General features: G+C 43.7%; 1 protein-coding gene across 1 annotated transcript; it reads left to right on the top strand.

Moving 5' to 3' along the window:
- The first annotated feature begins 29,275 nt into the window (after positions 1-29,275).
- LOC106563170 (fibroblast growth factor 11) lies at positions 29,276-107,685 on the top strand. The gene is made up of 5 exons (XM_014128475.2): positions 29,276-30,390; positions 61,243-61,353; positions 77,523-77,626; positions 105,218-105,416; positions 105,563-107,685. The coding sequence occupies exons 1-5, from the start codon at positions 30,198-30,200 to the stop codon at positions 105,751-105,753; spliced, it is 798 nt and encodes a 265-aa protein (XP_013983950.1). The 5' UTR covers positions 29,276-30,197; the 3' UTR covers positions 105,754-107,685.
- The last annotated feature ends 36,494 nt before the right edge of the window (positions 107,686-144,179 follow it).

The following is a 144,179-nucleotide window of genomic DNA, read 5'->3' as shown; positions in this document are numbered from 1 at the left end:
TATTTGTGTTTTCATTCATTTCCGGGGAAATAAGGAGACAATCTAAAGAGAGGATTGTGATTTCAAGAGGGAAGTCAATACGTCGCTTTCTCAAATGTCCTTGAAGTCACAAGGACTTTCAAAGAGATAAACCAAATGACTATTCCAAAGCAATATTCCCTGTTATGACATGGAACTATTGCATAATGTTTTATAATGGCAATGTTTAGGGATCTGTGTCACTGACATTTGGTCTGTTTGAAAATGTGATATTTTTAGAACAGGTATGACAGGGATGGACAACACACACACCCATGTATGGCAGGGATGGGCAACACACACACCCATGTATAGCAGGGATGGGCAACACACACACCCATGTATGGCAGGGATGGGCAACACACACCTATGTATGGCAGGGATGGGCAAAAAACACACCCATGTATGACAGGGATGGGCAACACACACACCCATGTATGACAGGGATGGGCAACACACACACCCATGTCTGGCAGGGATGGGCAACACACACACCCATGTCTGGCAGGGATGGGCAACACACACACCCATGTCTGGCAGGGATGGGCAACACACACCCATGTATGGCAGGGATGGGCAACACACACCTATGTATGGCAGGGATGGGCAACACACACACCCATGTATGACAGGGATGGGCAACACACACACCCATGTATGACAGGGATGGGCAACACACACACCCATGTATGACAGGGATGGGCAACACACACACCCATGTCTGGCAGGGATGGGCAACACACACACCCATGTCTGGCAGGGATGGGCAACACACACACCCATGTATGGCAGGGATGGGCGACACACCAACCCATGTATGGCAGGGATGGGCGACACACACACCCATGTATGGCAGGGACGGGCAACTCACACACCCATGTATGGCAGGGACGGGCAACACACACACACACCCATGTATGGCAGGGATGGGCAACCAACACACACACACACACACACACACACACACACACACACACACACACACACACACATGTATGGCAGGGATGGGCAACTCACACACCTATGTATGGCAGGGATGGGCAACACACACACCCATGTATGACAGGGATGGGCAACACACACACCCATGTATGACAGGGATGGGCAACACACACACACCCATGTATGGCAGGGACGGGCAACTCACACACCCATGTATGACAGGGATGGGCAACACACACACACCCATGTATGGCAGGGACGGGCAACTCACACACCCATGTATGGCAGGGACGGGCAACTCACACACCCATGTATGGCAGGGACGGGCAACACACACACCCATGTATGGCAGGGACGGGCAACTCACACACCCATGTATGGCAGGGACGGGCAACTCACACACCCATGTGTGGCAGGGACGGGCAACTCACACACCCATGTATGGCAGGGACGGGCAACACACACACACACACACACACACACACACATGTATGTCAGGGATGGGCAACACACACACCCATGTATGGCAGGGATGGGCAACACACACACCCATGTATGACAGGGATGGGCAACACACACACCCATGTATGACAGGGATGGGCAACACACACACACCCATGTATGACAGGGATGGGCAACACACACACCCATGTATGGCAGGGATGGGCAACACACACACCCATGTATGGCAGGGATGGGCAACACACACACCCATGTATGGCAGGGATGGGCAACTCACACACCAATGTATGGCAGGGATAGGCAACTCACACACCCATGTATGGCAGGGACGGGCAACACACACACACACACACACACACACACACACACACACACACACACACACACACACACACACACACACACACACACACACACACACACACACACACACACACCCATGTATGGCAGGGATGGGCAACTCACACACCTATGTATGGCAGGGATGGGCAACACACACACCCATGTATGACAGGGATGGGCAACACACACACACCCATGTATGACAGGGATGGGCAACACACACACACCCATGTATGACAGGGATGGGCAACACACACCCATGTATGGCAGGGATGGGCAACACACACACCCATGTATGGCAGGGATGGGCAACACACACACCCATGTATGGCAGGGATGGGCAACACACACACCCATGTATGGCAGGGATGGGCAACTCACACACCCATGTATGGCAGGGACGGGCAACTGACACACCCATGTATTGCAGGGACGGGCAACTCACACACCCATGTATGGCAGGGACGGGCAACTCACACACCCATGTATGGCAGGGACGGGCAACTCACACACCCATGTATGGCAGGGACGGGCAACTCACACACCCATGTATGGCAGGGACGGGCAACTCACACACCCATGTATGGCAGGGACGGGCAACTCACACACCCAGGTATGGCAGGGACGGGCCACTCACACACCCATGTATGGCAGGGACGGGCAACTCACACACCCATGTATGGCAGGGACGGGCAACACACACACACACACACCCATGTATGGCAGGGATGGGCAACACACACACCCATGTATGACAGGGATGGGCAACACACACACACCCATGTATGGCAGGGACGGGCAACTCACACACCCATGTATGACAGGGATGGGCAACACACACACACCCATGTATGGCAGGGACGGGCAACTCACACACCCATGTATGGCAGGGACGGGCAACTCACACACCCATGTATGGCAGGGACGGGCAACTCACACACCCATGTATGGCAGGGACGGGCAACTCACACACCCATGTGTGGCAGGGACGGGCAACTCACACACCCATGTATGGCAGGGACGGGCAACACACACACACACACACACACACACACATGTATGTCAGGGATGGGCAACACACACACCCATGTATGGCAGGGATGGGCAACACACACACCCATTAATGACAGGGATGGGCAACACACACACCCATGTATGACAGGGATGGGCAACACACACACACCCATGTATGACAGGGATGGGCAACACACACACCCATGTATGGCAGGGATGGGCAACACACACACCCATGTATGGCAGGGATGGGCAACTCACACACCAATGTATGGCAGGGATAGGCAACTCACACACCCATGTATGGCAGGGACGGGCAACACACACACACACACACACCCATGTATGGCAGGGATGGGCAACACACACACACACACACACACACACACACACACACACACACACACACACACACACACACACACACACACACACACACACACACACACCCATGTATGGCAGGGATGGGCAACTCACACACCTATGTATGGCAGGGATGGGCAACACACACACCCATGTATGACAGGGATGGGCAACACACACACACCCATGTATGACAGGGATGGGCAACACACACACACCCATGTATGACAGGGATGGGCAACACACACCCATGTATGGCAGGGATGGGCAACACACACACCCATGTATGGCAGGGATGGGCAACACACACACCCATGTATGGCAGGGATGGGCAACACACACACCCATGTATGGCAGGGATGGGCAACTCACACACCCATGTATGGCAGGGACGGGCAACTGACACACCCATGTATTGCAGGGACGGGCAACTCACACACCCATGTATGGCAGGGACGGGCAACTCACACACCCATGTATGGCAGGGACGGGCAACTCACACACCCATGTATGGCAGGGACGGGCAACTCACACACCCATGTATGGCAGGGACGGGCAACTCACACACCCATGTATGGCAGGGACGGGCAACTCACACACCCATGTATGGCAGGGACGGGCCACTCACACACCCATGTATGGCAGGGACGGGCAACTCACACACCCATGTATGGCAGGGACGGGCAACACACACACACACACACCCATGTATGGCAGGGATGGGCAACACACACACACACACACACACACACACACATGTATGGCAGGGATGGGCAACTCACACACCTATGTATGGCAGGGATGGGCAACACACACACCCATGTATGACAGGGATGGGCAACACACACACCCATGTATGACAGGGATGGGCAACACACACACACCCATGTATGGCAGGGACGGGCAACTCACACACCCATGTATGGCAGGGATGGGCAACACACACACACCCATGTATGGCAGGGACGGGCAACTCACACACCCATGTATGGCAGGGACGGGCAACTCACACACCCATGTATGGCAGGGACGGGCAACTCACACACCCATGTATGGCAGGGACGGGCAACTCACACACCCATGTATGGCAGGGACGGGCAACTCACACACCCATGTATGGCAGGGACGGGCAACACACACACACCCATGTATGACAGGGATGGGCAACACACACACACCCATGTATGACAGGGATGGGCAACACACACCCATGTATGGCAGGGATGGGTAACACACACACCCATGTATGGCAGGGATGGGCAACACACACACCCATGTATGGCAGGGATGGGCAACACACACACCCATGTATGGCAGGGATGGGCAACTCACACACCAATGTATGGCAGGGATAGGCAACTCACACACCCATGTATGGCAGGGACGGGCAACACACACACACACACACCCATGTATGGCAGGGATGGGCAACACACACACACACACACACACACACACACACACCCATGTATGGCAGGGATGGGCAACTCACACACCTATGTATGGCAGGGATGGGCAACACACACACCCATGTATGACAGGGATGGGCAACACACACACACCCATGTATGACAGGGATGGGCAACACACACACACCCATGTATGACAGGGATGGGCAACACACACACACCCATGTATGACAGGGATGGGCAACACACACACACCCATGTATGGCAGGGATGGGCAACACACACACCCATGTATGGCAGGGATGGGCAACACACACACCCATGTATGGCAGGGATGGGCAACACACACACCCATGTATGGCAGGGACGGGCAACTCACACACCCATGTATGGCAGGGACGGGCAACTCACACACCCATGTATGGCAGGGACGGGCAACTCACACACCCATGTATGGCAGGGACGGGCAACTCACACACCCATGTATGGCAGGGACGGGCAACTCACACACCCATGTATGGCAGGGACGGGCAACTCACACACCCATGTATGGCTGGGACGGGCAACTCACACACCCATGTATGGCAGGGACGGGCAACTCACACACCCATGTATGGCAGGGACGGGCAACTCACACACCCATGTATGGCAGGGACGGGCAACTCACACACCCATGTATGGCAGGGACGGGCAACTCACACACCCATGTATGGCAGGGACGGGCAACACACACACACCCATGTATGACAGGGATGGGCAACACACACACACCCATGTATGACAGGGATGGGCAACACACACCCATGTATGGCAGGGATGGGTAACACACACACCCATGTATGGCAGGGATGGGCAACACACACACCCATGTATGGCAGGGATGGGCAACACACACACCCATGTATGGCAGGGATGGGCAACTCACACACCCATGTATGGCAGGGATGGGCAACTCACACACCAATGTATGGCAGGGATAGGCAACTCACACACCCATGTATGGCAGGGACGGGCAACACACACACACACACACCCATGTATGGCAGGGATGGGCAACACACACACACACACACACACACACACACACACACACACACACACCCATGTATGGCAGGGATGGGCAACTCACACACCTATGTATGGCAGGGATGGGCAACACACACACCCATGTATGACAGGGATGGGCAACACACACACACCCATGTATGACAGGGATGGGCAACACACACACACCCATGTATGACAGGGATGGGCAACACACACACACCCATGTATGACAGGGATGGGCAACACACACACCCATGTATGGCAGGGATGGGCAACACACACACCCATGTATGGCAGGGACGGGCAACACACACACCCATGTATGGCAGGGACGGGCAACACACACACCCATGTATGGCAGGGACGGGCAACTCACACACCCATGTATGGCAGGGACGGGCAACTCACACACCCATGTATGGCAGGGACGGGCAACTCACACACCCATGTATGGCAGGGACGGGCAACTCACACACCCATGTATGGCAGGGACGGGCAACTCACACACCCATGTATGGCAGGGACGGGCAACTCACACACCCATGTATGGCAGGGACGGGCAACTCACACACCCATGTATGGCAGGGACGGGCAACTCACACACCCATGTATGGCAGGGACGGGCAACTCACACACCCATGTATGGCAGGGACGGGCAACTCACACACCCATGTATGGCAGGGACGGGCAACTCACACACCCATGTATGGCAGGGACGGGCAACTCACACACCCATGTATGGCAGGGACGGGCAACTCACACACCCATGTATGGCAGGGACGGGCAACACACACACACACACACACACACACACACACACACACACACACACACACGTATGGCAGGGATAGGTAACCCACACACGTATGACAGGGATAGGTAACACACACGTATGGCAGGGATAGGTAACACACACGTATGGCAGGGATAGGTAACACACACGTATGGCAGGGATAGGTAACACACACGTATGGCAGGGATAGGTAACACACACGTATGGCAGGGATAGGTAACACACACGTATGGCAGGGATAGGTAACACACACGTATGGCAGGGATAGGTAACACACACGTATGGCAGGGATAGGTAACACACACGTATGGCAGGGATAGGTAACACACACGTATGGCAGGGATAGGTAACACACACGTATGGCAGGGATAGGTAACACACACGTATGGCAGGGATAGGTAACACACACGTATGGCAGGGATATGTAACACACACGTATGGCAGGGATAGGTAACACACACGTATGGCAGGGATAGGTAACACACACAAACATTTTAATCCCTCTTGACAGCGGAGATAAAAAAAAATACACGTTAATTTTATGTAATTCTACCCATTTTGCCATGGGGTATAGAGAAAATGTTGCAGTTTGATATCTTATTTCATGCAATTCTACTAATTTTGCCATGGGTGGAGAGGAAAATGAGCTGTTGCACAGCTAATTTCCTGCAATTCTACACATTTTGCCATAGGGTGAAGGGAAATGTTGACAGTTATTCATATTATGTCTGAGTGAGACTGACTAACAAAATCAATGGGGCCCCCCAGCCGGTAATTCGACCATGATAACAAGTTTAGATTGCTGGCCGCTAAACTAACTTAGCCATCATAAACATGTTAGCTGACATGGGCTAATTGACTGACATAAGAGGAAAACTGCTGATGCACAATCACATTTTGAAATTTCTCCTTGTGTTTTCTACTATTGTAACTCTCAACAGTACGTTGAGACCCCGACTGAGTGCTTTGATTGACATATTCTAAACATCTGGTTACTGGGCATGGACAGACAGCCACTCACACTAACATTACATAGACATACTGTACACTTAACCTCTCACATTACACACACACAAACACACACAAAGAAAATGCAAAACTGAGTAAATACCAAAGAATTAAAATGATATCTGCTGCTCACTGTGAACAAGGAGCTGATCTGGAGGTCATGGACGTTATGAATATCATCTCTACAACCAAAAAGAGAGGCTGATATTCCACATGGTTACATAATGCAGGGGGAATTACTGAATAATACCTCCTGTCATTTGTGTGTAGCAGTGATGGAGAGGGGGGGGTAGAGCGATAGAGGAGGGAGACAGAGAGACAGAACTGGGCCAGCTGTTTGGACGTGCCTGTGTGTGTGTGTGTGTGTGTGTGTGTGTGTGTGTGTGTGTGTGCGCGTGCACGTGTGTTTGTGGCCTCCCACAATGAAGGGGGACTCAGGGAAGGGATGTCCACATTTGTCATGGAGATCTGGGGGTCCTTTGTGGAGTGTAATAGCTTTGGAAAGCAGATCAAGGTCGCACTCTAGCCGTCGTCTATGATGAGAGCCACATAGACAGACTGAGAGACACAACATCCCTGCAGCTATCTTAAAAACACAAACTCCTCGAACACAAACATTCATCCACCTTTCTCTCCATCTCTCTATCTCGCTCTCCATCACAACACGTAACAGGCTCTATTGGATCCAACAAACAAATATTTCATTTTTTAACCACATTGATAACGTTAATCAGAAATGAATGAAATCTCCCAACATTTGGTAACCTTGTGCACAACCTTACATCCACAAAAAACTCACTTAGCTTTCATCAGGGGTAACTGTATTAGACCATTGATCGAGAGAGAGGAAGAAGTACTTAAAGTCTTGGCAATGTGTGTAATGTCTTCTCCATCTTTATGAGTCTGCATAAGGTGCTGCATACACACAGAGACACTGTAGGAGGATCAGATAGGAGGAAAAGGGGAACATATATTTCCTGTTTCCTTGTCAATGCCTACTGCCACTCATTTGAGGAGTAGGACTGGGAGAGAGAAAAGGGAATAGAGGAGGGAAGAGGGAGAAAAGGGAATAGGGTGGGTAGAGAGAGAGAGAGAGAGAGAGAGAGAGAGAGAATAGGTTGGGGGAGAGATGTGGCTGAGTCTCCAGAGAGAGAGAATGGGTTGGGGGAGAGATGTGGCTGAGTCTCCAGAGAGAGAGAGAGAGAGAGAGATAATAGGTTGGGGGAGAGATTTGGATGAGTCTCCAGAGAGAGAGAATGAATGAATGAATGAGAGAGAGAGAGAGGAGAGAAAAAGAGAGAGATAAGAGAATAGGGTGTGGGAGAGGTGTGTTTTGTGGGGGGATGAGGGGGAGGCTGTCTAACTCAATCTGTCCCTGGTCGTGTATCTGTCACGGATAACGTAAGCCAGCAGCCTCCATTTCATATGAGAGAGAAAGAGCGAGAGAGAGAGTAGGGTGAGACATGGCTGAAGAGAGAGAAAGAGAAAGAAAGGGAAAAGGAGAGAGAAAAGGAGAGAGAGAAAAAGAGAGAGAGAGAGAGAGAGAGAGAGGGAAGGAGAGAGAACAAAAACAGAGAGAGAGAGAAAAAAAGAGAAAGATAAGGGAATAGAGCAGGGAATAGGGTGGGGAGACATGTGGCTGAGTCTCCAGAAAGAGATGTACTTTTTTGACTTTTTGTCTTTCTTTAATGATACATCCTAATTTCATTAAAACCCCTCCCCTTTCGGCCGCTCAAACACCCCCCTTATCGACTCAGACAGTGTCTCCTGGAACTCCCCCAGGAATCTCTCCAGCAGCCTAAGAGATGTTAGCCCTATTTCTTGTGCCAGGACTTCCGGTGATTTCCACCCTTCCTTCCCTAGCAGCCACAGGTCACCCAGCGTTAGTAAACCCGCTGCCATCAGTCGCTTCTGCAGGATGGCTGGATTGTGGAAGATAGGTTCCTTCCACACCCACAGCCCAGGCTCCACACCTCCTTCTCGTGTGGTCCTTAGCAGCTGCCAAGCCCTCAGCACTGTAGAGTAAAAAAATCAGAGAGAACAGAATCTTGGAGAACAGCTGCCGGTCCAACCCTAATCCGCCAGCTCTCCTGTTCCGCTGGTTCCCTCCAGCGGAACATCAGTATGGTACAGCAGTCTCTGTGCCGCCTTTAGTTGGAATGCAGCCACCCTGCTCTCCAGTTCCACCAGGCCCTGTCCTCCTTCGTGGACGGACATGTACAACACTGCCACCCTCAGCCAGTGATGGCCCGACCAGAAAAAATCCACCAGCTTGCATTGCAGGTCTGAGAACAGACCGGCAGGGGGGTTGAGGACAGACAGTTTTTACCACAGAGAGGATGCCACCAGGTTGTTGATTATCAGCACCCTCCCTCCATATGACACTTGGGACAGGAGACATCTCCACCTGGCCAGTCTTGACACCACTACCTGTGACAGCCCCTCCCAGTTCTTCCTGATCCACCTCTCCAAGCCCAGGTACACCCCCAAAATGTAAAGCCCTTCACAACCTCACTGCAAACTCCCTGGGGCTATCCCTCCATGCTCCACATAACAGAGCTTTGCTCTTGCCCCAGTTCACCTTAGCTGACGAAGTTCCCTCGTACACCTTCAGACTTGTCAATAGTGCCCGCATATCCTGCCCATCCATGACTATCACAGAAACGCAATCTGCATACACCGACACTGCTATACCGGTCAACACACCCATGCCTGTCCAGCACACTCCCTGCAGTATCCTGCGTACGAGGCCCAAAAAAGGCTCAATGGCTAGTGTGTATATAACTACCCCAATAAAGGGCATCCTTGTCTAATGCCCGGCCTTACCCAGACTGGCCTACTGAGCCCCCCTCCCACCTTGACCATACATGACGCCCCAGCATACAACATCTTCACGCAAGCCAAAATCCTTTCCCCAAACCCCAAAACAAACATCACATTAAACAGATTCTCATGGTCCACTCTATCAAAATCCTTCTCTTGGTCTAAAGAGACCAGTCAAAAGTTCACATTAGAAAACCTGATTTAAGAACAAGTTGTCTGTGATGGAGCGTCCCGGACCACAATATGTCTGGTCCTTGTGTACTATAGAGTACAGATGGGAGTTCAGTCAGTTAGCGAGGACTTTGGCAAATATCTTGCAGTCCGCACAGAGCAATGCCACATGTCTCCAGTTCTTAAGTTCACACTAGTCCCCTTTTTTGGTCAGGAGAGTCAGAGCCACCTGACGGCAGCTCATCGGCAACTCTCTTACACCATCGAACTCACGCAACACGCAAAAGAGGTCTAGTCCAATTATTCTCCAGAATTTTTTTATAAAACTTTACTGGAAGTCCCATCGACCACCAGTGCACATCCGGGGGACATCTGGGTTACGGCCTCTGCCAGTTCATGGGACAACAGGGGAATGTCCATTTCATCCCTCTGTGCCAGAGAGAGCTTAGGGAGTTCTGCAAACAAAACCTACACATAGGATCACACAGTTCTGCCCTATACAACTCAGTATAAAACTCCACAGTCTACTCCCGCATCTACCCCACCACAGAGGTCACCCGCCCATCTGACAGTGCAGCCAATGCATACCCTTGGTTTCACCGCTCTGTCTTTTCAAACCAAAGAAGAGGAGCTGGGAGCATCCATCTCCTTGTGCATGGAGAACCTAGCACTTACAAGTGCTCCCTTTGCTTTAACCTGGAAAAAACTGCCCAGGTCCCAGCTAAATTAGCCTGGAGGCCTATATTGCCTTACCCCACCAGCTCCCCCAATACTCTCCTAGCCTTTGAGGATGAGAGAGCTGTATACTGTTGACAAAAAAGCTGAATTTTGACTTTTCCCACATCTCATCATTGACTCAGAGACTCATACTCCTCTCTTCGATGCCCCCATCTTTCCCAATATGTCAGGAAACCTGAGCAAAAAGTGACATCTTGTAAGAGCTTTACATTAAACTTCCAAAAGGATGCCTGCTGAGGCCCTGGTGAAATAGACAGCCGGGCTGTGGTGATACGAAAAAACCACTGGGAAAATGGTAGCACCCCAGTCGGGCTGCACTCACCCTAGCCCCAAAGACGTTCACCCATGTACAGTTGAGGTCGGAGGTTTACATACACATAGGTTGGAGTCATTAAAACTCGTTTTTCAACCAGTCCACAAATTTGTTAACAAACTATAGTATTGGCAAGTCGGTTAGGACATCTAGTTTGTGCATGACACAAGTAATTTTTCCAACAATTGTTTACAGACAGATTATTTCACTTATAATTCACTGTATCACAATCCCAGTGGGTCAGAAGTTTACATACAGTCAACTAAGTGTGCCTTCAAACAGCTTGAAAAATTCCAGAAAATGATGTCATGGCTTTAGAAGCTTCTGATAGGCTAATTGACATAATTTGAGTCAATTGGAGGTGTACCTGTGGATGTATTTCAAGGCCTACCTTCAAACTCAGTGCCTCTTTGCTTGACATCATTGGAAAATCATAAGAAATCAGCTAAGGCCTCAGAAAATAATTGCAGACCTCCACAAGTCTGGTTCATCCTTGGGAGCAATTTCCAAATGCCTGAAGGTACCACGTTCATCTGTACAAACAATAGTACGCAAGTATAAACACCATGGGACCACGCAGCTGTCATACTGCTCAGGAAGGAGACACGTTCTGTCTCCTAGAGATTAACGTACTTTGGTGCGAAAAGTGCAAATCAATCCCAGAACAACAGCAAATGACCTTGTGAAGATTCTGGAGGAAACAGCTACAAAAGTATCTATATCCACAGTAAAATGAGTCCGATATCCACAGCAAGGAAGAAGCCACTGCTCTAAAACCGCCATAAAAAAGCCAGACTACGATTTGCAACTGCACATGGGGACAAAAATCGTACTTTTTGGAGAAATGTCCTCTGGTCTGATGAAACAAAAATAGAATTGTTTGGCCATAATGACCATCATTATATTTGGAGGAAAAAGGGGAGGGATTGCAAGCTGAAGAACACCATCCCAACCGTGAAGCAGCATCATGTTGTGGGGGTGCTTTGCTGCAGGAGGGACTGGTGCACTTCACAAAATAGATGGCATCATAAGGGAGGAAAATTATGTGGATATATTGAAGCAACATCTTAAGACATCAGTCAGGAAGTTAGAGCTCGGTCGCAAATGGGTCTTCCAAATGGACAATGACCCCAAGCATACTTCCAAAGTTGGAAAAATGGCTTAAGGACAACAAAGTCAAGGTATTGGAGTGGCCATCACAAAGCCCTGACCTCAATCCTATAGAAGATCTGTGGGCAGAACTGAAAAAGCGTGAGCGAGCAAGGAGGCCTACAAACCTGACTCAGTTACACCAGCTCTGTCAGGAGGAATGGGCCAATATTCACTCAGCTTGTGGAAGGCTACCCAAAACGTTTGACCTAAGTTAAACAATTTAAAGGCAATGCTACCAAATGCTAATTGAGTGTATGTAAACGTCTGACCCACTGGGAATGTGATGAAAGAAATAAAAGCTGAAATAAATCATTCTCTCTACTTTTATTCTGACATTTCCCATTCTTAAAATAAAGTGGTGCTCCTATCTGACCTAAGACAGGGAATTTTTACTTGGATTAAATGTCAGGAATTGTGAAAAACTGAGTTTAAATGTATTTGGCTAAGGTGTATGTAAACCTCCGAATTCAACTGTATACTGTCTTGTGTTGGGATGTCTACTTCTTCAAACATCCACTAGTTCAAACTGCTTAATATTGTCCCTTAACATCCCCACTGAGCCTGAATGAGGCTCCTCCCATTTTTATCTTTCATAAAATCCATCGTACAGTTCCAGTCCCCGCCTACCACCAGCGTCCTCTCAGGAGCTACCTGTAAGACTTCCTAAGACAACCAAACAGACGCCCCCTCTCTCTCTCCATGTGTTAGGTGCATACACATTTATAAGGACAAAACCCCCTATACACCTCCTTTGAGGAGCTAATTTTTACTGCCAGACCTGTTGCAAAAAGGACTTCCACCCCTGCATGAACATTTGTTCCATAGCTTAGCACACTTGGCCCTTTCCACCAGAGCCCCCAATCAACTTCATTCACCACATCAGTATGCGTCTCTTGCAGAAACAACACCTGTACTTTTTGGGGTTTTATATATTCACCCAACAGACTCCTCTTTCCCGCATCTGGCACCATTTATATTAAGCGAGCCTACCCTAAGAGTCTCCATAATGTGTGGAGTGGTAGAAAAGCCAGCAAAGAAAGAGACCAATAGCAAAAGCTCAAAAAGCCCCAGTGCCAGAAAAAACTATTAATCTAAACAACGTAAGGTCAACCCTTATGCACGGTTGTGACTCACTTTCTCAACCTAAAGCGTTTCATGGGTGAGAGGAAACAATGGCCCTCATTTTTCATAGCGTATTGTTCTGATCTTACAAAGTTTCCTGGATTGCAAAAAAAAGCTTCAAGATGAACATTTTCCCGTCGACCTTGACAGTTCCCTCACCAGGTACTTTGACCCCTCTGCCTGACTGGCTGTCAGCTCTGGACCCATTGATGAGGAGTCTGAAAAGAAAGCCTCCTCATCATCCTCTTCCGCAGACTCACCTTCCTCCTCCTCCTCATCTCCATCTCCCATCCTGACCACCCGCCCTTTCTCTCTAGTCGGGGTCCCCCCCCCCCCCAGCACCCGGCAAAGGTTCCTTTGTGCCTTTGACCACTCCATCCTCTCCCCCCCCATCACCCGGCAAAGGTTCCTTAGTGCTTTTGACCACACCAGTCTCTCCCCTCTCCCCTCCCACCTCTTTTCTTCTCCCCCTTTTTCCTCTTCCAGTTGATACCCTCCTCCACTGGCTCTAGTCGTTTGCCCTTCCCCACTATACTCTCCTCATCCACTAGCATAACCTGACTAGGCCCAGCCTCATCTACGCCACCATCCATGACATGACTAGACCCAGCCTCAGCTACACCACCATCCACAGCATGACTAGACCCAGCCTCAGCTACACCAACATCTATAGCATGACTAGACCCAGCCTCAGTTACACTACCATCTGTAGCCTGACTAAACCCAGCCTTATCTAAACCACCATCCATAGCTTGACTAGACAGCCTCATCTACACCACCATCTATAGCATGACTAGGTCTAGCCTCTGCTGGCTGCATCTCATGGCCCCCTGCACATTGACCTCGATTTCCCCCACTGGCGCTTGTACCCTCACCTTGTGAGCACTCAAAGCTCTTATGCCCCAAATCCCGACACTCAAAGCACCATAGACTATCTGTGCTGACAAACCCTGTGTAGAGCCCTTCCCATGCCTAACTTTAAAATGCATATTTAATTGTTGCTAATTGTTATTCAGAAACATGAACACTTGCTTCCAGAACAAAACAACATACTTAACGGCATCTGTCTGAAAACCTGCCGACAGTACACGAAAACAGCTAGCAAACTTACCAAACTGACTCAGCTCTTTCCGAATTTGATCATTCGCAATAAACAGAGGCAGATTTGCATCTACCACCCTGATCGAATGAGTCGAAATAGGAGAAATCGGTACAAACACATCCCTTACAAATATTTCACTAACAATCACCCTACCCACCAAATGTACACTTTTCATGAATACAACCACAGCTTTATTCATTCAGGATGCGGAATGTATAAGTTCAGCTCCTACCTGTTTGCCGACCACAAGCAGAACCTCCTCCACCTTAACTCCAATCTCAGGAACACAACTGAATCCATGCCGTAATGACAGCATCTCCTCCGCGCTAGGCTGCGAAGCCATCGTTCACACCTACTGTGATGGTCCAGGCCTAAACCACACAAAAACAATACTAGACACTATGGAACACAAAGCTTTTACTATCTAATCCTGGAATATACAAGGTCTGAGGTCATCTGACTTTGGCCTAAATTTATCTCAACAGAGAAAAATGTCCTCATGTGCTACCTATATCCCCCATTAGAATCCCCATACTTTAACGATGACAGCTTCTCCATCCTAGAGGGGGAGATCAACAATTTCCAGGCTCAGGGACATGTACTAGTTTGTGGCGACCTAAATACCAGAACTGGACAAGAACCCGACACCCTCAGCATACAGGGGGGAAAACACCTACCTGGAGGTGACATCATTCCCTCCCCCATATGCCCCCCTAGACACGTTCTACATCATTTCATTTTAATGCAGTCTAGACAGATGAGGATTTATTATGGAGGGACCTACCTTTCAGGTCTTTTCTCAGTAACTCAATGTCTCTTCTGCCCCTAATCTTGACAGCTCTCTTGTGGGGTACATTTGCCTCATAATCCTCATTGTTGATCTGGATTGTCACTTTGCTGTTGTCTCTCACAGCCTCCTCCAGGTTGTAGTTGGTGAAAATGTCAGAAGACACCATTGTCCCACTGTGGTTTTGGTACTGCCACTCCACCAGGCTGCTCACCAGGAAAGCTTCCTGTCTGTAGTTCTCTGCCCTCTCCATAACCAACAAAAACGAGTCACAACTTCTGCAGCTCTGCTGGGTATGTACATAGTCAATGGTAGGCTCCGAGGGGACTCCTATGGTAGGTACACCTATATCTCATCTCCTGGCAGTAGTACTGTAGTCTACTTTATCACTGACCTCAACCCAGAGTCTCTTTGAGCGTTCAGTCAGTCCACTGACACCCCTATCAGATCACAGCAAAATCACACTCTACTTGAACAGAGCTATGCTCAGTCATAAGGCATCAAAGCCAAAGGAACTAAATAATATTAAGAAATGCTATAGATGGAAGAAAAATAGTGTAGAAATCTACCAAAAACAATTAGGCAACAACAAATTTCTTCTAGAAATGTTCTTGGACTAAAGGTTTCACTGTAATAGTGAAGGTGCAAACTTGGCAGTAGAAAACCTAAACAGTTTGACCTCTCAGCTTCACTATCAAATCTAGAAATGTAAGTCAAACAACATAAGAAAATTACCAACACTGACAAATGGTTTGATGAAGAATGCAAAAACATAAGAAAGAAATTGAGAAATCTATCCAACCAAAACATAGACACCCAGAAAACCTGAGCCTATGCCTTCACTATGATGAATCACTAAAACAATATGTGACGTAGAAGTCCGTCACTGGCCGCGGGCAGCATTTGGTACTTTAACGCACGCACACATTCATCACTCCTCCCTACTCCGTTATCAGATAAGTTAACAATGTGGGTCGACACACAAGTTAACGTCTCTATCTTAGTACATACATTTCACACTTACTTCAGTAACCAGTTAGGGTATAAAGAAATAAAGACAGGTGTTCATATTTAATATAAGCAATATTTAGTATACTTACACAGCAATGGATGAGGGGCTGTCCAACGTCTACAAGGGCTTGAAGGAAGCGCTGCTGGTGAAGTTTGACATCTCCCCGGAGACCTACCGTCAACGCTTTAGAGCTGCATCGACGCCATCGGGTGAGTCACCGACAGAGACGTACCACCGCCTCAAGGGTCTCTACCGACGATGCGTTCGACCAGAGGAGAAGACACAGGACGAGATCGGTGAGGTCATCATCCTCGAGCAACTTCTACTAGTTCTACCACACGACATTCGAACCTGGGTTCGAGAGCACGAGCCCAAGGACGGGCTTATGGCGGCCAAGCTTGCGCTGCGGTACCTTAATGCACGTAAAGGGGGCCCACCACGACCTGCAGCACCCGCTCCAAGGAGTCTCCGAGACACAAGGGACATCAGAGATACCCGAGATGGTGGAGGTAACTCTGGGGGTTATGTGTCTGGGAGGAGGGAGGTAAGGGATCATGCAGTTCGCTCTGATGGGAGGGGTCTGACCTGTTTTTACTGCCGACAGCAGGGGCACAAGGCTTCAATGTGTCCGCTACGTAAATCCAAGCTCTCAGGTTACTGTTATGTGCCCAGAGAGGGGGATGGTGTTCAGAATAGACAGACTGGGGAAGGGTCAGTCTTGCTACCTGTAAAAGTGAAGCAGTTCCCTGTCGTTGATCAGAAAATGTAATGTACCTGTTAATGACATTGATTACGGTCACCAGACACTGATCCAATGTGTCCATGGTGACCAGTCACAGCAGCCCACAGCTGAACTCACAGTGGAGATTCAGGGTCAGAAATACCTCCTCAAAGTTGGGGTAATGGAGAAGCTACCTTTTGAGATGATTTTGGGGAGGGATGTGCCTGTACTCTCTGATCTGTTGGGAAGTGTGGGGGGTCAGCTATATGAGCAGTCAGTTTGCCAGTCTGATGTTCAGGTGTCATGTTCAGTTGTCACTCGTGCCCAGGCCAAAGCTGGTTTACAACCTCTGCCTGACTTGTGTGATAGTCTGTGTGAGGGGAGAACCAAAGGGCCCAGAAAGTCACGCCGCAAGCGGCGTCTTGAGAAGTATGTGGGAACCCCTGTACCTGTTGCTGATGTGTCTGGGTTAGAAGTGCAATGGGAAGTTCCACAAAATTTTGCTACACTGCAGAAGTCTGATGAAACCTTGAAAGGTTTATTTGATAAGGCCTTAGCTGGGGACAGCCAATCTTCATGTGGGGGAATATACACAGTAGACAACCACATACTGTACCTTGGGTCAGAAGCAGATAGCAGGAAGTTAGTGGTGCCATCTACATGTAGACCACTTGTTCTCAACCTTGCACATACAGTTCCATGGGCAGGCCATCTAGGGCAACATAAGACCTATCTTAGGCTAGGCTCCCGTTTCTTTTGGCCCTCCATGTATACTGATGTACAAACATGCTGCAAAACATGCCCCACGTGCCAGAAAACCAGTGCTGTCCGTAGGTCTGACCGGGCTCCTCTATGTTCACTGCCAGTTATCTCTACCCCATTCAAGAGAATTGCAATGGACATTGTTGGACCCTTGGAGAAGAGTAGTGCAGGTTACCAGTATATATTGGTGATCTGTGACTATGCCACCCGGTTCCCAGAAGCCTTCCCACTCCGTTCCATAACCACTCCAAAAATAATCAGTGCTCTTGTTCAGCTCTTTTCTCGTGTAGGAATCCCTGATGAAATCCTGACGGACCAAGGCACAAACTTCACTTCACGACTGATGGTTCAACTCCACCGACAGCTGGGCATTAAAGGCTTGAGGACCACTCCCTACCATCCCCAAACGGATGGGCTCGTAGAGAGATTCACTCAAACGCTCAAGAACATGCTGAGGAAGTTTGTGGCTGACACTGGTAAAGACTGGGATAAGTGGTTACCCTTTCTGCTTTTTGCTTACAGGGAGGTGCCTCAGGCATCGACAGGTTTCTCGCCATTCGAACTCCTCTATGGATGGCCAGTGCAGGGACAACTGAACCTGCTGAAGAAGTGCTGGGAAGGTTCCCCAGTAGCTACCTCAGGACAGGGGATTGTCCAGTACGTTCTCCAGATGCGAGACAGGCTGGAGCGGTACCGAGAGGAAGCTAGGGCAAAACTTCAGAAGGCCCAGAAGCGAGGTTATGACCAGCACGCTCGCCACAGAGAGTTTAAGCCAGGACAGAAAGTCCTGCTCCTCCTTCCCTCGTCTACCAGCAAGCTCCTTGCGCAGTGGCAAGGGCCGTACCTAATCGGGAGGAAGATGGGTCCGGTGACCTACGAGGTGCTGCACCCGGACAAGGGTAAGGAGAAGCAAACCTACCATGTGAACCTCCTCAAGGCCTGGGAGGAGAAAGAGGAACTCTCCAAGGTAAAATCCTTTCTGGTCCGCAGAGTAGAAGAAGAGGACGAATCAGATGGGGTCACAGAGGCATGGAAAGGACGAGCAGAGGTCATATTGGCTCACCTAGAAGACACGCAAGATGAGCTGAAGCAGCTGTTTGGCAAGTATCCGGCCCTCTTCAGTCAGAGGCCAGGAAGAACCAAAGTCCTGGAACACGTCATTCGTTTGAAGCCTGGCCAGAACCCTGTCCGCCAGCATCCTTACCGTGTGCCTGAGAGGCTGGTGGTAGCCCTCAAAGAAGAGGTCCACACCATGATAGAGATGGATGTTGTCGAGCCATCATCAAGTGAATGGAGCAGCCCTATTGTCATTGTCCCAAAGAAGGATGGCTCTTTGCGTGTCTGCTTGGACTTCCGTAAGGTGAATGCCATCTCCCAGTTTGATGCCTACCCCATGCCCCGCATTGACGACTTACTGGAGAGAATCGGTAGAGCTCATTACATCACCACATTGGATCTCTGCAAAGGGTACTGGCAGGTGCCCCTGGACGAACAATCCAAGGCCTACACTGCGTTCCGGACACCGATGGGCCTGTTCCAGTTCAAGGTCATGCCGTTTGGCCTTCATGGGGCCCCTGCGACTTTCCAGAGGCTGATGGACAAGGTCCTCCAGGACTGTGATGATTACTGTGCTGCTTACTTGGACGACGTGGTGATCTACAGCCACTCCTGGGAGAAGCACATACAGCATCTTAGCAGAGTCCTGGGGAAGATCCATGATGTAGGCCTCACGCTTAACCTCCTGAAGTGTGAGTGGGCAAAACAGGAGACAAAGTACCTGGGTTACCAGCTGGGTAAGGGTGAAGTTCGACCTCAGGTGGACAAAGTGGAGTCCATCAGGAACAGCCCTCAACCCAGAACCAAGACACAGGTGAAGTCCTTCCTAGGTCTGGCAGGATGGTACCGGAGATTCATTCCGCAGTTTTCGACCATCGCTGTCCCTCTGACCAACCTCACTTCAAAGGTGGCCAGCAACCCTGTGAAGTGGACTGAGGAGTGTGAGGAAGCCTTCATGATACTGAAAAAAACGACTGTGCTCATTCCCTGTTCTCCAGACCCCTGATTTTCAGAAGAGGTTTCTTGTGCAGGTGGATGCTTCGGCTGTGGGAATTGGAGCTGAACTGGCCCAAGGGGAGCCAGGAGAAGAGCTTCCTGTACTGTACCTGAGTCGGAAGCTGTTGCCGAGGGAAACCAGGTATTCAACAATCGAGAAGGAGTGCCTGGCTATAAAGTGGGCCCTAGATAGCCTCCGTTACTACCTTCTTGGGAGGGAATTTGACCTGCACACAGACCACAGAGCACTGACCTGGATCCAGACCATGAAGGACCGGAATTCTCGTGTGACCAGGTGGTATCTGGAGCTCCAGCCTTTCAGGTTCTGTGTCCGTCATAAGGCAGGAAAAGAAAATGTCACGGCAGACTACCTATCCAGGCTCCCGAACCTGGTCGCTTCAGGAGAGGAGGAAGGTAATGTGACGTAGAAGTCTGTCACTGGCCGCGGGCAGCATTTGGTACTTTAACGCACGCACACATTCATCACTCCTCCCTGCTCCGTTATCAGATAAGTTAACAATGTGGGTCGACACACAAGTTAACGTATCTATCTTAGTACATACATTTCACACTTACTTCAGTAACCAGTTAGGGTATAAAGAAATAAAGACAGGTGTTCATATTTAATATAAGCAATATTTAGTATACTTATCGATGTTATGGATGAGCGCGGTTGTTTGTTCTGTTCCTCTCTCTCTCCATCTCTATAGCTTACGGGTAAGCTGGATAAGGACCCGAGCTAAGGGAATTGGGCTTACTTTGTAGTGCCTGTCCGGAATGGCTCATTAATGTAAATGGGAATACTGGAAGACACTGTCAGTAGTGATGTCATTTTGTAAATGTTATATTGTGATGTTCCATAAACGTGTTGCAATGTATATATTTTGGTATGTTTAGATAAATGGAAACTGTAGGTTGAATAGGTAATTGCTTAATTAATTAGTGTTAATTGTTCTGAGGGGAGGGGCTACCCCTACAAAAGGAGCCTCTCTTTCAGTTCATAGAGAGGCATTTTTGGATTGAGCTGTGGGTGGGGCAGCATTGTTTTTAAGCTGTCCCATAAGGTATATGTTTGATGGCAGTACTGTTGTTTTTGTTCCGGAATCACTATGTAAATAAACACCTTTGCACAGAAGAACTTTTGCGGCTCCGCCATCTTTTTATTTTTTATAGAGGTTAGGTTTTCCAGTTTAGCCTTCTGGCCTACTCTACGTGACACAATACAGAAATACACTACGGGAAAAGAAGGAACAGCATGTCAGAAATCAGCTCAATGTAACTGAAGAATCCATAGAATCTAACCACTTCTGGGAAAACTCTAAACAAACAACAACACAAAGAGTTAACTATCCAAAATGGAGATGGATGAACCACTTCTCCAATCTTTTGGGCTCTATAACAAAGAATAAACAGAAAACACATATACATGATCAAATACAAATCTTGGAATGAACAATTAAAGACTACCAGAACCCACTGGATTCTCCAATAACATTGAATGAACTGCAGGACAAAATACAAGCCCTCCAACCCAAAAAGGCCTTTGGGGTTAATGAAATCCTAAATTGAATGATCAAATATACAGACCACAAATTCCAATTAGCTATACTTAAACTCTTTAACATCATCCTCAACTCTGGCATCTTCCCTAATACAGTGAGGGAAAAAAGTATTTGATCCTCTGCTGATTTTGTACGTTTGCCCACTGACAAAGAAATGATCAGTCTATAATTTTAATGGTAGGTTTATTTGAACAGTGAGAGACAGAATAACAACAACAAAATCCAGAAAAACGCATGTCAAAAATGTTATAAATTGATTTGCATTTTAATGAGGGAAATAAGTATTTGACCCCCTCTCAATCAGAAAGATTTCTGGCTCCCAGGTGTCTTTTATACAGGTAACGAGCTGAGATTAGGAGCACACTCTTAAAGGGAGTGCTCCTAATCTCAGTTTGTTACCTGTAAAAAAGACACCTGTCCACAGAAGCAATCAATCAATCAGATTCCAAACTCTCCACCATGGCCAAGACCAAAGAGCTCTCCAAGGATGTCAGGGACAAGATTGTAGACCTACACAAGGCTGGAATGGGCTACAAGACCATGGTCAAGCAGCTTGGTGAGAAGCTGACAAGTTGGTGCGATTATTCGCAAATGGAAGAAACACAAAAGAACTGTCAATCTCCCTCGGCCTGGGGCTCCATGCAAGATCTCACCTCGTGGAGTTGCAATGATCATGAGAATAGTGGGGAATCAGCCCAGAACTACACGGGAGGATCTTGTCAATGATCTCAAGGCAGCTGGGACCATAGTCACCAAGAAAACAATTGGTAACACACTACGCCGTGAAGGACTGAAATCCTGCAGCGCCCGCAAGGTCCCCCTGCTCAAGAAAGCACACATACATGCCTGTCTGAAGTTTGCCAATGAACATCTGAATGATTTCAGAGGACAACTGGGTAAAAGTGTTGTGGTCAGATGAGACCAAAATTGAGCTCTTTGGCATCAACTCAACTTGCCATGTTTGGAGGAGGAGGAATGCTGCCTATGACCCCAAGAACACCATCCCCACCGTCAAACATGGAGGTGGAAACATTATGCTTTGGGGGTGTTTTTCTGCTAAGGGGACAGGGACTTCAACCGCATCAAAGGTACGATGGATGGGGCCATGTACCGTCAAATCTTGGGTGAAAACCTCCTTCCCTCAGCCAGGGCATTGAAAATGGGTCGTGGATGGGTATTCCAGCATAACAATGACCCAAACCACACGGCCAAGGCAACAAAGGAGTGGCTTAAGAAGAAGCACATTAACCTCTTGGGGCTAGGTGGGACGCTAGCGTGCCACCCGTGGTGCACTCCATCAACAGCAGGTGCATTTCAAGAGCGGCAAATTTGAATCCAAATAAATGTCAAAATTCAAATTTTTCAAAAATACAACTATTTTACACCATTTGAAAGATAAACATCTCCTTAATCTAACCACGTTTTACGATTTCAAAAAGGTTTTACGGCGAAAGCATAAATTTAGAGTATGTTAGGACAGTACATTTACAAGAGTTGTGTGTAATGTTTTGTCAATTCAAAGACAGGGTCACCAAAACCATAAAACCAGCTAAAATGATGCACTAACCTTTTACAATCTCCATCAGATGACTCTCCTAGGACATTATGTTAGGCAATGCATGCATTTTTAGTTCTATCAAGTTCATATTTATATCCAAAAACAGCGTTTTACTATGGCATTGATGTTGAGGAAATCGTTTCCCTCCAATAACCGGCAGTCAAGTCAGCGTCACAAATTAAATAATTAAAATTAGAAAACATTGGTAAAATATTATATTGTCATTTAAAGAATTATAGATTTACATCTCTTGAACGCAATCAACTTGCCAGATTTAAAAATAACCTTACTGGGAAATCACACTTTGCAATAATCTGAGCACTGCGCCCAGAAAAATACGCGTTGCGATACAGACTAGACGTCATGTTGGGGAGATCTAAAATCGAAAATACTATGTAAATAATCCATTACCTTTGATTCTCTTCATCAGATGTCACTTCCAGGTATCACAGGTCCATAACGAATGTAGTTTTGTTCAAAAAAGCTCATCATTTATGTCCAAAAATCTCCGTCTCGTTAGCACATGATGTAAGCCAGCCGGACTTCTCGTCATGAACGAGGGGAAAAAATATATTTCCGTTCGTTCAAACATGTCAAACGTTGTATAGCATAAATCATTAGGGCCTTTTTAACCAGAACATGAATAATATTCAAGGTGGACGAATGCATACTCTTTTATAACGTATTGGAACGAGGGTACCCAACATGAACTCGCGCGCCAGGTGTCTAATGGGACATCATCGTTCCATGGCTCTTGTTCGGTCAGATCTCCCTCCAGAAGACTCAAAACACTTTGTAAAGGCTGGTGACATCTAGTGGAAGCAATAGGAAGTGCCAAAATATTCCTCAGCCCCTGTGTTTTTCAATGGGATAGGTTTAAAGTCAATACAACACATCAGGTATCCACTTCCTGTCAGAAAATGTCTCAGGGTTTTGCCTGCCAAATGAGTTCTGTTATACTCACAGACACCATTCAAACAGTTTTAGAAACTTTAGAGTGTTTTCTATCCATATATAATAAGTATATGCATATTCTAGTTACTGGGTAGGATTAGTAACCAGATTAAATCGGGTACATTTTTTTTATCCAGACGTGCAAATGCTGCCCCCTTGACCCAACAGGTTAAGGTCCTGGAGTGGCCTAGCCAGTCTCCAGACCTTAATCCCATAGAAAATCTGTGGAGGGAGCTGAAGGTTCGAGTTGCCAAACGTCGGCCTCGAAACCTTAATGACTTGCAGAAGATCTGCAAAGAGGAGTGGGACAAAATCCCTCCTGAGATGTGTGCAAACCTGGTGGCCAACTACAAGAAACGTCTGACCTCTGTGATTGCCAACAAGGGTTTTGCCACCAAGTACTAAGTCATGTTTGCAGAGGGGTCAAATACTTATTTCCCTCATTAAAATGCAAATCATTTTAGAAAATTTTTGACATGTGTTTTTCTGGATTTTTTTGTTGTTATTCTGTCTCTCACTGTTCAAATAAACCTACCATTAAAATTATAGACTGATCATTTCTTTGTCAGTGGGCAAACGTTCAAAATCAGCAGTGGATCAAATACTTTTTTCCCTCACTGTATTTGGAACCAAGTACTGATCACCCCAATCCACAAAAGTGGAGACAAATTTGACCCCAATAACTACTGGGGGATATGGATCAACAGCAACCTTGGGAAAATCCGCTTCATTATCATAAACAGCAGACACTTACATTTCCTAAGTGCAAACAATGTACTGAGCAAATGTCAAATTGGCTTTTTACCAAATTACCATATGACAGACCACATATTCACCCTGCACACTCTAATTGACAAACAATCAAACCAAAACAAAGGCAAAGTATTCTCTTGCTTTGTTGATTTCAAAAAAGCTTTTGACTCAATTTGGCATGAGGGTCTGCAATACAAATTGATGGAAAGTGGTGTTGGGGGAAAAGCATATGACATTCTAAAATCCATGTACACAAACAACAGTGTGCAGTTAAAATTGGCAAAAACACACATTTCTTTCCACAGGGGTGTGAGACAGGGATGCAGCTTAAGCCCCATCCGCTTCAACATATATACTGCTCAAAAAAATAAAGGGAACACTTAAACAACACAATGTAACTCCAAGTCAATCACACTTCTGTGAAATCAAATTGTCCACTTAGGAAGCAACCCTGATTGACAATACATTTCACATGCTGTTGTGCAAATGGAATAGACAACAGGTGGAAATTATAGGCAATAAGCAAGACACCCCCAATAAAAGAGAGGTTCTGCAGGTAGAGACCACAGACCACTTCTCAGTTCCTATGCTTCCTGGCTGATGTTTTGGTCACTTTTGAATGCTGGCGGTGCTTTCACTCTAGTGGTAGCATGAAATGGAGTCTACAACCCACACAAGTGGCTCAGGTAGTGCAGCTCATCCAGGATGGCACATCAATGCGAGCTGTGGCAAGAAGGTTTGCTGTGTCTGTCAGCGTAGTGTCCAGAGCATGGAGGTGCTACCAGGAGACAGGCCAGTACACCAGGAGATGTGGAGGAGGCCGTAGGAGCGCAACAACCCAGCAGCAGGACCGCTACCTCCGCCTTTGTGCAAGGAGGAGCAGGAGAAGCACTGCCAGAGCCCTGCAAAATGACCTCCAGCAGGCCACAAATGTGCATGTGTCTGCTCAAACGGTCAGAAACAGACTCCATGAGGGTGGTATGAGGGCCCGACATCCACAGGTGGGGGTTGTGCTTACAGCCCAACACCGTGCAAGACGTTTGGCATTTGCCAGAGAACACCAAGATTGGCAAATTCGCCACTGGCACCCTGTGCTCTTCACAGATGAAAGCAGGTTCACACTGAGCCCGTGACAGATGTGACAGAGTCTGGAGACGCCGTGGAGAACGTTCTGCTGCCTGCAACATCCTCCAGCATGACCGGTTTGGCGGTGGGTCAGTCATGGTGTGGGGTGGCATTTCTTTGGGGGGCCGCACAGCCCTCCATGTGCTCGCCAGAGGTAGCCTGACTGCCATTAGGTACCGAGATGAGATCCTCAGACCCCTTGTGAGACCATATGCTGGTGCGGTTGGCCCTGGGTTCCTCCTAATGCAAGACAATGCTAGACCTCATGTGGCTGGAGTGTGTCAGCAGTTCCTGCAAGAGGAAGGCATTGATGCTATGGACTGGCCCGCCCGTTCCCCAGACCTGAATCCAATTGAGCACATCTGGAACATCATGTCTCGCTCCATCCACCAACGCCACGTTGCACCACAGACTGTCCAGGAGTTGGCGGATGCTTTAGTCCAGGTCTGGGAGGAGATCCCTCAGGAGACCATCCGCCACCTCATCAGGAGCATGCCCAGGCGTTGTAGGGAGGTCATACAGGCACGTGGAGGAGAAACACACTACTGAGCCTCATTTTGACTTGTTTTAAGGACATTACATCAAAGTTGGATCAGCCTGTAGTGTGGTTTTCCACTTTAATTTTGAGTGTGACTCCAAATCCAGACCTCCATGGGTTGATAAATTGGATTTCCATTGATTATTTTTGTGTGATTTTGTTGTCAGCACATTCAACTATGTAAAGAAAAAAGTATTTAATAAGATTATTTCTTACATTCAGATCTAGGATGTCTTGTTTAAGTGTTCCCTTTATTTTTTGGAGCAGTGTATATCAACGAAATTGCGAGGGCACTAGAATAGTCTGCAGCACCCGTCCTCACCCTACTAGAATCTGAAGTCAAATGTCTACTGTTTGCTGATGATCTGGTGCTTCTGTCCCCAACCAAGGACAGATTCAGTCAGACCTGGGCCCTGATAGTAAATCTCAGTAAGACAAAAATAATGATGTTCCAAAAAAGGTCCAGTTGCCAGGACCACAAATACAAATTCCATCTAGATACTGTTGTTCTAGAGCACACAAAAAGCTATTCATACCTCGGGCCCAAACATCAGCGCCACAGGTAACTTCCACAAAGCTGTGAACAATCTAAGAAACAAGGTAAAAAGGGCCTTCTGTGCCATCTAATGGAACATCAAATTTGACATACCAATTAGGATCTGGCTAACAATGCTTGAATCAATTATCGAACCCATTGTTCTACAACCACCTAAAATGATTCCCAAACCTTCCATAACAAAGCCATCACCTACAGAGAAATGAACCTGGAGAAGAGCCCCCTAAGCAAGATAGTGCTGTGGCTCTGTTCACAAACATAAACAGACATCACAGAGCCCCAGGACAGCAACACATTTTGACCCAACCAAAAATCATGAGAAAACAAAAAGATAATTACTTGTCACATTGGAAAGAATTTACAAAAAACAGAGCAAACTATAATGCTATTTGGCCCTAAACAGAGAGTATACAGTAGCAGAGTACCTGACCATTGTGACTGTCACATTGGAAAGAATTTACAAAAAACAGAGCAAACTATAATGCTATTTGGCCCTAAACAGAGAGTATACAGTAGCAGAGTACCTGACCATTGTGACTGACCCAAAATGAAGGAAATCTTTGACTACGTACAGACTCAGTGAGCATAGCCTTGCTAATGAGAAAGGCCGCCAAAGGCAGACCTGGCTCTCAAGAGAATACAGGCTATGTGTACACTCATAAAATGAGGTGGAAACTGAGCTGCCTAACCTCCTGCCAAATGTATGACCATATTAGAGACACATATTTCCCTCAGATTACACAGACCCACAAAAATATTGAAAACAAATACAATTTTGATAAACTCCCATATCTATTGGGTGAAATACTACAGTGTGCAATCACAGCAAGAAGATTTGTGACCTGTTGCCACAAGAAATGGGCAACCAGTGGAGAACCAACACCATTTTAAATACAACCATTTTTGTTTATTTATTTTTCCTTTTGTACTTTAACTATTTGCACATAATATGACATTATTTTGGAACTTTTGTGAGTGTAATGTTTACTGTTCATTTTTGTTGTTTAGTTCACTTGCTTTGGCAATGTTAACATATTTCCCATGCCAATAAAGATCTTAAATTGAAAAAATGGAACTGAATTGATGGCGAAAGAGAAGAGAGTGTGAGACAGAGGGAGAGGGAGAGAGAGAGAAAGAGAGAGAGTTGTCAGGGAATGGAGAAGGAAAGAGGGTGGGGGAGAGATGTAGGAGAGACAGAGTCTCCAGAGAGAGAGAGAGAGAGTCAGCATGACATAATGTAAGGAAGATGTTGAATGACAGTTAGTGCATACACACCAAACAGAAGCACATACCGTATGCAGAGATGTTCCCCTACTTATACGACACACTCTCCTCACACAGAGATAAGTGAACGCTCTACAGTCCCAAAGGTGTGTGTGTTTGTGTGTACGCGTGCACGCACGTGTGTGTGACTCACAGCGCATGGCGAGGATGCTCCTCCCGAGGTGACAGCACATGCACCTTAAGCACTCTTTTTCCTCCATACAGACAAATACACTTTCTCTCTCTCTCTCTCTCTCTCTCTCTCTCTCTCTCTCTCTCTCCACCTCTCTCTCCCCCACTCTCTGCCTCTGAAGGACAGTCAGATGGATGGGGCGTGAGCGCGACAGATACATTGTAGCTCATCTTAGAACATTAACTGAGGAGAGAGGTGGCTGCATGGTTTCTTTCTTCAGCTTCTCTCATTTTCTCTCCTGAGCCTCTCTCTGCTTCTCTGTTTCTTTCTCCTCAGCCTCTGTCTGCTTCTCTCTTTCTCTCTCCTCAGCCCCTCTCTGTTTCTCTCTTTCTCTCTATTCAGCCTCTCTCTGCTTCTCTGTTTCTCTCTCCTCAGCCTTTCTCTGCTTCTCACTTTCTCTCCTCAGCCTCTCTCCGCTTCTCTCTTTCTCTCTTCTTCATCTTCCCTTTCCCAGTCGATCTCATTCCCTCCCTCCCTCCCTCCCTCCCTCCCTCCCTCCCTCCCTCCCTCCCTCCCTCCCTCCCTCCCTCCCTCCCTCCCTCCCTCCCTCCCTCCCTCCCTCCCTCTCTTTTCCTCTCTCTCTTTTCCTCTCTCTCTCTCTCTCTCTCTCTCTCATGAATGTCACCTCTGCTGATGGTTGCTACTGGAATTCACAGACCACTCTCACACTCTCACACTCACCCGTGGGGGGCGGCGGGGGGTTAGTTGAGGGCTGTGTGGAGAGAGAGAATGCCAGAAGAGGAGGAAGATAAATCTTTCTCTGTCCATCCCTCTGTTCCGTTCCCGGATTCATTCTTGGGAGTCCGTCACCATCCCGCCTGCTGTGCTGCCTCTGGATCTAAGTCTGCTGGATTACGGCTCCATTTCTCCGCTCATTATTCCTGACGCTTGCATTTCCATGGCAGGCAAAGTTGGGCATCCAGAGACTATATGTTGACTGCCTGTTCATTTCCTCTTGACTTTGTATGCTGTTTGAGCTTCAAAATGATTTCACTCTTCACTGGAAGAAGTGTGATTTTTATATGACAGAGAAAAGAGCTCCGTCTATTTTTTGGGGATTGTTTACTTATAGGATAGGCTAGTGATTTTGCTATATTTTGAACTTCGTTGTTGCTGGTGATTTGGTGGGGAGGGAGGTTAGAAATGTAGGAAATGTCGATGTCTTTACATGTTTTATTTTTATCAAACAGACATTCTAACCTCACTCACCCGTCTTTCTTTTTTACTGAAGATGTGACCTTAGTGGTCTCTGTTTTTCAGTGTTTTTTAGTGTTGGTGCATTTATTTCTCGTCACACTGGAGGGTCCGCTTTGGATGTGTGACTGCACTTGAACTCTCACCTCCCTTGCTCTTCCCTTTTCCAGGGGGCTCTTAACCTAGACCCTCTCTTTTAACCCTGAGTAAAACCCCTCTCCCCTCTCTGGGGGCTCTCTCTGGACCTTCCGACCATTTTCTGTTGCTTGAGGACACAGACAGCCCCGCCTGAAGAGGGGCTGTTGGGTAGGAAGACACCCCCCTCCCAAAGGTGAGAGGGGGGGGAAGATGGCAGCTCTCGCCAGCTCTCTCATCAGACAGAAACGGGCAGTCAAGGACGACAGACAAAACCGACCGGTAGCCAACAAGAGGAAGCCTTGTCCCAAGAGCAACAAGTCTCTGTGCCAGAAACAGATCCTAGTCCTTATCTCTAAAGTGCGGCTATGTGGGGGTCGAAAAAGTCGAAAAGAAAAGAGACCGGGTGAGTCATCTCTCTCTTCTTCCTCTTCCTCCATCTCCTCCTCTTCCTCTCTGCCAAGTCATTGATTAGTTGTTGGAATGGTGGTCACATGAAAACACAATATATACTTTGAGGGGTAAACTTTTTTAAATGTATTTTTTATTCATAATTTATATAATGTAAAATTTGTGGATGTTCCTGTTGGAATTAATTGGCAGAATGTTAATGCATGATTGATTTGAGAATGAGAAGATATGCAAGAATATAGAATTTGTTTGTTTGGATCAGTTCATGTCAGAATAAAAAGGAGTGCCATATTCTGAGCCCCTCGTTGTATTATGTATTCCCTAGTCCTAGAGAGGGAGGATGCATAGAGAGACAACAGAGCTTAATGAGGAGTAGTTAGAAGGACTCTCCCCTCACACCTTCCTCTAAGCCTTAGTGTTCCCATCCTGGGTAGTACACAGCTGCTGGGTTCCCATAGAGACAGCATTAGAGTTCCCATCCTGGGTAGTACACAGCTGCTGGGTTCCCATAGACACAGCATTAGAGTTCCCATCCTGGGTAGTACACAGCTGCTGGGTTCCCATAGAGACAGCATTAGAGTTCCCATCCTGGGTAGTACACAGCTGCTGGGTTCCCATAGACACAGCATTAGAGTTCCCATCCTGGGTAGTACACAGCTGCTGGGTTCCCATAGACACAGCATTAGAGTTCCCATCCTGGGTAGTACACAGCTGCTGGGTTCCCATAGAGACAGCATTAGAGTTCCCATCCTGGGTAGTACACAGCTGCTGGGTTCCCATAGACACAGCATTAGAGTTCCCATCCTGGGTAGTACACAGCTGCTGGGTTCCCATAGACACAGCATTAGAGTTCCCATCCTGGGTAGTACACAGCTGCTGGGTTCCCATAGACACAGCATTAGAGTTCCCATCTTGGGTAGTACACAGCTGCTGGGTTCCCATAGACATAGCATTAGAGTTCCCATCCTGGGTAGTACACAGCTGCTGGGTTCCCATAGACACAGCATTAGAGTTCCCATCCTGGGTAGTGGCTAGTTGGGTAGTGGGTATGTCCTGTGAGGTGGATTTTTACTCTGTCTGACCATGACCACATGTTGTAGTAGACAACATAGAGAAAGCACACATCCCACATGCATACACTATTCTGAGTTCTTTGCACCTTTTAGACCTGTCTTTGGGGAGGTAATTAGAGCCACTTATTACTGTGTGTGTGTGTGTGTGTGTGTGTGTTTTGTGTATATTCCAGGTGTGTTGGTAATGTGCACTGTAACTACACCTACTGTTAATATTCAATTAGGTTGAAGATCCTTCAACCCTTTCCTCCCACACTCCAGATGATTAATGCATTTTAGATTGAGACCAATCTAACCTGTGTTCTAATCTACGTAACCTTGCCACTGTTAACAACATTGTTCTTTTCCATATCCATTTGATGGCCTTTAAAATGTCTGGTTTCTGTGAATTCTTCTGTGCTTCTGGATAGTGAAGAGTTGAATGTAAAGGATAATAGCAGCCGCCATATTGAAAATATAACCTGTAGTGTAATTTCTATTTTAGTCTCTCTATATAATCCCTGTTTGGAGAATCATACATTTTCTACCAAGACTATAATGTCTCCAACGTGATAATGCTGTCTACCAGATGTTGCTGTATGGTGTTGCAGAGTCAACAGGTGTAGCTTTGGGACACAGTTAGGAAATGTCAGACAGGGCTCACAATAGAAAGCTCTATGTAATCCTTGTTACTTCCTGTGGCCATTGGCGTTGCATTATGAGAGACATTGATTTTGCTATGGCATCTCATCTGTTGTGTCAGCTATAAGTTATTATACATGACATGCATTTCCTGTGTGTCTTGGTGATTGTTTGTAGATCAGAATTGACATACAAGTGTGTTGAAGACTGCTTGTGTGTGTGTGTGTATGTGTGCGCACGTCTGTGTATATACTGAGTGTGCAAAACATTTACCTTCCTAATGGTGAGTGCACCCCCCCTTTTTGCTCACAGAACAGCCTCCGTTTGTTGGGGCATGGACTACAAGGTCTCAAAAGCGTTCCACAGGGATGCTGGGCCATGTTGACTCCAATGCTTCCCACAGTAGTGTCAAGTTGGCTGGATGTCCTTTGGGTGGTGGACCATTCTTTATACACATGAGAAACTATTGTGGATCGAGAAAAACACAGCAGCGTTGCAGTTCTTGACACAAACCGGTGCGCCTGGCACCTACTACCATACCCCGTTCAAAGGCATTTCAATATTTTGTCTTGCTCATTCACCCTCTGAATGGCACACATACACAATCCATGTCTCAATTGTCTCAAGGCTTAAAAATAATTATTTAACCTGTCTCCTCCCCTTCATCTACACTGATTTAAGTGGATTTAACAAGTGACATCAATAAGGGATCATAGCTTTCACCTGGGCTGTGTATGTCATGGAAAGAGTAAGTGTTCTTAATGTTTTGTTCACTCAGTGTACTGTATATGTACATGTGTGTGCATGCGTGTGCGTGTGTGTGAGTGAGTGCTTTCCTACCATATGTATTTGTATGAGTTTATGTGTGTGTTTATGTCTCTGTGTGCCAGTGTGTGAAAGCCCCTGAGTAATGGATGATAACAACCTCTCTATGAGCCTGAAATAGCACAGTGCTGTATGCCTATTCCTTCAGTAGCTACAGAGTGCACTGCCATGCCTCAAAGCTTTGTTATGTTAATGTACATTGATGTTGCAACTGTGTGTGACAAAACAACAGTGAAAAACAACAGGAAAGCTCCGATGCTCTCACATATTTCGGAGTATTTGCGTAACACAGCTTCAGGCCCCTAAATGTCTCATAGTTGGGTTCACTTTAAGGTACTCACTTTGTTCAGTGTTTGTGTCTTTCATTTTGGGGGTGTGAGGAGAGTATTATATAAGTGATCCTTCGTCACTTCCCTTTTTTTAAATGCATATTCGTTTATTCTTCTCTCAAGCCATCAGTATCGTCATGGTAATACTTTTATCTTTTATAATCACATAAGCAGCTATATTTACTAGGGTCATGACAACAAATATTTTCAGTATACAAATGTCCTATAATGGTGGTAGGTGTCTAGTGCTAGGGATGTCATGTTACCATCAACCATATGTGATAGTTGCAGAATGCAGCATCAGCCTCTGTTCCCACTTTGCCTCCACCTCTTCCTGTCCTGGTCCCTTTTAAGATGGCCGCCGCCGGCCCACTAGATGAAAGCGATGAAAGCTCGCTCCCACTGTCAGTGATCTGCAGCGATTCTCCCTTCTCCAATCGATCCAGCTCACTAATTTATACTGATTAATCAATAATCACCCTCTTAGTTTGTCCAAGGAGGAATTCGACCTGGGAAGGGTGGGATATCGAGTAGTGACGCCGTTCTCCCCTCACACACCCCCTCTAACATTCTCTCTCTCACTCACACACACGCACATGCGCTCTCTCTCTCTCTCTCTCTCTCGCTCTCTCGCTCTCTCGCTCTCTCGCTCTCACACACACACACACACACACACACACACACACACACACACACACACACACACACACACACACACACACACACAAACATGCACGCATTCACACACGCATGAATATGCACGTAAACACACACCTACAACCCGGCCAAATGACACCTGGGCAAGATGAGAATGAGACAGTATAATGAACCGAAGCCAAAGAGAAGTGTTTGATCTGCAGTTAGCATTTAATGACAGTCACACAGACAGGAAGTGTAGTATAGTCCCAGACGTCTTCTAGTGCAGAGGTGGTAGGGTATGAGCAGGCATCATTAGGGCCAATCGGCTGCACTCGGGAAAAGTTCTTTGGGTCACAAATCTGGGCCCCTATCGGTGAGCAGGAGACCAGGTCACGAGATGAGATCCAGATGAGGATAGCATTAAGCTGACCACAAGAGATCAGGGCCCTAAAGTCGCTTACTAGACAACATCTGATCACACTGTGCAGTGTTAGGTAGCCCTGCGACAGGGGTCAGAGAGAGAGAGAGAGAGAGAGGAGGGAGGAAGACAGAGAGAGAGAGGGAGAAGGAGGGGGGAAGACAGAGAGAGAGGGAGAAGGAGGGAGGAAGACACAGAGAGAGAGAGAGATAAACAGAAGAAATAAAAATGGCAGTACAGATACAGAGCAAAGAAGAGACTGAGTTAGACCAGGGGAGGATGGAGGATATGGCGATGGTGATCTGAGATAGACCAGGGGAGGATATGGGGATGGTGATCTGAGATAGACCAGGGGAGGATGGAGGATATGGGGATGGTGATCTGAGTTAGACCAGGGGAGGATATGGGGATGGTGATCTGAGATAGACCAGGGGAGGATGGAGGATATGGGGATGGTGATCTGAGTTAGACCAGGGGAGGATAGAGGATATGGGGATGGTGATCTGAGATAGACCAGGGGAGGATGGAGGATATGGGGATGGTGATCTGAGTTAGACCAGGGGAGGATATGGGGATGGTGATCTGAGATAGACCAGGGGAGGATGGAGGATATGGGGATGGTGATCTGAGTTAGACCAGGGGAAGATATATGGGGATGGTGATCTGAGATAGACCAGGGGAGGATGGAGGATATGGGGATGGTGATCTGAGATAGACCAGGGGAGGATATGGGGATGGTGATCTGAGATGGATATGGGGATGGTGATCTGCGATAGACCAGGGGAGGATGGAGGATATGGGGATGGTGATCTGAGTTAGACCAGGGGAGGATAGAGGATATGGGGATGGTGATCTGAGATAGACCAGGGGAGGATGGAGGATATGGGGATGGTGATCTGAGTTAGACCAGGGGAGGATATGGGGATGGTGATCTGAGATAGACCAGGGGAGGATGGAGGATATGGGGATGGTGATCTGAGTTAGACCAGGGGAGGATATGGGGATGGTGATCTGAGATAGACCAGGGGAGGATGGAGGATATGGGGATGGTGATCTGAGATAGACCAGGGGAGGATGGAGGATATGGGGATGGTGATCTGAGATAGACCAGGGGAGGATGGAGGATATGGGGATGGTGATCTGAGTTAGACCAGGGGAGGATATATGGGGATGGTGATCTGAGATAGACCAGGGGAGGATGGAGGATATGGGGATGGTGATCTGAGTTAGACCAGGGGAGATATATGGGGATGGTGATCTGAGATTGACCAGGGGAGGATGGAGGATATGGGGATGGTGATCTGAGTTAGACCAGGGGAGGATGGAGGATATGGGGATGGTGATAGATAAAGAGGGAATCGACAATGGAGAGAAGGAGAGAGAGAGTTTGATAAAGGAGGAGGGGGATGAGAGAGATGTGAGTGATCCTGTTACTGAGACCATGACGTTGAAGGACCACTGTCAATAGCAAAATGATGTATTTCTACAAGCTAAGTCCTTCTTTTCCATTTTGACAGACTAAAGCATTACAACAAATACTATCACATAGCATCTGACAGCACTATAGTCTACTGTACTTCCAACAGGCTGTTGTGATAGCCATCACATCTGCACACTGATTAAAACGATTACGTTTTTGCAACTGCATATGGGGACAAAGATCGTACTTTTTGGAGAAATGTCCTCTGGTCTGATGAAACAAAAATAGAACAGTTTGGCCATAATGACCATCGTTATGATTGGAGGAAAAAGGGGGAGGCTTTCAAGCCGAAGAACACCATCCCAACCATGAAGCACGGGGGTGGCAGCATGGGGTGCTTTGTTGCAGGAGGGACTGGTGCACTTCACAAAATAGATGGCATCATGAGGCAGGAAAATTATGTGGATATATTGAAGCAACATCTCAAGACATCAGTCAGGAAGTTAAATCTTGGTGGCAAATGGGTCTTCCAAATGGACAATGACCCCAAGCATACTTCCAAAGTTGTGGCAAAATGGCTTAAGGACAACAAAGTCAAGGTATTGGAGTGGCCATCACAAAGCCCTGACCTCAATCCCATAGAAGATTTGTGGGCAAAACTGAAAAAGTGTGAGCGAGCAAGGATGCCTACAAACCTGACTCAGTTACACCAGCTATGTCAGTAGGAATGGGCCAAAATTCACCCAACTTATTGTGGGAAGCTTGTGGAAGGCTACCCAAAACGTTTGACCCAAGTTAAACAATTTAAAGGCAATGCTACCAAATACTAATTGAGTGTATGTAAACTTCTAACCCACTGGGAATGTGATCTCAGAAATAAAAGTTGGAATAAATCATCCTCTCTACTTTTATTCTGACCTTTCACATTCTTAAAATGAAGTGGTGATCCTAACTGACCTAAGACAGGGAATTTTTACCAGGATTAAATGTCAGGAATTGTGAAAAACTGAGTTTAAATGTATTTGGCTAAGGTGTATGTAAACTTCCGACTACAACTGTGTACCCAAAATACACGTAAATCTAAGTAAGAAATGGATTAAGAGTATATACATATACGTCAGAGCGGCATTGGACTAAGATAGAGAGGCATAGTATAGAATACAGTATATACACATATGAAATGGGTGATGCAATATTTACACACAATTAAAGTGACTAAGATACCGTAAAATAGTATAGAGTACAGTTTACACATATGAGATGAGTAATGCAAGATACAGAGACATTATTAAAGTGGCTAGTATTTAATTTCCTTAAAGTGGCCAGTGATTCCTAATCAATGTCTATAGGCAGCAGCCTCTGATGTGCTGGAGATGGCTGTTTAACAGTCAGTGGTGTAGTATAGAATACAATACAGTATATACATATGAGATGGGTGATGCAATATGTAAACAGAATTTAAAAGTGACTAAGATACCGTAGAATAGTCTGGAGTGCAGTTTATACCTATGAGATGAGTAATGCTAGATACGAAAACATTATTCAATTGGCTATTAATCCATTTCTAAAAGTGGCCAGTGATTCCTAATCTACAGTGGCAAGAAAATGTGAACCCTTTGGAATTACCTGGATTTCTGCTTAAATTTGTCATACAAATTGATCTGATCTTTATCTAAGTCACAACAATAGGCAAACTGTCACGTCCTGACCAGTAAAGAGGTTATTTGTTAGTGTAGTTTGGTCAGGACGTGGCAGGAGGTGTTTGTTTAATGTGTTTCAGGGTTTGTTGGGCAATGTTCTATGTTAGTCTATTTCTATGTCTGTCTAGTTTATCTAGTTCTGTGCTTAGTTTATTGGTTTGACCTTCAATTGGAGGCAGCTGTTTCTCGTTGCCTCTAATTGAAGGTCCTATTTAGTAGGGGTGTTTTTTCATGGGTTTTTGTGGGTAGTTGTTCCTTGTGTAGTTGTGTTCCTTACAGGACTGTTTCTCGTCGTTGTTTTTTTTGTATTAAGTGTTTTGTTTCGTTTTCTTCTCATTAAATAAAGAAGATGAGCAGACACATTCCCGCTGCGCCTTGGTCCAATCCTTACGACGCCCGTGACAGCAAACATAGTCTGCTTAAATTAATAACACACAAACAATTCTACGTTTTCATATCTTTATTGAACACACCATGTAAACATTCACAGTGTGGAGGGGGGGGGGGGGGAGTATGTGAACCCTTGGATTTACTAATTGGTTGACCCTCCTTTGAAAGCAATAACCTCAAGCAAACGTTTTCTGTAGTTGCGGATCAGACCTGCGGTCAGGAGGAATTTTGGATCATTCCTCTTTACAAAACTGTTTCAGTTCAGCACTATTCTTGTGATGTCTGGTATTGTTGAGCAGTATTGTGCGGCAGTACTGTGCGGCAGAATTGTGCAGTAGTATTGTGCAGTTCTAAGAGTTCACACTGTGGCTATGCTGTGTGTCCCTGAGTGTGCACTGGGGGTGAGGGTGTTTGTGTTGCCACTGTTTGTGTTGCCACTTATTAACTGTCACCCATCTCAGCTGAGGCAATATGTATGCACAGGAAGCACCTTTTTGCCTTCTCTCTCCCTAAAGATATCGCAAATGACAAAGAACGCTATCATAGCCTCCCAAATATAACAGCTGAAATTGAATTTGTGGATACTTTGATTAAACCTGACAAGGACAGATTGAGTTTAACCTCTAACAAGAGAAAGACAGAGAGAGGTGGGTGGGGGTGGATGACAGACAGAGAGATAAAGATGGAGGGTATGTGAAAGAGAGAGAGGGGTGTAGAGAGAGAGAGCAGGAAACAGAGGGGGTGTAAAGACATATGGGACAGTTACACAACCCTCCTATGACTGCATCCAGGTATCATTCCTGTCCATCTGGATTACGTTAATCTAGGTGTATAAGCAATGTGTAAATGTGCTTGTATTTGTCTGTGTGTGCAATTTTGTGTGTGTGTGTGTGTGTGTGTGTGTGTGTGTGTGTGTGTGTGTGTGTGTGTGTGTGTGTGTGTGTGTGTGTGTGTGTGTGTGTGTGTGTGTGGGAGTACATACGTATGCCCATGCGCGTCTGTGTGTGTGAACTGTACTTCTGTGTGGTTAGTATTTATTGACTTTGTGTCAGCTGTACTCTATCTCAGGCAATGTTGTGTCCCCCAGGGATCCATGGCAACACAAAAACAACACAAAACCCATTTTATATCACAACACTAGCGCTATCACCATGTTGTCACACTACTTCAGTTCCTCTACGCTTCAACAATCTACCCCTAGAAAACTATATACCAACTCTAGTACCAACCTGCATTCTTCATAATGTTCATTTAATGTACACTACACCATATACACTGGCCTGTTAGCATGATATTGTGCTTCGAACACTAAGGCCCAAACTCCTGACTGAACACAGTCCTCCAGGCCACCAAGGTTAACGCAACTCCTCAGTTCTCCAGGTTGACAGATTGTTCCCCTTACACACCACGCTAAGCACTGCTGTAGAGGGACGAAAACCTTCCTTTTGTAGTGAGTAGGAACACCCATGGGACAGCGTTTCTCTTCTCTGGTACATCAAACAGAGGCTGAACTTGTGTGGGAATGCACACGTGTGTGTGTGTTTGTGTGTGTGTGTGTGTATGCGTCCACGTGTGTGTGTATGTGCATGCGTCCACGTGTGTGTGCATGCGTCCGTGTGTGTGTGTGTGTGTTGGGCGGTTCAAGGGAATGCACACAGTAGATGAGGTTTGAGGGTCATTGGAAGCTGTTTGATAGGACTCAAGGGAGAGTGAAGAGTGTGTATGATGTTGGACAGTTCTCCTGCTGCTTAGAATGGGTTCTCTTCACCTGCCTCTGGTCCTTATTTCTCCAAGTAAGCAGGGTGGAGGCATTAGAGTCTACAGCTAGTTGTTATGGAGAAAGGAGGTATGGATGTAGTAAGAGCGGTCCGTGGGGTGCAGTAAGCTGCTCCCTTTCTTTCTGAGCTGACAGCACCTCAGACTGTCTTCAGATGACAACTTTATTGCTAATTACTAATGACACAGACCTGTCAGAATGCCAATGAGGCAGATATTAAATATGTGCATATTTAATGTGTGTCAACTAGGGAATAGGTAGGGGATCTGTTTGGGCTGCTGTGTGTTTGACATGTCCTTGTCAACGTCATTAATAAGCAGTAACTCTCGCCTGTCTGGCTGGCTTAGCTGGCTGGATGGTTGGATGCCTTGCTGCCTTGCTGCCTGGCTGGCTGGATGGCTGGCTTGATGGCTGCCCGGATGGCTGCCTGGCTGGATGGCTGCCTGGCCGGCTGGCTGCCTGCCTGGATGGCTGGCTGCCTGCCTGGATGGCTGGCTGCCTGCCTGGATGGCTGGATGCCTGGCTGGCTGCCTGGGTGGCTGGATGCCTGGCTGGATAGCTGGATGCCTGGCTGGATGGCTGCCTGGATGGCTGCCTGGATGGATGGCTGGCTAGATGGCTGGCTACTGTGTAACCATTTTACTGTGGTATAAGTGACAGTGAGAGAGGAGTGTTTGATTGGCAGATGAAAAGGTCATTAACAATGCCTTTCTCACACTAATACCGTATGATTTACCCAATCTACCTCTCTCTTCCTCCTAATGTTTCATCCTTTCTGTTATCCCATTCTCATATCATACACACATCCTTCTTCTTCTCATCTTCTCTCTGTCCTCTATCTTTTACTTTCTTCATCATCCTCTTCCCTGCTTCCTTATTGTTATCTGGTTTTTTCTTTCTCACACACTTTCTCTCTCTCTCGCTCTCTCTCGCTCTCCCCACGTAGCATTGATAATTACTAGCGATACTCCAGAGCGCATGGCCCAGTTTGGAGGAAAAAAAGATAGAACCTTTTTCTCTTTTCATTTGAAGTAGGATTTAATACTCCAGCACACACACACACACACACACACACTCACAAATTCACTCCCAATCTGGTTGAAAGAGGAAGACCGAGAGCGAGGACTTGAAAGAGAGAGGGAGAATGATGAGAGGGAAGAGGTCGGGAGTCCATCAAATGAAAGGAGAGGGAAGCCCCTGCAGTTTGGCCTCGGTCACAGAGCAGAATGCCCTTGGCTGCTCAGTCAAGCAGTGCTTGTGATTACCCTCCACATTTATCAAGATGAGGTAAGCCACAGAGAACCCCAGAAACCTACAGCTCCCAGGGAGCAAGACAGTAAAACAGCATGGCAGACACACTCACTAACATACACACACACACGCATGAAGACACACAAAAAGACACTTGCACACACACACTCGAACACACACACACGAACACATACAGTACACACACAAGCAAACACCCCAATCTATACACTACAGTAGTTAAGAAGCACATAGAACAAACATGTTAGTTCTACAGGGGTTCATTAATCCACATTACGTGGAAATTGCTTTGCTACCTCACTGCACCCTATCCAACTTGACTTCAGCACAATGTGTTTTTCTGAGTAATAACATTCCTGTACTGCCAGTGATTAAAGTGCCCTTTATGTCCTCTATTTGTGCTGGTGTTTGGCGGCGGTGTGAGTGTGTCTGTGTTTATAAAAGATCATCTTGTGGTTGGGTTGCAGTGTCTCAGGCTTGGGTCATGAGCCAGAAAGATGCTATATCTATAAGAAAGCTTCTCCACACTATGCAGAGCTTCAAGTTCCTCGGTGTCCACATCACTAAGGATCTATAATGGTCCAAACACACCCACACAGACGTGAAGAGGGCATGACAACGCCTCTTCCCCCTCAGGAGCTGAACAGATTTGACATGGGCCCGTTAGATCCTCAAAAAGTTCTACAGCTGCACCACTGAGAGCATCTTGACTGGCTGCATCCCCACTTAGTATGGCAACTGCTTGGCATCTGACCGTAAGACGTTTTAGAGGGTAATACGTACGACCCAGTACATCATTGGGGCCGAGTCTCCCTGCCATCCAGGACCTCTATACCAGGCGTTGTCAGACGAAGACCCTAAAAATGATCAAAGACTCCAGCCACCCAAGTCATAGACGGTTCTCTCTGCTACAGCACGGCAAGAACCCTGAACATCTTCTACCCCCAAGCCATAAGGCTGCTATATAGTTAGTCCGGATAGCTATTGGTTAACTATTTAACAATCGGCATTGACCCTTTTTACACTCCGTTCTTTGACTCATCACATACGCCGCTGCTACTGTTTACTATCTGTCACTTTCTTTTGAGTTATTTGTACATATCTACCTCAATTATCTCATACCCCTGCACATCATACAGGTACTTCTTGTAAATAGCCAAGTTATCCTTACTCATTGTGTATCTATTATTACTTGTATTTTATTTCTCTATTTTCTTTCGCTCTGCTTTATTGGGTAAGTACACACCTCTTGTTTACGAAGCATGTGACGAGTAACATTTGATTTGAACATACAGCTGCAGAACCATAGAGATCCTACTGATATTCCATCATATGTGTGGAACACACTGGGAGTTCTGCAATGTACATGATAGTCAGCCTGGGGTCTGTTTAGCTCGGACGTCACACTGGCATCCATGTTTGATGACGGCACATGCTCTGTATGACTGCCCTCACCCTGGACTGGTGTGGAATGGTGATGAAATAGTGATGGCTCAGCCTATTGGTGCCAACGAGGGGAGCAGTGTGAGGAACATGCATCCGAAGTGTTGGTTTCCTCTTTAATTGGCTCACACTGGGGAAGCAGCGAGAAGGAAGCAAAATGAAACAGCAAGGAAATAATATTATATTAATTAAAGGGTATTGATGCGGGAGAGTAAATTAGACAGAGCTAGTGATGAAAAGAAGATTATTGTGGGTAGAGAGTGTGTTTGTGTATGTAGGTGAGTGTTACCCTGTCTGATGAATGAAATTAGCATGGATCTGTTACCGTGGTGATTCTGGCTGTGTTCCAAATATCCATACTTGCATTTTAAATAGTAGGCAACTTGAGTATGCAAACATAGAACCTTTTAAAGTATGTGAAATTTCAAAATTAAGTATACTTTAAATGCCAGGATGTCATACTCGTTTCATCTTTTCATGTAGTACAAATTCGCTGCATGCTATTGAGGAAGAGAATCATAATTTCAGAGCCACGTGTGTATGACAGCAGCTGATAATCAGGCTTGTATGTTAATATTTGATGCTTATTGCGTACATATTTACAAAACAGTATGTTCTAAATAGCATGTAGTATGACTAGAACATAGTAGGAAGTTTTAGGAAGTAGTAGGCAAGACAGATTTCGGACACAGCCAGTGTGACTTGTCTGTTGTGGCACCGAGGCTCTCACACCTACCCGTATGCTACCACAGCATTAGCTAGGATGACAGTGTGTGTGTGTGTGTGTGTGTGTGTGTGTGTGTGTGTGTGTGTGTGTGTGTGATGTATGTAGTGGTAATGTAGTGCATGGCTGCAGTATCTTGTGACAGGGAGTCAGTGTTATGATTCTGCACTATATAGTCTGCTGTCTGTTTGACTCTCACGTCAATGTCATTGCGCAATATGTCCAATCAAATGTGTGTGTGCTCATATGCCTTTGCTGATGCTGGATGAAGTTTTGAGGGGAGCTCGTAAAATGGCTAATGAGCCATTCAGGGACGGCTAGTCCATATTCAGGGACGGCTAGTCTTTCAAGGGCCCTAAGCGAGATTTGGTTGCGAGGCCTCCCCAGTAAGCGGCAATTTTGTTTTTGTAGTCCCCCTTTTGATGGTGGAGAGAATAATGCAAGTTTTATTAGAGTACATTTTCTGTATTTTACACATTTTGCCATGGGGCGTAGAGAAAATGTTGCAGTGTTTAAGCACGTTTTCTACAGTTCTACACATTTTGCCATGGGGCAGAGAGAAAATGTTGGAGTGACTAACAACATCAGTGGTGGGCCCCTGGAGGTCAGGGTCCCTGCGTATTTGGCCATTTTCACCACAAGTTTAGATAACTGACTTGACTAACTTACCAATCAAAACATTGTTAGCTGTACTTCTGATGCACAACCAAACTTCAAACTTACAACTTGTGTATTCTAGTATTCTAACTTTCAACAGTATGTTGAGATCCTGACTGAGGTCCAAAAAAATATATGTTTGGGGGGGGGGCCCTAAGCGACCGGAGGCCCTAAGCGACCGGAGGCCCTAAGCGACCGCTTATGTCGCTTATGCCTGGAGCTGGCCCTGCCTATATTGGTGAACATATCGGTAGATGGTAATTGGGAAAATAACATTTGTGCCTACACTGAGATAAACTAAGAACTATCCTAGCCATCCCTTCTGGTCCTGCAGCCTCCCAGCCATCCCCTCTCCCCTCTGGGCCTGCTGCCTCCAAGCCATCCCCTCTACCCTCTGGTCCTGCTACCTACGAGACATCCACTCTCCCCTCTGGCCCTGCTGCCTCGCAGACATCCCGTCTCCCCTCTGGTCCTGCTGCTTCGCAGACATCCCCTCTCCCCTCTAGTCCTGCTGCCTCCCAGCCATCCCCTCTCCCCTCTCCCCTCTGGTCCTGCTGCCTCCCAGCCATCCTCTCTAGTGTCTCTCCAGGGTTGCTCTGCTCTGGGGGAGAGTGAGTTGTGACATAATGGCCATCTGTAACAGGCCTGTCTGGGATTGGACGCTCACCTCGACACAGCCTACCCCACACTCATCTCTCTCTCTCAGTAAAGAGCTCCCCTGGGACAGCTTTTTCTCTCTTTCTCTAGCCCTAACTCTCCCTCTCTCTTCAGCTCTCTCTTCTCTAGCCCTAACTCTCCCTCTCTCTTCAGCTCTTTCTCTCTTTCTCTAGCCCTAACTCTCCCTCTCTCTTCAGCTCTTTCTCTCTTTCTCTAGCCCTAACGCTCCCTCTCTCTTCAGCTCTTTCTTCTCTAGCCCTAACTCTCCCTCTCTCTTCAGCTCTTTCTCTCTTTCTCTAGCCCTAACTCTCCCTCTCTCTTCAGCTCTTTCTCTCTTTCTCTAGCCCTAACGCTCCCTCTCTCTTCAGCTCTTTCTTCTCTAGCCCTAACTCTCCCTCTCTCTTCAGCTCTTTCTCTCTTCTCTAGCCCTAACTCTCCCTCTCTCTTCAGCTCTTTCTCTAGCCCTAACTCTCCCTCTCTCTTCAGCTCTTTATTTTCTCTCTCTCTCTCTCTCTCTCTCTCTCTCTCTCTCTCTCTCTCTCTCGGACATGCAGGGGCAGATGTATTTTCTCTCTTTCTCGCTTTCACTCTCATGCCCTAACTCTCTCTCTCGCTAGCTATAGTATAAAGAGGCCACGAGAGCTGCCATGCTATTTCCATTGATGGATGTAGAAAATTAACAGAACAACACTGGAGACTTAATGGCGCCTGGGAGATTCTCAGTGAGAGATACCCAGTGGTACTTCTGATGCTTGCTAGAGTTGGTAAAGGCCACAGTGGCAAGTCTGGTACTCAGTCTGGTAAACAGTGAGTTTACAAAACATCAGGAACACCTTCCTAATATTGAGTTGCACCCACTTTTGCCCTTAGAACAGCCTCAATTCGACAGGGTATGGACTCTACAAGGTCTCGAAAGTGTTCCACAGGGATGCTAGGTCATGTTGACTTCAATGTCATGTTGACTTCCCACAGTTGTGTCAAGTAGGCTGGATGTCCTTTGGGTGGTGGAGCATTCTTGATACACACAGGAAACTGTTGCGTGTGAGTCAACATGGCCCAGCATCCCTGTGGAACGCTTTCAACACCTTGTAGAGTCCATGCCCTGACAAACTGAAGCTGTTCTGAGGGCAAACTCAATACTGGGAAGGTGTTCCTAATGTTTAGTACACTCAGTGTATTTCTGGTACAATGAGGAGTTGTTCTGGCTCTTGTCTTCCATTTGTTAACAGCAGCCTTTGTGTACATTACAGTATGTTTGGACAGTGGACCCTGTTCAGTGTGGGAGTGAAACATCAGATCTATTGGCCAAGACAGACATCAAGCAGTGGTGTTGATTAGTCCCATCTTGCATGAGCTGTCTATTGAACGTCTGTCTAATGAACATCTGTTTCTTCAGCACACATACAGCCAACTGTCCTAATAAAATGACACTGTCATCTCTCTCGCTCTACAATCCCTTGTTGTTTCTCTGATTTCCTTGTCGTCACCCCCCCCCCTCCATTCTCACACATCCGCAGGGACATGTAATAAACGGCCTCACTTCTCTGATTGGGTGATGTATGGTGTTATTGGATAGGATGAAAGCCCACATAACTCAAAGGATATGGGATAGAGAGAGAGAGAGGGGATAGAGAGAGAGTGATAAAGAAAAAAAGGGAGACATTAGAGGGAGAGAGGGAGAAAGAGAGAGCCTTGTAGCTACACAATTGTAACCATGGGAGTCTCTGTCACATTGTTACTGATGTCCTGACCCTGGCTCTGTTCCTATGGGAAATAATAGCCCTTCAAATCACATACCCAATCACATACCCGCATCATGAGCACACACACACACACACACACACACACACACACACACACACACACACACACACACACACACACACACACACACACACACACACACACACACACACACACACACACACACACACACACACAGTCCTGAGTGTGAGGAAAAAGGCGAGCAGATTGCGCAGTGCCCTGCCTGCCTGGCTCTCAGGGGAGGCTGGCGGAGGAGGAGGAGGAGGAGGTTAGAAACATGGGAACTCCCATCTGACCCTCAGTCCTCCAAAGGTTTCCTCACAAACCCCTCACTCATCTATGTTTCATCCCTCTTATTAAAGCTGCATTGTGGAGCAGAGGCAGCCTGCTAGCTGGTCCAGGCTGTTCCCTCTAACTGAGAGTGACTGAGCATTAAGGCACGGCACCACGGCACCTGCAGACTCCTGCTGGGGGATTGTCAACTAGGAGCCCCACAGAGCAGGGGGAGGGTAAGTGAGGAGGGGAACTTAGATTTGGAAAGGAAGAGGTTGATGGAGTGAACCGGACCAGACTCAGCTGGCTGGATGCCTCTGAGCTGCAAGGATTATCTTTCTGTCGGTTTCTTAAATGAACACAAAGTAGACTGCAGGGATCCTGCTCATGAAACATTGAGTTGTTCTATTTCTCCTCCTCCTCCTCCTCCTCTTCTCTTGCCCATCACAAATACATGTGTGATGCTGATGTATATTTTATGGAGCAGAAGACAGGCTCGTTCTCTCACTTGACTTAATCCTCCAATGACCCAAAACCTTGCTGAAAACAGCACTGGCAAAGACAATGGGCAGAGAGAGATAAGGTGCTGGCGGGGGCTCTGTTCATGCCATCAGTTTGTCTATTTTTGTCTTTAGCTTTTATTAAACTTTTATTCATCATTATTAGATGTTGCAAATATTTCAAATCAAAGTTCATTGGTTGCGTATTCAGTTTACAAGATACTTTAGTGGGTGAAGCAAAATACTTCTGTTACTATCGCTAAACATTACAGTACAATGCTTCTATTAGTATCTCTAAACATTACAGTAAAATGCTTTTGTTAATATCTCTAAACATTGCAGTGAAATGCTTCTGTTACTAGTCTTAACATTGCAGCAAAATGCTTCTGTTACCATCTCTAAACATTGCAGTAAAATGCTTCTGTTACTATCTCTAAACATTACAGTACACTGCTTCTGTTACTATCTCTTAACATTGCAGCAAAATGCTTCTGTTACTAGCTCTTGACATTGCAGTAAAATGCTTCTGTTTCTATCTCTAAACTTTGAAGTAAAATGCTTTTCTTACTAGCACTTGACATTGAGGTAAAATGCTTCTGTAACTAGCGCTTGACATTGCAGCAAAATACTTCTGTTACTAGCTCTAAACATTGCAGTAAAATGCTTCTGTTACTATCTCTTAACATTGCAGTAAAATACTTCTGTTACCAGCTCCAAACATTGCAGTAAAAGGCTTCTGTTACTATCGCTTAACATTGCAGTAAAATGCTTCTGTTACCAGCTCTTAACATAGTAACATAATCATTTTGCTGCAATCTCTAAATATTGCAGTAAAATGCTTCTGTTACTTGCTCTTAACATTGCAGTAAAAGGCTTCTGTTACTATCTCTTAACATTGCAGTAAAATGCTTCTGTTACCAGCTCTTAACATAGTAACAGAATCATTTTGCTGCAATCTCTAAACATTACAGTAAAATGCTTTGTTACTATCTCTAAACATTGCAGTAAAATACTTCTGTTACTAGCTCTTGACATTGCAGTAAAATGCTTGTTACTAGCTCTTAACATTGCAGTAAAATGCTTCTGTTGCTATCTCTAAACATTGCAATTAAAATGTTCTGTTACTAACTCTAAACATTGCAGTAAAATGCTTCTGTTACTAGCTCTTGACATTGTAGTAAAATGCTTATGTTACTATCTCTAAACATTGCAGTGAAATGCTTCTGTTAATAGTCTTAACATTGCAGCAAAATGGTTCTGTTACGATCTCTAAACATTGCAGTAAAATGCTTCTGTTACTAGCTCTAAACATTGCAGTAAAATGGTTCTGTTACTAGCTCTAAACATTGCAGTAAAAGGCTTCTGTTACTATCTCTAAACATTGCAGTAAAATGGTTCTGTTACTAGCTCTTATTAACACAGTAACAGAAGCATTTTGCTGCAATCTCTAAACATTGCAGTAAAATGCTTCTTTTACTAGCTCTAAACATTACAGTAAAATGCTTCTGTTACTATCTCTTAACATTGCAGTAAAATGCTTCTGTTACTAGCTCTAAACATTGCAATAAAAATGTTCTGTTACTAACTCTAAACATTGCAGGAAAATACTTCTGTTACTAAGTCTTAACATTGCAGTAAAAGGCTTCTGTTACTAGGTCTTAACATTGCAGTAAAATGCTTCTGTTACTATCTCTAAACATTGCAATAAAAATGTTCTGTTACTAACTCTAAACATTGCAGTAAAATGCTTCTGTTACTAACTCTAAACATTGCAGTAAAATACTTATGTTACTATCTCTAAACATTGCAGCTAAATTCTTCTGTTACTATCTCTTGACATTGCAGTAAAATGCTTATGTTACTATCTCTAAACATTACAGTAAAATGCTTATGTTACTAGCTCTAAACATTGCAGTAAAATGCTTATGTTACTAGCTCTTGACATTGCAGTAAAATGCTTATGTTACTATCTCTAAACATTACAGTAAAATGCTTCTGTTACTAGCTCTTAACATATTAACAGAAGCATTTTGCTGCCATCTCTAAACATTGCAGTAAAATGCTTCTGTTACTAGCTCTTAACATTGCAGTAAAATGTAAAACAAGTACATAAATAATTGACCCCCGACAAAATAAAAAATAAGCAATGAAATGTCGTAACGAATCTAATTAACAACTCAAATAGCACTGTAACAGTAATTCAATTGCAAAATCTATATGTATATACACCTGATACATATATATGTATAGTATGTGAATGGTGTGTATAGACAGCATGAATAGAAAAGGTGTGGATGGTAGTAGTTTTATAGGATTAGTCATGAATAGATTACAGTATTTACATATAAAGTGGATAAAAAAGTATGTAAACATTATTAAAGTGACCAGTTTTCGTTGACTCTATGTACATAGGGCAGTAGTCTCTAAGGTGCAGGGTAGGGTAGCTAGTGGTAGCTGGCTAGTAACAGTGTCTAATGTTCAGGGCAGGGTACTGGGTGGAGGCTTGCTAGTGATGAATGTTTAACAGTGTGATGGCCTGGGGACAGAAGCTGTTCATCAGTCTCTTGGTCCCAGCGTTGATGCACCTGTACTGTCTCCGCTTTGTAGATGGTAGCGGGGTGAACAGGCAGTGGCTCGGGTGGCTGAGGTCCTTGATGATCTTCTTGGCCTTCCTGTGACACCGGGTGCTGTAGATGTCCTGGAGGGCAGGCAGTGTGCCCCCGATGATACGTTGGGCTGACAGCACCATACTCTGGAGAACCCTGCGGTTGTCGGCGGTGCAGTTGCCGTACCAGGCAGTGATACAGCCCGACAGAATGCTACATTCTTAGAAAAAAGGTTATTTGGGATTCTATATAGAACCGTTTGGTTCTTTGGATGAGATTAAAGAACACTTTACTAAAAAAGGTTCTGACTGTACATGCTCTTTCCATGACATAGACTGACCAGGTGAATCCAGGTGAAAGCTATGATCCTATGATTTGCATTTGATTAAGGATCCCCCATTAGTTTCTGCCAAGGCAGCACCTACTCTTCCTGGGGTCCAGCAACATTAAGGCAGTTATATACAATTTAAAATATTACATTTCATAACACTTTTCACAACATACTAAGTGTGTGCCTGTAACGGGCGTCATAAGGATTGGACCAAGGTGCAGCGGGAACGTGTATACTCATCCTCTTTATTAAATCAAAAGAAGGAAAAACAAACAAATCACGTATACAAAACAACGAATGACACTAAACAGTCCTGTCAGGTGCACAGACACAAAACAGGAAACAACTACCCACAAACCCCCATAGCACAAACACCCCTATACATAGGACCTTCAATCAGAGGCAACGAGGAACAGCTGCCTCCAATTGAAGGTCAATCCTAAACATAGAAATAGAAAGACTAGACAGAACATAGAAGTACACTAACATAGAACATAGACCAAAAAACCCCGAACCACATAAAACAAACACCCCCTGCCACGTCCTGACCAAACTACAATAACCCCTTTACTGGTCAGGACGTGACAATGCCTCCCATAGTCTGTTCTGGACTTGGGGATTGTGAGGAGTGGGGTCTTGTGGGGTATGGATGGGTGTCCCAGCTGTATGCCAGTATTTTAAACAGACACCTCCTGCTGCTCTTCATTGTTTGTTACTTTTATTTCTTATTTTTTGGGGGCTATTTTTCTTAAAACTGCATTTTTGGTTAAGGGCTTTTAATTAAGTATTTTACTCTACTCCTGTTGTATTCGGCGCATGTGACCAATACTATTTTATTTTATTTTATTCAGCATATCAACCCTTCTTACAAAAACAAGTAGTGATTAATTATATATCTCCTTCACTTTGAGCCATGAGAGATTTGCATGATTATTATTGTTAACACTTCGTGTACATTTAAGGGCCAGCCGTGCTGCCCTGTTCTGAGCCAATTGTAATTTTCGGAGGTCCCTCTTTGTGGCACCTGACCACACGACTGAATAGTAGTCCAGGTGCGACAAAACTAGGCCTGTAGGACCTGCCTTGTTGATAGTGTTGTTATAAAGGCAGAGCAGCGCTTTATTATGGACAAACTTACATTTACATTTACATTTAAGTCATTTAGCAGACGCTCTTATCCAGAGCGACTTACAAAATGGTGCATTCACCTTATGATATCCAGTGGAACAACCACTTTACAATAGTGCATCTAAATCTTTTAAGGGGGGGTTAGAAGGATTACTTTATCCTATCCTAGGTATTCCTTAAAGAGGTGGGGTTTCAGGTGTCTCCGGAAGGTGGTGATTGACTCCGCTGTCCTGGCGTCGTGAGGGAGCTTGTTCCACCATTGGGGTGCCAGAGCAGCGAACAGTTTTGACTGGGCTGAGCGGGAACTGTGCTTCCTCAGAGGTAGGGGGGCCAGCAGGCCAGTGGTGGATGAACGCAGTGCCCTTGTTTGGGTGTAGGGCCTGATCAGAGCCTGAAGGTATGGAGGTGCCGTTCCCTTCACAGCTCCGTAGGCAATCACCATGGTCTTGTAGCGGATGCGAGCTTCAACTGGAAGCCAGTGGAGAGAGCGGAGGAGCGGGGTGACGTGAGAGAACTTGGGAAGGTTGAACACCAGACGGGCTGCGGCGTTCTGGATGAGTTGTAGGGGTTTAATGGCACAGGCAGGGAGCCCAGCCAACAGCGAGTTGCAGTAATCCAGACGGGAGATGACAAGTGCCTGGATTAGGACCTGCGCCGCTTCCTGTGTGAGGCAGGGTCGTACTCTGCGAATGTTGTAGAGCATGAACCTACAGGATCGGGTCACCGCCTTGATGTTAGTGGAGAACGACAGGGTGTTGTCCAGGATCACGCCAAGGTTCTTAGCACTCTGGGAGGAGGACACAAGGGAGTTGTCAACCATGATGGCGAGATCATGGAAGGGGCAGTCCTTCCCCGGGAGGAAGAGCAGCTCCGTCTTGCCGAGGTTCAGCTTGAGCTGGTGATCCGTCATCCACACTGATATGTCTGACAGACATGCAGAGATGCGATTCGCCGCCTGGTTATCAGAAGGGGGAAAGGAGAAGATTAATTGTGTGTCGTCTGCATAGCAATGATAGGAGAGACCATGTGAGGATATGACAGAGCCAAGTGACTTGGTGTATAGCGAGAATAGGAGAGGGCCTAGAACAGAGCCCTGGGGGACACCAGTGGTGAGAGCGCATGGTGCGGAGACAGATTCTCGCCACGCCACCTGGTAGGAGCGACCTGTCAGGTAGGATGCAATCCAAGTGTGGGCCGCGCCGGAGATGCCCAACTCGGAGAGGGTGGAGAGGAGGATCTGATGGTTCATAGTATCAAAGGCAGCAGATAGGTCTAGAAGGATGAGAGCAGAGGAGAGAGAGTTAGCTTTAGCAGTGCGGAGAGCCTCCGTGACACAGAGAAGAGCAGTCTCAGTTGAATGCCCAGTCTTGAAACCTGACTGATTAGGATCAAGAAGGTCATTCTGAGAGAGATAGCAGGAGAGCTGGCCAAGGACGGCACGTTCAAGAGTTTTGGAGAGAAAAGAAAGAAGGGATACTGGTCTGTAGTTGTTGACATCGGAGGGATCGAGTGTAGGTTTTTTCAGAAGGGGTGCAACTCTCGCTCTCTTGAAGACGGAAGGGACGTAGCCAGCGGTCAAGGATGAGTTGATGAGCGAGGTGAGGAAGGGGAGAAGGTCTCCGGAAATGGTCTGGAGAAGAGAGGAGGGGATAGGGTCAAGTGGGCAGGTTGTTGGGCGGCCGGCCGTCACAAGACGCGAGATTTCATCTGGAGAGAGGGGGAGAAAGAGGTCAAAGCACAGGGTAGGGCAGTGTGAGCAGGACCAGCGGTGTCGTTTGACTTAGCAAACGAGGATCGGATATCGTCAACCTTCTTTTCAAAATGGTTGACGAAGTCATCCGCAGAGAGGGAGGGGGGGGGGGAGGGGGAGGAGGATTCAGGAGGGAGGAGAAGGTAGCAAAGAGCTTCCTAGGGTTAGAGGCAGATGCTTGGAATTTAGAGTGGTAGAAAGTGGCTTTAGCAGCAGAGACAGAAGAGGAGAATGTAGAGAGGAGTGAGTGAAAGGATGCCAGGTCCGCAGGGGAGGCGAGTTTTCCTCCATTTCCGCTCGGCTGCCCGGAGCCTTGTTCTGTGAGCTCGTAGTGAGTGGTCGAGCCACGGAGCAGGAGTGGAGGACCGAGCCGGCCTGGAGGATAGGGGACAGAGAAAATCAAAGGATGCAGAAAGGGAGGAGAGGAGGGTTGAGGAGGCAGAATCAGGAGATAGGTTGGAGAAGGTTTGAGCAGAGGGAAGAGATGATAGGATGGAAGAGGAGAGAGTAGCGGGAGAGAGAGAGCGAAGGTTGGGACGGCGCAATACCATCCGAGTAGGGGCAGAGTGAGAAGTGTTGGATGAGAGCAAGAGGGAAAAGGATACAAGGTAGTGGTCGGAGATTTGGAGGGGAGTTGCAATGAGATTAGTGGAAGAACAGCATCTAGTAAAGATGAGGTCAAGCGTATTGCCTGCCTTGTGAGTAGGGGGGGAAGGTGAGAGGGTGAGGTCAAAAGAGGAGAGGAGTGGAAAGAAGGAGGCAGAGAGGAATGAGTCAAAGGTAGACGTGGGGAGGTTAAAGTCACCCAGAACTGTGAGAGGTGAGCCATCCTCAGGAAAGGAACTTATCAAGGCGTCAAGCTCATTGATGAACTCTCCAAGGGAACCTGGAGGGCGATAAATGATAAGGATGTTAAGCTTGAAAGGGCTGGTAACTGTGACAGCATGGAATTCAAATGAGGAGATAGACAGATGGGTCAGGGGAGAAAGCGAGAATGTCCACTTGGGAGAGATGAGGATTCCAGTGCCACCACCCCGCTGGCTCGATGCTCTAGGGGTATGCGAGAACACGTGGGCAGACGAAGAGAGAGCAGTAGGAGTAGCAGTGTTATCTGTGGTAATCCATGTTTCCGTCAGCGCCAGGAAGTCTAGGGACTGGAGGGTAGCATAGGCTGAGATGAACTCAGCCTTGTACTTGAACTCAACTTCTCCCCATCTTAGCTACTGCTGTATTAACATGTTTTGACCATGACAGTTTACAATCCAGGGTTAACCTAAACAGTTTAGTGACCCCAACTTGCTCAACTTACACATGATTTATTGCAAGATTTAGTTGAGGTTTAGGGTTTAGTGAATGATTTGTCCCAAATACAATGATTTAATTTTTGAAATATTTAGAACTATCTTATTCCTTGCCACCCATTCTGAAACTAGTGTTGCAGTGATTTAACTTGTTGTAGTAGCTGACGTGTTGAGTCATCCACATACATAGACACACTTTACTCAAAGCCAGTAGCATGTCATTAGTAAAGATTGAAAAAAGTAAAGGGCCTAGACAACTGCCCTGAGTAATTACTAATTCTACCTGAATTATGTTGGAGAGGCTCTGTGTTCTGTTAGACAGGTAACTCTTTATTCACAATATAGCAAAACAACCATTAGTAAACGTTTGGAAAAAATTGTGTTTGACCAGATACAATGCCATTTTACTGTAAACATATTAGCAACAGACTTTACGGATGCTTATATGGGAGGACATTCAACTAGCACGGCACTTGCACAAATGCCTGATGATTGGCTGAGAGAAATTGATGATAAATGCTAATTAGAAGCATGAGGAAATAATGTTTAATTAAAGTGTACACTCTTAGATAAAAAAAGGGGTTCTATATAGAGCTTTTTGGTTAATTCAAAAGGTAACTGCCATTCCGATTCAAAAAACAACTGCCAATCCATTCCAGCATGACGACACAAGAGGACAGTGGCTGAACTAACTTGCAACTAGCCTATGAGCATGTTATTTTTCAACGTATTAAGGTAATCAAAGAGTATCATTTAATTGAAATACATGAAGCCAAAGTTGTATGATAGGCTATAACGTTATTAGAATTTGAGCATTTTTGTAAGGTAACTTAGCTAGCTAAACATAAAAAGCTAGGCTACTTTAATTAGCCCCTTTACAAGCTAGCCAGCTACAGTAACCCTTTCAAATAAACATTATTTTCTATTATGGGATATGTCAAATAGAGCTACAGACCCAGCCTGACGTTGGCAAATAGCAAATTGTTTATTTTATTTCAGTCTGGAGTCAATTGAGGGGACTAACCTATATTTCATGAAGCCAATAGAAGACTGTTGCTGACTGAGAGGAGGTAAGTTATGTATAAATGATTTATAATAAATTATGTATTAGAAGTCTTGGTGATTCAATAGCCTTGTTAATCATTACATTACTTTTAACACACTATTTATCTTTTTCTCAAGTCTGGCAGTATCCCAGAACTATCAGAGGATCTCTCTTTCTGTCACAACTGTCGAAAAGATCGGACCAAAGTGCAGCGTGGTTGTAGTTCCACATTTTATTAAATCCATGAAACTTTGCAAAACATAAATACATAAACTGAATTTACAAAACAAACCGTGACGCAGAGAGAAACAAACACTACTCAAAAGATAATCACCCACAAAACCCAGGAAGAAAAACCGCTACTTAAATATGATCTCCAATCAGAGGTAACGAGGACCAGCTGCCTCCAATTGGAGATCAACCCCAAAAAAACTGAAATAGAAAAACTAGAACTTAAACATAGAAAAACACAAAACACCCCCTGTCACACCCTGACCTACTCTACCATAGAAAATCACATCTTACTATGGTCAAGACGTGACAGTACCCCCCCCCCCAAAGGTGCAGACTCCGAATGCACCTAAAACAAATAGAACCACAAAACAAAAGGGAGGGTAGGGAGGGTGACAATTGTCCATGGCGGCTCAAATGCAGTCCACATAACCTTAACCTCCAAAAGAGGAGGCGGCGCCGGTTTGGGGCGTACTCCCCGCTCCACCCGCTGATCCTTCTGCTTTATTACCACCTGACCGTGGATCGTCGTCGAAAGAACTGGACTGTAGACCACTGCTGGAGGTTCGGGGCTGCAGGCCACCACTGGAGGCTCCGGGCTGGGGAGCGTTGCTGGAGGCTCCAGAATTGGTTTGTGCAAGATTGGTTACACGCACCTCAGGGGCGGGGAGGAGGCACAGGACGAATTGGGCTGTGGAGGCGCACTGGAGGCCTGATGCATGGGACCGGTACAGGTGGCACCGGGCTGATGACATGCACCTCAGGGCGAGTGCGGAGAGGAGGCACAGGGTATACTGACCGTGGAGGCGCACTGGAGATCTGGAACTTATGGCTGGCACAACCCGTCCTGGCTGGATAACCTCCGTAGCCCGACAAGCGCGAGGCGTTGTGACAGATCGCACAGGTTTGTGTTGGCGAACTGGGGTTACCGTGCGTAGAGCTGGCGCAGGATAACCTGGGCCGAGAAGACGCACTGGAGACCAGGAACGCTGAGCAGGCATACTCCTTCCTGGCTGAATGCCAACTCTAGCACTGCAACGGTGGGGAGCTTGCACCGAGCGCACTGGGCTGTATCTGCGCACTGGCGACACAGTGTGCATCTCCGCATATCATGGTGCTTGCACGATCACTCGCCCCCCCCACGGTAAGCACGGGGAGTTGGCTCAGGTCTCCAACCTGACTCTGCCAATCTCCCCGTGTGCCCCCCCCCCCCAATTTCTTGGGGGGGGGCTGTCTCTCGCACTTGCCTAGTGGTTTGTACAGCGCCTCATAATAATGCCGCTCCGCTTTAGCTGCCTCAATCTCCTCCCTCGGATGGCGATACTCCCCAGCCTGCCTCGAGGGTCCTTTTCCGTCCAGAATTTCCTCCCAGGTCCATCTCTGTTGCTCCTGGGCACGCTGCTTGGTCCTTTGATGGTGGGTGATTCTGTCATGGCTGTCAAAAGGATTGGACCAAAGTGCAGCGTGGTTGTAGTTCCACATTTTATTAAATCCGTGAAACTTTGCAAAACATAAATAACTGAATTTCCAAAACAACAAACCGTGACGCAGAGAGAAACAAACACTACTCAAAAGATAATCACCCACCAAACCCAGGAAGAAAAACCCCTACTTAAATATGATCTCCAATCAGAGGTAACGAGGACCAGCTGCTTCCAATTGGAGATCAACCCCCCAAAAAACAACAAAGAAATAGAAAAACTAGAACTTAAACATAGAAATAGAAAACATAGAAAAACACAAAACATCCCCTGTCACGCCCTGACCTACTCTACCATAGAAAATCACGTCTTACTATGGTCAGGACGTGACACTTTCGGCTGCTGCTGACATCAACTGCATGTAAATTGTTATTCTACATCATAATAATTATATGTCTGCACGGTATTTTTTGTGCAGATTAACTTGTTTATTTCTGAATATTAACTTGTTTTTGCTCCTTTGGACCTGTGGCAGGAGTTGGGACCTGTGGCAGGAGTTGGGACCAGTGGCAGGAGCTGGGATTTGTGGCCAAAAGGTGGCCGGTTCAAATTCAGGGGTGTGTGCTGTGATATAAATGGGCGGAATTGATCTGACAACTTGAAGGCTGCTGGGTTCACATCCTCAAAATATTCCCTTACTGTTGGGGCCTTGAGCAAGGCAATTAACTACACAACATGCTCTTAAACCAGGGGCGTGGCATGCATCTTGAACCTGTACTTGTCTCAACTGTATGTGTGAGGTCTGCTGTATGGGAGGGTGGTTGAGAACGGAGAAGAAGACACATTTCTGTTGTTCACTGTAACCAATGGACAAAGTATTGTATTGTATTCTGAAGAAGTCAGCCAGAGTTGACGTGGGCCATCATTCAAACAAAGAGATGCCTCCATAGCCACCAGCGCATATTTCCAAACTATGTATGCATATAATGACAATAAATTCTCAAAACTATGCTGTTATTCTTCTGTCCATTATTTAATTGTTTATTAATTATATTCTTAGATCAAAATATTACTATTTAAAAGTAGTAGCCATAAATCTTAAATAGCACCATGCAGGGTTCTATATGGAACCAATTTGGTTCAGTGAAGAAGAACCTCCAGGGTTCTGATCAAAGAACCCTATTAAAGGGTTCTATATATGAAGCAAGCGATAGACCATTTTTGCTTCTATAAGGAAATTATTTTTCTAAGAGTGTATCAATGGTGCATCTGTAGAAGTTTGTGAGGGTCTTAGGGGCCAAGCCAAATGTCTTCAGCCTCCTGAGGTTGAAGAGGCCGTGTTCCACCTTTTCACCATGCTGTAGGTGTGAAGGGACCTCATTGATGTGCATGCCATACTGTAGATCTTGAAGATTTTTACCCTCTCGACTACGTCCCCGTTGATGTAGATGGGGGCGTGCTCTCTCTGCTGTCTCCTGTAGTCCACAATCAGCTCCTTAATTTTATTGAGGAAAAGGTTATTTTCCTGGCACCACTCCGCCAGGGCTCTCACCTCCTCCCTGTAGGCGGCCTCGTCGTTGTTGTTAATCAGGCCTACTACTGTTGTGTCGTCAGCAAACTTGGTGATTGATTTGGAGATGTGCGTGGCTACTCAGTCATGGGTGAACAGGGAGGGGGCTGAGCACTCACCCCTGTGGGGCCCCCGTGTTGAGGATCAGTGTGGCGGAGGTTTTGTTGCCTACCTTCACCAACTTGGATTGGTCCATCAGGAAGTCTAGGACCCAGTCGCACAGACACAGGGCCCTGAGCTTAGTGATGAGCTTGGAGGACACAATGGTGTTGAAGTCTGAGCTGTAGTCAATGAACAGCATTCTTAAATAGATATTCCTCTTGTCCAGGTGGGATAGGGCAGTGTGCAGTGCAATGGCGATTACGTTGTCCGTGGATCTGTTGGGGCGGTATGTGAATTGTAGTGGGTCTAGGGTGTCGGGTAAGCTGGAGGTGGTATGATCCTTAACTAGCCTCTCAAAGCACTTCATGATGACAGAAGTGAGTGCTACAGAGCGATAGTCATTTAGTTGAGTTACCTTCACTTTGTTGGGTACAGGAACAATAGTTGACATCTTGAAGCAAGCGGAGACAACAGACTGGGATAGGAAAAGATTGAATATGTCTGTAAACACTCCATTCAGCTGGTTTGCACATGCTCTGAGGATTGTCAGTAAGGAAGCAGAACAATTATTTTGATAGTCTGAGTTTACAACACACACAACCAAATATGGCCTTTAACCTCTCTAGGGTAGGTGGCACCAAATCGTCCCACCTACGTAACAGCCAGTGTAATCCCGTGGCGTGTTATTCAAAAACCTCAAAAATGCAAAAACTTCAATTTTTCAAACATATGACTATTTTACACCATTTTAAAGACAAGACTCTCATTAATCTAACCACACTGTCCGATTTCAAAAAGGCTTTACAACGAAAGCAAAACATTAGATTATGTCAGCAGAGTACCCAGCCAGAAATAATCAGACACCCATTTTTCAAGCTAGCATATAATGTCACATAAACCCAAACCACAGCTAAATGCAGCACTAACCGTTGATGATCTTCATCAGATGACAACCCTAGGACATTATGTTATACAATACATGCATGTTTTGTTCAATCAAGTTCATATTTATATCAAAAAACAGCTTTTTACATTAGCATGTGACTAGCATGTGACTAGCATTCCCACCGAACACTGCCGGTGAATTTACTAAATTACTCACGATAAACGTTCACAAAAAGCATAACAATTATTTTAAGAATTATAGATACAGAACTCCTCTATGCACTCGATATGTCCGATTTTCAAATAGCTTTTCGGTGAAAGCACATTTTGCAATATTCTCAGTAGATAGCCCGGCATCACAGGGCTAGCTATTTAGACACCCAGCAAGTTTTGCACTCACCAAAGTCAGATTTACTATAAGAAAAATGTTATTACCTTTGCTGTCTTCGTCAGAATGCACTCCCAGGACTACTACTTCAATAACAAATGTTGGTTTGGTTCAAAATAATCCATAGTTATATTCAAACAGCGGCGTTTTGTTCGTGCGTTCAAGACCCTATCCGAAAGGGTAAATAAGTGTGACGAGCATAGCGCAATTCGTGACAAAAAAATTCTAAATGTTCCATTACCGTACTTCGAAGCATGTCAACCGCTGTTTAAAATAAATTTTTATGCCATTTTTCTCATAAAAAAAGCGATAATATTCCGACCGGGAATCTGCGTTTAGGTAAACAGATGAAAGAAAATAAAGCATTCGGTCGACTCGGACACGCGCCTATGCCCATAGTACTCTGATCGGCCACTTGCCAAACGCGATAAAGTGTTTCAGCCAGAGCCTGCCTCGATATCGTTCAGCTTTTTCCCGGGCTCTGAGAGCCTATGGGAGCCGTAGGAAGTGTCACGTTATTGCAAAGATCCTCAGTCTTCAATAAAAAGAGCCAAGATGAAACACAACTTGTCAGACAGGCCACTTCCTGCATGGAATCTTCTCAGGTTTTGGCCTGCCATATGAGTTCTGTTATACTCACAGACACCATTCAAACCGTTTTAGAAACTTTAGGGTGTTTCTATCCAAAGCCAATAATTATATGCATATTCTAGTTACTGGGCAGGAGTAGTAACCAGATTAAATCGGGTACGTTTTTTATCCGGCCGTGTCAATACTGCCCCCTAGCCCTAACAGGTTAAAAGGGTATATAAATGACTTAGTTTTCAATGCAATAAAGCACACACACAGATTATAAAGGGAAAGACAGACACGTCTGGGCCAGCAGTCTTGTGAGGGTTAACACGCATAACACGCTTGTCTTACACACGTCAGCCGCGGAGATCAGGAGCACACAGTCCTCGTGAGCGGCGGGGGCACACATCGGTGTTGTTTTCCTTGAAGAGGGCGAAGAAGGTGTTTACCTTGTCCGGAAGAGAGGTGTGTCCGTTATTTGCCTGTCTTTCCCTTTATAATCTGTGTGTGTGCTCTATTGCATTGGCAACTTAATCATTTATATACCCTTTTAAAAGCCATATTTGGTTGTGTGTGTTGTAAACTCAGACTATCAAAATAATTGTTCTGCCTTCCATACTGACACGCTCCGATTAACCCTTTCTATGCAATTTCAAGTTCCTCTCGCCCCTAAATATCTATTACACTACTATTCTATCGGCCCCTGTCCATGGGCCCTATCTGTCTCTGTCCACGGGCCCTATCTGTCTCTGTCCACGGGCCCTGTCTGTCTCTGTCCACGGGCCCTTTCTGTCTCTGTCCACGGACCCCGTCTGTCCCTGTCCACGGGCCCCATATGTCCCTGTCCACGGGCCCCGTCTGTCCCTGTCCACGTCCATGGGCCCCGTCTGTCCCTGTCCACAGGCCCCGTCTGTCCCTGTCCACGGGCCCTGTCTGTCCCTGTCCACGGGCCCTGTCTGTCCCTGTCCACGGGCCCTGTATGTCTCTGTCCACGGGCCCGGTCTAATAAAGCTGTGTGTTAACTGTTTTCACTGCAGAGCCCCAGTTGAAAGGCATCGTGACCAGGCTATACAGTCAGCACGGATACTACCTGCATATGCATCCGGATGGCACCATGGACGGCACAAGGGACGAAAGCAGCTCCTTCTGTAAGTGTGTGTAGCATGGTTGGTGTGTGTGTGTGTGTGTGGCATTGTTAGTGTGTAGTGTGTGTGTGTGTGTAGCATGGTTGGTGTGTAGTGTGTGTGTGTAGCAGGGCTAGTGTGTAGTGTGTGTGTGTTTGTGTGGCATTGTTAGTGTGTAGTGTGTGTGTGTAGTGTGTGTGTGTAGCATTGTTGGTGTGTAGTGTGTAGCATGGTTGGTGTGTGGTGTGTGTGTGTGTGTGTAGGATGGTTGGTGTGTGGTGTGTGTGTAGGATGGTTGGTGTGTGGTGTGTGTGTGTGTGTAGGATGGTTGGTGTGTGGTGTGTGTGTGTGTGTGTGTGTGTGTAGGATGGTTGGTGTGTGGTGTGTGTGTGTTGGATGGTTGGTGTGTGTGGTGTGTAGTGAATTAAATAATGAAAGAGTGAATAAATTACATTTTATTTTCATTTCAAATTGCCAATTGGCAACCGATCCCTTAAAGATTAAAACTTCTTCAGGATTGGTGGGTCCCCTGCAGGACGGTTGAGCTAACATATGCTAATCGCATTAGCCTGAGGTTGTAAGTAAAATTTCCCAGGACATAGACATGTCTGATGTTGGCAGAACGCTTAAATTCTTGTTAATCTAACTGCGCTGTCCCGTTTACAGTAGCTACTACAGTGAAAGAATACCATGCTATTGTTTGATGAGAATGCACAGTATTGAACATGGAAAGTTAATAATAAACAATTTAGGCACATTTGGGGGGGCTTGATACAACGTTTTGAACAGAAATGCAATGGTTCATTGGATCAGTATAAAACTTTGCCCATACGCTGCTGCCATCTAGTGGCCAAAATCTAAATTGCACCTGGGCTGGATTAATACATTATGGCCTTTCTCTTGCATTTCAAACAGGATGGTACAAAGAAATACAAAAAAAAACAGTTGGTTTTTTTCCTCTATTATCTTTTACCAGATCTAATGTGTTACATTCTCCTACATTTCCACAAACTTCAAAGTGTTTCCTTTCAAATGGTACCAAGAATATGCATATCCTTGCTTCAGGGCCTGAGCTACATGCAGTTAGATTTGGGTATGTCATTTTAGGCGAAAATTGAAAAAAGGGGCCCATCCTTTTAAACCCGCTCTGGTACAAAGAGAAGATTAAAGCGTGAGACATATTGGCCTTCACTCAATTTATATACATACGTGCACTTTGCTATATGTCTGGATTTAATTAAATGTAATTATAGGTCACCCTTTTTCTTTTATTCCAGGCTTTATAAAAAATTAAGCAAACAGAAATACACAATGGACAAAAAACCATTTCAATTTCTCCTCATGGCTCAGCCACATAATACCAGGGCATATCTGGTTGGCTTTCTGGAAAAAGGATAAGCGTATATATCGTGATAGAAAGGGCAATAGAGGATGAAATTAATTTAATTCTCTATCTCCTCGAAGTCACAATAGTTAGTTACATAGTATTTCCTCTTCCATTTAACCATTATACTGACCTGTTTCAATAAGCAGGGTTAATATCCCTGATCTTACTTACCTGTGCACATAGTGATCTCTTGCTTTTAGGTAGGTTATACATAATATATCCCTCAAACACAAATTCACCCTTAATCAAACAAAAGGTTCTCAATTTGGGTTTATGTTTAATATCCTCCACCCATTTATTTTAATATGGCATCATCAGTTGTCTTTTAATAGCATCTATGTCTCCCTTAATTTGGTTTTCGTACAAATGTTCACAGTCAGACTGTTGGAAAAGGTCAGACATTTCAGTTCTCAGGCTCCCCCGATGGAGAGATCCCATTGAAAACTTTGCTGGCTGTTCTGACAGTTGGCATATCAGTCTATTCAAAAGTCTCACCATACATACCTTCCATCTCATCTCACAGGGTTCCCAGCCAATGTCTTCAGTTATTGCCAATATAGGTGCAAACTTGTGGATGCCTAAAACAATAACGTACTGCTCTGTTATGTTTTTGAGATACCTCACAGCACCACACACTCATGCTGAGTAGTCCAAAACAGGACACTCGCATGTCTGATACAATTTGGAATATGTGGCATAGCCAATATATTTCAGTGTTTTGTTTTTCCTATAACTTCCCCAAGAGCTCTATTTACTGCGTCGTCCAGGGCAGATGTACTGTATAGAAAGGTCAAATGTTCAAAAATAAAGACCCAAATATTTATAATTGCTAGTAAACTCAAGAATTTCTTTACCAAAACCGAAAAACATGAGAATGGCTGACCAACAAAAACTTCCAAAACGACTAATTCGAAGTAAAAAGGAGGTGGTGAACTCGACAAAAAAAGGCAGTGTGATTTATTTTTGCTCACTTTAATCAATTGTACAGGATGTGAACAGATGACTAACGTTTTTACATTTTGTCTTCCTCAGAATTAGCCTTGTTGGTAAGCCATTCTCATTGTTAAGCACCCTTCATTTATTTTGTTTGCTGATTCACGAAGGCCCACTTGAAAACTGATAAACACTTCTCCTAGTACCAGGTTTACTAAAATGCATTGTGTTTTTTCTATTCACACCAATTGACTGCAAATAACATTTTCTGCAGGCCTTGTTCAGTTTCTGCCATCAAAATAATATCAGCATATAAGAGTATACTTAACATTTCATCATCATAGCTTATTCCAATATTTAACTGTTTAATTTATTTCGCCAAATCATTAATAAACATAGCAAACAGAGTGGGTGATAATGTGTCTCCTTGTTTACACTCGGGGGCGTGGGAAACCAATCTGTACGATATTTTTAACACGCACACAGGCATTTGGTGCTTTGTAGAGAGACTAGATTAGGTGATAAAATTTCATCAACCCCTGTCTTTATCAATCTATAGGCTAAAATACTTATTTTCTGGAAATCAATGCAACATGCAAAAGTAGGCTTATTTTCCTGTAATCTATTTCTGACTATTGTGCAGACCGAGAAGATACGGTTGATACAGACTCTGGATTTATGACAACCATTTTGTTCTTCCACCAGAATGTTTAGATCTGCCAAAAATGTATTAACCTGCTGAATATAATTTAGAGACTGTATTTAGTAAACTCATGTGTTACGAATCCCTTTGGCCCTGCAGTCTAGGGGGGATGGAAACGAGACCCGTAACATAACTCATGCAAATCATAATAGTGAAAAGAAACAGTGAGAACTAATAACCACAGACAACTTAAATTTATCATCAAACACTATTGGTTTATTTTTAAGTGTATTTAGACATTGTTTTCCTACGTGTAAGGTAGGCCCATGGGCGACTGGTCTTGGTACCCCTTTTTCCCACCATCAAACAAACAGTCAACACTTTAACAAAACTCACAGGTACCGGACAAATGTCACATGTAGGTGCAAAACAAAAGAGAGATCTCTGCATACAAAGAGAGCAATTGAATGACAGAGATTGAGCCACAGAGAGATCGAGCTCCAGAGAAAACAACTGACTAGGTTTTTAAACCAAGGGAAAGGGATGTGATAGGGTAATGGAAAAGGAGCAGGTGTCTTCTGATTGATGACTGATTGGTGACTGATTGGGGAATGATGATTGTCACCTGTGAGGGGAGAAGGAGAGAAAAGAAATACACACTGTCATGACGTTGGCCTCTTTTGGTACAGGGAGGACAGTTGACTCCCCCCCAATCCACCCTGTGTGTAAAGGGTTGTAAAAACTCTAAAATTCCAGGAGAGTCTCTGGCCACATGGCCCATAGAGAGACACAGGAAATTCTTCCAACTCATAGAATTGGAGAGCCAAGCGACATTTTGTGTGTGCTGGAGAAGGTATAGAAGATTGGTGAAGAATCCAGCTACGAACTGATCCGCTTGGTACAATTTTGTGATACTCAGAAGAGACAATATAGCCATATTACCATAAAACTGTTTATATAATAGCATCATAATGGTTGTATAGAATGTATTAATAAGGATAAAGCTTTTGTAAGACATTGAGATGCTATGTACTGATGTAATGTGATAGAATTGTATTTCTGTAACCAAATCTAACTCAGTCATAGGCACGGCCCCAGGGACCCATACAGGACCAGGCGTCATTTGACAAGCCTGTTCTATGGGCACTATAAAACACCCCCTGATTTACATTTCTTCAGACCAGGCCTACACTCTATGGCCAGAGGTTTGACCAAGTACTCTACTGAAAGTGAACTATACCACGTGGTTAACTTTTAGACTATCGAGACCGACAGAATAAGAACAAGTCTTTGATATTAATTATTAGTCTGCAGTTAAGTAAATTATATCATCGAACGCGAAGACCAACGAAACAACCATTCTATGACGACATTAATGAATGTCGCTCTGAAAGATCCATTCTAACCGAGAGAGAGAGAGAGAACGCGGACAAAACTCCCCAACAGAACAGAACTCTCGAACAAGGATCACGACGACACACTGAGCGTAAATATATATTGATTGCAATTGTTCCCGAATGAGTGAGCCTTCAACTGTCAATTGTTAATATTAATGAACTCTGTGCAACTTCTCAGCTGACCGTTTATGACCCATTGTTCAACAGGCCGACCTGCCTGTTTAGCCCACAAGGGCACATTCCTCTACCAATCCTTTGTGACGATAATTACTGTTTGTATGTTTTTCTGTTAATTACTTAGTGTAGTAAATAAATGATTTTAAGACAATTGATGTATGGATGATTTTAGTAAAGACTGGGTTCGTGCAGATACAACAATTTACGACGTTTGGAATGAGACTGGACTCGAGGTAAAATACACCATTTAAACCAGAAGATAATCGGCCTATACTATAATAGAATATAATATTATAGTACAGGAAAGTTATATTAGGAAAATTATAGCTTTGTAATCTGAATATTCTCCTTGGTGCCCCGATCTCCTAGTTAATTACAATTAAACGATTAATCAGTTTAATCGCGTGATATTAATTACAGTGAGCTAATTGATAAACATATCATCCGTTTAATGATACCCCAAAGACACGACAACACACACACAGGATACACACTCAGGATACCTGTATCCGTAACATCATGCCTTTATAGTTCAGTTGCACTCTCTTTTGAAGATTTGGGAATGGGATTCACTATAGACTAACTGTATACCAAGTGGATGGCAGTATACTGTATTCAAAACACATTTGGAGCAAGCAATTTATAACTTCAATTAATTGAGTGGCTTTTAAAACATCATTAAGCAGTTCAACAATGCCAAAAGCTTTCCCATTTTTTGCAGCATCAATCGCCTTCTTAACTTCTACCAAAGACAACTCCTCACTTAGGTATGGGTTGCATATATTTTGTTTTCAAGTTTAGTTTTCAGGGAGCATGTCTTTATAAAAGTATTCCTTAATAAAATATGCCATATTTTCCTTACCTGACAACAAACTTGCAAACCCCTTCCCCCACTCATGAAGTATCTGTGTGATATCGGAGTTCAACCCCTGATGCTCTTCCCTGACTTCCATTGGAATTGTCTTATGACGTTTTGGCCCCAACTTATTTATTTGGTTCCAGAACTTTGGAGGATTTCTTGTCTGTATCTCCTCTCTGATATCTCAGTTTGAATAGACCGTCTATTATCTTAAATAACTTTCTAAAATGTTATCTTGTATTCCAATCTTTACAATGTAGAAATAAGTGCTCAGCCTTGCGAATTACAGACCATAGGTCCCTTAAGTCATCATGTCCATGTCTAACAGAACACAGAGGGTGTTCTTTAATGGAAGAATCAGGAATTCCCTAAGGCAGCCTTCTAGGCCCATTACTTTTTCCAATCTTTACTAATGAATTGCCACTGGTTTTGAGGAAAGCCAGAGTGTCTATGTATGCGGAGGACTCAACACTATACATGTTAGCTACTACAGCGACTGAAATGACTGCAACACTTAACAAAGAGCTGCAGTTAGTTTCAGAGTGGGTGGCAAGGAATAAGTTAGTCCTAAATATTTCTAAAACTAAAAGCATTGTATTTGGGACAAATCAATCACTAAACCCTAAACCTCAACTAAATCTTGTAATAAATAATGTGGAAATTGAGCAAGTTGAGGTGACTAAACTGCTTGGACTTACCCTGGATTGTAAACCGTCATGGTCAAGACATACTGATACAACAATAGCTAAGATGGGGAGAAGTATTTTTATTAAATGTTTTATTTCACCTTTATTTAACCAGGTAAGCCAGTTGAGAACAAGTTCTCATTTACAACTGCGACCTGGCCAAGATAAAAGCAAAGCAGTGCGACAAAAACAACAACACAGAGTTACACATAATCAAACGTACTGTCAATAACACAATAGAAAAATCTATGTACAGTGTGTGGAAATGTAGAAGATTAGGGAGGTAAGGCAATAAATAGGCCATAGAGGCGAAATAATTACAATTTAGCATTAACACTGGAGTGATAGATGTGCAGATGATGATGGGCAAGTAGAGATACTGGGGTGCAAAAGAGCAAGATGTCCATGATAAGGCCCTGCTCTACCTTCTTGACAGCACAGTCAACAAGGCAGGTCCTACAGGCCCTAGTTTTGACTACTGTTCAGTCATGTGGTCAGGTGCCACAGAAAAGGATTTACCGTAAATTCCGGACTATAAGCCGCAACTTTTTTCCCACGCTTTCAACCCCGCGGCTTAAACAATGACGCGGCAAATATATGGATTTTTCCCGCTTTCAATTAAAAAAAAAACCAAAAAAACATTCTGTGACGTGCTCAGTTTTTTGGCGGCATGAAGCTTTCATTAGACCAATGAAATTGCCGAACGGGTTAAGGTCAAACAACTTTTTTGTTTACTGTTTAGATTAAATCGAGCGCTCTCAAACTTCCCATCATTCTGATTACAGTAGTCATTTTGTCACCCTCATCATGGCAAAGACATGGAGAAATGCATATGATGCAGCTTTCAAGTTGAAGGCGAGTAATCTGGCTGTTGGAAAAGGAAATAGAGCTGCTGCACGGGAGCTTGGTCTTAATGAGTCGATGATAAGACGTTGGAAACAGCAGCGTGAGGAATTGACTCAGTGCAAAAAGACAACTAAAGCTTACTGCTAATTTTTTATTTTTTGTTACAAGCCTTGTTTCGTTAAAGCCTATTTATTTTTGTTACAAGCCGTGTTTCGTTAAAGCCTATTTATTTTTGTTACAAGCCGTGTTTCGTTAAAGCCTGTGTAAAGTTAATTTGTTTCAATGTACCGGTAGGCACCTGCGGCTTATTTATGTTCCAAATAAAAAAAATTTTTTAATTCAGTGGGTGCGGCTTATATTCAGGTGCGCTTAATAGTCCGGAAATTATGGTAGAAAAATTGCAATTGGTTCAGAACAGTGCAACACGGCTGGCCCTTGGATGCATACAGAGAGCTAATATTAAATATGCATGTCAATCTCTCCTGGCTCAAAGTGGAGGAGAGATTGACTTCATCACTGCTTGTATTTGTGAGAGGTATTGACATGTTGAATGCACTGAGCTGTCTGTTTGAACAACTGGCTCACAACTCGGACAACCATGCATACCCCACAAGACATGCCACAAGAGGTCTCTTCACAGTCCCCAAGTCCAGAGCAGACTATGAAAGGCGCACAGTACTACATAGAGCCATGACTACATGGAACTCTATTCCACATCAAGTAACTCATGCAAGCAGTAAAATTAGATAAAAAAAAACAGATAAAAAATACCTTATGGAACAGCGGCGACTGTGAAGCAACACAAACACAGGCACAGACACATGCATACACACACGACACGATAGAATACGCACTATACACACACGTAAACATGGATTTTGTACTGTATATATGTGGTAGTGGTGGGGTAGGGGCCTGAGGGCACACAGTCTGTAAATGTATTGTAATGCTTTTAAAATTGTATAAACTGCCTTAATATTGCTGGACCCCAGGAAGAGTAGCTGCCTTGGCAGGAACTAATGGGGATCCATAATAAACCCCAGGAAGAGTACCTGCCTTGGCAGGAGCTAATGGGGATCCATAATAAACCCCAGGAGGGGAGTAGCTGCCTTGGCAGCAGCTAATGGGGATCCATAATAAACCCTAGGAGGGGAGTAGCTGCCTTGGCAGCAGCTAATGGGGATCCATAATAAACCCCAGGAAGAGTAGCTGCCTTGGCAGCAGCTAATGGGGATCCATAAAAATACAAATACAAAAATTCCAATAAGGCTTGTTCGGCTTGTAAACTTTCCTGGATTTCGGGGTGTAGTCTTTAGTCACATCCTTTTTTAACCATTTCAGAATATATGATATCACAAAATGTTTCATACCAGAAGTATATTACATTTTTGTCTCTTGACATTTTTGCAGAGTTTCTATGAGTTCTGACAGAGCTCTGCGTGACATTTCATAAAATAGAAAATCATTTGGCACAGTTATTTTCTTACATTTAGGCTTATATGGGGGTATGGATAATTTGCCCTGAGTGATGCACAGTAATACCTGTTTGTGAAAGTTCATGGCCAACAAAAAAAGGTCATAAATAAAAGAGAATGATCAGGTCATATTTTTATATTCAATTGTGTGTGTGTGTGTGTGTGTGTGTGTGGGTGTGTGTGTGTGTGTGTGTGTGTGTGATATGTAGTGGTGTGATGTATAGTGTCTGTGTTTTTTGGCACATTCTGACCAGCACCCACGTATTGTATATTTCTCTGTGTCTGGTCACTGGCACCAGTTGATTGCTCATTCAACAACTCCTGATCAAGGCTATAGGTGTCTGTGGCTGATGTACCTATTCTCTTACAGCGATACTAGATACTGGTATACTGCTGTGCCTGCGGACATATCTACACCTTACCCACAAAGACAACACACAACTCAATGTATCACCCATCACTCCATTCACCATTGACATCAATTCATGCAGTAGATATACTATTCTATCCATGTATTCTTCAGATATACTATATATTCTATACAAATACTGTCCATAATGTCTATACATCCCATCATGTACGAATACATGTCTTTACATACACTTAGGTTGGAGTCATTAAAACGTCTTTCAACCACTCCACAAATTTCTTGTTAACAAACTATAGTTTTGGCAAGTCGGTTAGGACATCTACTTTGTGCATGACACAAGTAATTTTTCCAACAATTGTTTACAGACAGATTATTTCACATATAGTTCACTGTATCACAATTCAAGTGGGTCAGAAGTTTACATACACTAAGTTGACTGTGCCATTAAACAGACAGGAAAATTCCAGAAAACTATGTCATGGCTTTAGTAGCCAATTGGAGGTGTACCTGTGGATGTATTTCAAGCCCTACCTTCAAACTCAGTGCCTCTTTGCTTGACAACATAGGAAAATCAAAAGAAATCAGCCAAGACCTCAGATGAAAATCTGTAGACCTCCACAAGTCTGGTTCATCCTTGGGAGCAATTTCCAAATGCCTGAAGGTACCACGTTCATCTGTACAAACAATAGTACGCAAGTATAAACACCATGGGACCACGCAGCCGTCATACCGCTCAGGAAGGAGACGCTTTCTGTCTCCTAGAGATGAAAAGTGCAAATCAATCCCAGAAGAACAGCAAAGGACCTTGTGAAGATGCTGGAGGAAACAGGCACAAAAGTATCGATATCCACAGTAAAACAAGTACTATATCGACATAACCTGAAAGGCCGCTCAGCAAGGAAGAAGCCACTGCTCCAAAACCGCCATAAAAAAAGCCAGTCTACGGTTTGCAGCTGCACATGGGGACAAAGATCGTACTTTTTGGAGAAATGTCCTCTGGTCTGTTGAAACAAAAATAGAACAGTTTGGCCATAATGACCATCGTTATGTTTGGAGGAAAAAGGAGGAGGCTTGCAAGCCGAAGAACACCATCCAAACCGTGAAGCACGGGGGTGGCAGCATCATGTTGTGGGGGTGCTTTGCTGCAGGAGGGACTGGTGCACTTCACAAAATAGATGCCATCATAAGGAAGGAAAATTATATGGATATATTGAAGCAACATCTCAAGACATCAGTCAGGAAGTTAAAGCTTGGTCGCAAATGGGTCTTCCAAATGGACAATGACCCCAAGCATACTTCGAAAGTTGTCGCAAAATGGCTTAAGGACAACAAAGTCAAGGTATTGGAGTGGCCATCACAAAGCCTTGACCTCAATCCTATAGAACATTTGTGGGCAGAACTGAAAAAGCATGTGCGAGCAAGGAGGCCTACAAACCAGTTACACTAGCTCTGTCAGGAGGAATGGGCCAAAATTCCCCCAACTTATTGTGGGAAGCTTGTGGAAGGCTACTTGAAATGTTTGACCCAAGTTAAACCATTTAAAGGCAATGCTACCAAATACTAATTGAGTGTATGTAAACTTCTGACCCACTGGGAATGTGATGAAAGAAATAAAAAGCTGAAATAAATCATTCTCTCTACTATTATTCTGACATTTCACATTCTTAAAATAAAGTGGTGATCCTATCTGACCTAAGACAGGGAATTTTTACTAGGATTAAATGTCAGGAATTGTGAAAAACTGAGTTTATGTAAGGGCTGTCTTCAGGAATGGACCAAAATGCAGCGGAGTTAGTATTCATCTTTCAATTTAATTAGAAAGAACACTATACAAAACAAAAACAAGGAAACTGACAGCCAATAGTCCTGTCAGGTGCAACCACACTAAACAAGAAACAATTACCCACAAACCCCAGTGACAAACAACTCCTACATATGTGACTCCCAATCAGGAACAACGATTCCCAGCTGTTCCTGATCAGGAGTCACAAGACACACACCAGACTGCCACGTCCTGACCCCCAAACTACTACACCAGCTCCATCTGCTGGTCAGGACGTGACAGTTTAAATATCTTTGGCTAAGGTGTATGTAAACTTCCGACTTCAACTATATATATATATATTAAAAAAACAAAAAACAAATAATAGTCCCGCTGTCTAATGTCCATTGCTCATGTTTCTTGGCACAAGCAAGTTTCTTCTTGATTTTTGTGTCCTTTAGTAGTCGTTTCTTTGCAGCAATTTGACCATGAAGGCCTGATTCATGCAGTCTCCTCTTAACAGTTGATGTTGAGATGTGTCTGTTACTTGAACTCTGTGAAGCAGTTATTTGGGCTGCAATTTCTGAGGCTGGTAACTCTAATGAACTTATCCTCTGCAGCAGAGGTAACTCTGGGTCTTCCTTTTCCACGGCAGTCCTCATGAGAGCCAGTATCATAGCGTTTGATGGTTTTTGCGACTGCAGTTGAAGAAACTTTAAAAGTTCTTGACAGTTTCTGGATTGACTGACCATATCTTAAAACCTCTCTAGGGTACGTGGGACGGTAACGTCCCACCTGGCCAACATCCGGTGAAATTGCAGAGCGCAAAATTCAAAAATACTAAATTCAAATATTTAACATTCTTGAAAATATATGTGTTATACATCAAAATAAAGCTTAACTTTTTGTTAATCCAGCCGCCGTGTCAGATCAAAAAGGCTTTACGGCGAAAGCAAACAATGCAATTATCTGAGGACAGCGCCCAGCATACAAAAGCATGAAAATCATATTTCAACCATGCAGGTGCGACACAAAAGTCAGAAATAGCGATATAAAATATGCCTTACATTTGATGATCTTCTTCTGTTGGCACTCCAAAAGGTCCCAGTTACATCACAAATGGTCCTTTTGTTCGATAATGTCCTTCTTTATATCCATAAAAACTCAGTTTAGCTGGCGCGCTTCAGTCAATAATCCACTCAGTTTCCCTCCATCAAAATGCATACAAAATGAATCCCAAACATTACTAATAAACTTTTCCAAACAAGTCAAACAATGTTTATAATCAAACCTTAGGCATCCTAATAGCAAATAAACGATAAAATGTAAGACGGAGAATAGTATGTTCATTACCGGAGATAAATAAGAAAGAACGCGCTTTCCTCCACGCGCTTGGAAACACTACAGCCAAAATGGGAGCCACCTAGAAAAACTACAATATCTGGGTCATTTTTCCCAAAACCAGCCTGAAACTCTTTCTAAAGACTGTTGACATCTAGTGGAAGCCCTAGGAACTGCAATCTGGGAGGACTTGGCCTTATTATTAAAATACTAGCCATTGAAAATAGTGGTAAGCTGAATTTTTGGGGGGGATGGTTTGTCCTCGGGGTTTCGCCTGCCATATCAGTTCTGTTATACTCACAGACATTATTTTAACAGTTTTAGAAACTTTGTTTTCTATCCAAATCTACCAATTATATGCATATCCTAGCTTCTGGGCCTGAGTAACAGGCAGTTTACTTTGGGCACGCTTTTCATCCGGATGTCAAAATACTGCCCCCTACCCTAGAGAAGTTTAAGTATTGATGGACTGTCATTTCTCTTTACTTATTTTAGCTGTTCTTGCCATAATATGGACTTGGTCTTTTACCAAATAGGGCTATCTTCTGTATACCACCCATCCCTTTTCACAACACAACTGATTGGCTCAAACTTTTTAAGAAGGAAAGAAATTCCACAAATGAACTTTTAACAAGGCACACCTTTTAATTGAAAAGCATTCCAGGTGACTACCTCATGAATCTGGATTGAGAGAATGTCAAGAGTGTGCAAAGCTGTCAAGGCAAAGGGTGGCTACTTTGAAGAATCTAAAATCTAAAATATATTTAGATTTGTTTAACACTTTTTTGGTTACTACATGATTCCATATGTGTTATTTCATAGTTTTGATTTCTTCACTATTATTCTGTAGAAAATAGTACAAATTTAAAATAAAGAAAAACCCTTGAATGAGTAGGTGTTCTAAAACTTTGACCAGAATATATATATATATATATTATAATCAAGACTCTGACATTGCTCGTCCTAATGTCGTCCTAATATTTCTATATTTCTTAATTCCATTCTTTTACTTTTAGAGTCGTGTTCATTGTTGTGTATTGTTAGATATTACTGCATATTACTACATCCACAATAACATCTGTTAAATATGTGTATGCGACCAATAAAATTGTATTTTATTTTATTTGACGGTACATGGGCTATGGTAAAAGAACACAAAAAACACACTTCCCACTGAGCACAGACGTCATTTGATGTAATTTTGATGGAGTTGTCAACTCACATCAATTCAACGTGAAATCAACAAAGAACATTCACCATGTCATTGGATTTAGGTTAAAAGTTGGGTGAAAAAAACACAAAATTCTCTTCCGTTGATGACTATGCAAAATTCAACGTTATCACATAGATTTTTTGTTGTTGAAATGACGTGGAAACATCAATCAGTTTTTGCCCAGTGGGTTAGCACACAATTTGATACACTGAATCATTCAGTGTTACACTCTCAATTTGAAACACTGAAACATTCAATACTACACTTTCAATTTGAAACACAGACATTAAGTGTTACTCTCTCTCAATTTGAAACCCTGAAACAGTCAGTGTTACACTCTCGATTTGAATCACTGAAACATTCAGTGTTACACTCTCGATTTGAATCACTGAAACAGTTAGTGACAAGCTTAACATGACAAGGTGCAAATCACTCAACCATGAAATCCTACATACAGTGAGGTCATGTGCAGAGAAGACAGAGGGAAGTAGAGAAAGAAAGAGAGTGAAATGGAGCAATAGAGCAATAAAGAAATAGAGATGGAGGGGAGAGAATGGATCAGAAAGAGGGGGAAGGGAGGGGCTCAGAGAGGGATGTGTGTCTGTGTTCGAGATGACTGGGCCTGTCCTCAGCTCTCCTCCAGCCCAGCTGTCTGTCTGTGTGAGCCGAGTGGAGTGGAGCGTGTGGAGGAGATAGACTAGTCTTTGATTGGGCTGGAGGCTGTTATAGGGTTTTGGCCCGTGGCGACTACGACACTACAGAGTGATGAGTATGAAAGAGAGTGGACAGTAGCATGGCGAGGTAGAGATCCCAACAACAGAGACGTATAGATATGGCTACTTTGTTGATATACTATGACACCATTCTGCAAGAATATAGTGGTTATGCAATAGGTGAATAAATAACCACTTGAGACATCCTCAAGGACCACTCACTTTGCAAGTTTTCATTACTTGATTGTATTGTTTATTGACTTCTAATATGGATTTGAATTATTTAATGACTTTCAATATTAAGTATTTATTTGACAAAATTCTGTTCAAGTATATTTAGAGATTGGGAAGCCAGTTGCCCCCTCACACACAGCAAGATCTGCAAATAAACAGACAACCATCACATGTTGACAAAGACATTGTGCTCCTTATTGCAATAGGTATAGGTTTCAGAATAGGTGTGAATTTGATCATGATATTTAGGGGGAACATTTCAAAGTATATGGAAGCAATAATTGTTCCCTTTTCTCTCTCATCTCTACCTTCTCTTTTCCACCCTATCTGTCTTCTAATCTCTCCTCTCTGTTCTCCTGTTCTGATGGTTGCATTGGTCTCTTTGTAGAAGAGCTCAGTAACACTCCTGAAACCCAGCACACCTCAGAGAGAGTGAGAAGAGACAGGCTAGATAGAAGATAGGCTTGTCCTTTCTCTTCCTTCCTCGCTTCCTTCCTCCCGTCTCTGCCCCTTCCTGCGGTCTATTTCTGCCATCTGTCATTCAATCCTCTCTGTTGTTCACGCTCTCTTTCATCTTGGAGAGATTCTCTCTTGTTTTCTCTCGCCATCTCTCCCACACGCTTTCATTCTCTTCCTTTGTGTTTCCCTTGTCTTTCCTCTTAGCTGTCTTTAGTGAGGTGTTGCACCCTGAGTAAAGTTGGAGTATGGTAAAGCTGAGGTGATATGATGACAGCACCTCACTCCTATAACACTCCACATCAGCCACATAGCTCATGTCACTCTGGTTAAGGTTCAGTGAGGTTGCGACCTTTGTGCCTGGGAGGGTTATTTATATTTTTATATTTTTATTTCACCTTTATTTAACCAGGTAGGCAAGTTGAGAACAAGTTCTCATTTACAACTGCGACCTGGCCAAGATAAAGCAAAGTAGTTCAACACAAACAACAACACAGAGTTACACATGGAATAAACAAATGTACAGTCAATAACACAATAAAAATATAAACTGTGTGTGCAAATGGCGTGAGGAGGTAAGGCAATAAATAGACCATAGTAGTGAAGTAATTACAATTTAGCAAATTAACACTGGAGTGATAGATGTGCAGATGATGATGGGCAAGTAGAAATACGGGTGTGCAAAAGAAGTAAATAAAAACAATATGGGGATGAGGTAGGTAGATTGGATGGGCTATTTACAGATGGGCTGTGTACAGCTGCAGTGATCGGTTAGCTGCTCAGATAGCTAATGTTTAAAGTTAGTGAGGGAGATATAAGTCTCCAACTTCAGCGATTTTTGCAATTCATTCCAGTCATTGGCAGCAGATAACTGGAAGGAAAAGTGGCCAAAGGAGGTGTTGGCTTTGGGGATGACCAGTGAGCTGAGATAAGGCGGAGCTTTACCTAGCAAAGACTTATAGATGACCTGGAGCCAGTGGGTCTGGCGACAAATATGTAGCGAGGGCCAGCTGACGAGAGCATACAGGTCTCAGTGTTGGGTGGTATATGGGGCTTTGGTGACAAAACGGATGGCACTGTGATAGACTGCATCCAGTTTACTGAGTAGAGTGTTAGAGACTATTTTGTAAATGACATCGCCGAAGTCGAGGATCGGTAGGATAGTCAGTTTTACGAAGGTATGTTTGGCGGCGTGAGTGAAGGAGGATTTGTTGCGAAATAGGAAGCCGATTCTAGATTTAATTTTGTATTGGAGATGTTTAATATGAGTCTGGAAGGAGATTTTGCAGTCTAGCCAGACACCTAGGTATTTGTAGTTATCCACATATTCTAAGTCAGAACCGTCCAGAGTAGTGATGCTAGTCAGGTGGGCGGGTGCGGGCAGCGATCGGTTGAAAAGCATGCATTTCCTTTTACTAGCATTTAAGAGCAGTTGGAGGCCACGGAATGAGTGTTGTATGGCATTGAAGCTCGTTTGGAGGTTTGCTAACACAGTGTCCAAAGAAGGGCCAGATGTATACAGAATGGTGTCATCTGTGTAGAGGTGGATCAGGGAATCACCCGTAGCAAGAGCGGGTTATCCAGAGGTGACACATATTACTTCCTATAGAAGCTCTGTTTGATTCTCTCTGGATCGGTCTAATCTCCGTATCATGTTCTAACGTTTATATCTCCTCCCTCCCTCTTTCTGTCCCTCTGCAGCACAGTTCAACTTGATTCCTGTGGGTCTGAGGATCGTAGCGATCCAGGGGGCGAAGACAGGGCTTTACCTGGGCATGAACAGCGACGGGTACCTTTATACCTCTGTGAGTCCACATGCTCAACAATACATAAACCAAAAGCAATACTGGACAATACATCTCCTATAGTTATGTTCAGGAAATGACTGTGTGGCAATGGGCCAGCGCCAGTAATAGAGACACTCCGTGAGGCTTTGAGTTGACTCTCTAAATGACAGTTATAATGACAATGTAACGGCTGGAACAGCCATATCAGGAGTCGACCGCTGTTGCTAAATCTCCTCAATTATTGTCTGTGTTGTTGCTGTCCGTGGTGCAGAACTCTGTTCCAGGAGAAATATGTTGCTGTCTATGGGGCTGAAATTGACTTCAATCTGGAGTTGCATATCCTGTGCCATGGGCTTGGATTCCATGGCGCAGTTAAGACACTTAGATATACTGTTGTTTTTTGTGCTTCATGTCCCTGTAGCCTGCAGGCGCACATTTGTGTTGAACCTGCGATGTGCAATTTTATGGGGTTGAGGACAGTGTGTATATCAGTGGAGGCTGCTGAGGGGAGGACGACTCATAATAATGGTTGGAACGGAGCAAATGGAATGGCATCAACCACATGGAAACCATGTGTTTAATGTACTTGATACCATTCCACTGATTCCGCTCCAAACATTACCAGGAGCCCGTCCTCCCCAACCTCCTGTGGTGTATAGTACAGGGTCTGTGTACACGCTGGAGATGTAATGTTCAGTGTTGTCTCTTTACCAAGCTGAGTACTTGGGTAATAGGTTATACTGTAAGCTCTGTGTGTATTTAAGGATGGAAGGATCCTGTGCTTTGAGTGTCTAGACAACATAAAAACATCTGAATAATAACAAGAAAGTAGCCAATTACAGTACCTACACTGTGTTTGGTGCTACTTTAAGGGGCGGCAGGTAGCCTTGTGGTTAGAGTGTTGGGCCAGTAACTGAAAGGTTGCTGGATCGAATCCCCGAGCTGACAAGGTAAAAATCTGTCATTCTGCCCCTGAGCAAGGCAGTTAACCTACTGTTCCCCGAGCACTGAAGACGTGGATGTTGATTATGGCAGCCCCCTGCACCATTCTGATTCAGAGGGGTTTGGTTAAATGCGGAAGACACATTTCAGTTGAAGGCATTCAGTTGTACAACTGACTAGGTATCTTTCCCTTTAATGGACATAGAGTAATAGTATTAGCACACAGAGTAGGTGGAACATTCACTTTCTCGCTGCGTGTTTGTTTGTGTGAGCATGTACATAAGTATTTTTTTTTACCCTGCCATACTTCATACATAAAGTCTGTCAGCATACAGTGCATATAGGGCAGAAACATGAAAGTGTGGTGTCACGGTGTCACGTCCTGACCAGTAAAAGGGGTTATTTGTCATTATAGTTGGGGGGTGTTTGTTTTGTGTGTTTGGGTATTGTGGGTTTAGGTTCTAGTTTTCTTATTTCTATGTTTAAATCTAGCTTTTCTATTTCTATGTGAGTTTTGTCAATGACCTCCAATTAGAGGCAGCTGGTTGTTGTTGTCTGTAATTGGAGGCCATATTTAGTTGTGTTTGTTTTCATTGGTGTTTGTGGGTGGTTGTTTCTAGTATAGTCTGTGCATCTTACTGGACTGTTTTTGTCGTTTGTTTATTTTGATTAAGTGTTTTCTTTAATAAAAAAGAAGATGAGCACTTTACCCGCTGCGTTTTGGTCCACTCAATACGACAGTTGTGACACACGGAAAACAATAATTTGTTAGTTGTTGGAGCATTGGATGTGTAAGGGTGTAACAGCTACGCCACAGTGTGAGTGTGTGAGAGAGAGAGAGAGAGAGTGTGAGTGTGAGAGAGAGAGTGTGAGTGAGTGAGTGAGTGAGTGAGTGAGTGAGTGAGTGAGTGAGTGAGTGAGTGAGTGAGTGAGTGAGTGAGTGAGTGAGTGAGTGAGTGAGTGAGTGAGTGAGTGAGTGAGTGAGTGAGTGAGTGAGTGAGTGAGTGAGTGAGTGAGTGAGTGAGTGAGTGAGTGAGTGAGTGAGTGAGTGAGAGAGAATATCCCAGAGCTGGCAATGAGAAGGCTTTTGTCTCTTGTCTCTGTGTGAACAGAGAAGATTTCGAAGGGAAACTATGAGATCTTATTGCTGTACTTCCATGCAAACATCCAGTCAGTGTCTTCCCTTAAAATCCACACACAGACACACAGATGTCTATTTAACCTTGAGTTGACTGGGTGTCTTTTATATGAGTAGTGTTTTCATGCAACATTTTCATGAGTGTGTGATGTTATGCTGATGATGTGTAACCTTATATGTATGTGTGGGGTGTGTTACAGTCACACACTGGTAAGCTGATGTGTGTGAGTGAGGATGAATATGTCATGTATTCTGTTGAGTGATTGTGTGTGTGTGTGTGTGTGTGTGTGTGTGTGTGTGTGTGTGTGTGTGTGTGTGTGTGTGTGTGTGTGTGTGTGTGTGTGTGTGTGTGTGTGTGTGTGTGTGTGTGTGTGTGTGTATGTACAGGTGCCTGCACATGTCTGTCTGTCTGTCTGTCTGTCTGTCTGTCTGTCTGTCTGTCTGTCTGTCTGTCTGTCTGTCTGTCTGTCTGTCTGTCTGTCTGTCTGTCTGTCTGTCTGTCTGTCTGTCTGTCTGTCTGTCTGTCTGTCTGTCTGTCTGTCTGTCTGTGTTGTAACAGCTGGAGATAGAGGGGGGATGGCACCTCAGGAGAGTGCATGACAGTGCAGACAAATGTTCTGACCGGTGACAAACAAGCTCATCACTGTCACAGAGGCTGAGGTGAGTGACAGCAAGAGACACAGAGGACACTGCTATTGGGGAAAACCTCTGCAGGGCTCTTCCTCTCTCTCTCTCTCTCTATCTCTCTTTCTCTCACCTTCTCTCTCCTGCTGTCCCTCTCTCTACGGTTGTCCCTCCCGTTCTCCCTGTCCCTCTCCCTTTACCTCTCTCTCTCTATCTCACCCTCTCTCTCCCTAATCCTCTCTCTCTCCCTCTCCCCATCCTCTCTCTTTCCCTCTCCCTCTCTTTCTCTCCCTCCACCCTCTCTCTCTGACTTTGATTTGTTGTCCTCTTCAATTCAAGTCAGCTGTTCATTGCAGTAAAAGCGTAATCAGCCAGCCTTGTCAGACTAGTGAAGTGCACATAGAGCCCAGGAGAACAGTAAGGAGCTAATGACAAGGAACTCCATGACACTGCTCTGTTGTCTCAGCTATGAGCCTCAGCCTCAGCTTCCCTATACCTGTAGGAGACTCCAGGAAAATGGCTTCTTTTTTTGTAAAAAATAGTACTCAGCTCTGTCCTGACCCATTTTATTGTCTGTGTGCTCTGGAAAACCCTCCTGGGCCATGAGAGGGGGGAGATGTGTGTGTAAATGGGGCAATGGTGCGTGCGTGCGTGCGTGCGTGCGTGCGTGACAGACAGACAGACAGACAGACAGACAGACAGACAGACAGACAGACAGACAGACAGACAGACAGACAGACAGACAGACAGACAGACAGACAGACAGACAGACAGACAGACAGACAGACAGACAGACAGACAGACAGACAGACAGACAGACAGACAGACAGAGATGGTGGGTGGGATTGAGAGATTCTAGATTTTACAGATGCAGGTTCCATGCATGCCAATCAGGCCTCTGAAATTAACCGCGATGATTGCCTTTTTAATGGGTGTGTTGATGTGTGCATAGTATACAGTAAATTGCTTGTGCACACCTTGAATTATAATGCCTATGATACTATAGTACACTATGGTACAAATACTATAGTATTCACTGTACTGTTTTTGCAGACTAAATAATGTAGTATTTACTGTAGTGTACTGTAGTATACTGAAGTATTTACAGTTAACTATAGTATAAATACTTCAGTAAAAGAAAACTGTAGTATATGCTATAGTAATTAATGTAATGTTTTTTTTCGGACTGTAGTATTTACTGTAATGTTTTTGTTTAATTATCTTTGACATAGAAGAGGAGGTAGGTAGGTAGGTAGGTAGGTAGGTAGGTAGGTAGGTAGGTAGGTAGGTAGGTAGGTAGGTAGGTAGGTAGGTAGGTAGGTAGGTAGGTAGGTAGGTAGGTAGGTAGGTAGGTAGGTAGGTAGGTAGGTAGGTAGGTAGGTAGGTAGGTAGGTAGGTAGGTAGGTAGGTAGGTAGGTAGGTAGGTAGGACTGAGGTCTAAACGGATAGTTCAGACCTTCTGCTCTTTTCTATAACCTGTAGGGAACACAATATATGGTCTATACTTGACATGTAAGTTTCTCACATTTGGGTGGGACCAATTGGGATATTGGGGAGGGGAATGGGCAGGGTATATGCAAATTAAATACTGTAGTAGTTACTAAAGTAAAAAAAAAAAAGGGTTGTGTTTTTGCGGACTGTAGTGTTTTTGCGGATATTACCGTAGTCTTTACTACAGTGTTTTTTTTGCAGATAATACTGTAGTATTAAGTATAGTATTCTACAGTATACTACAACATTCTACAGTAAGTACTACACATGATCGAGGGATACTACAGTGTGTAGTATAGTATTCTTGTCACGGTTGTCGTAGGATGAAGGAGCGGACCAAAGCGCAGCGTGTGTATCGTTCCACATATTTTATTGAACTGTGAAACTATGCAAGATACACAAATAAACTAAAGAACAAAAACAACAAACCGTGATGAAGAGGTGCAACATACACTAACTCAAAAACAATCTCCCACAAACCCAGGTGGGAAAAACACCTACTTAAGTATGATCTCCAATTAGAGACAACGATGACCAACTGCCTCTAATTGGAAATCATCCCAAACAAAGCCCAACATAGAAATACAAAACTCGAACATAACAACATAGAAAATCTAAACTAGAATAAATACCTGTCACGCCCTGACCTACTCTACCATAGAAAATAACAGCTTTCTATGGTCAGGACGAAACAGTACCCCCCCCCCCCCAAAGGTGCGGACTCCGAACACACCTAAAACAACAACAAAAAAAAAAGGGAGGTTAGGGTGTGTGACTAATGCCTATGGTGCAGTATGAAGAACCTTCTCATCCCGCGGATCCTCCAGCATGGGAGGCAGCTCCGGTTTGGGGCGTAACCCCCGCTCCGCCCGCTGATCCCTCCGCTTTTGTGTCACCGGACCCTGGATCATTGCCGAAGAATCCGGACCGTGGATCATCACCGGAGGTTCTGGACTGCGGACCGCCGCTGGAGGTTCTGGACTGCGGACCGCCGCTGGAGACTCTGGACTGCGGACCACCGCTGGAGACTCTGGACTGCGGACCGCCGCTGGAGACTCTGGACTGCGGACCGCCGCTGGAGACTCCGGACTGGGGGCCGTCTCAGGAGGTTCCGGACTGTGGGCCGTCTCAGGAGGTTCCGGACTGTGGGCTGTCTCAGCAGGTTCCAGACTTGGGACCATCGCTGCAGGCTCCATGCCATGGATCATCACTGCAGGCTCCGCGCCATGGATCACCACTGGAGGCTTTGTGCCATGGATCATCACTGGAGGCTCTGGGCCATGGATTATCACTGGTGGCTTCATGCCATGGAGCATCCCTACAGGCTCCGGGCCATGGATCATCCCTACAGGCTTCTTGCCACGGATTATCACTGGAGGCTCCGGGCCACGGATTATCACTGGAGGCTTTGTGCCATGGATCATCACTACAGGCTCCGGGACATGGATCATCACTGGAGGCTTCGGACCATGGATCATCACTGGAGGCTTCTTACGTGGAGCCGGAACAGGTCTCACCGGACTAGGGAACGTTGCTGGAGGATCCGGACTGGGGGACATCGCCGGAAGCTCTAGACTGGGAAGGCGCACTGGAGGCCTGATGCGTGGGGCTGGCAGAGGTGGTGCCAGACTGGTAACACACACCTCAGGGCGAGTGCGAGGAGCAGGAACTGGGCGTACCAGGCTGGATAGACTCACTGGAGGCCGGGTACGTGGAGCAGGCACAGGATATCCTCTTACATCTAGACGTTCCGCTAGCGGAACACCTGCTCCAATATTCAATGATAGGCGTGGCGCGAATTACAAATTCCTCAAAAGTACAAAAATGTCAATTTCTCAAACATATGACTATTTCACAGCATTTTAAAGACAAGACTCTCCTTTATCTAACCACACTGTCCGATTTCAAAAAGGCTTTACAGCGAAAGCAAAACATTAGATTATGTCAGCAGAGTACCCAGCCAGAAATAATCAGACACCCATTTTTCAAGCTAGCATATAATGTCACAAAAACCCAGAAGACAGCTAAATGCAGCACTAACCTTTGATGATCTTCATCAGATGACACACCTAGGACATTATGTTATACAATACATGCATGTTTTGTTCAATCAAGTTCATATTTATATCAAAAAACAGCTTTTTACATTAGCATGTGACGTTCAGAACTAGCATACCCCCCGCAAACTTCCGGAGGAATTTGCTAACAATTTACTAAATTACTCACGATAAACGTTCACAAAAAGCATAACAATTATTTTAAGAATTATAGATACAGAACTCCTCTATGCACTCGATATGTCCGATTTTAAAATAGCTTTTTGGTGAAAGCACATTTTGCAATATTCTAAGTACATAGCCCAGCCATCACGGGCTAGCTATTTAGACACCCGGCAAGTTTAGCACTCACCAATATCAGATTTACTATTATAAAAGTTTGATTACCTTTTGTTGTCGTCGTCAGAATGCACTCCCAGGACTGCTACTTCAATAACAAATGTTGGTTTGGTCCAAAATAATCCAACATTATATTCGAATAGCGGCGTTTTGTTCGTGCGTCCCAGACACTATCCGAAATGGTAAATCAGGGTCGTGCGCATGGCGCAATTCGTGACCAAAAAAATCTAAATATTCCATTACCGTACTTCGAAGCATGTCAACCGCTGTTTAAAATCCATTTTTATGCCATTTTTCTCGTAAAAAAGCGATAATATTCCGACCGGGAATGTCCATTTAGCTAAACAGAGGAAAGAAAACAAAGCTTTCGGTCGACACGGGCACGAGCCTGAGTCTCACAGTACTGTAACCAGCCACTACCCAAACGCGCTACTTTGTTTCAGCCAGAGCCTGCAAAGCCACGATTCAGTATTTTGCCGCCTTCTGAGAGCCTATGGCAGCCGTAGGAAGTGTCACGGGACAGCTAAGATCCTCACTCTTCAATAAACAGAGACAAGAAGAACGACACCTTGTCAGACAGGCCACTTCCTACATGAAATCTTCTCAGGTTTTTGCCTGCCATATGAGTTCTGTTATACTCACAGACACCATTCAAACAGTTTTAGAAACTTTGGCGTGTTTTCTATCCAAAGCCAATAATTATATGCATATTCTAGTTACTGGGCAGGAGTAGTAACCAGATTAAATCGGGTACGTTTTTTATCCAGCCGTGAAAATACTGCCCCCTAGCCATAACATGATATACTGGGCCGTGGAGGCGCACTGGAGGTCTCGAGCGTAGAGCTGGCACAACCCGTCCTGGCTGGATGCTTACTTTTGCCCGGCAAATGCGGGGCGCTGGCACAGGACGCACTGGGCTGTGAATACGTACTGGCGACACAGCGCGCAGAGCCGGCGCAGGATATCCTGGACCGAGAAGGCGAACTGGAGACCAGGAGCGCTGAGCTGGTACCACCTTTCCTGGCTGAATGCTCAACCTAGCTCGGCAAATGCGGGGCGCGGGCACAGATCGCACCGGTCTGTGAATGCGCACTGGCGACACTGCGCATCACCGCATAACACGGTGCTTGCTTAGTCACTCGCTCCCCACGGTAAGCACGGGGAGTTGGCTCAGGTCTCCACCCTGACTCTGCCAATCTCCCCGTGTGCCTCCCCCCAAAAAAGTTTTGGGGCTGCCTCTCGCACTTGCCTCGTGGTTGGTGTAGTGCCTCATAATATCGCCGCTCCGCTTTCGCTGCCGCAATCTCCTCTTTAGGATGGCAATACTCCCCAGCCTGCCTCCAGGGTCCTTTCCCGTCCAGTATCTCCTCCCAAGTCCACTGGTCCTAACCACGCTGCTTGGTCCTTTGGTGGTGGGAGATTCTGTCACGGTTGTCGTAGGATGAAGGAGCGGACCAAAGCGCAGCGTGTGTATCGTTCCACATATTTTATTGAACTGTGAAACTATGCAGGATACACAAATAAACTAAAGAACAAAAATAACAAACCATGACGAAGAGGTGCAACATACACTAACTCAAAAGCAATCTCCCACAAACCCAGGTGGGAAAAACACCTACTTAAGTATGATCTCCAATTAGAGACAACAATGACCAACTGCCTCTAATTGGAGATCATCCCAAACAAAGCCCAACATAGAAATACAAAACTAGTACATAACAACATAGAAAATCTAAACTAGAAAAAACCCTCTGTCACGCCCTGACCTACTCTACCATAGAAAAGAACAGCTTTCTATGGTCAGGACGTGACAATTCTACAGTATACTACAGTTTACTATAGAATTCTATAGTAAGTACTGTAGTATTATATAGTAAAATGTAGTTTTTTTTCATGTGGGGTAATTTACACTGAGTGTACAAAACATTAAGAACACCTTCCTAATATTGAGTTGCACCCCCTTTTGCCCTTAGAACAGCCTCAATTCATCAGGGCATGGACTCTACAAGGTGTCGAAAGCGTTCCACAGGGATGCTGGCCCATGTTGACTCCAATGCTTCCCACAGTTGTGTCAAGTTGGCTGGATGTCCTTTGGGTTGTGGACCATTCTTGATACACACAGGAAACTGTTGACTGAAAAACCCTGCAGCGTTGCAGTTCTTGACACAAACTGGTGCGCCTGGCACCTACTACCATACCCCGTTCAAAGGCATTTAAATATTTTGTTTTAGCGATTCACCCTCTGAATGGCACACATACACAATCCATGCTTCAATTGTCTCAAGGCTTAAAAATCCTTCTTTAACCTGTCTCCTCCCCTTCATCTACACTGACTGAAGTGGATTTAACAAATGACATCAATAAAGGATCATAGCTTTCACCTGGTCTGGCTATGTCATGGAAAGAGTAAGTGTTCTTAAATCACACGTTATCAGAGTGCGCAGCTGAACACTGTATGCTGGAAAACACCCTTTTTGTAATTTTTGATTAAAACAAAACCGCTATTGATTAAATGAAATAAGAATACCAAACTTGTTTTCGCGTGGATTCCACAACTCGTTTAGCTTTTAATAGCTAGGAAACACCGCTAACCAAACAACAGTGCTAGGTGGCTGTACTACAGACACTGGTTGTTGTCGTTTGATAGACGCATTGTTAAAAACTTTTGAAAAACAACTGGTTGCAGTAAAGAGCAAAACTGGAGACTAAGGAGGGAAATCGAAGAGTACCAACAGCTTTACGCTATGGAGGAACAACATACTCCATCATGGAAAGATCCGACTACCTCACAAAATAACTTTAACCCTACAAAGAAAATTAAAACAGATTAATCTACAGACACGGACGACTTACTTACCGTTGAAGTAGAGGCTAGTGCTCTGGCTGGAATCCATGCAACACTGGAAAAGTTGTGTGAGGAGGTAGCAGGGCTGAGGGGGAGTTTGGAATTTAGCCAGAGTGAAATTCTCACGCTCCAAGGAGAGAACAAGGCACTCACAGCAAAGGTAAAAATCCACGATTCTAAAATGGATTATCTACTCAGGGAAAACAGGGTGATGAAGGAGTCGCTGCTAGACATACAAAGACGTAGCATGTGTGAAAATCGAATATTTCTGGGATTCCTGAGGACGCATCCAATAATCCAGAGGGAGCGATCAGAGAATTCATGCAATCCGCCTTGAAACTTCCTCTAGATAATGTAAACAAGGTGGCTTTCCACCGTGCACACAGACTTGGAGCTCAGAGCGACAAGACCAAGGGTCCCCAACCGATCACCGCAAAATTTGAACAATACCAACAAAAGGAGCTGATCAAAAGCAGGCGAAAGGAGCTTAAAGGGACCAAATTCGGGCTCAATGACCAATTTCCACAGGAGATAAATGAACATCGCAAGAGACTGTATGCTGTACAGAGGCAACAGAGGGAGAGGGGTAAGCGTGCCTTTCTCATTGTGGACAAACTCTTTATAGATGGACAGTTATTCCGAGACAGCTCCATAACACCATGGCTTTACTAAATTCTACGATTGGAACTGTAAAAATATCTGAACACTATGAAGTGGATATGAACACACATGTACTCAGTTACATGTTCACTTACACATACAGACTAATACATACACATACACACTTGATCTCGCGCTCTTCTCTCACTCTCTCTTTCTCTCTTTTCTCTTCTCTCCCTCTCTCACCTCTCTCTCTATTGTCGAGAACTGTTCTATAATTTTATATGTTTCTTGTTTGTTTGTCTTTTCTATGTATTTGTCTACGTGTTTATATATGTTTATAACAAGCAAGGGGAAGATATCAGAATAGGGACATTGGGGAATAATAACATATTGTACGGGACACATTTGTACTGTAGTGAAGCCGTCTCTATAGTAATGCAATGTCTCTTTCATGATCATGTGAAACGTCAATTGCTAGGGACATGCTGGGATGTGTTTTTCAATTATGTTAAAGGTAATTATGAATCAACTATGATGGTGATATGATATGGATTACAATTATCATCATGAATATTAAGGCTATACGCACTACATGTTACACACATAGACACTCAACCATGCAAATTGGCGGGGTTATTATTTATTTGGACATCACACATTACAGTCTTACTCTTATACAGACAATGTACACACTCTCACTAAATCACATCCAATATCATACACATTAACTTACTCAGATTTACTACACACATAATATCTTGTCTCTATTTTCAAACATCTGTGGCATTGGCTCACAGGTAAACAGGCAAGGGAATAAAACATATATTGCTTGAAACTATTTATTCAATCCTAAATAATAGACGTTTGAAAGCTCTAGTTTTGACCGTCATTAATACCTCTGATGGCAGTAGCTTTACAAGCACTAATTATGGTAAATTTAGACTGAGAATAGTATCTAGTTATGGTAAGGGGTGAAATAAGTATAGCCAGTTATAATTGTATCAGTTTAGCAGATTATAAAAAAAGATCAGTGTTTACGTGGCTAAAGGAAAAGGAATATAACATACAGTTGAAGTCAGAAGTTTAGATACACTTAGGTTGGAGTCATTAAAACTCATTTTTCAACCACTCCACAAATTTCTTGTTAACAAACTATAGTTTTGGCAAGTTGGTTAGGACATCTACTTTGTGCATGACACAAGTCATTTTTCCACAATTGTTTACAGACAGATTATTTTACTTATAATTCACTGTATCACAATTCCAGTGGGTCAGAAGTTTACATACACTAAGTTGACAGTGCCTTTAAACAGCTTGGAAAATTCCAGAAAATGATGTCATGGCTTTAGAAGCTTCTGATAGGCAAATTGACATCATTTGAGTCAATTGGAGGTGTACCTGTGGATGTATTTCAAACTCAGTGCCTCTTTGCTTGACAACATAGGAAAATCAAAAGAAAAAAAAAATTGTAGACCTCCACAAGTCTGGTTCATCCTTGGGAGCAATTTCCAAATGCCTGAAGGTACCACGTTCATCTGTACAAACAATAGTACGCAAGTATAAACACCATGGGACCACGCAGCCGTCATACCGCTCAGGAAGGAGACGGGTTCTGTCTCCTAGAGATGAACGTACGTTGGTGCGAAAAGTGCAAATCAATCCCAGAACAACAGCAAATGACCTTGTGAAGATGCAGGAGGAAACAGGTACAAAATAATCTATATCCACAGTATAAACAAGTCCTATATCGGCATAACCTGAAAGGCCGCTCAGCACGGAAGAAGCCACTGCTCCAAAAACCGTCATAAAAAAAGCCAGACTACCGTTTGCAACTGCACATGTGGACAAAGATCATACTTTTTGGAGAAATGCCCTCTGGTCTGATGAAACAAAAATAGAACTGTTTGGCCATAATGACCATCATTATATTTGGAGGACAAATGGGGAGGATTTCAAGCCGAAGAACACCATCCCAACCGTGAAGCATGGGGGTGGCAGCATCATGTTGTGGGGGTGCTTTGCTGCAGGAGGGACTGGTGCACTTCACAAAATAGATAGCATCATGAGGTAGGAAAATTATGTGGATATATTGAAGCAACATCTCAAGACATCAGTCAGGAAGTTAAAGCTTGGTCGCAAATGGGTCTTCCAAATGGACAATGACCCCAAGCATACTTCCAAAGTTGTGGCAAAATGGCTTAAGGACAATAAAGTCAAGGTATTGGAGTGGCCATCACAAAGCCCTGACCTCAATGTTTTTGGCTAAGGTGTATGTAAACTTCCAACTGTATACTGTTTACAGGAAACTCACTCTACATCCTAAGATGAAGTTGCATGGAAAAAGCAATGGGGTGGTGAAATCATTTTCTGTCATCGACAAAGGAAGTCAAAAAGTGTGATGATATTAATTAACAAAAATTTCGATCTGAATGTGCAAGTAGTTAGGAATGATTCTCAAGGAAGATGGATCTTTTTGAATATGAAATTGGACAAGAAAGAGATTTGGCTCATTAATATTTATGGTCCAAATCAGGATGATCCACACTTCTTTGAAAATATTTATATCAATTTATTGAACCTACAGGCAACAAATGATCAAATCATTATGGTAGGAGACTATAACACAGTGTTAAGTACCTCAATGGAATGTAAAGGAAATCACTCTACAAACTATCATCACACAAATATTATTGACACATTAGTGGATATTTGGAGACTAAAAAATCCCGACCTAGTGAGATATACATGGAGGAGATTTAATCAAGCTAGTCGTCTTGACTACTTTCTTGTCTCTTTCTCTCTTGCGTCAATGGTTAAAAAAGTTTCAATAAGAGACAGAATGTAATCGGATCATCATCTAATTGGCCTTCACATAACTCTTATTGAATTTCCACGTGGATGGGGATATTGGAAATTTTATCAAAGTTTACTCGAGGACAACTTATTTTTAACTAAGACAAAAGAATTTATGACTGAATTTTTCAAGTATAATATAGGAACAGCAAATCCAGTTATTGTTTGGCATACCTTTAAATGTACCTTCAGAGGTCATTCAATTCAATATTCATCAATAATAAAAAAGCAGTTTCTGGCTAAAGAGACAGGACTAACAAGGGAAATACATGATAAAACAGGTAGATAGCAATAAAAACTATACTACAGAGATACAAAATAAGTTAGTGGAAAAACAAAAAGAACTTGAGAAACTTATTCAAGAACGATCTAATGTAATCTATTACAAAAATAAAGCAAACAGGATGGAATATGGAGAAAAATGCACAAAATTCTTCCTGAATCTCCAACACAGGAACGCTAACAAAAAGAATTTGCGAAAACTCATTACTGAAGACGGAGTCATCTATGATTCTCCTAATTATACACTGCTCAAAAAAATAAAGGGATCACTTAAACAACACATCCTAGATCTGAATGAAAGAAATAATCTTATTAAATACTTTTTTCTTTACATAGTTGAATGTGCTGACAACAAAATCACACAAAAATAATCTATGGAAATCCAATTTATCAACCCATGGAGGTCTGGATTTGGAGTCACACTCAAAATTAAAGTGGAAAACCACACTACAGGCTGATCCAACTTTGATGTAATGTCCTTAAAACAAGTCAAAATGAGGCTCGGTAGTGTGTGTGGCCTCCACGTGCCTGTATGACCTCCCTACAATGCCTGGGCATGCTCCTCATGAGGTGGCAGATGGTCTCCTGAGGGATCTCCTCCCAGACCTGGACTAAAGCATCCGCCAACTCCTGGACAGTCTGTGGTGCAACGTGGTGTTGGTGGATGGAGCGAGACATGATGTCCCAGATGTGCTCAATTGGATTCAGGTCTGGGGAACGGGCGGGCCAGTCCATAGCATCAATGCCTTCCTCTTGCAGGAACTGCTGACACACTCCAGCCACATGAGGTCTAGCATTGTCTTGCATTAGGAGGAACCCAGGGCCAACCGCACGAGCATATGGTCTCACAATTGGTCTGAGGATCTCATCTCGGTACCTAATGGCAGTCAGGCTACCTCTGGCGAGTACATTGAGGGCTGTGCGGCCCCCCAAAGAAATTCCACCCCACACCATGACTGACCCACCGCCAAACCGGTCATGCTGGAGGATGTTGCAGGCAGCAGAAAGTTCTCCACGGCGTCTCCAGACTCTGTCACGTCTGTCACATGTGCTCAGTGTGAACCTGCTTTCATCTGTGAAGAGCACAGGTGAAAGCAGGTTCACTGCCTGCAACATCCTCCAGCATGACCGGTTTGGCGGTGGGTCAGTCATGGTGTGGGGTGGCATTTCTTTGGGGGGCCGCACAGCCCTCCATGTGCTCGCCAGAGGTAGCCTGACTGCCATTCAGCATTCAAAAGTGACCAAAACATCAGCCAGGAAGCATAGGAACTGAGAAGTGGTCTGTGGTCTCCACCTGCAGAACCACTCCTTTATTGGGGGTATCTTGCTTATTGCCTATAATTTCCACCTGTTGTCTATTCCATTTGCACAACAGCATGTGAAATTTATTGTCAATCAGTGTTGCTTCCTAAGTGGACAGTTTGATTTCACAGAAGTGTGATTGACTTGGATTTACATTGTGTTGTTTAAGTGTTCCCTTTATTTTTTGAGCAGTATATTTTAAAAGAGGAAGCTAAATATTTTAAGTAGGTGTTCCCTTTTCCGTCTCATCCTCTCCCACTGAATGAAGATTACGGTAAGGAATTCTTTCGAAATAATAAAAAAATAGAAAATTAACAAATGTACAGAAAGATCAGTGCGAAGGCCAAATTACAGAGGAATATCTTTTTGAGGCTATTAAATCCTTTCAGTCTGGAAAAACTCCTGGGCTTGATGGCTTACCGGTAGAGGTATATCAAGCATTTTTGGATATACTAAAAACTCCATTGTTAGATTGTTTTAACTACTCCTATAGAAATGGTAGTCTGTCAGGTACTCAGCAGGAAGGTCTGATTTCACTATTATTAAAACAAGACCAAGATGGAAAATATAAACATCCAGTCTATCTAAAAAACTGGAGGCCCCTTACACTTCAATGTTGTGATGCAACAATACTAGCAAAATGCATAGCACTCAGAATTAACCTGTTGGGGCTAGGGGGCAGTATTTTCACGGCTGGATAAAAAACGTACCCGATTTAATCTGGTTACTAATCCTACCCAGTAACTAGAATATGCATATACGTATTATATATGGATAGAAAACACCCTAAAGTTTCTAAAACTGTTTGAATGGTGTCTGTGAGTATAACAGAACTCAAATGGCAGGTCAAAACCTGAGAGATTCCTTTACAGGAAGTGGCCTGTCTGACCATTTCTGGAACTTCTTTGCCATCTCTATCTTTTACAAAGGATCTCTGCTCTAACGTGACACTTCCTACGTCTTCCATAGGCGCTCAGAGCCCGGGAAAAAACAGAATGTCGTCATCCCAGCCCCAGGCTGAAACACATTATCGCCTTTCTCAAGTGGCCGATCAAGGGACTGTGGGCTTAGGCGCGTGACCTGGCCGCCCCCGTCTTTGTGATTTTTTCCTCTGTTTGCCGAAAAGGAGATTCCCTGTCGGAATATTATCGCTTTTCTACGAGAAAAATGGCATAAAAATTTATTTTAAACAGCGGTTGACACGCTTCGAAGTACGGTAAAGGAATATTTAGAAATTTTTTGTCACGAAATGCGCCATGCGTGCGACCGTTATTTACCATTTCGGATAGTTTCTTGAACGCACGAACAAAACGCCACTATTCGGATATAACGATGGATTATTTGGGACCAAACCAACATTTGTTATTGAAGTAGAAGTCCTGGGAGTGCATTCTGACGAAGAACAGGAAAGGTAAGACCATTTTTCTTATAGTAAATCTGATTATGGTGAATGCTAAACTTGCTGGGTGTCTAAATAGCTAGCCCTGTGATGCCGGGCTATGTACTTAGAATATTGCAAAATGTGCTTCATCCGAAAAGCTATTTTAAAACTGGACATATCGAGTGCATAGAGGAGTTCTGTATCTATAATTCTTAAAATAATTGTTATGCTTTTTGTGAACGTTTATCGTGAGTAATTTAGTAAATTGTTAGCGAATTCCCCGGAAGTTTGCGGGGGGTATGCTAGTTCTGAACGTCACATGCTAATGTAAAAAGCTGGTTTTTGATATAAATATGAACTTGATTGAACAAAACATGCATGTATTGTATAACATCATGTCCTAGGGTTGTCATCTGATGAAGATCATCAAAGGTTAGTGCTGCATTTAGCTGTCTTCTGGGTTTTTGTGACATTATATGCTAGCTTGAAAAATGGGTGTCTGATTATTTCTGGCTTGGTACTCTGCTGACATAATCTAATGTTTTGCTTTCGTTGTAAAGCCTTTTTGAAATCGGACAGTGTGGTTAGATTAACGAGAGTCTTGTCTTTAAATAGCTGTAAAATAGTCATATGTTTGAGAAATTGAAGTAATAGCATTTCAAAGGTTTTGAAAATCACGCCACAGGATTCAACTGGCTGTTACGTAGGTGGGACGAATTCGTCCCGCCTAGCCCAGAGAGGTTATAAGGGTTTTACCAGATATTGTTCATCCTGATCAGACTGTTTTTTTTACATGAACAATACATTGGAGATAAAATACAACAACTTCAAGAAATAATAGGACAACATGAAACATCTAAGAAGCCAGGCCTGGCATTTACGGATTTTGAAAAGGCATTTGATAAAGTAAGACTGGATTTTATTTATAAATGGCAATTTTGGTGATTCTCTTTTAAAATGGGTAAAAGTAATATATAGCAACCCCAGGTGTAAAATAGTAAATAACAGCTACTTCTCAGAGAGTTTTGAATTTTCAAGCGGAGTTAAACAAGGGTGTCCGCTTTCACCATATCTATTCGTTATGCCCATTGAAATGCTTGCTATTAAAATCAGATCCAATAACAACAGAGGATTAGAAATCCAAGGCTTAAAAACAAAGGTGTCCATATATGCCGATGATTCAAGTTTTATATTAAGTCCACAAGCTAGATCCCTGCAATGTCTCATTGAAGATCTAGATAACTTTTATGGACTCTCTGGACTAAAACCTAATTATGATTAAGTTTACAATATTACGTATTGGATGTTTAAAATTTACACATTTTACATTACCCTGCAGTTTACCCATAAAATGGGCTGACTTGGTATTCATATCACAAAATATATAAATAAGCTCTCCACAATGAATTTCAATAGAAAACCTGTAAAAATAGACAAGATCCTGCAACCATGAAGAGGTAAATACCTGTCATCTATTTATGGCAAAAAATGCCCTGATTAACTCCTTAGTCATATCTCAGTTTACTCACTTACTTATGGTGCTGCCTACTCCTGATGATTCATTTTTCAAATCATATGAGCAAAAAATATTTATCTTTATCTGGGACGCTAAACCAGACAAAATAAAGCATGCCTATCTATATACTGTAATGAATATGAATTGGGTGGGTTGAGATGATTAAATAATAAAGCACTAACGTCTCTCTAAAAGCTTCACTTATTCAAATGTTTTACTTGAACCCTAAATGGTTCTCAAGTGAATTACTATGAAAAGCTCATCCATTGTTCAAAAATTGCCTTTTTGCCTTTGTGCAGATTGCCATGTCTCATTTTCGATTAATTGAAAATGATACTTTTTTCAAAGTATTTATCTTTTTCAAACATGCATTGCAGAGCTGGCTACAATTTCTATTTCATCCCCTTGAAAAGATAGAGCAAATATTACAACAAATATTATGGCTGAACTCAAATGTGCTGGTTGATAAAATACCTGCATTTATGGGAAAGATTTTTGAAAAGGGTATTTTATCATTTTTTAAATGATATTGTAAATTGGAATGGTTAAGTCTTTTATGGAGTTATCAAAATTGTACAGGAAGGTCTGCTCAATCCAAGAGTACAACCAATTGATTACAGCAGGTGGCAGTGGAGGAGGTAGGGAACAGGTCTGTCTGCCCAATATAAAGGATCAAAACTGATGGAGGAATAAAAATAGCATAAATTGGAAAGTATACCAGTTTCATTTGAGGACCAGTATGTTGACAACTGTGCCATACAGATTGCAAAATAGTTGGGAAGAGATTTTTGATGTACCGATTCCATGGTACAGGGTGTATGAGTTGATGTATAAAATGACACAAGATTCAAGACTTTGTGCTTTTCAGCTAAAATTATTATGTAGAATTCTTGCCACCAACAAAATGTTGAATATTTGGGGCATAAAATCATCGAAGCGCCACAGATTTTGATGTGAGGATGCAGAATCAATAGACAATATATTTTGATATTGCCCTCAGGTTTCCTGTCTCTGGTCTCAGGTTCAGCAATGGCTAAAAATGCATAACATTGATCTAAAATTGACCCCAGCAATAGTACTGTTAGGAGATCTGGAGAGACTGGGTCAGTCAATTATCTTCAACTCGCAATCTATGGATTCTATTCGATTAAATAGACTGAAAGTGTACGTTAAACATCACAGCATAGTTGAAAGATATATGTTGTTTAGAAATCCGAAGAGGGTGGCCTACAGAGATAGGTGGGATGGGCTGAGGGAAGCTGAGGGTTGGGATGTGGAATTGGAGACAAGTGGGAGTGGAGTTGCTGGGCAGGAGATAGAATGATGGTCAAAGATAAAGTATAAAAAATAAATTCAAATAAAACAGAATAAAAAGTAAGTTTGAATGACACTGAGGGGCAGGGTTTTTACAGCTAATGCCGGTTTGCCTGAGGCTGATGCTGGTGTTTGTACACATGCATATACACACACTTTCATTCAAATACAGACATACACGGACACACACATATGTAAATAGTGCCAGACATACACTCAAACATTGCTGTTATGATTTTAGTTGTCCTTGATGTCTTTGTTTTTTTTGCATTGTTGTTTTCTGTTTTCTTTTGTCTTTTTCTTTTTTTGTCATGAGTTCATTTTCTTGGTTCATTTTCGGGTTCTTGGGTATGGGGAATGGAGTTAATTATCTTTTTAAATATTTTATTTTCTTTCAAAAATATTGGGGGGGGTGACTGTGGGATGGGTCTCAGATGGTTGAGGGACAGCTATGAGGAACTGTGGGGGGGGATCTTGGAGGGTTCGCGTTCTCGTTTTTGAGGGGGGGCCTTGTGGGAGATCTTTCGATGTGCCTATGAGCAGTGCGTTGACCCTGGATACTTCTGTGTGTTGCTCTGAATGAGAGTCTGTTGGATGATTGCTGTGATGTAGTTGTTGAGCGGCTTCATTGCACGTTTTGGATATTCCATAAAAACATTTTTTTAAAGTGTTCTTAATGTTTTGTACACTCAGTGTATATTTAGTGCTTTTGTGTATTTGTGTAGTGGTTGTTGTTGTGTGTGGGTTAATAGTGTTTGTGTATGGTGTGTGTGTTTGTGCTTGTATGAGTAATTGTTATTGTGTTTGTAAATATAAATCACTGTGTTATGTGGTGTTCGTGTTCGGGCATGTGGACGTTTGTTTGTATGTGTGTGTTCGTGATAGAGAGACAGAGAGAGAGAGAGAGGGAGGGAGAAGGAAAGGCGGAGAGAGAGAGAGAGAGAGAGAGAGACCTTTCCTGATAAATGGCTGTGTAGTACATTCGTCACCTGTGAGGGTTGCATTGAGATGCAGGACAACACAGCCAGCCAGATAGCATCATCTCCATCACAATGGAGGAGAAAGAACAGGAGAGAGAAGAGAAGAGTAATCGGGCAAAACTGCAGGGATAGAGAAAGAAGGGATGAGGTAGAGAGAAATGGAAGGGAATAATACAGAGGGAGACATGTTGCCAGCCAGGCAATTAAGTGCACTTTGCTAGAAGTAATACTGTCTGCAGGCAGGGTTCCTTCTTTCTAGTCATTTATCATTAGTCCAGCACCAAGGCTCTCTGCTAAGATAGTAAGTACAAAGTAAGAGATGTAGACTTGCCTGCAGCACCAGTGACAGCCATTGTTCTAGTCTTTGTGATAGTCTTAGGTAAATTCCACAGCCCTGATACATTTGTCAGCAATGCTCTTTGTTCACAACACACACGCACACACACACACATACACACATACACTTAAAAACCCAATACACATGCAGAGAAGTACACCCTTTTTTATGAAACACAGAAACGTCACAATTACAATATCTCTCTATCTTAATCCCGCTCTCAATCTCCCTCCGCTCTCTCTCTCCCATAAACGGGACATTGAGCAGGGGATGACAAATGGAGGAATAAAGGGATGAGAGGTCGGTGCGTGGTCACAGCTGCCACCCCCCTCCCACGTGAATCACATCAACAGATTCTCCACATGTCAACCAACCCAGAGACGGCTGTACAGTAGATAAGCCAGTAGACATCACTACACATCCCCTAGACCCCACCCACGCTGCTCAGTTGTCACACACACATCATAAACCATTAGAGAAGGGCCATGTGGTTAAGCCCTTAGACCACAATATCTACTAAGCTAACATATGGAATTGTTTTAAGACGGTCATAAAATGTATCATTTAGCTATTTTATTTGGAATTTTAGGACCCTGTAGGTATATAAAGCATTTATATAAAAAAATGTGGCCTTTACTGCTATAGCCCTTAGAAACGCATTGAATAACACATTTGTACATGGCAAAGCAGACAGTCCAAAAGGAAGAAGGTTTTGAAGTGTCTGTCCTATATATGAACGATATAAGAAAACTGAAGATGTTTGGTCACGTTATTCGTGGAACTTTTTACCTCCTATGCACGTTCTGCCATTTTTACAGCCCGTTACTGGGTTACCTTCAGATGACTCCCCTGAAACTTGTGTGCGTCGTGGAACAAAACAACTGATAGTCTCTCGATGGTGGTGACTTACTCGTTTGTAGCTCTAATGGTTTGGGTTTTACAGACATTGTTGTGACGATTTTCTTGTCCAGATCCTCTTGTGTAGAACGGGGAGCTATTCAATATTCAAAATGGCTTAACCGTGTGACGCACGGGTGCATCAAACAACTCTAGGTGTTAAAAGTGCCTTATTGACTTATGTAATGTGCCATGTCACAGAACATCTGCACCTGGTTCTAAACAACATCAACAACATGTGCAGGTGTCCCCCGCTTCTGCACACTTCGAAACACACACACACACACACACACACACACACACACACACACACACACACACACACACACACACACACACACACACACACACACACACACACACACACACACACACACACAGCCAGAGGAAAGACCCATTAGGAGAGTCAGTGAAAGTTGCGATCTGAAGGGGGTTGCTGCTGCAGCGTTAATGCAGCAGCATGGAAACATGGCGGGATTACTGCAGATAGGCAGATTTCACAGCATATCCTAGGCCTTTTCTTAATTGGATTTGCTCAACTCCTGTGTCCTCTACTCCATCCTCTCTCTTTCCTCTTTTTGAAAAATGTCAAAGGTAATCGAGGAGAGCCGGCACGGAGAGAGAGAATGTGGACGAAAATGTGCTTGTATGAAATCAGGCAGTTGAAGTTTACATTGGTGGAGCCCAAAATAAATGTGTAAAGTGATAAAAGCAAATTAATTAGCTGTGCAAAAACATTTTCTAGATCAAACTATAAGTAGCATATTGTTTTTAAACGTATGCTTTTCTCCTCTGACAAAACACAAGCTGATTCAGAGGGATTTTAAAAACTCTTCCGCGAAGGACCTAGGTAGGATACACATGACTATCCTCGATGAAAGATGGCTATGGAGGAGGACACTCTTCCGTTCACCTACTAACGAATTGACACTCTCCTCGACCACTTGACCAATTATCGATTTCCGGGTTGCAGAGGATGGAGGAGACAGGGAAAGGGAAAAGGCCCTAGATTACCCAGGGACTGCTGGGAGTGGTCAACAGACACAGGCAGGACTGCCTAATGTGTCACCAAGACCCCTGGTGGCAATACAGAGGACTACGCCAAGGAAACAGTACCTCAGTCTAACTATTTGCTAGGGAACAGGCATTTGAATAATTTCACTATTCGAACAGTATCATACATTTTTGTTGGATATCTAGATATTCAAAATACATATGTTTTTTTAGGTACGGTTTTAACTTGAGCACTGCTGTGCGAGGGAGAGAGGCTGACGCTCTATTGCTGCAGCTGTGAAGGGGCCGGTGTGTGTGAGATGGGAGGAGCAGACAGAGGGAGAGATGCAGTAGCCAAGGCAACTTGGCTACAGCCAAGACTAGCTAACTTTGTATCATCCCATACAGTATAACAGTGCCTGTCTTGACTCTTTGATTGGCAAACATAAACAACAAGCTACACATGTGAAGGCTACCGGGCGGCTACCGGTCTTTTAATGGGGCGCATGTCATAAAACCTACATAGAAAAGTTTGTTGTTTTATTACATTTATAATTTTAAATGTCATGGTATATCTTTGTATGTAATAATGTCACATTGACATTTGAACTTAATTTAGAAACAGCTTTTTCAGTGTTAAAATAGGCCTCAAATTAACCTCTTACATCTAGACGTTCCGCTAGCGGAACACCTGCTCCAATATCCAATGATGGGCGTGGCGCAAACTCCTCTAAAATCCGAAAACTTCCATTTTTCAAACATATGACTATTTTACAGCATTTTAAAGACAAGACTCTCGTTAATCTAACCACACTGTCCGATTTCAAAAAGGCTTTACAGCGAAAGCAAAACATTAGATTATGTCAGCAGAGTACCCAGCCAGAAATAATCAGACACCCATTTTTCAAGCTAGCATATAATGTCACAAAAAACAAAACCACAGCTAAATGCAGCACTAACCTTTGATGATCTTCATCAGATGACAACCCTAGGACATTATGTTATACAATGCATGCATGTTTTGTTCAATCAAGTTCATATTTATATCAAAAACCAGCTTTTTTACATTAGCATGTGACGTTCAGAACTAGCATACCCCCCGCAAACATCCGGTGAATTTACTAAATTACTTACGATAAACGTTCACAAAAAACATAACAATTATTTTAAGAATTATAGATACAGAACTCCTCTATGCACTCGATATGTCCGATTTTAAAATAGCTTTTCGGTGAAAGCACATTTTGCAATATTCTCAGTAGATAGCCCAGCCATCACGGCTAGCCATTTAGACACCGACCAAGTTTAGCCCTGACCAAACTCCAATTTACTATTACAAAAGTTTGATTACCTTTGGTGTTCTTCGTCAGAATGCACTCCCAGGACTGCTACTTCAATAACAAATGTTGGTTTGGTTCAAAATAATCCATAGTTATATCCAAACAGCGGCGTTTTGTTCGTGCGTTCAAGACACTATCCGGAGTGTAAATAAGGGTCACGAGCATGGCGCAATTCGTGACAAAAGATTTCTAAATATTCCATTAATGTACTTCGAAGCATGTCAACCGCTGTTTAAAATCAATTTTTATGCCATTTTTCTCGTAAAAAAGCGATAATATTCCGACCGGGAATCTGCGTTTAGGTAAACAGACGAAAGAAAACAAAGCATTCGGTCGACGCAGGCACGAGCCTGAGTCTCACAGTACTGTAACCAGCCACTACCCAAACGCGCTACTTTTTTTTCAGCCAGAGCCTGCAAAGCCACGATTCAGCTTTTTGCCGCCTTCTGAGAGCCCATGGGAGCCGTAGGAAGTGTCACGTAACAGCAGAGATCCTCTGTAATGGATAGAGATAATCAAGAAGGGCAAGAAATTGTCAGACAGGGCACTTCCTGCAAGGAATCTTCTCAGGTTTTGGCCTGCCAAATGAGTTCTGTTATACTCACAGACACCATTCAAACAGTTTTAGAAACTTTGGAGTGTTTTCTATCCAAAGCTAATAATTATATGCATATTCTAGTTTCTGGGCAGGAGTAATAATCAGATTAAATCGGGTACGTTTTTTATCCGGCTGTGAAAATACTGCCCCCTAGCCATAACAGGTTAAAAGCGGGATAGAACTCTCACACTATAAACCTGCATGAATGGACCTCGGCTGGAGAAGAGGTACCAGTTACACCAATTGATCTGAAAGGTTGTGTAAACATTGTTAGGTGTAGCTAGTAGCTACCTGGTGTGCTAGCCCCTGGTCTGAGTCCCTGGTGTTAGGAGTTAAGCTTCCTGGAACAGGTAGAATAGATGTAATCAGACACAAGGGCTGGCTGAGGGAGAAGGAGGTAGAGGAGGAGAGAGGGGGAGGGGAAGGTAGGGATACTGCTTTGCATGATAAAGAGGTTCTACCCATCCTCAGGATTCTCTGCACGGACGCTGGATATTACCTCTCTCGCAGGCTTTCATTAGAATTCATTCTGGCTGGTGATGAAGGGAAAGGAACCCGCCTGAGTCAGTCAATAAGTCACCAGTGAAGGATGAGATTTTTATTTCATTTTATACTTTAGTCCAGGCACACATCTTTAAATGAAAATGTCCCCCTTCTGCACTTAAAAAGGGTGACCCTCCCTGTCAGGTTCCACACACACCCAGGAGTTATTTACTCAACTGGTTCTTAAGGTGGGCTCAAAGGTAGAGGCTAAATCAGTGGAAGTTTGAAGGTCAAGTCGTGGGGAGTCCTCTACCATCCTGCAAAGATAGATAGTGGGTTACCTTGAGGCTGAGTCATGGATTAAAGGCATGGTAATTACAGAAACTAGGCTGTGTGAGTTAGATATACTGTAGCAGCCATGGTAGCTGAGTTGGGGGTTATCAGGATGATTAGTTCAGGGGTTTAGCAGTCAGTTATGATCAGGGTAATTCCTCTCTGCTGACATCTTGCCAGGAATCCTCAGGAGACGCCTGGCTAAAGAATGCTGTTAGATAGATGTTATAATGAGGAAGTGGGTTATCATAAGGATCATTCCACAGAATTCATCAAGGATTATCAACATGGTAATGTTCAGAAGTTGCCTTGTGGGTTTTTCTGAAGGTATAATTTCCGAGAGCGAAGTTTGTTACCATGAGGGTCATTTCAGAATTGAAAGTAATCTAGTTCTTCGTGATGGGTTATAATGCCTGGTGATGATCAGAGGTTTAGTTTTGGGTTATGGTGACACAGAGGTCAGTGGTGGGGTCCTGGGTTATGGTGATTGGAGACTCATTGAAAATTCCTTCGTGCACTGCTTTCCCCTGCAGGTCCAGGGGAGCAGGCCTCTCTTGCCCAGACATTCTCTCTCCCTACCTCTCCTTCTCTCCTTACCTCTCCCGCTCTCTCTCCCTACCTCCCTACATCGCTCTCCCTCTCTTTCTACCTCTCCCTCTCTCTCCCTACCTCCCTACATCCCTCTCTCTCTCTCCCTCTCTCCCTATCTCTCCCTCTCTCTCCCTACCTCCCTACATCTCACTCTCTCTTCCTCTCTCCCTACCTCTCTACCTCTCCCTCTCTCGTTTCCTCTCTCCCTCTCCTCCAGCCTGATTAATAATGAATGAAGCAGATCATGTATTGATCTCCTCTGGTGTGTGTGAGTGCAGCTGAAGATATCAGACTTGTCAGAAGATCTATAAATAACTCTGTGATGTAGAGGTGGAATGTGCCTATAGGTAAGCAGGGCTGGGATGGTACCGGGGTACGATAGAGAACAGGGGTGGGGCTGGGGTGGTCTGGAGGTACGATAGAGAACAGGGGTGGGGCTGGGGTGGTCTGGAGGTACGATAGAGAACAGGGGTGGGGCTGGGGTGGTCTGGAGGTACGATAGAGAACAGGGGTGGGGCTGGGGTGGTCTGGAGGTACGATAGAGAACAGGGGTGGGGCTGGGGTGGTCTGGAGGTACGATAGAGAACAGGGGTGGGGCTGGGGTGGTCCTCGAGGTACGATAGAGAACAGGGGTGGGGCTGGGGTGGTCTGGAGGATACGATAGAGAACAGGGTGGGGCTGGGATGGTACCGGGGTACAATAGAGAACAGGGGTGGGGCTGGGGTGGTCTGGAGGTACGATAGAGAACAGGGGTGGGGCTGGGGTGGTCTGGAGGTACGATAGAGAACAGGGGAGGGCTGGGGTGGTACCGGGGTACGATAGAGGACAGGGGTGGGGCTGGGGTGGTCTGGAGGTACGATAGAGAACAGGGGTGGGGCTGGGGTGGTCTGGAGGTACGATAGAGAACAGGGGTGGGGCTGAGGTGGTACAGGGGGTACGATAGAGAAGAGGGGTGGGGCTGGGGTGGTCTGGAGGTACGACAGAGAAGAGGGGTGGGGCTGGGGTGGTACAGGGGGTACGACAGAGAAGAGGGGTGGGGCTGGGGTGGTACAGGGGGTACGATTGAGAAGAGGGGTGGGGCTGGGGTGGTACAGGGGGTACGATAGAGAAGAGGGGTGGGGCTGGGGTGGTACAGGGGGTACGATAGAGAAGAGGGGTGGGGCTGGGGTGGTACAGGGGGTACGATAGAGAAGAGGGGTGGGGCTGAGGTGGTACAGGGAGTACGATAGAGAAGAGGGGTGGGGCTGGGGTGGTACAGGGGGTACGACAGAGAATAGGGGTGGGGCTGAGGTGGTACAGGGGGTACGATAGAGAATAAGGGTGGGGGGGGGGGGGGGGGTATGGTACCATGTGTAGACGCAGCACGTGATTGGCTTTCCCAGACATGCATGCCACAGCACCTTGAAGGTGAGGGGTGATGATCTGTGTATGTGTGACCATGGAGCTCCTTCATCCCTGATGAGTCCTCCATCTCCACCAGTCTCCCTAAGTCACAGAGAAAGTATCCAGTCAGCTGTTTCTGCCCTGCTGCTCTCACTAAATCAATCATGCAGATTGGGTTTGCTCTCTGACAGGGGAAGGACCCTGATGGTGACTAAGAGAGATGTATACCTGTCGCTAGTGGTTACAATCACCAGGCAACATTCTGCAGGGTTTAATGGTCCTTATGTCAGTGCTAGAGGTAGGAGGGTTAAGCACTGGTGTGGGTACTGGAGATATGTGCTAACAGACAATAACTGGGTTCTAACTGTTGGAAAGATTTAACTTTGGAGGGCGTGGGTGCTGCTGTGTGTTCACTGTCACCTAGTAGGACAGTGTGAATGCTCTGGGTTGAATTTTGGAATTTGAAGGTTGAAAGTGACTTCCATTTCTTCTGCCTCTGAACTTTCATGTACTTCCAAAATAACTTAATGTGTGTATATTTGTTAATTTGCATACTATGTGTTTGTATTTGTAGGTGGATTTTCCAGTGGTTTCTCTCTTCCTCTGTACCTTAGGGGGCTGTGTTAAGTTTGTACCACTGATGCTATCATTTCATGCCTCACTATGAGTGAAATCACTCCACAATCTTCTTCCCAAAGACCAGGATGTTCTTGCTTTCAAAGAAACATGAATACACATAGAATCCCAGCTTTCCCTTCGATTCCCCTTAGACACAACTTTCATAATTCATCTGTTTTTCACTGAGCTTGTGCGTGCATGCGTACAGTATGTGTGAGCACATACTATGCATACATTTGTATAAACGTCTGTTTGTGTTTCAGGGTTGGCTGAATGTGTACAGCAGTTCCTCTCATGATGTTTGTTTTAGTTTGCTTGTTTGTTTGTTAATGTGACAGTCTCTTTCTCTCTCTCTATCCTTCTCTTTAGGAACACTTCACTCCAGAGTGTAAGTTCAAAGAGAGTGTGTTTGAGAACTACTACGTGACGTACTCCTCCATGCTCTACAGACAGAGCCAGTCGGGCCGCTCCTGGTATATCGGTATCAACCGCGACGGACAAGTCATGAAGGGCAATCGGGTGAAGAAGACCAAAGGTGCTGCACACTTCCTGCCTAAGGTTCTAGAAGGTTGGTCACATGCCCTCCTGTCCACGCTGTGCTGAATGTTTTACTAAACAGGGATATATCAGAAACGTATAAAGTTATTATAGACGTTGCATGATGCTTATGTTCACCATTGGACACTTCAACTGTTTCTCTTATCTGCCCCACAGTTGCCATGTATAAGGAGCCATCGCTACACGAGCTAGTCAACGAAGAGAAAGAGAAAGAGCAAGAAAAAGAGAAAGAGAAAGAAGGCCCTGCCCGGAAGACAGTGAAGACGTCAGAAGAACGTCATGAAAGAACTTTCTCCATCAAGATCTGCAGGAAAGAAAAAAAAGCCCCCAAGGCTGATGCCTCGTAGCACAGGGGACTGATGGTGGGGGAGGGGCAGCAGTGACACTGAGAACTTAATAGGGACTTAATCGCCCATCATGCACTTGGGCTGGCTGGAGGAATGGCCCCCTTTCGCTAGAAGTGCACTGGGCTACACCATGATGAAGTGTCAGGGGTCAACAGCCCATCAGGTCTGGGTCTCGGAGGAATTCCTCTCACCTGCCACCAGAGAGGAAGATGGATTAGGGCCCAAGTCAGCACCACCACCCTTCCTCCCTGTCAATCACCTTTACCCCTTCTCCTCTAGCACAGTCACTACCAAAGGCACAGCCTGTATAATCTCTCTGTCATTCATCTACTGCCTTCCCATCACCTGTCCTAGTGTCCAGAAATCCCCTCCACTCGCGCTCACACTTTAATTTCTAATTGTTATATTTTCATGTGCGAGTGTGATTGTGTCTGTGTGTAAGAGAGAGGTGTGTAACAATAATCACTTCATGTCATCATAATTACTATTCTCGAGTCCACTCTTCTAATTAATGGCAATCACCGTGATGAAAGTGTGACTATGCCAGGCCTCCACCATCTGCCCACCTGCAAATCACACACCTCACAGCTGGAGGCGGGACATCAAAATGATGTTTTATTGGACAACATTGGGGGGATCTATTTCTATATGATAGCAGGGCTGTCTGTTGAACTGCAGTCAGCAAATCAATTTCAAAAAAGCCAAATCATCTGTTGAAAGAGACAAGTCAAGCAAGCCCTTTTGGGATCAGAGTTATATCTACAGGCTACAAGATTACCTTTTCTATCTCCCTCTTTCAAAGGTCATTTCTCTAACGATCAATCACAATGAGGAAGGTAATGATGGAGGGAACTGAAGAAGTTTATCATAATAAATCATGAGGATGATGATGATGATAATAATAATAATGAAAATTACAATGGTTACAGTGATTATGGTGATAATGATGATTCAACTACTGTATAACTTTGCAATAATCTCACAGACAGAAATTTCAGGGTATTCCATTATCTGAAGTGAATAGCCATTTGCCCTTCTGGAGCCATGAAAGCACCATGTCCAAAATACTATGAGAGCCCCGACTCGTACATGACTGCCATGTCTGGCCCACATAACAGTAGCCTGACAGAGATGATTTCAGTTTGTGTGCAGCAGGCTGACTCTGAGCATGTGAGAGAGTGATGGAGCTAAATACCCTCTGGGCCCAAAATGAGGCTATGTTATTATGATGTAACTCTTTGAAGGTTCTTTCCAGGGGTTTTTATGGAATACATCCATCATTGCTTGAATTATTCACCTACATTTATGTAAAATGTTCTAACTAGTCTCTGCAATATTTGTACAGTTTTGAGTCTCTTTAAGAGCTGGGCTGTGTTAAAAGAGAAAGTCAGCTTTTTTGCAAGTGTGTGAGATAGTTACTGAGTGAGTGGTTATGAATGCACCTGCTTAAAAATCTCCCAATTTGCCAGCCTCCCTAACTCAGCTTGTGGTGCTCTTTTTTGTTGACCATAATGCACCAAAATACAGTATTTCAGAGAAATGTTAAGGATTGGATTTAAAGGAATGCTACTGTGTTAAATTGATTAGATTCTCTGTCACCTGAAAGGTAATGCTAGTGATTGTTCAGTGTATCCTTTGCTTGGCAACTGTTGTCGACATAAAGCCGAGTTTAAAGCTGACATCAAAGCCTGAGGAGGCTCTGAGCTGGAGCACCTACTTACTATTCTACAGACGTCTCACTCCTTATCCACTCACCAGCCTTATCAAATCACCACAGAGGAATCCACTCGCAAATATGGATTTCTTTGTGTGCGTGGCTGTGTGTGATTGTGTTCTTCCCCCAGTGTAGCGATGTTTGTGGGAATGTGTGAGTTTATTTTGGGAGTGCATTGTGTGTGTATGCCTGTGTGCATGTGTGGGTTTGTGTGCGTGCGTGCGTTTGTTTGTTTGTTTGTTTGTTTGTTTGTTTGTTTGTTTGTTTGTTTGTTTGTTTGTGTGTGTGTGTGTGTGTGTGTGTGTGTGTGTGTGTGTGTGTGTGTGTGTGTGTGTGTGTGTGTGTGTGTGTGTGTGTGTGTGTGTGTGTGTTGAGTGGGAGGTGACTTCTGCAATGTACTTCATCCTGGACATAGGGCACTGGGAGGGGTCTCTTTGTGATGTCCTTCTCTGGGGAGGTGACATTTGTGGGGCAAATGGCCACCTTTCAAACACAGCACTGTCACGGTATTGTTATTGGCCTGAGAGTGCTGCAGGTATCACTGGGCAATAACATCTAAAACAAATTGTGGACAACAGCACAGCACAACATACACAGGAACAGCCCAGTGCACAGAAGGTTGCTTTCTAGGCATGGGGATATGTACAGTAAAATGCCGAAAGGCATTTCTGACCTTGTACATAGCAGCGTAGCATGTTCCTGCCATGGCGACTATGCTGTTAGAGTGAGCTAGCATGCCATTGTATATTACAGAGCAACACTGCACTGACCTTCTTTAATATCCAGCCAACGTGGAGACTTATACCACTGTCTCTTGGAGAATTCCGCTTAGAAAAAGCCAGTCGCAGTGGACTGCCTTTAAATATGTTGACCAACATTACAGAAGATGAAGAATGCACACAGAGAGGGAGAATAGATACAAATGTTCCAGAATGTACAGACTGTGAGATGGATGTTTTCTGCATGTTATTAAGGATGAGAGTATGTCTGAGATGGTCAAGAGCAGTGGATCCCAAACCTTTTATAGTCCCGTACCCCTTCAAACATTCAACCTCCAGCTGCGTACCCCCTCTAGCACCAGGGTCAGCGCACTCTCAAATGTTGTTTTTTGCCATCATTGTAAGCCTGAAACACACAAACTATACGATACATTTATTAAACATAAGAATGAGTGTGAGTTTTTGTCACAACCCGGCTCGTGGGAAGAGACAAAGAGCTCTTATAGGACCAGGGCACAAATAATAATAATCTATCATTTTGCTCTTTATTTAACCATCTTACATAAAACCTTATTTGTTAATGTAAAATTGTGAATAACTCACCACAGGTTAATGAGAAAGGATGCACATAACTCTGCAATGTTGGGTTGTATTGGAAAGAGTCTCAGTCTTAAATCATATCCCACACTGTGCCTGTATTTAGTTTAGTTTTCATGCTAGTGAGGGCTGAGTATCCACTCTCACATTAGGTACATGGTTGCAAAGGGCATCAGTGTCTTAACAGCGCGATTTGCCAAGGCAGGATACTCTGAGCGCAGCCAAATCCAGAAATCTGACAGTGGCTTCTGATTTAAATTAAATTTTCACAGAACCGCTTGTTGCAATTTCGGTGAGGCTCTCTTGTTCAGATATCAGTAAGTGGACTGGAGGCAGGGCATGAAAGGGAATAATGAATCCAGTTGTTTGTGTCATTCGTTTCAGGAAGGTACCTGTTTAATTGCTCACCCAACTCACTCAGGTGCTTCGCTATATCACATTTGACATTGTTCGTAAGCTTGAGTTCATTTGCACACAACAAATCATACAATGATGGAAAGATCTGTGTGTTGTCCTTGTTATTGCAGACAGAGAAGAGCTCCAACTTCTTAATCATAGTCTCAATTTTGTCCTGCACAATGAATATAGTTGTGGAGAGTCCCTGTAATCCTAGATTCAGATCATTCAGACAAGAAAAAAACAACACCCAGACAGGCTAGTCGTGTGAGAAACTCGTCATCATGCACGAGGTCAGACAAGTGAAAATTATGGTCAGTATAGAAAACTTTAAGCTTGTCACTCAATTAAAAAAAACGTGTCAATACTTTGCCCCTTAATTACCAGTGTACTTCTGTATGCTGTAAAAGCGTTACATTGTCGCTGCCCATATCATTGCATAGTGCAGAAAATACACAAGACAAAGTTTTAACAAAGTTAAACATTTTCACTGTAGTGTCCAAAACGTCTTTCAAGCTGTCAGGCATTCCCGTGGCAGCTGGAGCCTCTCGCTGGTTGCTGCAGTGTACCCAAGTGGCGTCGGGAGCAACTGATTGCACGCCCGTTACCACTCCACTATGTCTCCCTGTCATGGCTTTTGCACCATCAGTACAGATACCAACACATCTTGATCACCAAAGTCCATTTGATGTCACAAAGCTGTCCAGTACTTTAAAAATATCCTCTCCTGTTGTCCTGCTTTCCAGTGGTTTGCAGAAGAGGATGTCTCCTTAATTGACCCCCCATAAACATAAAGGACATATTCCAGGAGCTGTGCCAGGCCCACCCACATCTGTTAACTCATCCAGCTGTAATGCATAGAATTTCACTGGCTTGTATGTGAAGCAGTAATTGTTTCAAAACATCTCCTGCCATGTCACTGATGCGTCATGAAACAGTGTTGTTTGATGAAGTAATTGTCTGTATCGTTTTTTTTTGCCTTTTCCCCCAGCATTGTCCCAGCCATATCCGTGGCTGCAGGAAGAATTAAGTCCTCCACAATAGTATGGGGCTTGCCTGTCCTAGCCACTCGGTAGCTCACTGTTTTAATTCTCGCTCAAAAAACTCTTGTGGCTTATTTTTCAAATTGGCATGTTTGCGCAAGTGTGAAGGTTTCATCGAGTTGTGAGATAGTACTTTTGCACATATAACACACTGTGGCTGAGGAATGGCACTACACCCAATATATGTGAACCCCAAATCAATGTAGTTCTCATCATATTTGTGCCTCTTCGATGGTCCAACGTCACTGTCTGTTGTTCGGTGCTTTCCCGGGTAAGGGTGCAGTAGCTCTTCGGCTACATCAGATTCACAACTGTCAGTGTCCATGCTAGCTGGGCTAACAACAAATGTAGAATTACTGATGCTAACATTGGATGTGCTCGTGGAAGCTTTTTTTTAACCATTTATCCATTTTCGTTCAAACGGAATGAGCAGCAGCTACATTTGGCTACATTTGGCTACATACGGACCGTTAGTAGCAGCTACATTTGGCTACATTTGGCTACCTGTATTTGCAGTGAAAAAAATCCCACCGAAATGTATAGCCCCGTTGGAAAATATAAATGGACTGTTTGAAAATGTGAAGCTCGCTTTTCATTTTTTTATTAAAATATGTATATATATTTATTTATAAATATATTGCCCCAGTTTGGGAATACCTGGTCTAGAGAATGTTCTAAGAGGATCAGAGTATGTAGGCAGTCGTTGAGATATAGTCATGTTCTAAAATATCAAGCTTGTTTTGGTCGTGATGTTCATTATCGGAGAAGGTTCTGTGGTTAGGCTTAATATTAGGGACTGAGCGTTCTTTGCTGATTTATAATGTATGAGGAAGAAACTGTATTAGTTCGGAGATAGAATGTGAGACAGAAAGTTCAATAGTTCTGAGATAGAATGTGAGACAGAGAAAGTAATGTGAGACAGAGAAAGTTCAATAGTTCTGAGATAGAATGTGAGACAGAGAAAGTTCAATAGTTCTGAGATAAAATGTGAGACAGAGAAAGTTCAATAGTTCTGAGATAAAATGTGAGACAGAGAAAGTTCAATAGTTCTGAGATAGAATGTGAGACAGAAAGTTCAATAGTTCTGAGATAGAATGTGAGACAGAAAGTTCAATAGTTCTGAGATAAAATGTGAGACAGAGAAAGTTCAATAGTTCTGAGACAGAATGTGAGACAGAGAAAGTTCAATAGTTCTGAGATAGAATGTGAGACAGAGAAAGTTCAATAGTTCTGAGATAGAATGTGAGACAGAGAAAGTTCAATAGTTCTGAGATAGAATGTGAGACAGAGGAAGTTCAGTTGTTCTGAGATAGAATGTGAGACAGAGAAAGTAGTGAGAAAGTAAGACAAAGTTGTGAGTTAGAATGTGAGACAGAGAAAGTCCACTAGTTCTGAGAATAAGAAGCAAAGAAAGGTCACTAGTTCTGATATAGAATGTGAGATGGAGAAAGTTCAATAGTTCTGAAATATAATGTGAGGCAGGGCTCTTAGGTTCTGATATTGAGAGTATGCCAGAGAGATCTTTACCTGGTTGAGGCAAAAATAAAAACACTGGTAGCGTTCGCCAGCTTAGAGTACTTAGCACCTCTGAACAGACTGCCAGCTGTAATTTTCAAACAGAGTGCAAACATGTAGAATCGCTGACTGCCGCCCACCATCAAGTGGTCCCTAAAACCAACCCGGCAAATGAACGGCAGATCAATATTTGGTGAGGTGTATGCCTAAGACAGAGCAGGTCCCATGAAGGGAGGGGTAGTGACATTGAGAATGTGGTTCACACATGCCCTCTCATATGTGCTTGGAAGTCACGCTTCATTTCCTGCTCAATCTCTCTGTTCTATGTGTCTACTGCCCAGTACCCTTCCCTCTAGCACACTATGTGTGTGTGTGTGTTTGTACATGTAGGTGTGTGTAAGAGTGACTGAGTGAGTGTAATGACCTACCTGTATGTGTGTGTGAGTGTGTGAGAGAGAAAAAGGAGAGAAAGAGAGAAGAAAAGATAGAAAAAGAGGGCATGAGAGTGACGATCAATAGACTCAATAAAAGCCAAGCTGGAGAGCAATAGCCTAGCGTTGAGAGCAATAATTTCCCTTAGGTGCAGAGGGGGGAGCAAACCATGTTTGTTGATAATGAACTCAGAGCAGTGTTGTCCGATTCCAACCTGTAAACTGGACAAAGTGGCCTCTTTCACAACAGCTGTGGAGGGAGATATTCTTCCATCTTATGGAACACTTTAGAGACCAACAGCCCAATAGAACTGGACCATTACCACTGGCCAGTGTGATCTGGCCATGCATTGAGCTGCCTGGTTTTTCTATACTTTACCGTCCTTTTCTGAGACAGTGGGGCCTTTGGTTGCAAAGTTCCAGGCACTTTGGTCCAAGTTTCTGGTTGGGAAAATCAGGGAATTTTTTCAAAGTTCACTGCTATAGAACTTCACTAGAGTGCACTCTAGATGTTTGAAGGACCTTGGTCTTAGGTTCTAATCAAAACTGGGGTCAAACGGGGAACACCACTCTCATAATACAAAGACAAAAGAGTGGCTAAACGTTATAATAATAATGAATGCTTATAGGGCTCTTCTGAAGGACTTGACTGTACTGCCAAGACCAAAGTCTGGCTTAACCATTGTGATTTAACAGGGATGTTTAAGGTATAGGGGCTGTCAGTCTACTGTACACAAATTGGATTTAGAACAAACTTACCCTTTGAATGGTGCTCTCCTGGCTCATTGTTTCATATAAATATTACTATATAGCTATGTCTGTATATAAAACAATATCTGTGAAATGTGAGGTCTTGTGTTGATATATTTTCAGAAAATATCTTGAAGAATGAATGTGATGAAAATGTTTCTTGTTGTGTTTTCTTTTGTTCTGCTTTGTCATGTTTTTCTGATTGAGACTTAAGGGAGGGAGGTTTTTGCAATCCTCCCTTCAGTGTGGTTTTGTAGGTGAACAAAAGTTTTGTGGTGGGGTGAAGTGGTAAGGACACTGGTTCATCATTCCCACAGAATGCTAAATGATGCACTCACTGAATCCTACAGTGTGATTGAGTTACACAGGGTGCAAGAGATTTAACACTAAACTGTAAATGTAGTCAGAGCAAAACAGTGCGTGGAAACATGCAAAGGGCCAGATAGATCTGGCCTCCTAAAGCCAGCACCTGTCTGTCAGTCCCTCCCGGATTCCGTGATCGCAAATCTTTTTGCAAAATCAAGAATTCCCTGCATATTATTTGACCAATCACAGCACAATTTCCTCATAAAAGAGTCAAATCATTGCATTATCGCATAAAACAGACTTTTTCCCTCGTTAGCGCATTTTCACAACAAATTGGACAAAATCACTGCATATTGCCATGCAAAATATCAGAATTGCCACAGCGAAATAAAACATTTCCCCCCACAAAAATATCATAAAACATCCCTGCGAAATCCTGGAGAGACTGGTCTGTCAGTCAGTTATGACCATTCCCAGCAATGACCAGACTGTCCCAGCACCCACTGGGCTCAGGGTTAGGGTGACACAAGTCTTCCAAAAACGAACCACGCCATCTCCTTTCTCCTCTCGGCTCTTGGTTGATCTCAATCCTTTCCTCTTGTCTTCCAAAAGTTACAGACGTCTTCCAACAAGAGCCATACGTAATAAGATGCCTTGGCACAGATGGAGCCAATGAAAGAAGGGCTGACTCCTTTGACCCCTCCCACTGTTCCCAGGGGACAATGAACACAGGTGCGACTCTACATGGCGATAGAGCGGAGATGGATCTACTAACTCTACAGCCACAACAAAAAGACTAGAGTGTAATAACAATGCAACGAGGACTAACAATCTGCCATGGGGACAACCAACTTGCAAGGACGACAAACAGTCTTCAGCAAGGATTAACAGCCAGCAAGGAGGACTAACAGGCTGCTAAGTCCAGAAGTCTGCAATAAGGACAACAAGTCCAGGTTGACATGATCATTTTTTCATAACATGCATGCACCACCATTTATCAACTCCCACGATAAGGGATGACTCATCCTCTTCAGTAACTAGAGACACACAGGCCCCTCTCCTCGCCCTCTCTGAGTTTACCATCAGACCTGTGTACATTTCTATAGTATGTCACACCTGACTGGAGGAGAGGTGCTTATCAGACCTGTGTATATTTCTATAGTAACTCACACCTGACTCAAGGGGAGATGTCTTACTATAGAATATTATTCAATAAAACAAACAGAAATATTTGTATGATTGTACGTATTGTCCCTTGGAGATTATTGTTGTGTGACGTGCAACATTACTTACAGCTTAAAGCTAAGTGATTACAGGTACTAGTTGTGTGACTGCTGACCAGTGAGACTTCAAGACCTCAAAGTGAAGAAAACACAAATATGTCTCTCTCTCTGTGTGTGTGTATATATATGTGTGTGTGTATATGTATATATATGTGTGTGTGTATATGTATATATATGTGTGTGCGTGAGTCAGATGGTAATGACAGCTGCAGGTGATTGGAGAGAGACAGGTGACAGAAGCTCCTCCTGGCTAAGCACTGAGCAGGGCAGCCCTGGAAACTACGCGGCCCATCATCACAGCCACATAACCCTGCTGTGTCTCGTTCTCTCTTTCACACACACACACACACACACACACACACACACACACACACACACACACACACACACACTTTAAACGCCCTATAGACAAAACAGATTGGATTGGCTTAGACTGTTGACAACATGTAAACTACATTTCAGTGTTCAAATGATTATTGAAAACATAAATACATTTGCACAATCAGCTCATGTTGTCTCTCTCTCACACACACACACACACACACACTCACAGCCTCATTCATGTATTTTTTATGTATTATCTTTATTTAACCTTTATTTAAGCAGGGAATTGTGCTGAGACAACAGTCTCTTTATCAGATGAGCTCTGCATGAGCACTTCAATAAACAACAATTATACCATACATACAGTGCTTTCAGAAAGTATTCAGACCCCTTTACTTTTTCACATTTTGTTACGTTACAGCCTTATTCTAAAATTGATGAAATTGTTTTTTCCCCTCATCAATCTACACACAATAGCCCATATTTACAAAGCAAAAACAGGTTTTTAGAAATGTTTGCCAATTTATTAAAAATAAAAAACTGAAATGTCACATTTACATAAGTATTCAGACCGTTTACTCAGTACTTTGTTGAAGCACCTTTGGCAGCGATTACAGCATCGAGTCTTCTTGGGTATGACGATACAAGCTTGGCACACCTGTATTTGAGGAGTTTCTCCCATTCTTCTCTAACAATCCTCTCAAGCTCTGTCAGGTTGGATGAGGAGCGTTGCTGCACATGGTCTCTCCAGAGATGTTCGATCGGGTTCAAGTCCAGGCTCTGGCTGGGCCACTCAAGGACAATCATAGACCTGTCCGGATGTCACTCCTGCCTAGTCTTGGCTGTGTGCTCAGGGTCGTTTTCCTGTTGGAAGGTGAACCTTCGCCCCAGTCTGAGATCATCCCCACAGCATGCTGCATGCTGCCACCACCATGCTTCACCGTAGGGATTGTGCCAGGTTTCCTCCAGATGTGACGCATGGAATTCAGGCCAAAGAGTTCAATCTTGGTTTCATCAGACCAGACAATCATGGTCTGAGAGTCTTAGGTGCCTTTTTGGCAATCTCCAAGCAGGCTGTTATGTGCCTTTTACTGAGGAGTGGCTTCTGTCTGGCCACTCTTCCATAAAGGCCTGATTGGTGGAGAGCTGCAGAGATGGTTGCCCTTCTGGAAGGTTCCCCCATCTCCACAGAGGAACTCTGGAGCTCTGTCAGAGTGACCATTGGGTCATTGGTCACCCCTCTAACCAAGGCCCTTCTCCCCCGATTGCTCAGTTTGGCCAGGTGGCCAGCTCTAGGAAGAGTCCTGGTGGTTCCAAACTTCTTCCATTTAAGAATGACGGAGGCCACTTGTCATGCCTGCTCCCGCTCTCCCTCTCTGGCGCTCGAGGGCACCAGGCTGCCCTTCATTACGCACACCTGTCACAACCATTTTCCGCAGCTGCGCAATATTGGACTAACCTGGACTCCATTACTTTGGTGATTGCCCTTCTTCATCTGTCTGTTCCTCAGTTGGTTCCCTGTGTCAGCATTATTGTCATTATGTCATTTTGTTCCCCCTGTCCGGACACTGTTCTTGTTTTGGTTTGATGTCCGTTTTCCTGTAAATGTTCACTCCCTGTACTTGCTTCTCGTCTCCAGCGTCGATCCTTACACCACTGTGTTCTTAGGGACCTTCAACGCTGCAGAAATGTTTTGGTACCCTTCCCCAGATCTGTGCCTCGACACAATCCTGTCTCGGAGCTCTACGGTCATATTGCTCATGGTTTGGTTTTTGCTCTGATATGCAGTGTCAACTTATACAGACAGGTGTGTGCCTTTCCAAATCATGTCCAATCAATTGAATTTACCACAGGTGGAGTCCAATCAAGCTGTAGAAACATCTTAAGGATGATCAATGCAAACAGGATGCATCTGAGCTCAATTTCGAGTCTCATACCAAAGGGTCTGAATCATTATGTATATAAGCTATTTCTGTTTTTATTTTTAATAAACCTGTTTGTGCTTCGTCATTATGGGGTATTGTGTGTAGATTGCAGATTTAAAAAAAAACAATTTTAGAATAAGGCTGTAACATAACTAAATGTGGAAAAAGTCAAGGGATCTGAATACTTTCAGAAGGCACTGTATCTACGGTATATACACATCAATTACACAATACATGAAAAGCAAACACAAAACACTAAACACAAAACAAAATCATATGAAACAAACACATTTTTTAGAAAAAAGTATGCCAAACATCCTCCTGTGTTGCCCTAGAGGGGTGGTTCCCAAACTTTTTATAGTCCCATACCCCTTCAAACATTCAACCTCCAGCTGCGTACCCCCTCTAGCACCAGGGTCAGAGCACTCTCAAATGTTGTTTTTTGCCATCATTGTAAGCCTGCCACACACACAGTATACAATACATTTATTAAACATAAGAATGAGTGAGTTTTTGTCACAACCCGGCGCGTGGGAATTGACAAAGAGCTCTTGTAAAACCAGGGCACAAATAATAATATAATAATAATCAATCATTTTGCTCTTAATTTAACCATCTTACATAAAACCTTATTTGTTCATGTAAAATTGTGAATAACTCACCACAGATTAATGAGAAAGGATGCAAATAACTCTGCAATGTTGGGTTGTATTGGAAAGAGTCTCAGTCTTAAATCATATCCCACACTGTGCCTGTATTTAGTTTAGTTTTCATGCTAGTGAGGGCTGAGTATCCACTCTCACATAGGTACCTGGTTACAAAGTGTATCAGTGTCTTAACAGCCCGATTTGCCAAGGCAGGATACTCTGAGCGCAGCCAAATCCAGAAATCTGGCAATGGCTTCTGATTAAATTCAATTTTCACAGAACCGCTTGTTGCAATTTCGATGAAGCTCTCTTGTTCAGATATCGATAAGTGGACTGGAGGCAGGGCATGAAAGGGAATAACAAATCCAGTTGTTTGTGTCATCCGTTTCAGGAAGGTACCTGCGTAATTGCTCACCCAACTCACTCAGGTGCTTCGCTATATCACATTTGACATTGTTCGTAAGCTTGAGTTCATTTGCACACAACAAATCATACAATGACGGAAGACCTGTGTGTTGTCCTTGTTAATGCAGACAGAGAAGAGCTCCAACTTCTTAATCATAGCCTCAATTTTGTCCCGCACATTGAATATTGTTGCGGAGAGTCCCTGTAATCCAAGATTCAGATCATTCAGGTGAGAAAAAACATCACCCAGATAAACCAGTCGTGTGAGAAACTTGTCATCATGCAAGAGGTCAGACAAGTGAAAATTATGGTCAGTATAGAAAAATTTAAGCTCATCTCTCAATGTAAAAAAACGTGTCAATATTTTGCCCCTTGATAACCAGCGCACTTCTGTATGTTGTGAAAGCGTTACATGGTCGCTGCCCATATCATTGCATAGTGCAGAAAATACACGAGAGTTCAGGGGCCTTGCTTTAACCTCTCTGGGAAATGTGGGACGCTAGCGTCCCACCCGCAGGACAAACTATTGAACAGCCAGTGAAATAGCAGGGCGCCAAATTAAAAACAACAAAAATCTCATAATTCAAATTTCTCAAACATACAACTATTTTACACCATTTTAAAGATAAACTTCTCATTAATCCAACCACATTGTCCGATTTCAAAAAGGCTTTATGGCAAAAGCATAGAATTAGATTATGTTAGGACAGCACCTAGACAAGAAAAACCACACAGCCATTTTCCAATCAAGGAGAGGCATCACAAAAAACAGAAATACAGCTAAAATGAATCACTAACCTTTGATGATCTTCATCAGATGGCACTCATAGGACTTCATGTTACACAATACATGTATGTTTTGCTCGATAAAGTTCATATTTATATCCAAAAACCCCATTTTACATTGGTGTGTAATGTTCAGAAATGTTTTGCCTCCCAAAACTTCCGGTGAATGAGCACATCAATTTACAGAAATACTCATCATAAACGTTGATAAAATATTAAACTGTTATTCAAAGAGTTATAGATACACTTCTCCTTAATGCAACCGCTGTGTCAGATTTCAAAAAAACTTTACAGCGAAACCACACTTTGCAATAATCTGACTACAGCGCTGAGACGAAACCAAACCCGCCATTTTGTGGAGTCAACAAAACTCTGAAATAACATTATAAATATTCACTTACCTTTGATGATCTTCATCGGAATGCACTCCCAGGAATCCCAGTTCCCCAATAAATGTTCATTTGTTTCGATAAATTCCATATATATGTCCAAATACCTCCTTTTTGTTCGCGCGTTCGGTAGAGTACTCCAAATGCACTGTGCACGCGCAGTTAACCTCTATGGGCTAGGTGGGACGCTTGCGTCCCACCTACTCAACAGCCAGTGTAATCCCGTGGCGCGATATTCAAATACCTAAAAAATGCAAAAACTTCAATTTTTCAAACATATGACTATTTTACACCATTTTAAAGACAAGACTCTCGTTAATCTAACCACACAAAAGTTATATTACAGTTCATAGAAACATGTCAAACGATGTATAGAATCAATCTTTAGGATGTTTTTATCATAAATCTTCGATAATATTCCAACCGGACGATTCCTTTGGCTTCAAAAAAGAAAAGGAACACAGCTAACTCTCACGGGAGCGCGCGCCACTGAGCTCATGTCATTTTCTCAGTCATCTGACTCCAGGACCTCTTATTCTCTTCCCATTCACAGTAGAAGCATGAAACAACGTTCTAAAGACTGTTGACATCTAGTGGAAGCCTTAGGAAATGCAAAATGACCCCACAGACACTGTATACTCGATAGGGAATCACTTGAAAAACTACAAACCTCAGATTTCCACACTTCCTGGTTGGATTTTCTCAGGTTTTTGCCTGCCATATGAGTTATGTTATACTCACAGACATCATTCAAACAGTTTTAGAAACTTCAGAGTGTTTTCTATCCAAATCTACTAATGATATGCATATCCTACCTTCTGGGCCCAAGTAGCAGGCAGTTTAACTTGGGCAAGTCATTCATCTGAATTTCCGAATACTGCCCCGTGTCACTAAAAAGTTAACAAAGTTAAACATTTTCACTGTAGTGTTCAAAACGTCTTTCAAGCTGTCAGTCATTCCCGTGGCAGCAGGAGCCTCTTGCTGGATGCTGCAGTGTACCCAAGTGGCGTCGGGAGCAACTGCTTGCACGCCAGTTACCACTCCACTATGTCTCACTGTCATGGCTTTTGGTAAGGACATCTACTTTGTGCATGACACAAGTAATTTTTCCAACAATTGTTTTACAGACAGATTATTTCACTTATAATTCACTTTTTCACAATTCCAGTGGACCAGAAGTTTACATACACTAAGTTGACTGTGCCTTTAAACAGCTTGGAAAATTCCAGAAAATGATGTCATGGCTTTAGAAGCTTCTGATAGGCTAACTGACATCATTTGAGTCAATTGAAGGTGTACCTGTGGATGTATTTCAAGGCCTACCTTCAAACTCAGTGCCTCTTTGCTTGACATCATGGGAAAATCAAAAGAAATCAGCCAAGACCTCAGAAAAAAAATTGTAGACCTCCACAAGTCTGGTTCATTCTTGGGAGCAATTTCCAAATGCCTGAAGGTACCATGTTCATCTATACAAAGAATAGTATGCAAGTATAAACACCATGGGACCACGCGGCCATCATACCGCTCAGGAAGGAGACATATTCTGTCTCCTAGAGATGAACGTACTTTGGTGCGAAAAGTGCAAATCAATCCCAGAACAACAACAAAGGACCTTGTGAAGATGCTGGAGGAAACAAGTACAAAAGTATCACACAATAAATGGCATCATGAGGTAGGAAAATACGTGGATATATTGAAGCAACATGTCAAGACATCAGTCAGGAAGTTAAAGCTTGGTCGCAAATGGGTCTTCCAAATGGACAATGACCCCAAGCATACTTCCAAAGTTGTGGCAAAATGGCTTAAGGACAAGGTATTATAGTGGCCATTACAACGTCCTGACCTCAATCCCATAGAAAATTTGTGGGCGGAACTGAAAAAGAGTGTGCGAGCAAGGAGGCCTACAAACCTGACTCAGTTACACCAGCTCTGTCAGGAAGAATGGGCCAAAATTCTCCCAACTTATTGTGGGAAGCTTGTGGAAGGCTACCTGAAATGTTTGACCCAAGTTAAACAATTTAAAGGCAATGCTACCAAATAATAATTGAGTGTATGTAAACCTCTGACCCACTGGGAATGTGATGAAAGATATAAAAGCTGAAATAAATCATTCTCTCTATTGTTATTCTGACATTTCACATTCTTAAAATAAAGTGCTGATCCTAACTGACCTAAAACAGGGATTTTTTTCTTGGATTAAACGTCAGGAATTGTGAAAAACTGAGTTTAAATGTATTTGCTTAAGGTGTATGTAAACTTCCGACTTCAACTATATCCTCTCCTGTTTGCAGAAGAGGATATTTTCCCCCATAAACATAAAGGACATATACCAGGAGCTGTGCCAGGCCCGCCACGTCTGTTGACTCATCCAGCTGTAACGCATAGAATTCACTGGCTTGTATGCAAAGCAGTAATTGTTTCAAAACATTCTCTGCCATGTCACTGATGCGTCGTGAAACAGTGTTGTTTGATGAAGGCATTGTCTCTATAGTTTTTGGGGCTTTTTCCCCCAGCATTGTCCCAGCCATATCCGTCGCTGCAGGAAGAATTAAGTCCTTCAAAATAGTATGGGGCTTGCCTGTCCTAGCCACTCGGTAGCTCACCATATAAGAGTCTTCTAGCCCCTTCTTATTAATGGTATCTGTTGCTTTTTTACATGTCTTACTACTCGAAAGTTGTCTTAATTCTCGCTCAAAAAAGTCCTGTGGCTTATTTTTCAAATTGGCATGTTTTGTTTCTAAATGTCTGTGCATGAGTGAAGGTTTCATCGAGTTGTGAGATAGTACTTTTGCACATATGTGGCTGAGGAATGGCACTACTCCCAATATAAGTGAACCCCAAATCAATGTAGTTCTCATCATATTTGCGCATCTTCGATGGTACAACATCCCTGTCTGTTGTTCGGTGCTTTTCCGGGTAAGGGGGCAGTAGCTCTTTAGCTTCATCAGATTCACAACTGTCAGTGTCCATGCTAGCTGGGCTAACAACAAATGTAGAATTACTGATGCTAGCATTGGATGTGCTTGTGGAAGCAGAACATCTTGTGTCATCGACAGGTGCAGGTGTAGTTACTGCTGGTAGTAGCAGTACTACCAGTAGAGCTGGTATGTGTCTCTATGGACGTGGGCCTTCATTTTTTTAACCATTTATCCATTTTCGAGCAAACATAATGATCAAAAAAGCCCTGTGGCTTTGGGCGTACCCCAGTTTGGGAATACCTGCCCTAGAGGCACCAACTCCACCAACTTTAAGGACTTTGAGTACATTCCACATGTGAGGCGCAAAAAAAATTAAAGCAGGTTTACCTAACTTGGTGGAGATTGAAGGGATCTCCAGGGTTAGTCATCCCTGAGTCCTAGTCTGGTATCTTATTGGCGTGGTAAACCATGTTTGTTTTGGATGTGACTGACTTTTTAAGTTAACGATTCAGAGTGAGAATGTTTTGTGACACACAACATCATTCAGAGTTTAATGCATGAGAGATTAGTAAATTAGCAGTAATCCGTTGTGGTAAAAAAAAAAAAGCTGTGAAAGTTCGAGATTATCCTCAGGGCTGAGATTACACACACTCATCTCCGTCTGATCAACTTTATAAATCAGCCTGCATTTCAAAAGCCAGCAGATGATTAAGAAACACATTAGAGAGATGAATAGCAGCAATTATTTATCTTTGGCTACTCCAGGGTTGGTGAGACGTCCCAGTCTCTCAGCTATAACTGTGGTAACCAGATGACGGATTAGAAGCAGTGGGAGAAACATGAATTCTGTTTCTAGACGTCTGGCACCCCAAGTTGGGGATCTAGACAGAATATTCCGATGGACTATCTCAAGTCATGCCCTGAAGAAGGCACATTGATGCCAAAATGTTGGTGTTTTTTTACCCAATAAATTACTGGGAGGTTATACATATGGAGTATGTGACTCTCTTTGTTTTAATAGTCAATGATTTTCTAAAATACTGAAAATGGCCTCTGACCTTTTGAGCTCTGTCAAGGTCAGCTGTCCTCTGGTGACAGCTACCCAGGTGACTGTTGGGTAGATCATAGGCATAATTTTTTCCCCCAATGCAGTAGCCATGTTTCAACGGGTTTAATCAAGCTGTGCTACGGTTGATTAATACAGTGAATATGGATTCAAGCATTTCAATATGAATATGAGGCTATGGTCATTGGTCATATTTGAGGTAACCCATCACCAGAAATATTAATCTGCAGATAACACGTAAGCTTCAAAGCAAAGCCATGACAAACATGCTATTCAGGCTTTAAGTCATACATTTCATCTTCATAAATGCACACGCTGAGACATAAATACGTAGTGTTTTTTTCTTACCGCTGGCTTCGTATTCACTGTAGAGAAGCGATCTGTTAAAAGTAATGATTCATTCATAAATGATTGATAATTCCTCCCTGGAGGAGGGGAGAGTGGGGGAGGGGGACGTTGGTGTCAGGAGACACACCTTGCATGCTGCTGAGTTTCCTCATTACGTTAACCATCTGGACCCAGAGCTGGGGTTTCCCTTACAAACCATTCATTAACACACACACACACACACACACACACACACACACACACACACATATTCCTGCACACACACACACACATTCTTACACTCAAATCGTTTACACACATCTCCACCTCTCCCCTCACATATGTCCTTATCTCTTGACCTTGACGAACACTCACTGAGGCTGAAGACCCAGACCTTCTTTCTCAGATGGGTATTATCACTCCATGTAACACACACTTACACACTAACACACACACACACACACACACACACACACACACACACACACACACACACACACACACACACACACATGGTTAGCATGCAGCACTCATCCCATGAGGTCCATACTGCAGTTGCTCATCCTTTTAATGAGATTGATTGCCTCCTATATTGCTGTCTTCTGCTGCCCTCTTCTGGATTTATAAACACACCATCCGTTTCCTCAGAAACCAGCACTTTGGGTCAATCACAGCCGTCAAGGTTTAAAGATGTTGAACTTAATTGGAAACTTATGCATTAAGAGGCATGAAAGGCCATGCCCCAAGAGTCCATGGGGAGGAGATAGCAAGATACATTGTATCTCAGGTCAGCAACAAAGACAAAGAGACAATAAATCTGAGAATCCTATATAACATCTGTTGTTTGGATTCAAAATCTGAGTTGTTGACCAATAGCATTACTGTTGAGTTAACTTCCAATCAGATATCAGACCTACAGGATGTTATCACAACAGAACCTCACAGATGTGTGACAGAATGGGGGACGTGGAGAGAAGCACAGAGAAGGCTCAATTCCTGAGAAGACAATAAAACGTATTGCATACAGTTGATAAGAGTCACACACACACACACACACACACACACACACACACACACACACACACACACACACACACACACACACACACACACACACACACACACACACACACAGTTTTTCCCTGACAAATGTGTCACTGTTCATTTCCCCTTTATCGCTCTCCTCTCCTCTCCTATCATATCATATCTGTTCTGCTCTCCTCTCCAGTCTCATTCTCCCTATTTCAGCTCATGTTCTCATTAGGATGTAAATGTGCTTTATTGTTGAGCCCAGAGTGACTGACAGAGGGGAAAGAGTGAGGGAGAAGAGAGAAAGGGGAGGGGGAGAGGGGGGGTTACAGCTCATGGACACCGTAATGATGTTCGGCATTCAGAGACATGATAACAGCAGCAGTTTTACAAAAGACGGAGCATCTCTCCCTCCCTCCCTCCCTCCCTCCCTCCCTCCCTCCCTCCCTCCCTCCCTTGAAGCTGGGTTGTCCCTCCTACCATTTCATTCACTCTTCCGACTGTCCATCAACTCCTGGCTGAACCCTATGTCACAGCCACTGCTTACAATCGTTACATCATAGCACAGCATGAGAGAGTGGTTTCACTACCGTAGCACATTTGGAGATCGATTTATAGCCATTAATCTAAAATAATGAATAGATTTGAAACATAAACATTTTTCTGTTTGTCATAGACACACAATATTAATGAAATGAAAGGCAAGTTCATAACTAGTTCAGGAAGCCAATCTAGAGCTCTGTGAGACGTTCACAGCAATGGAGGCAGGCATTTTGATCAAGAGAGACCTTTTGAAAATAGGCACATTTTCTCTTACACTAAACATACAAGTATGTACTGTATTTTACAGTTATAAGGAAGGTGAAATCTTATATTTAGTCATTTTATAATTTATCATAATACTATATTTAAAAAGCATATAAGTTATTTCAAACCTTATTCATCCAGTTTTGTTGATTAGGAAATACATCAGATCAAATATTTCATATTTTCACCATATTTGTACTGTGTACTTGAGCTTGTGTCCTCAAAAGTGGCTATACCTCAGCATTTTATCCTTATACATTATAATAGCCAATCTAATGACTTATATTGTAAATTAGTGCCTGTCATATGTGTTCCCCTGAATCAACACCTACCCAACAGTAAGTGTTAATTACTGTTACAGGGCTCCAGACTAACATTTTCCCCTGGTGTCACTGGTGCCGCTAACTTTTACAGTTGGTAGCACCAGCTGATGATATCGTCAGTAATCATCTTTTAAAGTTATTCATAGCACTTTATTAAAAAATTTAATAAATAGACTACTGAGGTTTAAGAAACATGTTGTTTCATCTAACACGTCCCAAGTAAGAATGTATGACAATATATTTTGATGTGCAACTTAATCCAGTGACTGACATGAATTTTGGGTTGACAAAAAAAAAAAAAGACTATAGTTTCTATATTTTACTGTCGAAATAGGACTCTAAAATGTCCTTTATTTTAAATTTTATAGAGATTAATTACATACAGTACCAGTCAAAAGTTTGGACACATCTACTCATTCAAGGGTTTTTCTTTATTTTTACTATTTTCTACATTTTAGAATAATAGTGAAGACCTCAACACTATGAAATAACACACATGGAATCATGGAGTAACCAAAAAAGTGTTAACCTCTCTGGGCTAGGCGGGACAAAATCGTCCCACCTACGCAACAGCCAGTGTAATCCCGTGGCGCGATTTTCAAATACCTTAGAAATGCTATTACTTCAATTTCTCAAACATATGACTATTTTACACCATTTTAAAGACAAGACTCTCGTTAATCTAACCACACTGTCCGATTTCAAAAAGGCTTTACAACGAAAGCAAAACATTAGATTATGTCAGCAGAGTACCAAGCCAGAAATAATCAGACACCCATTTTTCAAGCTAGCATATAATGTCACAAAAACCCAGAAGACAGCTAAATGCAGCACTAACCTTTGATGATCTTCATCAGATGACACACCTAGGACATTATGTTATACAATACATGCATGTTTTGTTCAATCAAGTTCATATTTATATCAAAAAACAGCTTTTTACATTAGCATGTGAGGTTCAGAACTAGCATACCCCCCGCAAACCTCCGGTGAATTTACTAAATTACTCACGATAAACGTTCACAAAAAACATAACAATTATTTTAAGAATTATAGATACAGCACTCCTTTGTGCAATCGAGGTGTCCGATTTTAAAATAGCTTTTCGGTGAAAGCACATTTTGCAATATTCTGAGTACATAGCCCAGCCATCACGGCTAGCTATTTAGACACCCACCAAGTTTAGCCCTGACCAAAGTCAGATTTACTATTACAAAAGTTTGATTACCTTTGATGTTCTTCGTCAGAATGCACTCCCAGGACTGCTACTTCAATAACAAATGTTGGTTTGGTCCAAAATAATCCATCGTTATATCCAAATAGCGGTGTTTTGTTCGTGCGTTCAAGACACTATCCGAAGTGTAAATAAGGGTCACGAGCATGGCGCAATTCGTGACAAAAAATTCTAAATATTCCATTACCGTACTTCAAAGCATGTCAACCGCTGTTTAAAATCAATTTTTATGCCATTTTTCTCGTAAAAAAGCGATAATATTCCGACCGGGAATCTGTGTTTAGGTAAACAGAGGAAAGAAAACAAAGCATTCGGTCGACGCGGGCATGCACCTGAGTCTCACAGTACTGTAACCAGCCACTACCCAAACACGCTACTTTTTTTCAGCCAGAGCCTGCAAAGCCACGATTCAGCTTTTTGCCGCCTTCTGAGAGCCTATGGGAGCCGTAGGAAGTGTCACGTTATAGCAGAGATCCTCAGTCTTCAATAAACAGAGGCAAGAAGAACGAGACCTTGTCAGACAGGCCACTTCCTGCATGAAATCTTCTCAGGTTTTTGCCTGCCATATGAGTTCTGTTATACTCACAGACACCATTCAAACAGTTTTAGAAACTTTAGGGTGTTTTCTATCCAAAGCCAATAATTATATGCATATTCTAGTTACTGGGCAGGAGTAGTAACCAGATTAAATCGGGTACGTTTTTTATCCAGCCGTGTCAATACTGCCCCCTAGCCCTAACAGGTTAAACAAATCAAAATATATTTTATATTTGAGATTTTTCAAAGCAGCCACCCTTTGCCTTGATTACAGCTTTGCACATTCTTGGTATTCTCTCAACCAGCTTCACCTGGAAGGCTTTTCCAACAGTCTTGAAGGAGTTCCCACATACGTTGAGCACTTGTTGGCTGCTTTTCCTTCACTCTGCGGTCCAACTCATCCAAAACCATCTCAATTGGGTTGAGGTTGGGTGTTTGTGGAGGCCAGGTCATCTTATGCAACACTCCATCACTCTCCTTCTTGGTCAAATAGCCCTTACACAGCCTGGAGGTGTGTTGAGTCATTATCCCACTGGGATGGTGTATTGCTGCAGAATGCTGTGGTAGCCATGCTGGTTAAGTACGCCTTGAATTCTAAATAAATCACTGACAGTGTCACCAGCAAAGCACCCCCACACCATCACACCTCCTCCATGCTTCACAGTGGGAAGAACACACACGGAGATCCGTTCATGTACTCTGTGTCTCACAAAGACACGGCGGTTGGAACCAAAATTCTAAAATTTTGACTCATCAGACCAAAGGACAGATTTCCACCGGTCTAAAGTTCATTGCTTGTGTTTCTTGGCCCAAGAAAGTCTCGTCTTCTTATTGGTGTCCTTTAGTAGTGGTTTCTTTGCAGCAATTCGACCATGAATGTCTGATTCCCACAGTCTCCACTGAACAGTTGATGTTGAGATGTGTCTGTTACTTGAACTCTGTGAAGCATTCATTTGGGCTGCAATTTCTGAGGCTGATAACTCTAATGAACTTAACTCTGGGTCTTCCTTTCCTGTGGAAAATGAGAGCCAGTTTCATCATAGCGCTTGATAGATTTTGCAACTGCACTTGAAGAAACTTTAGGAGTTCTTTAAATTTTCCGGATTTCCTGACCTTCATGTCTTAAATTAATGATGGACTGTCATTTCTCTTTGCTTATTTGAGCTGTTCTTGCCATAATATGGCTTGGTCTTTTACTAATTGGCTCAAATGCATTAAGAAGGAAAGAAATTCCACAAATTTACTTTTAACAAGGCACACCTGTTAATTGAAATGCATTCCAGGTGACTACCTCATGAAGCTGGTTGAGAGAATTCCACGAGTATGCAAAGCTGTCATAAAGGCAAAGGGTGGCTACTATAAAGAATCTCAAATATAAAATATATATTTGATTTGTTTAAAGATTCCATATGTGTTATTTCATAGTTATGATGTCTTCACTATTATTCTACAATGTAGAAAATAGTAAAAATAAAGAAAAACTCTGGAATGAGAAGGTGTGTCCAAACTTTTGACTGGTACGGTACATCTTTATGTGCACTAACTAATATCATAGGCGAATTCATTTGGGGTTAAACACCTGAGAAAGTAGAAACTCAAAACACATTAACTAGATCGCTAAGTCTAAGTATAATAAGCTACCCACTACTAGTAGCCATGAATTCATCCAACAGTAAATCTAATCAACAACATTGTAGTTTTACTACTACCCATGAGACCTACAGGCCTATGCCCTCGCAATGGGAAACTGACAACAACCTAATCAGTTGTACAACTGAATGCCTTCAACTGAAATGTGTCTTCTGCATTTAACCAAACCCCTCTGAATCAGAGAGGTGCAGGTGGCTGCCAATATCGACATCCACACCTTTAGCGCCCGGGGAACAGTGGGTTAACTGCCTTGCTAATGGGCAGAATGATAGAGTTTTACCTTGTCAGCTCAGAGATTCAATCCAGCAACCTTTCGGTTACTAGCCCAACGCTCTAACCACTAAGCTACCTGCTGCCCAATGGCTGGTGCAAGAGTGGATAGCTCATCACAGGAAACAGGCACAAGGGTCAGGGAAGACACTTTCATTACAGGAATCATGAGGATAATGAACTTTACTGTTTGACCAAATCATGGTTTTAGTAAGGTGACAATGTAGAATGTGGTCTTTCTACGTTTATAGGCACGCTTTTCGTTTTTCACAATCCATGATCTTGGCTGTTGCCCACTGATCAAGAAGGGTCTATTGCACTGATCAGCCAAAGGCTCAATATAGATTAGTATAACAGAGATATTGAGCAAAAATCTTTTTAAAAAATAGGCCATGTCATGTTTTTTAAATAAAAAATGTGTTTTGCTGTGTGTCAATTTTGACCATCTGTATCACACACACCCCTCTTCAAAATGATGTACCTCTAAAGTGACTCCGAGAGTAAATGTGTGAGTGTGTGTGTGTGTGTGTGTGTGTGTGTGTGTGTGTGTGTGTGTGTGTGTGTGTGTGTGTGTGTGTGTGTGTGTGTGTGTGTGTGTGTGTGTGTGTGTGTGTGTGTGTGTTTGTGTGTAAGCTCGAGTGCAAAATGTCTCACATGACTGAATAAACCTGTTTGACTGGTAACACCACTCCCTCCGTAAGAGAGTAGGCTAGCAAAAGGGGAAATGGCAGGTGCATAAAACCACAGTTGAGTATGTAAACATGTCACAGAATGAATCATTTTCCCTATTCATCTTTTTTATTTAACCTTTATTAACTAGGCAAGCCAGTTAAGAACAAATTCTTGTTTACAATGACGGCCTACCAAAAGGCAAAAGGCCTCCTGCGGGGACAGGGGCTGGGATTAAAAATACAAAATAAATACAATATAAATATAGGAAAAAACACACATCATGACAAGAGAGACAACAGAACACTACATAAATAGTGACCTAAGACAACAACATAGCAAGACAGCAACACATGACAACACAGCATGGTAGCAACACAACATGGTAGAAGCACAAAACATGGTACAAACATTATTTGGCACAGACAACAGCACAAAGGGCAAGAAGGTAGAGACAACAATACATCACACAAAGCAGCCACAACTGTCAGTAAGGGTTTCCATGATTGAGTCTTTCAATGAAGAGATTGAGATAAAACTGTCCAGTTTGAGTGTTTGATTGCAGCTTGTTCCAGTCGCTACCTGCAGCGAACTGAAAAGAGGAGTGTCCCAGGGATGTGTGTGCTTTGGGGACCTTTAACAGAATGTGACTGGCAGAACTGGTGTTGTATGTGGAGGATGAGGGCTGCAGTAGATATCTCTGAAGGGGGGAGTGAGGCCTAAGAGGGTTTTATAAATAAGCATCAACCAGTGGGTCTTGCAACAGGTATACAGAGATGACCAGTTTACAGAGGAGTATAGAGTGCAGTGATGTGTCCTATAAGGAGCATTGGTGGCAAATCTGATGGCCGAATGGTAAAGAACATCTAGCCACTCGAGAGCACCCTTACCTGCCGATCTATAAATCACGTCTCCGTAATTTAGCATGGGTAGGATGGTCATCTGAATTCAGGGTTAGTTTGGCAGCTGGGGTGAAAGAGGAGCGATTATGATACAGGAAACCAAGTCTAGATTTAACTTTAGCCTGCAGCTTTGATATGTGCTGAGAGAAGGACAGTGTACAGTCTAGCCATTCTCCCAAGTACTTGTATGAGGTAACTACCTCAAGCTCTAAACCCTCAGAAGTAGTAATCACACCTGTGGGGAGAGGGGCTTTCTTCTTACCAAACCACATTACCTTTGTTTTGGAGGTGTTCAGAACAAGGTTAAGGGTAGAGAAAGCTTGTTGGACACTAAGAAAGCTTTGTTGCAGAGCGTTTAACGCAAAACCCAGGAAGGGTCCAGCTGAATATAAGACTGTGTCATCTGCATATAAATGGATGAGAGAGCTTCCTACTGCCTGAGCTGTGTGGTTGATGTAAATTGAGAAGAGCGTGGGGCCTAGTATCGAGCCTTGGGGTACTCCCTTGGTGACAGGCAGTGGCTGAGACAGCAGATTTTCTGACTTTATACACTGCACTCTTTGAAAGAGGTAGTTAGCAAACCAGGCCAAAGACCCCTCAGAGACACCAATACTCCTTAGCCGGCCCACAAGAATGTAATGGTCTACCGTATCAAAATCTTTGGCCAAGTCAATAAAAATAGCAGCACAATATTGCTTACAATCCAGGGCAATGGTGACATCATTGAGGACCTTTAAGGTTGCAGTGACACATACATAACCTGAGCGGACACCAAATTGCATACCCAAGAGAATACTATAGACATTAAGAAAGCCAGTCAGTTGATTATTGACAAGTTTTTCCAACACTTTTGATAAACAGGGCAAAATAAAAATAGGCCTATGACAGTTAGGATCAGCTTGATCTCTCCCTTTAAATAAAGGATGGACCGTGGCTGCCTTTCAAGCAGTGGGAACCTCCCCAGAAAGGAGAGACAGGTTAAAAAGGTTGGAGATGGCGATGATAGGGGCAGCAACCTTAAAGAAGAAAGGGTCTAAACCATCTGACACACACCTGTCTATATAAGGTCCCACAGTTGACTGTGCATGTCAGAGCAAAAACCAAGCCATGAGGTCGAAAGAATTGTCCGTAGAGCTGCGAGACAGGATTGTGTCGAGACAGATCTGGGGAAGGGTACCAAAAATGTCTGCTACATTGAAGGTCCCCAAGAACACAGTGGCCTCCTTAAATGGAAGAAGTTTGTAACCTCCAAGACTCTTCCTAGAGCTGGCCACCCGGTCAAACTGAGCAATCGGGGGAGAAGGGCCTTGATCAGGGAGGTGACCAAGAACCCGATGGTCACTCTGACAGTTCCTCTGTGGAGATGGGAGAAACTTCCAGAAGGACAAACATCTCTGCATAGACAAAGGAAGGGAAGACCAAATGCCTTCATCACCACTTTGAAAAGAAAGAGGAACAGGAAGTAGAAAAGAGTCTAACTTCCCACTGCTATTCCACACTGTTCTCCCTCTGCACCAAACACAATGCTGAGCACAGAGCAGTGATTGCAAGCTAGGGAATCTCCAAAAATTAAACATAAACTGTGACTCCTGATTCCTGACTTGGGGTAGCACATTTTTAGGGCTATTGTGTTGTAACCCCCTGTGTGTTTGCCTGCTAAATTCTTGTGCTTTGGATGGCAGTCGCTGCCATGGTCTCTGCCTTTACAAAGAGCTCTTTGTTGCCTCAGACTTCACCAAGCTCATGTTATGAGTATATAAGATGTGAAGACACAAAACACCTTGTCACACTGAGTCAGGGAGAACCAGAACATCCTTTATGGTGAAGAACACTATTGTTATGATAAAACAGCTCAGCCAGTGACATCAGAAAGTAATTGACAATAGTAAACTGTAGGCATTGCCTAATCTTAAATGCAAATAACCAGCCTAGTCTCATAGACAAGATGTAACATACTAAATGTAAATCCAGGAAACTTAAATTAGTATGATATGTGGTTACATAAGACAGAAGGTTACTTAAGGCAAAAACAAAAGAAGGGTGGTTGGTCGGGATGGATAATGTGAGTGTCTAGCAACCCAAAGATGTGTGTTCAAATCTAATCATGGACAACTTTAGCATTTTAGCTAATTAGCAACTTTTCAACTACTTACAAATGTGTAAGCTACTTTGCAACTACTTAGCATGTTAGCTAACCTTTCCCCTACCTCTAACCTTAACCATGTTTTTTTACAGCCTTTAATCTAACTTAACCGTCACCCGTAGCCTAGATATCATTAGCCAGCTGGCTAACGTTAGCCACAACAAATTGGAATTCGTAACATATCATACGTTTTGCGATTTCATAAGATGTCGTACATTTTGCAAATTCGTAACATTTACAAAAGTCGTAACATATCATGCAAATTGTTATTCGTAACTTATAATACGAAATGGATGACGGACAGCCAAAAATGAATACATACCATACGAAACGTGACATATCATACTAAATTGCGTGTCTAGCATTTACATAAGAACTAATACGAAATGCTCTGAGACCAGGTTGAAATAACACACATTGCATTTGAATGTTGCGTTTGCTAGGTATTATTACTACACTGTTGGAGCTAGAAACACAAGCATTTCACTGCACCTGCGATAACATCTGCAAATCTGTGTACACGACCAATAAAGATTGATGTGATTTGATTGGATTTAACATGTACTAAAAAAGGAGATTGTGGTATGCTAATGAGAAAGAGAGACATACAGTAATGACAACAACCCCAATTACACACCATGGTCAAACTAAACTAAACCAAACATAATAAGGGCTAGGCTACTATTTAACTCTTGTCCACCATTTCCATAGAGACCATATCAACAATCTTGAGAACAGGATATGCCTATACAGTGGCATGCGAATGTATTCACCCCACTTGGCATTTTTCCTATTTTGCTGCCTTACAACCTGGAATTAAAATGGATTTTGGGGGGGGTGGGGGGGTTGTATCATTTGATTTACACAACATGCCTACCACGTTGAAGATGCAAAATATTTTTGGGGTGAAACAAGAAATAAGACTAAACAACAGAAAACTTGAGCATGCATAACTATTCACCCCCACAAAGTCAATACTTTGTAGAGTCACCTTTTTGCCGCAATTACAGCTGCAAGTCTCTTGGGGTATGTCTCTATAAGCTTGGCACATCTAGCCACTGGGATTTTTGCCCATTCTTCAAGGCAAAACTGCTTCAGCTCCTTCAAGTTGTATGGGTTCCGCTGGTGTACAGCAATCTTTAAGACATACCATAGATTCTCAATTGGATTGAGGTCTAGGCTTTGACTAGGCCATTCCAAGACATTTAAATGTTTTCCCTTAAACCACTCGAGTGTTGCTTTAGCAGTAAGGTAAACCTCCATCCCAGTCTCAAATCTCTGGAAGACTGAAACAGGTTTCCCTCAAGAATTTCCCTTTATTGTTAACCCAGTTTCCCAGTCCCTGCTGATGAAAAACATCCCCACAGCATGATGCTGCCACCACCATGCTTCACTGTGGGGATGTTGTTCTCGGGGTGATGAGCGGTGTTGGGTTTGCACCAGACATAGCATTTTCCTTGATGGCCAAAAAGCTAAATTTTAGTCTCATCTGACCAGAGCACCATCTTCCATGTGTTTGGGGAGTCTCCCCACATGCCTTTTGGCAAACACCAAACGTGTTTGCTTATTTCTTTCTTGAAGCAATTGCTTTTTTCTGGCCACTCTTCTGTACAGCCCAGCTCTGTGGAGTGTACGGCTTAAAGTGGTCCTATGGACAGATACTCCAATCTCCGCTGTGGAGCTTTGCAGCTCCTCCAGGGTTATCTTTGGTCTGTTTGTTGCCTCTCTGATTAATGCCCCTTGCCTGGTCCATGAGTTTTGGTGGGCAGCCCTCTCTTGGCAGGTTTGTTGTGGTGCCATATTCTTTCAATTTTTTAATGGTGTTCCATGGGATGTTCAAAATTTCTGATATTTTTTTATAACCCAACCCTGACCTGTTTGTAGAGATCATTGGTGCCGCTTGCTTGGTGGTGCCACTTGCTTAGTGGTGTTGCAGACTCTGGGCCTTTCAGAACAGGTGTATATATACTGAGATCATGTGACAGATCATGTGAGATTGCACACATGTGGACTTTATTTAACTAATTATGTGACTTCTGAAGGTAATTGGTTACGCCAGATCTTATTTAGGGGCTTCATAGCAAAGGGGATGAATACATATGCACGCACCACTTTTCTGTTTTTTTTTTTTTCATTTCACTTCACCAATTTGGACTATTTTGTGTATGTCCATTACATGAAATCCAAATAAAAATCTATCTAAATTACAGGTTGTAATGCAACAAAATAGGAAAAACGCCAAGGGGGATGAATACTTTTGCAAGGCACTGTAAATTCACCATCTCCATGCATGTCGCTGACTTGGATAGCTGGAGTCTTTGACAACGTTTTGGGCCTTCCTCTGTCACCACCTAGCATAGAGGTCCTGGATGGCAGAAAGCTACCCTCTGTTGCGGCTTACAGTCGGATGCCGAGCAGTTGCCATACCAGGCGGTGATGCAACCAGTCACGATGCTCTCGATGGTGCAGCTGTAGAACTTTTTGAGGATCTGGGGACCAATCCCAAATCTTTTCAGTCTCTCTAGGGGGAATAGGCATAGTCGTGCCCTCTTCACAACTGCCTTGGCGTGTATGGACCATGATTGTTTGTTGGTGATGTGGACACCAAGGAACTTGAAGCTCTCACCCTGCTCCACTTCTGCCCTGTTGTTGTGAATGGGGGCATGTTCAGCCCTCCTTTTCTTGTAGTCCACAATCAGCTCCTTTGTCTTGCTCACGTTGTGGGAGAGGTTGTTGTCTTGGCACCACACTGCCAGGTCTCTGACCTCCTCCCTATAGGCTGTCTCATCATTCTCGGTGATCAGGCCTACCACCATTGTGTAGTCAGCAAACTTAATGATGGTGTTGGAGTCGTGCTTGGCCACACAGTCGTTGGTGAACAGGGAGAACAGGAGGGGACTAAGCACGCACCCCAGAGGGGGGCCGCCTTGTTGAGGATCAGTGTGGCAGATGTGTTGTTGCCTACCCTTACCACCTGGGGGCGGCCCGTCAGGAAGTCCAGGATCCAGTTGCAGAGGGAGGTGCTGAGTCCCAGGATCCTTAGCTTAGTGATGCGCTTTGTGAGCGCTACGGTGTTGAATGCTGAGCTGTAGTCAATGAACAACATTCTCACATAGGTGTTCATTTTGTCCAGGTGGGAAAGGGCAGTGTAGAGTGCAATTGAGATTGCGTCATCGTGGATCTTTTGGGGCGGTATACAAATTGGAGTGGTTCTAGCGTTTCCGGGATGATGGTGTTGATGTGAGCCATGACCAGCACATGTGAGTGCTAGGAGGGCGGTAGTCATTTAGGCAGGTTACCTTGGCGTTCTTGGGCACAGGGACTATGGGGGTCTGCTTGAAACATGTACTGTAGGTATCACAGACTCGGTCAGTGAAAGGTTGAAAATCTCAGTGAAGACACTTGACAGTTGGTCCACGTATGCTCTGAGGACACATCCTGGTAATCCACCTGGACCCGCGGCCTTGTGAATGTTGATCTGTTTAAAGGTCTTACTCACATCGGCTACGGAGAGAGTGATCACGCAGTCGTTCTGGAACAGCTGGTGTTCTCATGCTTGCTTCAGTCTTGCTTGCCTTAAAGCAAACATAAAAGGCATTTAGCCTGTCTGGTTGGCTCACGTCACTGGGCAGCTCGTGGCTGGGTTTCCCTTTGTAGTCCGTAATAGTTTGCAATCCCTATCACATCCGACGAGCATCAGAGCTGGTGTAGTAGGTTTCAATCTTAGTCCTGTGTCATGACTGTGAGGATCCAAAGGATCAGGTTACAGTTGATCAGCTCTACAGATCTCTCGCTCTCTTCTGCAGACGGGGAGATGGATGGATGTGGGGGTTTTATGACACCTCACTCGATCGTAAACCATAGGCAGCGACGATTCCTTTTGGGGCCTAGTTTTGGTGATTGGAATGTCTGTGTGCCTTATGAAGGGTTTACCGCCCAAAACTACAACATCAAACAATGGATACCGGGACAATATATTTCATCCTCCGAATGTTGGTAATTATGAGAGATGGAATATGGAAAATGAATGTCTATTTTGTAAAGTTGCATGAAGACGTTATAACGAAAACATTGTAACTTGAAGATTTTTCACATGGTGTATGTCATGTTTACATGCTTTGTGTTGTGTGGAAAATATCCAGGATAAAGAGAATGTTTTGTGACAATAAGATTGTGATTTTAGTTTTCTAATGACATCACAGCAAATTGTGATACCTTGCCTAGTAACTAGCTATGCCCCAGGGAACCCAGAGAGCGTGTCAGCAAGACATAAATGTCCCCTTTCTACCCGAGGGTATAAAGAATTTGAGTTAAGAATTAACATATCAGACTAGAAGGGCCACAAGCTGCAGCTGAGGCCTACGATTAGTCACGACCCTGAAACGCAACACGGGGTTCAAGAAGATAAAGGAACCTCTTAACAATCAATGCTACTGTTGAGTAGCAGTTCTAAGTACTGTATCTAAGAAAGGCGCATTTAAGCAGGACCATCCGGTTATTCTCTTCAAATCATTGTTTGTCTACACGGCTTTCATCACCACTCTGGGATCATCTATGCGGCTGATTAGCCGTCCTCGGGAGACCACTCTTCCAGAACGAGTGCAAGTAAACAGACAACTAAGAAGGACAGTGTGACATCTTGTGGACAATCAGAGACTTACACCTGAGAAAAAAGTAGAAGGACATCCAAAGAACGAGGCCTCTGTCAAACCCTTCTCATCAAGCGGTACCCGGCCCACGAAGGCCTGGGCCCAACAGAGATACCCGACGGAGACCTTCAACACGTAAATACATACATGACTTCTTACCCATAAGAGCGGCAGTTTGGGGCAGGGTATTAGGGCTAAACTAAGCGTAGTTTACAAATGTATCCAAGTGTTGCTTCTCTTTCTCTCTCATTCTCTCTCTCTTTAAATCTCCATCTTGTGTAACACGTGTCATATTGTGTTGGTCCGCTAGGGAGCTGTTGTCGTCATATTAAGTTTCTAATCACTAACCTATACCGTGTGTGTATGTGTATCTTATGTTATCATTTAGCTTGTTAGTAAATAAATAATCAAATCAATTTGTGTGGTACGGAATGATCAGTGAGACCCAGGTTTGTGCAGATTTATGGAGTCTACAACGTTCAGAAGGAGACTGATATGAGGAAATGATTAATTGATGACTGGTATGATATCTATATATTCTTGTGTTAATTCTGGAAACGGTAACTCATTAAACAAACTTTTCCCATGGTGCCCCAAATTCCTAATGAGTTAATTGTTACATGATTTATTTAATTAAATATAATTATTCGATATATAGCAGTCATCACATTAATGATAGTCACGTCACCTGTATTGACGCTTTGCCTGTTTGATGGTTCGCCTGATGTCACAGGCGTCAAAGTGAGTAGACCAAGGTGCAGCGTGGAATATGTTCATCTTGTCGTTTAATGCAAAAGAATGAACACTTTACAAATTAAACAAAAAACGACAGCAGACAGTTCCGTCAGGTACTTACAACTAAACGGAAAATAACTACCGTAATTTCCGGACTATTAAGCACACCTGAATATAAGCCGCACCCACTGAATTTAAAAAATATATATATTTTGAACATAAATAAGCCGCACATGTCTATAAGCCGCAGTTGCCTACCGGTACCTTGAAACAAATGAACTTTACACAGGCTTTAACGAAACACGGCTTGTAACAAAAATAAATAGGCTTTAACGAAACACGGCTTGTAACAAAAATAAATAGGCTTTAACGAAACACGGCTTGTAACAAAAAATAAAAAATTTGCAGTAAGCTTTAGTTGTCTTTTTGCACTGAGTCAATTCCTCACGCTGCTGTTTCCAACGTCTTATCGACTCATTAAGACCAAGCTCCCGTGCAGCAGCTCTATTTCCTTTTCCAACAGCCAGATCAATCGCCTTCAACTTGAAAGCTGCATCATATGCATTTCTCCGTGTCTTTGCCATGATGAGGGTGACAAAATGACTACCGTAATCAGAATGATGGGAAGTTTGAGAGCGCTCGATTTAATCTAAACAGTAAACAAAAAAGTTGTTTGACCTTAACCCGTTCGGCAATTTCATTGGTCTAATGAAAGCTTCATGCCGCCAAAAAACTGAGCACGTCACAGAATGTGTTTTTTTGGGAGAAAAAAATTTGAAAGCGGGAAAAATCCATATATTAGCCGCATCATTGTTTAAGCCGCGAGGTTCAAAGCCTGGGAAAAAAGTTGCGGCTTATAGTCCGGAATTTACGGTACCCACAAAACCCAAAGGAAAAACAGGCTGCCTAAGTATGGTTCCTAATCAGAGACAATGATAGACAGCTGCTTCTGGTTAGGAACCATACTCGGCCCAACACAAAGAAATACAAAACATAGAATGCCCACCCCACACCCTGACCTAACCACATAGAGAAACAAACCCTCTCTCTCAGGTCAGGGCGTGACACCTGAAGGCACAGCAGGATTTCTTATAATGTCCCGCTCATTGAAAGCTGCAGCTCTAGCCTTTAGCTCAGTGCGGATGTTGCCTGTAATCCATAACTTCAACAGATGCACCATTGACAGCATTCTTTCGGGCTGCATTACCGCCTGTATGGCAACTGCACCACCCTCAATCGCATGGCTCTCCAGAGGATGGTGCAGTCAGCCCAACGCATCACTGGGGGCACACTGCCTGCCCTCCAGGAAATGTACAGTACTCTGTGTTAAAGAAAGGCCAAGAAGATTATTAAAGGCAAACTCCACCCACAAACTATCTTTTGGTATGTTTCATTAGTCCATTGTTGATGTAGTCCCTAAATGTTTTGCATGTCAGCAATCAAGTTTTCAAGATACATAACTTTCAAGATGCAGAAATACAGCCGGTATGATGCATTTTGCATCAGCCACCTGAGCTATGGGGAAGCAGTGCCACAACGCGTTATATTTGATTATGAATGCTGCTCCTTCATGGAACTACCTGTCAGCAAAGTTTTTCGTTCTCACGCGCCTCTCGCACCAATGCACCAGCCACCCCCAATGCACCAGCTGATGAAACTGGGTTTGCACAACTCAAGAAATTCTGCACAAACTGTCAGATTCTGACTCAGGGAAGCTCATCTGCGTGCAGTTCGGTGTCATAAACGACTTCAGTGGGCAAATACTCACCTTCGATGACCAATGGCAAGCTGGAAAAGTGTGTTCTTCAAGGATGAATCCCGGTTTCAACTGTACCGGGCAGATGGCAGAAAGCGTGTATGGCGTTGTGTGGGCGAGCGGTTTGCTGATGTCAATGTTGTGAACAGAGTGCCCCATGGTGGCGTTGGGGTTATGGTATGGGCAGGCATAAGCTATGGACAATGAACACAACTGCATTTTATTGATGACGATTTGAATGCAGAGATACCGGGATGAGATCCTGAGGCCCATTGTCGTGCCATTCATCCACTGCCATCACCTCATGTTTCAGCATGATAATGCACGGCCCCGTGTTTTAAGGATCTGTACACATTTCCTTGAAGCTGAAAATGTCCCAGTCCTTCCATGGCCTGCATACTCACCACACATCACCCATTGAACATGTTTGGGATGCTCTGGATCGATGTGTAGGACAGCATGTTCCAGTTCCCGCCAATATCCAGCAACTTCACACAGCCATTGAAGAGGAATGGGACAACATTCCACAGGCCACAATCAACAGCCTGATCAACTCTATGTGAAGGGGATGTGTCGAGCTGCATGAGGTGGTCACACCAGATACTGACTGGTTTTCTGAGCCACACCTTTTTTTTAAGGTATCTGTGACCAACAGATGCATATCTGTATTCCCAGTCATGTGAAATCCATAGATTAGGGGCTAATGAATATTTTCAATTGACTGATTTCCTTATATGAACTGTAACTCAGTAAAATCTTAGAAATTGTTGAATGTGGCATTTATATTTTTGTTCAGTGTATATAGGCAGGTTGGCACATTCACAAAGTCATAAAATCTGATTTGAAACCTAATCCTAACCTTAACCTTAACAACACTGCTCACCCTTATGCCTAGCCCTAACCTTAAATTAATACCAAAAAGCTTATTTTTGATTTCATACATTTTTACTAGCCAATTTTGACTTTGCAGCTGGCCCATCTAGTGGAAAACGCTCAGTGCTGCCTCCAGGTCAAGATTCATGAAAATAAACGTCAACATGCCATATACACTGAGTGTACAAAACATTAGGAACACCTGCTCTTTCCATGACATAGACTGACCAGGTGAATCCAGGTGAAAGCTTTGATCCCTTATTGATGTCACTTGTTAAATCCGCTTCAATCAGTGTAGATGAAGGGGAGGAGACAGGTTAATGAATAATTTTTAAGCCTTGAGACAATTGAGATGTGGCTTGTGTATTTGTGAATGGGCAAGACAAAATATTTAAGTGCCTTTGAATGGGGTATGGTAGTGGGTGCCAGGTACACCGGTTTGAGTATGTCAAGAACTGCAACGCTTCTGGGTTTTTCACGCTCAACAGTTTCTCGTTTGCATCAAGAATGGTCCACCACACAAAGGACATCCAACCAACTTGACACAACTGTGGGAAGCATTGGAGTCAACATGGGCCAGCATCCCTGTGGAACACTTTTGACACCATGCAAAGTCCATGCCCGAAGAATTGTGGTTGTTATGAGGGCAAAAGAGGGTGTAACTCAATATTAGGAAGGTGTTCAATCAGTGGATATTCTATGCGTCACACTTTGTTCAATATTAAGAGTTGATAAATAAAATCCAGACCTACAGAAAGCTGGGACTCTCTTCTTTTCTACAGTAACAACAGTGGTTTCTTTCAAGACAGCGTTTTTCCTGCAGTTACATTTGTTTTTTTATTGAGCAATCAGAAAGCATTTTTCTCTCCCGCTATGAGAGAAAGTGCACTGCATCAAAGCAGCAAGAAGGAACTCTGTGGAGCACAGACGACTGTCTGATTGACCAGAAGGCTAGGTGAAAATGATTTGGAAATGTTGCCTATTCATTCAACCAGTTTGAATACAAAAGAAGCCATCCACCCTTGATGGGCAATCAACAGAAAAATAGCATCTTTGAGAGCATGTGAGAAGTCTTGAGGGTTTGGTAAATGACAACAATGCAGACAAAGTTTTATAAGTTTTTCTTCTTGATATTCGATGAAGTAATCTCAAATTTAATCAGCTGTTTTTAAGAATGTAACTGCAATTGATTGCCATTTTTTTCCTAAGTAATCCGGGCTGATTACAGTTACTTCATATTTGTAATCAGATTAAGAAATCCCTGTTAAATGTAATCCATTACTAGATGCCTTGCTCAAAAGCACATCGGCTGCTTTTTCATCTTGTCAGCTGAGGTATTCGAAACCAGCAACCAAGGCCAAAGCTCTATTTGATAGGCTACCTGCTGCCTTCTCAGTAACGGTTACAGAACAGTTTTTCTTGCTATGGCTGCAATATGTGGTTGTTTATCTAGTTTACAGCAGCCACCTTAAGTTGCTCTGGATAAGAGCCTCTGCTAAAAGGCCAAAATGTAAATGTAAATAGAAAGCATGCCCCTGTATTACTCTAATGAGCTCTGCCCCCCAAACAAGCCCACATTTGGTCGGTCCCGACAGGACCAAATCTAAACCAATCATAGACATCGATGTTTTACAAGTTTGGACAGCACAGTATAGTACAGCACAGTACAGTAGAAAACAGTAGAGTTAGTTCATACAGTACAGTACAGTACAGTACAGTACAGTACAGTACAGTACAGTACAGTTTAGTTCAGTAGAGTGGAGTAGAATGAAGTAGAGTTTAGTTCAGTGGAGTGGAATACAGAAAAGTAGAGTAAAGTACAGTATAGTACAGCAGTGTACAGTACTGTAACGGTTACAGAAAAGTATTTATTGCTGTGACTGTGATATGTGGTTATCTACCTTAGTTGAATGCACTGACTGTAAATTAATCTGGATAAGTACATTAGAACACAGTAGAGTTAGTTCATACAGTGGAGTAGAGTACAATACAGTACAGTACAGTAGAGTTTAGTTCAGTAGAGTGGAGTAGAATACAGAACAGTACAGTAACGTATAGTAAAGTACAGTAACAGTTACAGAAAATGATTTATTGCTATGACTGTGATATGTGGTTATCTACCTTAGTTGAATGCACTGACTGTAAGTCGCTCTGGATAAGAGTGTGTGCTAAAAGCCCAAAATATAAATGTAAAAAGGAACACTTGTAAAGCATGCTAGGTATTATTTGAATGAGCTCCGCCCCCCAAACAAGACCAAATTTTGTCGGTCCGGACCGAACCAAATCTGAACCAATCATAGACATCTATGGTTTACAAGTTTGGACAGCACAGTACAGCATGGTACAGTACAGTAGAGCACAGTAGAGTTAGTTCAGGACAGTAGATTAGAGTAGAGTTTAGGTCAGTAGGGTGGAGTAGAGTTCAGTACACTAGATAACAGTACAGTAATGTACATTAAAGTACAGTAAAGCACAGTAGGGTACAGTACAGTACAATATAGTACATTACACTGTACTTTACTCTGCTGTGCTCTACTATGCTATCCAAACATGTGAAACATAGACATCTATGACTGGGCCAAATCGAGGCCTTTCCAGACCGGACCAAGTCTAAACCAATCAAAGATGTCTATGTTGGGCCAAATCGAAACCGGTCAGACAAGACATCTGTGGATGTTGAAATCAAAGACGGTCCAGACCGGACAAAATCTGAACCGATCATAGATGTTTATGTTTGGGCGAAATCAAGGCCAGTCCGGACGGATCAAATTTGAACCAGTCATAGACGTCTATGGATGGACCAAATTTCAACATCATTTCAACATCCATGGACATCGGTGTGGGACGGTGCTCACTGGGTTGCATTTACCATTTACTTTCCACTACTGTACCCCTGACTGTATCCCTGCACATTGATATGATGGTAGTGATCTTGATATGATGGTAGTAAGCCTACCTTCTTATGTTTTTTTATTCTTAGATTTGTTGGAAATTCGTTAAAAAAAAGAAAGATATTTGACCTAGTTATTGAACATTGCATTGTTGAAAAAGAGATCGTAAGTAATAATTTCGCTGGATGGTTTTACACCTGTTGTATCCTTGTATCCTGTAAACTTTGATTTGATTTTTCAAAGTAAGCCTGGGATGATATGATAATTCACAGTAAACCTGGGATAGTCTGAGGACATTTGAGGGTTGGAACTAAGATTGGAGTGATTGGTTGATTGGCAAATACACTTGGAGTTCAGCGCAATTAGGAAATACACTTGTTTGTATATTTTCTCCCTACATCAATAGCCGATCTCTTT

This window comes from Salmo salar, chromosome ssa11 (genome assembly GCF_905237065.1).
Source record: "Salmo salar chromosome ssa11, Ssal_v3.1, whole genome shotgun sequence".
Classification (NCBI taxonomy): domain Eukaryota; kingdom Metazoa; phylum Chordata; class Actinopteri; order Salmoniformes; family Salmonidae; genus Salmo; species Salmo salar.
Note: the sequence above shows the minus strand (reverse complement) of the source record. Positions and strands in the feature narration are given on the sequence as shown.

Excerpts from the sequence above, each read along its gene's own strand:
- LOC106563170 (XM_014128475.2), top strand. The coding sequence starts at position 30,198 with ATGGCAGCTCTCGCCAGCTCTCTCATCAGACAGAAACGGGCAGTCAAG. Across the intron at positions 77,627-105,217 it reads ACGGGTACCTTTATACCTCT|GAACACTTCACTCCAGAGTG; the intron begins GTGAGTCCACAT and ends CCTTCTCTTTAG. Across the intron at positions 105,417-105,562 it reads CCTGCCTAAGGTTCTAGAAG|TTGCCATGTATAAGGAGCCA; the intron begins GTTGGTCACATG and ends TCTGCCCCACAG.